This window comes from Malus domestica, chromosome 15, assembly GCF_042453785.1.
Source record: "Malus domestica chromosome 15, GDT2T_hap1".
Classification (NCBI taxonomy): domain Eukaryota; kingdom Viridiplantae; phylum Streptophyta; class Magnoliopsida; order Rosales; family Rosaceae; genus Malus; species Malus domestica.
This window is the reverse complement of record NC_091675.1, coordinates 55956646-56100824: the sequence shown is the minus strand read 5'-3', so window position 1 is coordinate 56100824 and position 144179 is coordinate 55956646. Positions and strand designations below refer to the sequence as shown.

Genomic DNA, 144179 nt, shown 5'->3' with positions numbered 1-144179 from the left:
GCATGACTCAAGTGCTCTCCTCGCTCATTCTCTAATTTTTCGGCTATGCTTTTGATCTCTAAGACTGATCGAGTAGTGGGTTGTATCATGGAAGTTTCATCACTCTGGTAGCTAGGGAAGTAATAATGATAAGGTAAAATAATAAAGAAAAGGGAATCTTATCTCCTTCAACGCTTTTCTGTATACTACGCATGGCTAGAGATATTGTACTTGGATTTCTGGAAAGATGTGCAGGGAGCACATGTTCCAGGATTATGGTCTTCACATTTGGACCGTGAATCTGCATATGAGAGAAGCGATGCTGGAGCTGTGGAGCTATTTGCTAAACCTTCTTCAATCTCAACATTCCAGACATTTCACAGCATGGTGAATTCCTTGGTGGTGATGCTCAAAACTCTCAATCTTCAGGAAGATCTCTCCACACTGAAAGCAAGCACAAATAGTAGACCTAGGAACTGGGCACCTGTTAGAGTCAACAATCATGTGGCATTTGTAACACCCAGAGAGCTTCCAGAATTGCATTCCTTTGGACGATGATGGCGTATGATAAGCAACAGAGGAACCATAACTGTTGGATCTAGCTGATCGAGTCGCAGGTTTCCCAGACCGCAACCCGATTTCCTGACCCAACGTGCTACTCTCGGGCGACGAGTTGTCAGCTCTGTGAACGACAACGACATCTCTGAAGCTGCACATGGAATTGTGGGACAACCCCAGCTTCGAGTAGCCTCCACTTTGGCCAGCTGCAGTTCCACTGACCATATTATTCTTAGATGGGTCGTGTACTCTCGACCCTTCTATTTGTTTACAGGTCAGGAGGTTCTTGATGTTACTTGGAGAAAGAGCCTCAGCCGGTGGGGAGTTCGGGCTTGGGCCAGAGGGAGCAGGTGGGGACGACGGAGACTCAGCAGATGGCGTAAAAGCTGGTGTGGAAGCTAGTGGGGAGGCACTTGGGGTTGGTGCTGTCACTGGTGATGGAGTTGGTGACACGATTGGTGTTTTGCTGGGTGATGGAACTGGTACAGCTGATGGCAGTGTACCGGTTGGTGGGGTGGCGGTTGGCGGTGAGGCTGTGGGTGCAGCTCCTAGGGCCTGGGCCATGCATGATATGGGCAAAGACTCAAAACCATCAAACTTGGAAACCTGCAAAACCCATCTTCATTTTTAGAGAAAGAGAGAGAGAGAGAGAGCTTGGTTGGCCAACAAGTGGCGCAGGCTGCCGTGAGCTTTCAACTTCGCACATATACATGCCCATCTTCCCTTCAATTTTGGGCTGAGGAGACCTAGAAGGACGCCGACACCTTTTCCAGTCGCATGGGACAACATGTGCAGCTGCACATGCTACGATTTGTTTGAAAAACTATCATGCACATGCCACGGTTTGCTTGGAAAACTGTACTGCACATGCTACGGGTTTTTTTTTTGTTTTGGTTCCTGGGCATGACTGACTGAGAGAGGAGAAAATAGAGATTTAGTTTCTTGGGTTTTGGTGATTTTGCAGATTCACGAAGGAGATGAAAAATTGAGAGAGAACCGACATAGCTTTTCGTGTTGATTCCCACAGACGGCTCCAAATGTTGATGCATAAAACCGGAGGTCTTGGAACAACGTAAGTCCGACCGTGAATCTGCAAGTAATGTAAATAACACAAGATGTATCGTGGTTCACCCCAAGGTTTGGGCTACGTCCACACTGATTATGTATTTATCTGAGGGAGAAAGAGCTCTGAAAGTGAGAGCTTTGAGAGAGGGTGAGGAGCCTTAAGAATTGGCCTCCTTAATTGTGAGGGTGATGGGTCCTTTTATAGAATAAGGACTTCTCACTTATTATATATTTGCCCCTTCCTTTATCACATAATTACATTTAAGTCCCCCCAGTATTTGTACGAGATCTAAATACGATGCCCTAAATATGGTATAAACATAGGTCATACATAAACCTAAAGGTAAAGACTACCATGTATTGTTTCAAGCTCAAAACTTAAAGCAATCGTTCAATCGTTCGTCTGAGATCAAGTCATTGCGACCCTTGGATCAACAACCTACGCATCTACATTAAATTTGAAGACAAAATCAGATGAAAATTATATACAGAGATTGTAACTCTACAATTAATCAATACAAATCTACTTTGTACACGTGTTCTCGTTTCATTCATTACAGAATTTTTGTGTTTACAGCTGCTGTGGATAATGGTGGAGGTGAGCCCATGTGCCGGCCAAGATAGGCACTCACATGCGCCCACGAGTAGGTCCACGCGCGAACCCACGCGCTGACTAGAATCTGGGATCATACCGGGTCGGGTCGGGTCGGATCTAGGTTCTGGGTTTGAGCTTGGTTGCATGGCCCAAGGTTTGGGCCGGGTAGTAGTTGGGTTCTAGATTTGGGTTTAAAGGTATAGGGTCGGGTTAACCCGGTTTCAGGCCGTGGATCAGCCGATTTCTGAGCAAAACTTTGAATGCTCATAACTTCCTCAATACTCAACCAAAACGAGTGATTCAAAAATGAAAATCATAGTTTTCAATAAGATGAAAAGAATGGTACCTTGAATGACTACTAACTCACAATGGTTTGGTCGAAAAATGGCCTGGAAGTCACTAGTTCTCCCCGAAAAATGGGGAAAGCTCACTCCGAGCTATTTTTGTGTTTAACAAGTGTGTACAACTTAAAACAAGCTTCGATCTAACCTTAAAACACATCCCAAGAGTTTCTAGGAGCTTACCTACGTCGGAAAAACCTCAAAAGTCGCCAAAGCTCATTTAGGAGATAATGAACTGTGACACTGTCACTGTGGAGTTCCACAGTGTGTGGCCTGGGGTTCTTGAAGCCTCTACGTCCAGTGGTAAGGTCAAATGAAGTTCTTATGGAAATCAGAAAGAGGAGAGGAAGATCACAGAGGAGAGGGCATGAGGGAGTTTTAAGAGAAATAGAGAAAGAAAGAAAGTGAAGGGGAGAGAGAGAAAGAGTTATAAAGAAAATATCCAAAATGAAGGGAGAATCTGGATTGGGTAGAAAGATAAGGGGACAAGAATCCCAAGTGGGTCCCCCTTGGTTTGCAATTTAAGAATGTATAAAACGAAACACAAATATCTGAAAACGTTCGATGGTTCGAACGTAGAATCTTCGTTATACATCCGATTTCGAATCCATTCGCGCCTACGTGTTTATGACGATGAGTACAATATGAATAAAATAATTAACTTAAGACTACGCATTTCGACTATACATTCAACGAAAGTCAACTCAGGGGTACAATGGTAATTTTATAAATCTGATAGTACCAAATATGATAAATCAAGGGCGGGGTTTCACAATATACCCCCTTAAAAGAATTGCATCCCCGAAATTTACAACCCCAAATAAACAAGTACAGATATTGACTCCTCATCAGTTCTTCCGTTTCCCACGTCACTTCCTCAACTACATGGTTTCTACACAACATTTTTACTAAAATGACTTTGTTCCTCAGAGTTTTATCCTGTCGGTCGATGGTCGCCATTGGTTCCTCAACATAACTCATGTCCTGACTCACTTCTAACGGTTTCGGCTGAATAACGTTAGAGGGATCCAGTACATACTTCTGAAGCATGGAAACATGAAATATGTCATGTACCTAATACAATTATGATGGTAGCTCCAATCTGTAAGCAACCACACCAATTCTCTCTATGATTCGGTAGGGACCAACATATTGAGGACTCAACTTCCCTCACTTACCAAAACTATCCACACCCTTCTAGGGTGACAACTTTAGAAAGACAAAGTCACCAATCTCATATTCACGATCCCTGTAATGTCGGTCAGCGATGCTCTTCTGTCGATCTTGTGCCGTCTTCAAATTCCTCTTTATTAATTGGATGTTGGTATTAGTGGTGTCGACAATTTCTGGCCCCACTGACTCCCGTTCATCGACCTCAGTCCAACACAACGGTGTCTGACACGCCTTCCCATACAGTGTCTCAAACGGTGACATACCGATACTGAAGTGGTAACTGTTGTTATAGGTAAACTCGATCAATGGCAAATAGCCATCCAACTACCCTTCCACTAGAGAACACACACCTTCAACATGTCCTCCAAAGTCTGAATCGTCCTCTTAAATTGACCATCAATCTGTGGGTGATAGGCAGTGCTGTATAACAACTGAGTATTCATGGCATCATGGAATGCTTTCCAAAATCTGGAGGTGAATTTTGGATATCTATCAGAAACAATGGTGACGGGTACACCATGAAGTTTAACAATATTATCAATGAACAACTGTGTTAACTTCTCCAATGTGTAAGTCTATCGAATTGGTAAGAAATTAGCAGTCTTAGTGAGTTGGTCCACAATCACCCATATGCCATCAAATCTTGATCGCGTGCTCGGCAAACCATACACAAAATCCATGGTGATATCCTCCCACTTTCGAGCTGGTATAGGGTGATGCGAAATATATAAGCACACAAATTAAATCCTCTTTTTATCAATTGTAGCGAAGTATGTAAGTAGGGATCGTTCTAGGCCGGGGATTATGAGGGATTACTAAAACACTTAAAACTGACTCAAAAACGTAAAACAAAGTTTAAAACACTAAACTAGACTCAAAGAATGCAAAACTAAACTAGAAAACACTGAAACAACTCAAAAGACTCAAATTTGCCTAAAAACACTCAAATCTGCCCAAAAACACAAACTGGGCAGATTTGAACTCTAACACTCTTTTGGATGAATTTTGGGTTTTCCTAGACTCAAAACACTTAAAAACACAATCTAAAACATATTCTAACTAGTTAAACACTCTAAAGTAAAGGGGGATTTGGTTTTGGACGAAAAGCAAATAAAATAAAACAAGAAAGACTTAAACAGATTATAGATGAAATTGGGTGAATTAGATGGATGATTGGCTAGCTAGGAGGTTCTTCTCCACACATGTCACACTTGCATACAAAACGATTTCCGATTGCTTTTCAATAAACCATGATTTCTCAGCGCCCCAGATTAACTGTGAATTGCACTAATTAACCCTCAGATTTTCCTAAAGTTATTGAATCGGATGATTGCATACGACAACCCAAAGTATTCCCCATAAGTTCCCCACATGAATTGCATAATAGAGATACAAGCAAAGATCATTAAGTTCTATAAAAATCATAAGCATTAACGAGACACTTGTTACTATGAATTGCATGAAACTTATGCCAAGAATTTACTTAATGCGATTGTGATTAGCAACCTTTACTACTCATGAATATAAGTTCATAACAATTAGGTGACTCCCTTATATCCTAGCATCAGATTTATGCATGAAAATTAAGCGTGCAATCTCAACCAACACACACAAATCAGTTTTAATTCATATAGATAAGAAAATTGAATTCACAACTTATGAAACGCAACTGAAAGTAATCAAATCATATAGCAAGCATAAACATGGTTTCGAATCCCCCCTAGCCAAGGGGGGGTTTAGTTCCTCATACGCACAAAGCAAAGATAAACAAATTTAGACATTGAAAACCAAAGAAAGAAAACATCTAGATGCTCCAACTTGGACAGCAAGCGCATCCACGATTTCCTCCTTCCTCCTTGCTGCGGCACAAGGCTTGGGGACAGGTTTTGGGAGTTATGTGTATGGAAGAATGGATGGGAGATGGTATGGTAGTATTTAGGATAGATGGGTGGTGCAGCAAGAGGTGAAAGCAATCAAGAATTATGGAGGGATGTGTATGGATGTATGCGGCAAAGAACAAGGGATGAATTTCTGGCGTGAATGACGTATATGGGAGGTGGTTGTTCGGCCAAGGCTGAAATATAGGTAAATATAAGCACATAAAACCCTAGGGAACTCAGGTTAGGACTTGGACTTAGCAGAAAATAAGGTATAAGAGGTGCGGCAGGTATGGAAAGGAAGGATAAGGCTTCTAGAATGCCTTGCAAGGTAAGAAAAAAGGGTTTCCTTGCTGAAATTGGTTTTCTTGTGTAACAAGGATAAAGAATGAAGGGATAGGGCTTCTAGAAACCCACAAACCCAAGGAGATGCACGGCAAGGATAGGGAAGTGTTCTAGAACCTTTCTTTGTGTCCAAAAATGCTTAGGAAACCATCAATGTTGCTGGAACTTAAGGCCATCTAGGTCTAGGAAAAGTCGACCCAAAATAGGAAACTTTAGGCTTAACTTTCCTACTTCAAGTAGGAAACCTTGTTGGAGTAGGAATCCTCATTCTTCTAGGAATCCATTTTTAATTAGGAATCCTTCTTCAATTAGGACTCCTTCGTTGATTAGGAATCCTTCTTCAATTAGGACTCCTCGCATCTTCAAATCTTCAATTTCGTCCATTCCTTTTGCTCCAAGCATGTGCCATTCATTCCAAGCTCAATTTTGCTCCAAAATGCTCCAAAATGCACTACTTTGCATATTTTGCTCTTAAAACCTGAAAACACAAGAAATTGACTTAAAAGACTAACTTAACTAAGAAAACACAACATAAATGCACAAGAACTAGCTAACTAAGGTGCATAAATATGCTTCTATCATAGGGAGATTCTGCATTAGCCCTTAAGGTCCCTGTTTATTTGTTTTCAGCTGCTGGCAAATTATACATCTCTTCACATACTCCATCACATCCCATTTCATCCCATACCAATAGTAGAACAAACAAATAGTGTGATACAATTTAGTACTCCTCGGATGCATGGCATACGCCGAAATGTGGGCTTCATCAAGAATTTCCTTTTCACCACTTCATGGTCTTTAGGCACAAACAACCTATATCCCATCATCAAGGCTCCATCTTTTTGAATCTTTAAATCTCGCCTCGAACCATTCTGCACCTGTTCCTTTAGGTTTGCATACTATTGATCGAGCTCCTAAGCTTCCCGAACCAGGTCCACTAACACAAGCCTAATTTGGAAGTGCGCCAACAATGCTTCTTGTGAATCTAGCGTCACTGCAACGCCGGTTTCTCGAAGAGAAAATAATAGCAGAACATAGATAGCTCAAATGGAGGTAAGTTGTTCATAGAATCTCAGTGCATCCGCTACGACATTTGCGTGACCAAGATGATACTCAATAGTGCAATTGTAGTCACTAATGAGTTCCATCCACCTTATTTGCCTCAAATTCTACTCATTCTGGGTAAAGACATACTTCAACCTCTTGTGATTTGTAAAGATGCGGCACTTCTCGCCGTATAAGTAATGTCATAAGATTTTTAGATTAAAAACTATTGCTCCGAGTTCCAGATCATGAGTGGGGTAGTTTCTCTCATGAGTTTTGAGTTGCCTGGAAACATAGGCAATGACTTTCCTATGCTGCATCAGAACACAACCCAAACTCGACAAGTATGCATCACTGTATATTTCAAACTCATCGCCCTTGTTTGGAAAAGCAAGGACGAGGTCATGAGTAAGACGTTGTTTGGGCTCCTGAAAACTCATTTCGCTATTGTCATCCTAGTTGAATTTGAGCCCATTTCTGGGTTAATTTAGTAAGAGGCAGGGCGATCACCGAGAAGTCTTGTAAAAAATATCGGTAATAGCCAGCCAGTCCTAGAAAACTCCTCACTTCAGTAACATTCTTCGACTGTTCCCACATAGACACTGCAAAAATCTTCTGAGGATCCACACAAATTCCCTCAGTGAAAATCACATGCCTGAGGAAACTGATATGGTCTAGCCAAAACTGACACTTATTAAACTTCACATATGGTTGATGCTTCCTCAACCTTTTCAACACCAACTTCAAATGTTTCCCATACTCAGCATTACTCTTAGAGTAGATCAATATGTCATCAATGAATACAATCACAAACCAATCAAGATACAGTCTGAAAACTCTATTCATGAGATCCATGAAAGCTGCAGGTGCATTCATTAACCCAAAAAGCATGACACATAATTTATATTGTCCATACCAAGTGCGAAAAGCAATCTTTGATACATCTTCGTCTTGGATCAGCAATTAATGATAACCCGAACGAAAGTCGATCTTTGATAACACCTGAGCACCCCTCAATTGATCAAACAAGTTATCAATATGAGGTAATGGATAATGGTTATTCACTGTCACCCGATTAAGTTGCATGTAGTCGATGCAAAGTCTCATCGATTCATCCTTCTTTCTCACAAATAATACAGAAGCGCCCCAAGAAGACATACTAGGCTTGATATAGCCTTTATCCATGAGCTCCTGAAGTTGAATCTTCAACTCCATTAACTCAGCTGGTGTCATTTGGTATAGTGCCAAGGAAATAGGGTTGGTACTTGGAAGTAAGTCAATGGTGAATTCGACTTCCCTCATAAATGGTAACCCCAGAAAATCCAATACATTGGTGAATTCATTCATTACTGGCACATCTCCAGCACACAGAGAAGGTTCACCCTATGTGACTACGTGAGCTAATAATCCCATCATTCTGTAGTAACTTCGTCGTCCAAATGGTGGAAATAATATTATTTTGAAGGATTTGTCGCTCACCCTGAAATATGATTGCTGGTCATCTAGGCCAATCAAATGTCACCAGTTTCTCTCTACATCCAACATAAGCATTGTGCTTAGATAGCTAATCCATTCCCATAATGATATTGATGAGGTAATTGTAAAGGAATCAAAATGGCCTCCAAAAGTTCCCCTTCAACTATAACGGGGCAATCCCTAAATTCCCATTATGCACAAAATAGATCTCCATGAGGCAATTGTATAAACATATCATACCCAAGTGATGTAGGTTGCGGGTTCACCACCCGCACAAATGAATGAATATGTAGCACCCGAATCAATCAGAACACTAGCCTAATGACCAAAAATAATTAACATACCCATAATAACTTTGGGATCTTACTCTGCCTCCCGCTGAGTCATGGCGTTGATACGTCTGTGGCCCTGTCATCCTGAACCACTGTTATGACCCCCACAAGTTTTCACCCCCTGGCTATTTCGGCTTGCTCAGTTCCCATGAGCACAACTGCCCAAAGCTGCTCCAAAATATTGCGGTTACCTCTAGCAGAAAACCGAATACTCGAGTTGTTACTCCCACTATAACTCTAAGTACTCAGATTATTACTCCCACTATAACTCAAACCAGAATTATAATCATCAGATGAACGCGTAATTGTGCAATTACAGGCAATGTGTCTAGTGCCGCCACACCTGAAACACCTGGCCAGATTAGTAATGTAATCACCCCGATGACACTTACCACAATGCGCATAAGCCGCGATTACTAGATTAAAATGGCTTAAAGACTACTTAGCCATCTCACTGCTCGAGCCCTAGCTGGAAGATCCTAAACCCTGACCGTGTCGTTTAAACGACTGAGTGTGCCTAGGGCCAAAGGTAGAAGAATAAGTAGAAGGCTTCCTCATACTCTAGGATCGAAATCCACGACCTCATTGATTCTAGTTTGGAGGCTGGTTCTAGTTTCGATGCTAGTCCTAGTTAAGTTTGTTCCATTACGACTGCTTGACCCTCAAAGCCATCTCTCTTTGTATGAGGCACAAGTATGTGGTACTAGAAGCTCACAGATGTCATCGTTCAGAGCAATATCTAATTGTACCATCATCTCCTTAGGGTTATCATAGACCACGATGTGGTGTCTCGCCAACTACCTAAATGTGTTATCAAACTCCGTGATAGTCAAGTTGCCCTGGCGAAAATTCAGGAATTCCTGTCTCTTCCTTAGCTAATACTCAGGGCTAAAAAAGTGCTTGCTAAAAAGTCTCCTGAACACAGACCAAGTCATCAAAGAGTTATATAGGCGAGAGTCTTTCACTGACCTCCACTAAAATCTTGAGTTACCCTGAAGGAAGTAACCAACGGTATTCACCCACTCAACCGTTGGGCATTTCATACCCTCCAAAGTGTCTTCCATCTACTTTAGCCAATCCTCAGCCTCCTCATAAGCTTCAACTACATTCAGCTCGGTAACACCATGACTCCGAGTAATCTCCATATAGCTACGACTCTGCCCTCTATTCTTAGGGAACGCATGTCACAGAGTGGAGGTCAACTGCTGAATCCCACCTATTAAACAAGAACGAGGTCGTCGAGATACATTCCCACTAGGAGGATCCATGATTCTGATAAAAGGTATAGAAGATTTAGAAAGATGAAAGATTGTTGCCACAAGAAAGCTTATGATTACCAAATGAAGAATCAAGTCCTAAGTATGCTCTGATACCAATCTGACCACATGTTGGCCGACACCCGAGGGTGATGCAAGCCATTTATGAATTCATATGCCGAGAATATGAGAAACATGCATATAAATTTTGCACGTGACTACGCAAAGTAATATTCAAATACAAACCTTACAAAATAATAGTGATAATGCATGACATGTTCAAAGCATACTACTAATTCATAATACAAACGGAAGGTATAATAGAAGGTGTTATTACAAGAGATGTCCAACACGGAGAGGAGGATACAAGTTTACTGATAAGGGAATACCTTGTAACTCAGATCGTATGCCTTATTCCAAGGTCCTGAAGGGGCACAAAACAAAGCATGAGTGGACCAAGTTGATACATAAGTAATACTAAAACAGTTATTCATCAACGTACTAACCCCCAAAGTTTATGAAAACTCAATAGCATAATAAGTAGTAGGTTTTCCGAAAACCCTAGCATGTCATAAAACTTCAAAAAACATATATCATATATAGTGTGCTTAGTAGTGGCATCAAAATCGCCCGAAGGCCTTCATTCACCCGTAGGCCCTGCATTACCCAATCAAAGCCATATATAAATCTTCATTCCCCCAAAGGCCTTCATTCACTCGTAGGCCCTACATCACTTGACTGAAGCCATATATAAATCTTCATTCGCCTGTAAGCCCCCACATCCCCCGACCGAAGCCATATATAGATCTTCACTCGCCCGTAGGCCCCTACATCATCCGACCGAAGCCATAAATAGATATCATTCTCCCGTAGGCCCCTACATTACTTGACCATAGCCATATATAGATATTATTCACCCGTAGGCACATAGTATGAATACCCATTGAATAATCACATAAAACATGAACATAATATTTCCAAAATATATGTATATATCTCAACGGAACTCAATAGCTCAAACATCATATCTTAAATCATATTCTTGAATATCTCAATAAATGTAAATCCAATTTTCTCATAAACATTTCATAAAACATACTCATAAAATCAAGCTTTCATGTATGCATTTCTAGTAATAAAATAATGCATTTTGGAAGGGGTCCACTCACATATACTTCGTCGTCGAAGAGCCGTGCAAACTAAGGAGGACGGAAACGCCACTAACAAACGCACCTAAGCACATAAAGGGACCAATTAGTAAACTCTACTGAAACGGTTAAAATGGATGTCACAAACGGATTCAAGATGTCAAAAAACCTAAGGAGGAACTTCGGGTACCCCCACACACCGTCGCACGCACTGCCACGGGGCGACAGCCCAGAAGGCCATATGCCACCGCACACACCATATGGGTTGCCGAAAAGTTAGCCGAAAAAGACACCTCAATGGCGGTGAAGCACAGTACCTTCAGTGGAAGCACGTGTGCTCCACGCTCCGGCCAAGACAAGCACTCACGTATGCCCACGCATTGATTGGAATTTAGGATTTGATCGGGTTAGGTCGGATCTGGGTTCTGGGTTTGGGCTTGGTTTTGGGTTGGGCTTGGTTGTATGGCCTAAAGTTGGGCTTCGTTGCATCGCCTAAGGTTTAGGCCAAGTAGTAGTTAGGTTATGGATCCTGGTTTAAGGTTATCGGGTCGGGTCAAACTGGTTTCAAGCTGTGGATTGGTCAGTTTGTAGGTAAAACTTCAAACGCTTATAACTTCCTCAACCAAAACGAGTGATTCAAAAATGAAAATCATAATTCTCAACAAGATGAAGAGAATGGTACTTGACGCGACGGCTAACTCACCGCGAATTAGTCAGAAAACAGCCTGGAAGTCACGGGTTCTCGCCAAAAACTGGGGAAAGCTCACTTTGAGCTATTTTTGCATTTAACGTGTGTACAACTTAAAACAAGGTTTGATCTAACCTCAAAACAAATCCCAAGGGTTTCTAGGAGCTTACCTATGTCGGAAAAACCTCAAAAGTCGGCGAAGCTCGTGTAGGAGATAATAAACAGTGACATTGTCATTGTAGAGTTCCACAGCGTGTGGCCTGGGGTTCTCGAAGCCTCTGCGTCTAGTGGTAAGGTCAAATGAAGTTGTTGTGGAAATCAGAGAGAGGAGAAGTAAATTACAGAAGAGATGGCACGGGGGAGTTTAAAGAGAAATAGAGAATGTGAGAGGAGGAGAGAGAGAGTTATAAAGAAAATATCCAAAAAGGAAGGGGGAATCCAGATTAGGTAAAACGATAAGGGACAAGAATCCCAAGTGGGTCCCCCTTGGTTCGTAATTTAAGAATGTATAAAACAAAACACAAATATCCGAAAACGTTCGACTATTCGAACGTAGAACCTTCATTATACATCCAATTTCGAATCCGTTAACGTCTACGCGTTCGTGATGATGAGTACAATACAAATAAATTAATTAACTTAAGACTACACATTTTGATAAGATGGTCAACGAAAGTCAACTCAAGGGTACAATGGTAATTTCATAGATCTGATAGTACCAAATACGATAAATCAAGGACGGGGTTTCATATCACCACGTCCCGGTGGTGAGGTTTGTTGATGTTGTTAGGGATCTCGGGAAGATAAGTGAGGGTTTGCAGAAAAGAGAGAGTTTGGGGATAATTAAAGGAAATGGGAGAGAAAGTGATGGGGGAGAAAGAGATAAGAAAATCTGAAAAGGGGGAAGATCCGGATAGGGACAGGGATAAGAGGACAATAATCCCCATGAGGGTCCCACGGTTCGCAATCTAAGAACACTAAAATGAAACACGAAATATCCAAAAACGTTCGATGTTTCGTAACGTAAAATCTTCGTTATAACTCCAAACTCGAATCTGTTCGCTCATACGTGTTCATGACGATAAGTACAATAAGAATAAACTAAGAAAAATTAGTAATACGTGTTTCGATGAGACGGTCAACAAAAGTCAACTCAAGGGTAATTTGGTAATTTAATAAGTTCGATAAGACAAAATATGATAAATTAAGGACGGGGTTTCACACTTGGTCCATGACTTTCTTGATTCATTGTTGGTTATGAACTCACGACCTGATTTTTGGCCAAATCGCTTCCTTGGCCAAAGTTATGTTCATATCGAGATTTTAGTCTCTAAAAGGGCCTTCAATTTCGCTTACTTGAAGCACTTGGGAAGCCGAAGCTCAAAGGTATATGTTGACAAGATGTAGCTATTGCAATTATATGGTGCTATAGATGGTTGGACAAGCGTGCCCTATTTTTTGATGTGGGGATGAGCCAATGGCCTTTTCCTTCTCGGCTTAGTTGTGTTATGTGTATGTTTATGCCACCTAGTAGTTTGTGTGGCCTCACTTTTTGGTAGTGATATTGTGTGTGCCTAGGTTTTGGATTTGCCATTGATGAGTTGATTTCATATTAGATATTTTACCATATTCTTAGTATGTTTGTGTAATTATTTTGGTAGAATTTTGATATTTTGCTTTATCTTTTCAATATAGGACATTCAACTTCCTCTAGAGAAAAACATCATCAAACGGATGAATTTTGGAATGATTCAAACTGGAGGACGTTCATGAGTTCCTTCTTTGTGACAAAATTTCGGCTTTTTCTACCAAATAGTTATTTTCTGGCGATAAAATAAAGAAGCAGTGCACAGTGTTGGAAAGTGACATTTTTGGGCTTTATTGCGATTTCTGTAGACCAAGATGACCCCTGATGGATTTGTGGCCCTCTACAGAAGTGTTCAGCATATTCCAAGCTTTAAATCCAACTATCTTGTATTGGTTTTGGAGTAGATATAGGTCAAAAACATAGATGTGCAGATTTTGGACGAATTTTACCAGTCAATTTAGGATTATATTTCCTAATTTATTTTAATTTATTTGGTTTCCTAGTCTTATTCTAAGACCTTTTACTAGGAGTATTTAATTATAGTAGTATAAATAAGCCTTTTGGCCAGCCCTAGTTTCTCTCTCTATGCGATATTTGAGATAGGAATTTGGCCAAAGCTTAGAGATATCCAGACTTTTACATTCAAGGTGTTTTTGATCTTTTTCTATTTTAATAAAATTTCATTTAATTATAATTATGAATATGCATAACTAATATCTTTTGCTAGGGTGAAGCCATGATCCTTAGCGTGAATATGTAGTCTTTATTCAATTACTTATGATATCATGCATGCATACTTTGAATTATTAATTACCTTAGCAAAAGAATGCATGCATGATATCATAAGCAATTGAATAAAGACTACATATCAATTGAAGTCCAAGAAAGTAGTTCACTTCTCCAACCAAGCTCAGTTCAAACTCATTATTCATTATATCAATGAACTACTTCACAAGAGAATCAGAGGTGGAGCCAACAACAATATCATCCACATACACTTAAGCAATCACAACATGAGACTTCACTTTCTTCACAAACAATGTCTTATCAACAGAGCCACGAGTATAACCATGAGTAAGAAGATGAGAAGACAACTTGTCATACCAAGCACGTGGAGCTTGCTTAAGACCATAAAGAGCATTCCTCAGTTTGTACACCTCATCTGGCTTGTGAGAATCCTCGAAGCCCTTTGGTTGTTCCATATAAACTTTTTCATTACAATATCCATGAAGGAATACAGTTTTGACATCCATTGGAAATAGTTTAAACTTAAAATGGCATGCAATAGCATAAAGAAGTCTGACAGATTCAATACGAGCAATAGAAGTGAAGGTTTCATCAAAGTCAACATCATCAAGTTGAGAGTATTATTGAGCAACAAGTCTGCCTTATATCTGATCACATTTCCTGACTCATCAAACTTGTTCTTGTAAATCCATTTTGTGCCCATAACATTAGTATTTGATAGACGATCAACAAGGGACCAGACTTCATTCCTTTCAAATTGATTCAGCTCTTCCTGCTTGGCCAAAATATATTCCTTATCAATTAAGGCATCTTTAACATTGTTGGGCTCAATTTGGGACACGTAGCATACATTGTCAACTTCATCAGCAGTTTGCCTTCGAGTTCTAACACATTTGTTAATAGGACCCATTATTTCATCATCTCGATAACTTTTGGCCCACTTTAGCTTGTCTTTGAACATGGGATGGGAATCTTGGTTAGCACTAGATTCACTCTCTGTGTCACTTTCTGACAACTCATCTAACTCAACAGAAGCATCACCTTTATCCTTCAACGGAGGAAAGAACAAATCAACATTTTCAACATCAGGAGCATGATGAACAATGGAGTCATCAACTTTGACATTTATGAATTCCATGATAGTATTTGTTCAAATATTGTAAACTCTATAGGCTCCACTTATGTTGGAGTACTCCAGAAAGATTCCTTCATCACTCTTTGTGTCAAACTTGTCTATGTGTTCCCAACTCTCAAAATGTAGCAAACACTACAAAAAACTCTAAAGTACATCATGTGGAGGAAAAAATAACCAAGAAAATTATGGAGGCGACAAGTGGACTTTTGAGTGAAAGGACAAAATTACCCACAAGACACATTGGGATTCCCACGCGCATACAACGGACAATGATAAATCAGTCAAGGAAGAGTCCAAGGTGATCAAAATGGTATTTATTCAAAACCCTCTCATCACTCCTCATCAAATCCTCACCCAAAAGGTAACTCCCAATTATTCTATTTAAATTGGCATTGATTACCAAGTTAATTGCAAGATATTATTTCACATAATATCTTGCAATTAATCTCATAAAACCACCATAAGTGGCCAGTCTCTATTCTCCAAATAGGGTTGGCCACACCCCTATATTCTTCACACCAAAATGCAAGCCATTCTCTAGCCACAAATTCCTAAACATATTCTTTTCAAATTCTAACTTTGGCATTGGAGATTTTTTGGCCAAAGCCCCCCCCCCCCCCATTCACTGTGGGTGCATGAGGCATTTGACCTTAATCTTAGGTGTTATTATTTTGCAGGTGCATTAGTCAAAGGAGAAAATGACGGAAATTTGCATCCACACTTCACATTGGCTTTTTACCTCTCCAGAGTTCATACGGAGTCATATCAGTTCCTGGCCTAAGAAACACTCAATTTAAGATGTAACATGCAGTGCTCATAGCTTCGACCCAAAAGTGCTTTGCTAGATTCTTGCTATTCAACGTCACCCTAGTCATCCCAATCAGAACATGATTTTTCTTTTCAACAACCCCATTTTATTAAGGAGTGATAGGAGCAGAAAGTTTGTGTTTGATGCCATTAATAGAAAAAAAATTCATCAAATTGAGCATTCTCAAATTCAGTACCATGAGTTATGATTCTGACAAGAGAATGACGACTGGACATAGATTTATTCATCATTACTTTATACACGGTGAAGAACTGTTAAAAATTATCTGATTTTTCCCTCAAGAAACATACTCAAGTATACCTAGAGAAGTCATCCAAGATTACAAGAATATACTTCTTCCCTCTAATGGAAAATGTTTGGATTAGGTCAACAAGGTCCATATGCACCAATTGTAAAGTCTTGGAAGTTGCAATATCATTCAACCTTTTGTGAGCCACTTTGGTCTGCTTTCCCAACTGACCAGATCCACAAACATAGGAATTAGACACTAAATGATGAGGTAAACCCCTAACAGCCTCACAATTAGACAACTTTTGAAGATCTTTGAAGTTAACATGACCAAGTCTTCTATACCACAACACATTATCATCATTAATTGCTTTGTTGCACTTTAAGGAATCACCAACCTTTGAAGCATAAAAAATGTAACAATTGTCACCAGACCTTGGAAGAACATAATATTCTTTCCATGTTCATACACGCCTTTCTTGGAGAAGCAAACTTCATCCGCCACTTCATCACATAATTGGCTAATGCTAATGAGACTTGACTTCAAACCTTCTACATAACTAACATTTTTAAGCTGAGGCAGATGATGAGTAAATATTTTACTATATATTTTACCCTATTCTTAGTTACAATTTATTGGTTTATTTTGGTGAATTTCGATACTTTATTATGGATTTGTAATATAGGACATTCGACTTCCTTTTGAGCATAAAGTAATCAAACAAACGAATTTTGTAGTAATTCCCATTTGAGGATGTTCGTGAGTCTTTCAAGATGATTGTGACAAAATTTCAAATTTTTTTACCAAAGCCATTTGACCGTGGTAATGAAATAAAGGCCCAGCGAGCAGCTTTCCCATATTGACATTTATGGTTGTTTTGGGTATTTTGGAGGTCAAGATGGCATATTTTAAGGAAGATTCATTTTGAGGATTTGTAGGGGACATCTCCAACTTTCAAAAGAGACCTTTCGGGACTAAATTGAATTTGATGACTAATTTTTTGAGAAGTCCGAATTTCAGTTTAAATAGGAAACATTTTATTTTCTGTTTTATTATTTTATTATGTTTCCTAGTTTTATTCTATGACTTTTTAAGGTTTTATTTTGTAGTAGTATAATAAAACTTTTTAGCCGTTAGGCTTAGAAGAGAAAAGAGGAGGAGAGGAGAACGCACACACACTTTAGAGAGTTTTCCAAGTTTATTTTCTAGGTGTTTTGTATCCTTGTTCTTAATAATATTTATTTTATGATTGTTCGTAGCTAGTTTCGTTTGCTAGGGCGAGACCACAAACCTTAGCAAGAATATGTAGTTTCTTTTCAATTTACTTATGATATTATGCATGGATGTTTTGAATTATTAATCACCGTTTTAAACTATCTAAGTGTCTTTGTGATTCGCAACCATTAGAATATTTAGAAAAGTAATTAAATGCAATTTTTGTCAGAAGGTTCCCTAAAATTGGCACTGGCTTCTTGTGGTTAATAATTGTAATTTCACTTAGGATGAACATCATGTCTTAAGGGTTGTATGGTTTTTCAAAAGGTTTTCATAAAATGTTTCATGTTCATATTTGATCCGAACGTCTGGACGGGTTGCATGTTAGATATACATTCTATGTTGGAGATTCCAAGTAGGATATATATTAGGAAAACCTAACCTTTGAAATATGCATGGGTAATTCATAAGTAATTGGAATAATTACGTCGAATTGTTAAGGTAAGGGCTAAACCCTTGTGTTTCTTTAAATTCATTTTTTTTTTAAATTGGTTTCTAGTTGATTTATTTAATTGTTTTATTTTAAAATTCGTTTTTATTATTTTAAATTCCAAAATCAACATTTTCCAAACTTTATTTTAAATAATTAATTAAGAGTTGATTTTAAATACAAATTATTCATTCAATCCCTGCAGAAAACAACCTTGCTTGAGCCGATTATACTACAATTACCTTGTTCTCTTACAAGTATTTTTAAGTGTTTTTATTCCTACTTTTGCAGGTGGTAAAAATCCTATCAGCAGACTAGGAATATTAACAACCCCCATGTGCAGTGATTTGGGACTTATCTCCATTACCAAAAACTACACCACCACCATTGAAAGGTGAAGCAGATAGAAAGGCATCCTTGTCCCCAGACATGTAATGAGAACACCCACTATCAAGATACCACACATTTGGTTTAGTGGTAGAGAGTGCATTGAGAACAACCAAACATCGATTGAAGAATTTCTGAGTCCATTTTGAACAAGGCTTCACACTTCCCAAACTAGATGACTGCACAAGTTGTGCGATTTCTGTTGACTTCATTGACCAGTCGGTCCATCTAATTCTTCAAAGTATCACCTTTGCCAGAGTAGAGTTTCTTGCACTTTGGTCGAATGTGGCCCAATTCACCACATGACGACATATGAGAATTGATAGGAGCATATTTATGCGACTTAGTTAGCTTTTTTTCATGCATTTATGTTGTCAATTCCTAGTTATTTTAGTATTTTAAGCTATTTTCGTGTGTTTGTAGGTCCAAAAGGCTAAAGTAGCAAGAAAGTGCATTTTGAAGCAGTTTTGGGCTTGGAATGGATAGCACATGCATGGAGCAAAGTGGTTGGACGAAATTAAAGATCTAAAGAAGCTAGGAATGTGCCATGGAGAGGAAAAAAATAAATAGAAGACCAAGGAAGACAAGGAAACCATCAAGAAAGAGGACAGACTAGTCAAACTTGCCTTATCTTGTCCTTACCTTTCCTAATCCTAAATTACCAAGGATTCAGTCACAAGAAGGGTTCCTAAATACTTTGGGACACTTAATTATATGTTTCTAGAAGACCTAATCCTACCCCAAGGTGGTGCTGTGCCTTTCCCCTTTCCTAAACCCTTTGTCGTATTCCCTTACTCATTCCTTGCATTTTTCCCTTCCTTCCTGCACAAGGGGAACCTTTTCCCTTTCTTTTTAGGTTCCTTTCCCTTGTCCCTTGCTTTGCCGCACCCTCTTACCCTTTTCCCTTTGGATTTTGGCTTTGACTTAGCCTTTTCCTAGTAGATTTAGAGTTAGAAATCCTAAAACAATAATAAAAACTTACTTAGCCTTTTTCCTTTATTTCTGTCGTACCTTAGCCTTTATTCCCTAGGGTTTTTACATACTCTACTATATATATAACTCCTTGCCGCACCTCTAAGGTATCCTGGACCATTCTACATATCCTACATCATTCACCACCATTCAGCACAACCAAAAACACATCCAAACACCCTTGTGCCGCAACAAAGAGAAGAAGGAGGACCCTTGGAGTGTTTTCTATTCAAGTTTGGATTGTTGGATCATTCTTAGGTGTAATCTATCTTTTAATTTCAATGTTTAAGTTTGTTTATCTTTGTTTTGTGAACATGAGGAGCTAAACCCTTTTTTGCTAGGGGCAATTTCGAAACCATGAACATATTTGCATTATGAATTGATTAATTCTAGTTGTGATTTCATAAAGTGTGAATGCAATTTGCTTAACTATTTTATTCAAAAACTTATTCTTGTATGTTGATCAAAGAGGCCTACTTAGTTTGCATGCTTGAATCTGATGCTAGAATATAAGGGAGTTTCACATAATCGTTACAAACTTATATTCACAAGTAGTGAAGGTTGCGGGTCACGATCGCGTTAAGTTAAATTCCTAACATGAGTATCATGATGTCATAGTTACGAATGTTTTGTCAGTGCTTATGATTTTGATAGAGCTTAATGATCTTTGATTGTATCTCTATTATGATGTGCATGTAGAGGACTATTGAAGAATGATTTGGGTTGATGATGCGTATCCCATCCAATTCAATGACTTAAGGAAAATCTAAGGGTTAATTAGTGATGGCACGGTTAATCTGGGGCATTGTCAATCATGGTTTATCGAAAAAGCAACTGGAAATTGATTTGTATGCAAGTGTGTCATGTGTGGAGAATGACCCTCTAGCTAGCCCATCATCCATTTAATTCACCAAATTCGTCTAACTTTGTTTAAGCCTTTAATTCACTTGTTTTCATTTTAATTTCGTCCAAAACCCAATCCCCTTTACTTTAGTGTGTCAAATTAGTTAGAATATGTCTTAGTTTGTGTTTTTAAGTGTTTTGAGTCAAGTTAAAATCAATTTTCGTCCAAAGTCATTCCTAGTGTCTAGTTTGAGTCTATTTAGTTGTTTTAAGCTGTTTTGAGTCTTTTAAGTTTGTTTCGAGTCATTAGAGTCTAGTTAAGTGTTTTTAAGTTTATTTTTGAGTTTTTGAGTCAGTTTAGAGTAGATTAGCAATCCCTCCTAATTCCCGGTTTAGAACGATCTCTACTTATCCATACTACAATTGTCAACAAGAAGGTTTAATTTGTATGTTAAGTTAATTTTCGCATCAAGAATAAATTTAGTCTTTGAACTTGAATTGACTTTAGATGCCACAAGAATAGATTCTTTCACAAACTTCGATTTTGTGGTTATTGAGCTTAAGCCACTTTCAACATATCCAAGACCACTTTTGTCACCATGTGGTTTCCCAACACTCAGCATCTTGTCCATTTTTTCAGCTCCAATGGTAAGACAAAATATTTGTCATTTGCCTCATTTAACTCAATTAGTTGCTCCAGTTAGTCTCATGATACATCACATTATTTGCCTTTAATTTGATTCATCAAGTTTTCTTAAGATACCATCAAGCTTTGAACTTGAGCTTCAAGAGCAGCAATAACATCATGTTTCTCATCTTTGTCATTGAAATTAGACTCCTTCTCATTTAGCTCATCGACATGCTCCTCAAGATAACCAATCTTTTCATCCAAACGAAGAGACTTGTTTTCCTTTTGCAACTCAGCAATCTTCTTAGTCAACTTTATCTTCTCCACTTTTGCAGTACAGGTTTCATCAAAGAGAGTATCATGCTTAATACATAATTCATCGTAAGTCATCTCCTCACTGTCATACAGTACAGTATCATCATCACTTGGAGACACTTCCTGCATTTAAGCAACAAAAGCAACATTATTTTCTTCATCATCTGATGACTTGTCAGACAAAACAGAATCTTCATCATCATTATCATTACAAGTAGCCATCATTGCTTTTTCATGCTTTTGTCCAAGGAATTTGGTGTTAGCACATTCAGCAGCATGGTGCCCACTTCCCCCACATGTAAAGCATGGGCCAGATACCTTTGACAAGCCCTTGTCTCCTTTGCTAGCGAACCCTATGTGCTTCACTCTAATAGATTATTTGTCCCGACTGTTTGATGACTCACCAAACCATCTAGAGTATTCCTTTGTTTTTAAGAATTCTTCTAAATTGTTTGACAAACAGGGCAAGATCATCTTTTGATGTCTGTCTACACACATCACCAACAACCTCACAGTTCTCAACACTTTGAAGAGCCACTTCTTTTCTCTTCTTGGAGTCACTTTCATCCATGTCAAGCTCCATCTCATAAACGATGAGTTTCCCAACCAATTTTCCTAGCTTGATCTCGTTTAGGTCCTGAAACTCTTGAATGGCAACCTTTTTTGCATGATCTCTTAGGCAAACATCTCAAAATCTTTTGAACAACGGTTGTTTCATCAATAGGCTTCCCTAACCCCAAGGTTTCATTTGTTAACATTTCAACTTTATCGTAAAAGATCGAGAAAAATCTCAGACTTGAGCATTCTCAAATCCATAGATTTTGAAAGGGTCATCTGGAGCTTTAGATCTCTCACTAGCTTGTCACCTTCATGAAGTATTCTGAGCTTGTAACGAACATAAACAAACTGATTAGATGAAATGGTAGAAACAATAGCATTTCTTGCTTTCCTATTTGCCATGGCAGAAGTAATTTCTCCTTTATTTCATTCACCTTTGTACTTAACCACAGATTCATCATTAACATTTCTTGATGGTGCCCTCCATTCCAGGGTAAGATCGTCAATTGCAACTAAGTCTTGAGCTTTTAAAAGGATTTGAAACTTTTCACTACATGCAACATAATTAGTTCCATCAAAGTATAGAGGAGAATTGCAAGAAACAAAAGCATGTTCACGATCCATGATGTGATTCCACCTAATATCAGTCTCCCAGATATCACTCTATGTATATTTAGAGCAATGCTCTGACAACAACTGAAATTGGTACTAGGCAGAATATCCTGTAATTTAAAATTCGATATGCTTGACTGACTAGTCAACGTAATGAGTCGACTAAGATCATATTTGTTAGTTTACCAAAACCAAACATAAACAATTATACCTGATTTACTAATGTAACCCTAGTTAACAAAGATTCTGTTCAGTGCACATTTAAACTTTGTAAAACTTAGTTGAAAAAACATATCTATTTGCTAACACTAGAGTCAATGAGTTACATGCAAATCAACAAGATATGTGAACAAGAATAACAATAATCAACAGAAAGAATTTTTGGCCAAAAAAACCCACATCTGAATTAAAAAACTGGAGACACACCATTAAGTCCAATCCACTAGTATAAACAAGGTTTATACACAGACCATATAAGCTTAATTTATAGATCCCTATCTACGGAGCACCTTTACCTTTGTGCAACCTTACCTTACACGAAATGAACTCCTTCGGTCTTCATGAAGTGGTAGCTCCTCCTGAGCTCTTCACTTTGTGGCACCGAGAGCCAACATAACCAATGCAGATGATATGACAATGATGGTTATGTGAAATCTGGATTCCATGACCAGTTAGTTTCTCCAGTCAAACATTTGAAGGAAGAAACTGATGAGAATCCTAAAAACATGACTATATAAGGATTTGAAACGTTATGCAAGACCATGAAAATAGTGCAAACTTACTTCCTAATGATTGGTGTTTAACGAATGAAGAAGATTTGGCAGTTAGGGTTTCATAAATAGAGAAAAGGCAAGCTTAAATCCATAAGAGGAATTTTATGCGAAAGTGCCTTAGCCAAGCTAGCTAAGTGTAGTCCGATCAGAAACACTCAAGTCTGACACATAGGTTCTGACAATAAGAGTCTAAAGATGTTTCCAACTCACATGCAAGCAACCAAGTCCCTAACGAACTTTCATTTAAGATTCACTAGGGATGGATGTGCAATTCAGACTGAGAATGAAGCCTCTTCTAAGTTACACATTCTCTATTAAAATTCTCTGTCCTAAAATGGGGCTAAGGTGAAAGAACAAACGGAATCAACAAACAAGACGACTCAAACACGTCAGATTGACATTAAAATCTGGTCATTCCAAGTATGATTCAACACTTTCTCATCCATAATCTAATTAATGCATTACTACAAGTGTAGGGTAAAAGGTTTCTTAGAGGTTTTAGACCCAGTGACGGAGTAAGGTGATACTCCAATTATCATAGTGAAAATCTTTATAAATACTAAGTTTGAGATGTGACTTTTTTCGAATCAACGATACTTATTGGGGGGGGCTTCAAGCTTTGTCGCAATCTACAGGCTTGCTCGTGTTTCAACTCAGTATTCTTTACTTTGAAGTTAGCTTACTTTGGAAAGATTGACGAATTAAACTGTACTCCGCGATTAAGAAGCAAATAAAAAAAAGTTCCAAGTATTGTACTCTAACATGCTTAATGACTTGAGTAAAATAAACTTAGTAAAATATTTCCTAAGGCATCTAAGTCCTTCCATAAATATATAAGAACATTTTGCCTCGCATCCAACTCTTCAGCTATGCATCAAGAACTCCGATCAAGGGTATACAATATGGTTCGAAACTCCAAAAGACTGAATCTTTGAAAGACAAACATGCAAAACTAGCCGGACTTGGTTAGCTCCGAATTGCGCAAGTCCTTCGAAGGCCATTTTGGAAAAGTTATCCTGAGATGATTTACATGTGGTTCGTTGGTAATTATCCATCTTTGAAGCGAAGCGCACTCTTAGAAGTATAGTTAGGGGCAAATATGGGACTATGATTTTCTGGGACCGTGATTTTCTGGGCCCAGGACACGAGGCAAGAAGAATTAGAATACTCATGGTTCATGAAGCACAGTTGGGCAAGCTAGGCTTAGGCCTATTTAAAAATTACTTGCCTCCCAAGTAAAGAAACCTTAATTCAAGTAAAATTAGGATATTTAGGGATTAGGCAACATAATCATGATCCTAAGAGGATTGGGTACCTTATCCTAGATTTCCTCCTAAATAGTCTCTCTATTTGATGAGGATTATTTTCCCTACAAAGACTCTCAAGATCTCTCTCTCTCTCAGACTTCTTTCTAAGTCTAATATTCTCTACAATACACATATGCCAAACAGAGGTCCCTACACTGCCGTCTACACATAGACACATCCATGGAGAACTCATCTCTTTAACTACCCACCATAGGCTATTCATCAAGGATGATTCACACCATTTTTATTAGAACAATACCCGTGGTTTGATTCTCCTTCCCAGATATATGTAGGCAGTCATATTCAGATTCAACCACACCCCAGAATCAATCCCATTCTCCTCTCATTAGAGATCATGGGCTTGTCCGACAAGATTTCGCCTCCGTCCACGGATGTTCATGAATTTAGTTCCAACATATATGATATCTTTACGACCCTTTTTTTTTAAAAAGAAAAAATCGATTAAAATAAATTTTCAAATTTTATAATTGGTGCATTAAGGGGATAAACACAATAAAATAATTTAAAAATTAATTGACAACACATTTTCTCATATGTCAAATTTGACAGCAAAAAATTCATATGTTAATCCACGGGTTGGCATATTGGTTGCAACTTCTTTCTACGTTCAAATTTGATTGCGCGCCATTCACTTAGGATTTGATATCTCCTTTGAAGATGGTCTTAAAACTTTTGATTAAAGTCGTATGACTTATTTCCACATTAGCATTTTATTATAAATAATAATTTAATTGAATGTTTAACTCCTTTATTTCAAATAACTAATTATTATCCTAATTAATTACCTTTTCAATACAACTAAATTCTTATATCTTTTGTTCATTTTTTTAATCAACCAAAAAACTTATAAACTAATAACTGGGAAAAATATATTTATATTGCGTATCCATATATAAGTGGGCACAATATTTCTCTATTCATGTTATGTACCTATGTTTATAAGTGGTTAAATATTTTATGTTTATATTATGTACCCATATTACTTAGCCATATGTTTTTTTTTCTGTCATAGAATGTATCCGTATGCCAGTAAATATTGTACCCACTTATAGACATAGGTACAAAACATGAATCCACGTGAGGTTTACTTATATGTTTTTTTTTTTTTTCTGTCATAGAATAAACCTCATAGATATCCATGTACGGTTTAATTCTTTGAAGATGTACCCATGTTACTTGGTACATTTTTTTTGTTTAGAGAATGTACCCATGTTTTTGGATTTGAAGAATACCAATGTTTCGTGGTACATTATTTTTTCGTTGATTTGATGAATGTATTCATAGTTTTTTTTTTTAACAAACAATATTATCTACAATAATGGGGTGAGGAGTGGGCTAAGCATCACAATATGCCAATATAATAATGTGATTCAAATTTACCTTTGGCAAAATCGAATCAAAGACCTTGCACTTACAAGTGAAGAAAAATATCACTAGACTATAGTTATATATATGTATACACTAATTTTACACGTACATACTTTTTTATGACAAACCATAATTTTGTATTGATTTTTAAATTTTCGACCGGCATTCTAGCCGATTGGTTAATTGCGCTAGCATTATTCCTCAAGGTTCTCGTTTTAAGGCTGATATTGATGATGGTGAAGATTAGGATGATGAGGATTTTTAAGAGTTTAATCTATCTGTAATATTTTCAATCTGAAATTATGAGTTTCTTTATTTCTAAATATAGGTAATTATAATTATAAAATTAAAAATTAAAAAGTATCATACATTAATCCTAATTTGCTGAGGTGAACATAAATCCAGACTTTGATCAAAAGATAAAAACCAATAAGGCTTCAATTAAAAAAACATTGAAAACTCGTATCCAAATATGCCTTTAATTAATTTTATAATATACTAGGATGTTTATTATTTTTAAAATACAAGTCCATGATTAATATAGAAATTGTAAATAAAATGTATTCAAAACTTAAAACAAAAAAACAAAAAAGTTTAGTAAATAACTGTACAAAATTATAATATTTCAATTATTTTATCAAAATAAGTTCAAATTGAAAATTAAGAACTTAAAAAATTTCAAAATTCAATATATACTAAAACCCAAAACAAAGTGTTTCACTATTCATAATCACAGTGTGCTTCCTATTTTGCCCCTGCCAAATTTGTGTTATTACTTCTCCTACCACTGTCTCAGAAAATATATATATATATATATATATATGTATATCTTTTTCTTTCCTCCTTCTCTCTTCCCTCTACCTGATCTTTGACTCACCTTCGAACAAAAAACCCAAAATTCACCATTTTCATATGTGTTCCAGTGGCGGCCAGCCTGCAACCACAACTATTCAACTCAGGACAATCCCAACAACAACATTCGAGCTTTGCATGCTCAAACCTACCCATCAATCGAAGAGTTCCATAAGCCCAGCTTGCGGTAGTTTTTTTCTAACGAAAATTAGAGTTTTTTTTTTGGGCCAATTTCAGGCCTTTCTGACCTTTTATGGGTCCGGCGAGGGTAATTACTGTACACCCTCAAATTAAATTAGCTTCTAATCAAAGTCTCTGTTTTCCAGCAAATACCCATTTTCGCAATTCTTTTCTTGATTTTTGCATACCTCTTTCTCAATTGAGTTTTTTTGTTTTGTGTTTTGATCATTTTTTTCGTCAATGTTGATTTTGAAATTCAGTTTGAAGTTCAATTTTTTATGGGGTAATGTTTACTATCCCATTTAATTTTATATTTTTTGGTGGATTTTTTATGACTAAATTTTTTATCTTTTCGTTTTGCAGTAGGCATTGAAGTTGGGTGGATGAAATCCCTTTTCCTCCTCAGATCAAAACACCAAGCCTCTATCTCTGCTAGGTCAAGGTAAAGCCATCATCTTTCACATGCTAATTAATTGCATATCTGGGGTTAATTAGCAATGTAAATTGAAAATTTATTTATGGGTAAATTGGGGTTATCACAGGAATTACCGACTTTTTCTTCAAATAGTTCACAACACATGGGGTTTACTTGGACCCTGAAATTGTGTCACATCTTCAAGAATGGAAGACCAAATAGGCAAATGAACTTGCAGAAGATGATGACTTCTTTGATGCTCTTATTTCTGGTAAAGTTTCTATCTTTATCTATCATATTTCATTTGGTTAATAGCCTAATACCAATTTGATAAACATGTGTCAGGCCAAATGGTCAAGGTATTAGTTCATTGATCAAATTATGCGTTGCATGTAGCCCCCTGTTGAGAAATTCATTAGGGTTGTGGTGATCAAGGAGATCAAAGGGTCATAATATGGAGTGCAGATTGAGAGTGCTGTGAAGGATATATTGGCAGCTGCTGACAAATATGAGGAAGAGGAGGAGGAGTCCTTGGAAAAAGTTGTTGAGTTCTTTCAATCAAAGTGCTTCAAGAAGGATTTCATCTATCACATTCCATTTTCCTGCCATTTTTGCCGCTGCCGAGGTAAAGAATCATCTTAATCAAAGGGTAGAAAGTAAAAAGTAACAATATTGTTGAACAACGTAAAGTCCACATAGAAAACTTGACAAAATAATGTATGATATATAAGTGTGCGATGGGTGGTTCCACTACTGAGACATTTTGTGATGAAATCTCACATGTGTTGTGCTAATAGGTTGTTAAACTTAACTGCACATTGAAAGAGATATTAGTGTTGATTAGTAATTAGTTGCTGACCTAACTCTGATATCTTTTACAAACATTGTTACTAGCTATTGTGTAATTTGTACGTAAACTTTTGTGTTTATTCAGATTGTGTTTACACATATGTTCAAAATCATTTACAACTCCATTTACACATATATGTACAACCATCATTAAAATTCTATATCATATGTATACTAATCAGCATTCCCAAGACCCATCAATAGGGAAAGCATTGGGGTCATATGTAGGGCAAATTGTGACAATTTTGAGCTTATACTTGGTCTTGGACAATTCAGAATTGTTTGTGTTTTGAAATTAAAACTTATAAGCAAAAGATTGTTATGTTGTCATTGTACATGGTTATTAATACCAAATGATATAACCAATCAACGTGGTTAGATTTTGTTTCGATTTTGATAATTACCCATATGAAATTTTGTTTTATTTAATTTAATCTGTAATTTTTGTAAAGTATGCAAACGAGTTCAAAGTCAAGAGGGGTAAGCATATATCAAGCTTATGTATCTCAATCTGATTGTTTGTAGATTTCATACGTTTTTTTAATAAGACTATCTATCAAATCTTTTGTATGTAATACACATCAAGTATTAACCTTTGTATGTAAATAGCATGTAATACATATCAAGTATTATCCTTTGTATGTAATACACATCAAGTATTAATCTTTGTATGTAAATAGCATGTAATACATATCAAGTATTATCTTTTGTATGTAATACACATCAAGTATGGTTTTTTATCCTGCGGCATCACCGAGGCATTCGTGACTAGTGCATTCTAATTTCTATCCAAGTTTTTTGAAGTTTTTGAATTCGAAAATTTTCTAGTTTAGATCACAAATTTTTCATGCCGAAATCGGAAATTTCAATCCAACTTGCATACTTAACTACAAAACTATTAGATATAACTCTGATGGTGATATGGAAGTGGTTAATTAAGACCATTTCTCTTCAACTCACTGCATCAAATGGTCAAACCTTCTCTCCTTGTAATTAGATGAATTTAGTTTAAAGACTAATGCTAGGTAGACAAATTTTTTTGACCAAATTTGCAAATCATATGATGTGTCACCGATAGAAAATAAGCGTGTTAATCAACACTTAAGTAATAATTCAATCATTAACAACCTTATCATATATTTTACAAATTTTAGTCTAAATAGTTGATCTTCCTAACATTTTTGAGTAAATCTTATGGTTTGTATTAATAAAAAGAAAAAGAAAAGGGGATTTGCATGAGTACCACATGAACTTACAAGTATGTAAGCCAATATCACCTGAATTTTCAATTTTTTGTTTTACCACTTAAATTCTTTTAATTGTTGAAATCTACCACCTATGTTACTTTTCATCAACTTTTCCGTTAAAACATGTCACACACCCCTCACGTGGAGGGATATTTTTGTCAACTCACTTCCTATGGCTCGCTAGAATCAACTTGTACAAAGACAAAATATATTATTTTTAGCAGCGTTAGAGTCAGGTCATGAAGAGAAAGGGAGAAGTTGATTTCGAATCTGATTTTGTCAAGGGTTGTTGAAGAATTGAAGTGAAAATTGATTGCTGGGATCCATATCTACATTAAGTGATAGAGATGGAGGATAGTGAGTTCAAATTTGCATAGAAATTTGTGCTTGTTTTTAACCTTTAAGAAATGACAAATATCATGCGTAGAAATTATGCAAAAATCTAGTCTTTCATTTACAATGAGTTTTAAAGATTTTTTTTGGTAGGTTAGCAAGTAGGTGTGTTGTTCATATTAATTTATTAAAATATTAATTTTTCAAATGCTTATGGAGAGACTTACCGAACTGGAACTGTACAAAACCCCAATTTTGGCGCCATATTGACTTAGGAAGTATTATTTTGGAGCCAATTGGATTATGGCCAACCCCATGAAGTTAATTGTTGAAAATATCCCTACATGTGACATGTTTTAACGGCAAAATGGATAGAAAGTTACATAAGTTATAAATTCCATTAATTAGGGCTAGTTTGGGGTTGTAGTAGGGGTGGGTTAAAAAAACTGAAGAAAAAAAAAACCAAACCAAAAAAGAAAAAATCGAACTGAACCCAACTTAATTGATCTGGTTTCGATTTTAGAGGTTTGGAAACCGAACCAAACCAAACTGAACCGAATCCTTTCACACTTAATTACACACGACATTATTTGAAATCCATAGAGTAGATAAAAAAAACACAGACACCTACATTTGTTTTTTTTTTTCCCTTTTTTTTTTATGAACCTTCGTTCATTTGTTTTTTTAGTCTGACTTAGTCATTGTTTTTGTTTTTTATGTGAAACTTCTGTTACAGGGACTTGTAGTTGGTAACTTCATTTGGAAAAAAAAAGCCATAAATGGTTTAAGACTTGTAGTTATAGTTGCAAGTCAGTTTATTGAGATGAATTATTAGATTATTAGTACACCAATGTAAGCCTCTTTTTTAAATATATGATATTGTATATGTACAATTATCTTCTCACTTTTTCAGTTTTCTTAATAACTAGAACCGAACTAAACATAACCAAACCGAATAAAACCGGAAGAAAATATTACCAAACTAAACCAAACCGAAATTTTGGTTTGGTTTCCGTTTTGGTAGAAAACCGAACCAAATGAAATCGAACTCACCCCTAGGTTGTAGTGCTTTAAAAAAACAACTTATTAAAGATCTAGAATATTAAATGTATTATTCACTTTGACAATTATTATATCACATTAAAATATCATATTCTTTTCAGTCATTTAACATATTCACAACAATTTTATATAAAAAAAAATTATCAAATACTTATACACTGTTTTTCTTGTTAAAAGCACTTTTACAAAAAAAAAAATTACCAAACACAACAACTTTATTTTACTACTGTTTATTCTTATAACACAACAGAAGCAATTTTTTAAATAGTACAATAATACCAAACTAGCTCTTAATATAAATAAAAAAAAGGCTTATTAGTCGAAATGCCCCCTGAAACTGCCATTGAGTCTCAATTTACTCCATGAAACCGGTTTTGTCTCACTTTGCCTCCTGAAACTGATATTTTCAACCTTTTGTCTCACTTTACCCACTTTTGTTAATGGATTGTTAAATTTAAGGGTATTTTGGACATTTCAGTTTTTATACATTTATTTACCTCTAACCACACACTAAACAAGTCTCAGTTTTATTTTTGACAATTCTAATTCAAACACATAAAATTTGGGCATTTTTAAAACAAATTATTCAATCAATAGAAAAATTCCAAGCAACAAAATCATTGTATCAACCAAAACTTACATTTGTTCATAGAGTCGTTTCACTTGCAAGACATCCATGTATTGGCTCAAAACTTTGCAATCGAAAAATATGGATAATTCTGAGAATATTTTATTCTTACCGAATAGGTCCAGAACCTTATTTAAATTATTTAAGTTCTTGTCATGTAATAAAAAAAATTGAATTTGGTCAAGTGAATAAATGGGTAGAACCCTACTACGGTTCCAATGATAGGGAAACAAAAAGGTAGTTCATCTTCCATTCCAAAAATTGTTAAAAAAAAAACAAAAATCATCTTTTTGACCTTGCTTTTCATTGGATCGTTATAAGGGGCTCGTAGCTTAGATTTGTGCCAAGGTTTAAGACAAAAGGGAAATAGGATCTTGATCTGAATGCCGTTTGTTAACCAGTTTTTTGGAAATTCCTTTTCTGATAATTGGACGCCGTTATAGGTACATTTAACATGCATTTCTCTATTCCAATCATTTACAACAAAATCATTATACCATTCAGCTATCATATCCAAAAGACTTCCCAAACCAAAAAAATATTGGGTTCTTTAGATATAGACCCTTGCAACTCTTATTCCCTAGATAAAAACCCACATAATTCTAAACATCCAAATAAAACCCAATTATAATGAACAAATAATTATTGCACATACTATTACCCCTAAAGTAGTACTATATACTTTTGACGTATGTGTGTCTATATATATATATATATATATATATATATATATATATATATAGTACTACTATAAGTTCAATATATATATAATTTACCAATATGTACTACTATACGTCTTACCTATATATGTAAATTTATGATTAGCAAATAATATATATTTTGTAGGTAAATTAATAATGAATCAAATAACTATCTTTTATTTTTGTCGGTAACTTATTGTTCATATATTATTACATATATTTGACACATTTTATTATTATAAGATATGTACAAATAATAGGTAAATTAACTTCGAATCAAATAACCTTGTTTTATTTTGTAAGTAAATTAATTTTGAATCAAATAGCATTCTTTTGTTATGTAGGTATTTTATTTTGTATGTATCAATATCATATATATATATATATTTGACACATTTTATTATGTAGGTAAATTATTTTGGTTGTATTTTGCATATATTAGGTTTGTTATTATGTTGGTAAATTATTTTTCATGTACTTTACATATCTTGGGTAAATGTTTTTTTTAAGCAATCTCACATTTTAAAATTTTAATAGTAGGTGCACTGTTTGAATCAAATGATTTTATTTTTTGTAGGTCAATTATTTTACATGAATTTTATATATATATATATATATGTATGTATATATGTGTATGTGAAATAATTTATCTACATTAATATGTAAAATATAATTTTATTGACTTAATTAAGCATGTATAATAACATATATTAGACATGTTTTATGTTATTATATATTAGGCAATGAATTTTTAACGTTAGTGATTTTTTTTTTTTTTTGTAAACTCATTAATTCTTCCTTACAATCAGCATGACATTAATTATATACATCAAACATCCAAACATGGTTTATCAATAAATTTAAAAAAAATTCAAATAGGGGTATTTTAGGCATTCAGAATTTTTAAATGTGTAAAGTCAAACATAATTAATGAATTTGTTGATGTGGAATCTAGTCAATGGGTTTTATTCAAGTAAAACACCTATGTCGGGTTTTATGTAGAGAAAATTAAGTTTTAAGGGCTAAAGTTATATTTTCAAAAAAATATTTAAAACAAATGTGCATAGTTTGAACAAGCTCATGCCTAGTGGAATCAATGCTTAACAATGTGAAATTTTTTGTTTCAAATTGTGCACATTTGTTGTAAATGATTTTTTTTTTTTTGTTTGAGAAGTATTTTGGATAGGATAGCTTAATGGTATAATGATTTTGTTGTAATGAATATTTTTCAATTGCAAAGTTTCGAGCCAATCATGGATGTCTTGCAAGTGAAATGACTCTATGAACAAATGTAACCCTTATTTTGATTGATACAATGATTTGTTGCTCGAAATTTTTCCATTTATTGAATAATTTATTTTTAAAAATGCCCAAAATTTATGCGTTTGGATTAGAGTTGTCAAAAATAAAATTCAGACTTGTTTAGTGTGTAGGCTAGAGTAAATAAATGTGTAAAACTGAAATGTCTAAAATACCCTTAAATTTAACATTCCATTAATAGAAGTGGGTAAAGTGAGACAAAAGAGTTGAAAATATCAGTTTCAGGAGGCAAAGTGAGACAAAACTAGTTTCAAGGAGTAAATTGAGACTCAATGGCAGTTTTAAGGGGCATTTCAACTAATCTCTACTAATTAATAAAGAGAGTTGCTAGACCCACCATGTTGTCTTATTTCCCCACCCACGTTATATTTACACCCATTATAAAAATGTTAAAAATTAAAATGTTATTTCCCCACCCACTATTATTCCTAAAATAACCCTTTATATATATATATATATATATATTTTTTTTTTTTTTCAACTCAGCTTTCTATGCTGCACTTTCACCGTTTCTCAAGTCACGTTGTTTTATTTTTCTAATTGATTCATGTTTTCGTTGTTTCATCGAATTGAGTTTAGTCAAGTTAATTACAACACCATGCTTCATGTTTCTAGTTCGATTGATCACGATACAATATCCATTATTGCCAAATTGTACGACAACGTAATACGAAATCGTAGATACAACACATTCAAATAGGAATCAATTTGATGAATGATTCAAGTTCGAGTTGCCGTGCTGTTGAATTGCCTGATCAGATGGACATAAAGGTTAATCAGAATTTTGACAACTCCTAACAAATTGCACACAAAAAATTATGCTTTCTCTAAATGATTTTGCTTTATCTGAATGAAAAGAGATGAGAATGATGAGAGATGGGAATGATGAGTTAGGGTTTAAGGAAGACAAATAGTCAAAGAGTTATCAAACCCAAACTTTTCTTTTTATTTTTTATAAAAAAAAAAGCAATAATGCAAAAGATGGTAACTAAGGTCCTTATTAGTCATTTTACAAATGGACAAATTTGTAATTAAAAAAGTCATTAAAAGGTGGATGGGAATATAAGACATTGGGGTGGGAATAACAGCTCTCTTAATAAAACACTCATTGTCAACTAAAACTCTATGAAATTACCAGTTTAACCATCTAATTAAAACAAAACATAAATAAGAAATATGAGGTAGAAATGTAATTTCATATAACCAAATTTTGCTATTTTTTTTCCAAGCCTCACTTACATGTAATTCTAACATATCTCTAATTAAAAAAAAAAAAAATTCCCACTCCCATATTCTTTATCCTCTCTTCCTCTCTCCTTCTATATCGAAAAGTTTTTTAGTTGAGCATCATAGCCATGTAATACTAACAGATTTTATTTAAAATTTCTCTTCATTCCTGTTTCTTTCTTATCAACTCTCCTGGACTTCTCTCTACAACTCTCTCGCCTAAAGCCTCTTCAACCGTCCACCTTTTCCTATATTCTCTATCATTTTCTTCCTCTCTTCTTCTATTTCAAAAAACAAAAATAAAAAATTTGGGTAAATTACATAATACCCCCTCAGGTTTAAGGTCTATTATTGTCACATCTCGGCCTGGGCCCTCACCATATCCCAAACTCGACTCCACCATAACATGATATTGTCCGCTTTGGGCCCCCACCACGCCCTCACGGTTTTGTTTCTGGGAACTCATATAAGAACTTCCCAGTGGGTCGCCCATCATGGGATTGATTTCGCTCGAACTCGCTTAACTTCGGAGTTCTGATGGAACCTGAAGCTATGAGCTCCCAAAAGGCCTTGTGCTCTGATACCAAACTGACACATCCCGACCCGGATTGTCCTCTAGGACTCCAAATCGAGTTGTGCTGGACGATACCTGGAAGGTGACGAAGCCATAAAGTGTGGTGATGTGGAATATGTGAATAAATTTATACCTAAAAATGCCTAAACACGAGAGTGCGCTGTGAGCGGGAATGAACCCATTTCACATGTAACGTCAGAGTATAAGTAAAGTACAGTAGAGTGGATTGAAAATCATACCGTCGAAGGTAATCTCCAATACCAAGACTTGCCACGAATCCTCATCGATACGAAAACTAAGCTACTAGAACTTTGAGGGATAAAAAAAAAACAAGAGTGAGTGGGCCTGAGTATAAAGCTTTAATAAAGACCTTCTAAACGATATAACCCCTCGCTCTACTTGTATAATTTCCAGGAAATCATACTACATATAAGTATGAAGTCAAATGTAAATCAACATTAAATCCAAAAATAATCCAAAATCACTACATATCGGCAACAACATAATAAAATCAGGTGCTCATCAATCTATGATAACCCACGAGTCGGAGTTGCCTAACGCAACCTATACGACTCATAAATCAATCTATGATAACACATGAGTCGGAGTTGCCTAATACAACCTGTACGACTCATGGGCAACCTGTATGACAGTGTTGGAGTTGCCCATTGCAACCTGTACGATAATATCAGAGTTACCTATCATTGCAACCTACACGACAGTGTCGGAGTTGCCTATTACAACCTATACGACAATGTCGAAGTTGCCTATTATTGCAACCTGTATGACAATGTTGGAGTTGTCTATTGAAACCTATACGACAATTTCAGAGTTGCATAAAACATAAATATAGTCATGTCATCAATCAATCATTTCAAATAACATCATAAACTCACTTGAACTTACCTGCGCGTCCCGCGTTCACCTTAGCATTTCAAAGCATTCACAACAATAATATGTAGGTAATATGCATATGGATATGCCATAATGCAATCTAAAATTCAACCATATCATAATATTTTAGATTATGATATGGCATAAAATGCATAATTCAATTTAAAAGCGCTTGTGGAATTATCAATTATATATATATATATATATATATATATACGATAAAAAGGAAAAGACCTACTCACCTGAGGTCTATGCTATGACTCCCTAGCATGAATATCGAGACATCACGAACGATCCTTACCTAGAACAATTATTTAGTCACGTCTTAGAACTCTTATCAATATAACACGTAACTTACATAAAACACATCCCAAGAACGTTCTAGAATGATTTGAGACCCATTGACCAAAAGTCAACCATTGGTCAAAGATCAACGGTAGGGTCCACAATCCTATGTAACTCAATCCGGAAGATCTGCACAATTTGGTATCTGAGTCAATCCCTGGCCAGATGTGTGCCGACGAGGACGTCGGGCCCCTAAGGGGGTGGATTGTTACATCCCACATCAACCAGGGGAGTGGATCCTCTAAGCCTTATATGTATATTCCTATCTCTACCTATCACGAGGCCTTTTGGGAGCTCATTGGCTTTAGGTTCCATCAGAACTCTGAAGTTAAGTGAGTTTCCACGAGAGCAATCCCATGATGGGTGACCCACTAGGAAGTTTTCGTGTGAGTTCCCAGAAACAAAATTGTGAGGGTGTGGTCGGGGCCCAAAGCGAACAATATCATGTTACGGTAGAGTCGAGCCTAAGATATGGTGGGGGACTGGACCAGGATGTGACAATTACAACCTCATACAACATCTTTAAAACATTTCACTTTCATACCACTTACTATTTTATTTCAATATAGTACCTCCGTTACATCTTTCATCCATTGATCCGTTAAGAGCTGATGTGGCTGCCACATTTGTGCCACATAGCTGCCAAATGTGTGCAACGTGGTAATTTTTTTTTAAATTAAAAAAAAACCAAAATCTTCTAAAAAAAATAAAAATAAAACACAGAAAACGAAAAACCCACCCTTCGTCCAGCTAAAGGCAATCGACATGGTTTTATACATCAAGAAAACCGCCTTCCCTTTCCGAATCAGGTCGGAAAAGCGCCTTCGTTCTGTCGTATCTGAAGTCCATGAGTTCGTGAAAGCCATTATTAGAGAGAAAAAGCGGGATCTGAGCAAGGCAAAGGCATTTGAATCTGTAGATCTGCTCCCCGGATTCTTGAGCTTTGGCCGCACCGATAAAAAAAACCACGAGTGGAGAACTAGAGCTTCAGGGAGCAGCGTTGTCTGAGTCGACATCGGGAGGAGGTTACAACGAGGTGAAGGAGAAGGTGCAACCCACGCAGTGCTGCTACAGGAGTATGAAGATGTCAAGCTAGGGAGCACGATTCTATGTGGTGATGTCAAGCCAGAGTAGAATTTTTGGAGGTTGAGGGATTGGTAGTCGAGAAGTTTATGGGCTTATGGGTAAGTGGTGATGAAGATTTGGAAGCCTCGGTCGAGAGGGAACCCGTCGACGACATCAGTTCGGACATTGTCGCCGACGGCTTCAGAGGCTTCGAGGAGGAGGAAATTGGTGTTTTAGGAGTTGAGGTGGGTGGCGGTGGTGAGTCCTCTACCTATGATAACAATAGGGGACTTGGGGTTTGGCAGGAATGGGGATTTTGGGGGGTTGATAGTTGTTTGGAGAAATGATTGGGGTTTGAAGGAAGAGATGGGTAAGGGTGGGGGTGGGATGTAGGGTTGCGAGGAAGGATTTATGGGTTTGGGTTTTTTTTTTTATTTTTTATTATTTATTATTTTTTTAAATTTTTAAATAGGGTTAATATTATAATATTTTTAATGTATAAAAAATTATTTTTTTGGCCACATGGTGCTACATCAGCACAAATGTGGCAGTCATGTCAGCTTTTAATGGATCAATGGATGAAAAATGTAACAGATGTATTATATTGAAATAAAATATTAGGTGAGGTATTAAAGTGAAATATTTTAACGATGTATGAGGTTGTAATAGATCTCAAACCTAAAGGATATTATGTAATTTACCCCAAAAAATTTCTCACACATTTTGTGTGTGCCCATATGCTAGTAAGCCATAAAAAAACAAGAATCGAAGTGATAAAAAATAAAAAATAAAAATTCAGGGGTAATATTCCACGTACCCTAAACGAAAAAGAAAAAACGAAAAAAATCCCGAATGAAAAATGAAAAAACGTTCACAAGCTGGTGTAATCAGCAAACGTACCCTTATTTTATCACTCTCTCACGCGGCCATATTGGCCCTCTTGAGCAATTCCACCCATGGAACCCTTCCCCCTGGCAATCCACTATTCAATCCACCCTATTAAACAGTAACTGCCTTAAATGAATAGTAACTACCATTAATGAACAGTAATTACCATTAATGAACAGTAATTACCATTTACATCTCGACCCTTGGAACCCTCCCCCTGTCAATAAGCAATTAAAATAATAATTTTTTTTGTTTGTTTAAATAATTAAAAACCCCCTCTCTCTCTCTCTCTCAAAAAAAAAAAAATAAAAAATTGCAAAGCCCTCGGGCCCCGTCGACTTCCCACCCTCACTCGGGCCCTTCCCCGCTGGAGCTGCTCCCACCGGCCCTCAGGCCCTTTCTCCTCCCCTGTCGCCCGAGCAACCAGCATCCGCTGGAGTTGCTCGCCCGAGACAGCCACCACAAGCCTTAAATCACTGCATCGGTAATTTGCTTTGTATTTTCACTTTTATTCCATTTTATTCGGATGTATATAATTTTTTGGTCAAAATTTTTATGATCTGATCCCTCAATCACCAGTGTTAGGGTTTTGGCAATCGAAATCAGAGGTACAATTTTAGGGCAGGGTGGGTGATGGATGATTATCAGGAGATGGAGAGGTTTGGGATGGAGGAGGATTACGAGGACGCCCAGTGGATCGGCGGCGAGTTCTATTACAGCAAGCGCAAGGACAAGCCCGTCCAAACCAAAGACGACGTCCTCTACGGCATATTTACTGCCGATTCCGATGACGACGATGACAACGGCGGCTCCAGAAAACGCAGGAAAGACCGAAGGGTCGACCTCACCAAGCCCGTCAGTTTTGTCTCCACAGGAATCGTCATGCCCAACCAGGAGGTCGACGACAATTCAAAGCAGCAAAACGATGATAAGCGGCCTGGCCTCGGCGCCACCAATGACCTTGGATTTGGTGCCGCTACGGGTTCCGGTTTAGGTTTTAAAAATCCGAATTCGGATTCTTTGGGTGGCGAGGAGGAGGAGGAGGAGGTGGAGGATGAGCAGAGTTTTTTGCCGACGGCTTTTGGGAAGAAGATAAAGGAGGGGGCGGAGAGGAGACACAAGGAGAGGGAAAAGATGAAATTGCTCAAGCTTACTAGTAGTCAGTCTCAGAGTAGAGGAGGTTCTGAAGAACGTCAATTTGCAGGACTAGGAGCAAAGGGCGCTGGGGATGGGGGTCTGGGGGCCTTCGAGAAACACACCAAGGGCATTGGAATGAAGATGCTTAAGAACATGGGCTACAAAGGAGGCGGACTTGGGAAGAACGAGCAAGGCATTCTCGCTCCTATTGAAGCCAAGCTGAGGCCAAAGAATATGGGCATGGGTTTCAATGATTACAAGGAGACGGAGGTCAAGCGGCCTAGCTTGCAAGAATTGGAAGCTGAAAAGCCGAGCAAGCCTTTGCCCGCTGCCACCTCCACCAAAAAGAAGCCTTCCTGGAAGAAGAACAAGACTAACAAGGACCATTATATCTCTGCCAAGGAGTTGTTAGCCCAGAAGCAGGAAGAAGGCACAGAGGTCCTTGTGCACAAGGTGGTTGATATGCGCGGACCTCAGGTTCGAGTCTTGACCAATCTGGAGAATTTGAATGCTGAAGAGAAAGCAAGGGAAGAGGATGTTCCCATGCCTGAGCTACAGCACAACGTCAGGTTGATTCTGGACTTAGCTGAGCTCGATATCCAGAAGATTGACAGGGACCTGAGGAATGAGCGGGACACGGCCATCAGCTTGAACCAGGAGAAAGAGAGGTTGGAGACGGAGGTGGCCAGGCAGAAGCAACACCTGGATAACTTGGAGGATATTAGGACCGTCATAGATCGACTGGGAGAAGAGAATAGCATGGGAACATTGACGCTGGACTCCCTGACAAAGGACTTTCGTGACCTGCAGAAGAGATACGCCGATGACTATAAGTTATGTAACTTGTCTTGCATTGCCTGCTCGTTCGCTCTGCCTCTGTTTATTAGGATGTTTCAAGGCTGGGATCCTCTTAGGAACCCCTCGCATGGGTTGGATGTAATATCTTCTTGGAAGGCTTTGCTTCATGGAGAGGGGGAGAGCGAGCAGTACCTGGATATTTGGCATAGCTCAATGTCCCCTTACACCAAATTGCTTTCCGAGGTGGTGGTACCCGCTGTGAGGATTGCTGGCGTCAATACATGGCAGCCCAAGGACCCTGAACCCATGCTTCGCTTTCTGGAGTCTTGGGAGAACTTGCTGCCTCCTTCTGTCCTTCATTCCATACTGGATATGGTAATCTTTCCTAAATTGAAGGACGCAGTTGACTTGTGGGAACCTCACCGGGACACTGTTCCCATCCATGTGTGGGTGCATCCGTGGCTACCACTCTTGGGACACAAGTTGGAAGACTTGTATCACACAATACGATTCAAGTTGAGTAATGTTCTGGGTGCTTGGCACCCAAGCGATGGATCTGCCTATACCATACTCTCACCGTGGAAGAAGGTGTTTGATGCCGCGAGTTGGGAACAGCTTATGTATAGATTTATAGTACCCAAGTTGCAGCTTGTCTTACAAGAATTCCAAGTGAACCCTGCAGATCAGACACTTGATCAATTTAATTGGGTGATGAGTTGGGCTTCTGCTATTCCAATTCATCTAATGGTAGATATGTTGGAGAAATTTTTCTTCACCAAGTGGCTACAGGTTTTGTATCACTGGTTATGTTCGAACCCGAACTTTGAAGAGGTTTTAAATTGGTATAAAGGTTGGAAGGAACTCATTCCTGAGGAGCTTCATGCAAATGAAAGTATCCGGTATCAGCTTAATTGTGGTCTTGACATGATGAATCGGGCTGTTGAGGGTATGGAGGTGGTCCAACCTGGTTTGAAGGAGAATATTAGCTACCTTAGGGTGCTTGAGCAAAGGCAATTTGAGGCACAGCAGAAAGCAGCAGCAGCAGCAGCAGCACATGCAAACTTGGGTGGCACTGCTCAAATGGATGGCATTGGTCACGAGATGAGTTTGAAAGATGTTATTGAAGCCCATGCGCAGCAAAATGGCCTGCTATTTAGGCCTAAGCCTGGGAGGATGCATAATGGTCACCAGATGTATGGCTTTGGTAATGTAAGCATAATAGTTGACTCCCTAAATCAAAAGGTATATGCCCAAATAGAGGAAACTTGGTCCCTTGTATCCCTTGAAAGGTTGCTGGACATGCACAATAATTTACTTACAAGGAGACGCTGAGTTTTAAAAAGGTCTTTGAAGAGTTGAAGGTGTGTGTGGTGACTCTGGACTGAGAATGGAGCTGATGCATTAGGTTGTAATGCAGCATGCCTAACTCTTGGATCGAGAACTCAAAAATTAACTTGTCATACTTTTTTCAGCTTGTCTTTGGAAGCCGGAATATCTGCTGTAAGGAATGGTATTTGCAAAATCTAACCTTTTCATTCATTATTTTAGTTTTGCAGTTGGATTCACTCCAGTTACTAGGTTGTATAAATACGTCTTGCTATTATAGTACCAACGATTTTGATTATTGCCCAGTTTTCATTGAAATGTCTGTTTTTGTGCTTATAATCCAAACTAACATGCATGCATGATTATGAATGTTTTGGGTGTGCTGTGGCCTCTCTACACACAGTTTATGATTTTCTTGGATGTCTTCATAATAGGAGAGCTTATGCAGTTTTTAAATGTAGCAAAAGGTTGAAAGTACGGTGCATAGATTCAGTAGTGATGGTTATACTATCTCATCACTAGGAATGACCAGGAGTGGAGTTTTGGCAGATACTATAGTCTTACTCAGACAAGTTAAATATGTTTTGTTTTTATGTCAAATTATGAAAAAAAAGAAACTTAAGTAAGATTAGGGCTGGAAAAAAATCCCAAAAATCCCAAACCAAACCAAAAAAATCCCGATCCCAAACCAAAAAAATCCCAAACCAAAATTCCCGAAATTTTCGGGACGTAATCCCAAACCAAACCGAAAGTTTCGGGATGGGATTCGGTATTGCATTTCATTTTTTCGGTATTCCCATACCGAACCGAAAATATATATATATATATATATATAATTTTTTAATTATAAGATAATTATTTCAACCGTTGATTGTTTTGGATTTAATCTATGTCGTTGATTAGTTTTTAGGTCAGATCACATTTCAGTTCCTCTTCATTCGATCCCTCAAGAATCCAATCCTACGACCAATCCTATTCCTACCAGGCCTATTATCCCTACAATCACCCCCAACAATCCGACCACCAACAACAATACCAACAATACTACAATCCCACCACCACCACCCAGGATTACGCCACCGCCCACCACCACCAATACCATCAAGAACCCATTTCGATTCATCCTCCCGGGGTCCCACTTCCGCCCCAACAGCCACAAACGGCGGATCCTGACCCGACCCATTTGCAGAATGCGTATTACCCACATGGGGTTGCGGAGGATCAGAAGCAGCAGGTGGATTCGAGCTCGGGCTATGGTGGGTTGAATCCAGCGGCCGTGGCAGCGCTTTCGCAGCCCTCGCAGCTTACTGGGAACATCGAGGCGGCCCAGCGGACTGCTCAACCCCCGGTAAGTGGTTGGTTTTCTTATTTCTGGTTTCAATTTAGCATTTTTTGTTATTAGGCACTGGGAATTCTTGTTCTTATAATAATGCGATGCCTTTTCTCTTTATCAGTCCAGTCTTATGAATTTGATGTGTATAATCTACTTGTAGTTCGGGGCATGTTTTCGCATTTAATTTGATTTGTATAGTGTGAACTTTGTTTTAAAACATGTTATATATTTTCTCGAATGTCTTCTTTCATTTGGTGAAATTCGGGTGGGGGTGAATTTATGGAACTTTTGGCTTTCGATATGAAGGTTATATCTTGACAAAATTCGTGCTATTTAGTTTTGACTGTAACTAGATAAGCAAAAGGAGTGGAACTTGAGTCGCAGAAACTGAAGGTCATGTCTTCTTGACAAAATTCGTGCTATTTAGTTTTGGCTTTCGATATGAAGGTCATGTCTTCTTATTTGATTGAATCAAGTTAAGCCCATATGGGGCTGTTACATTCAGTGGGCACGGCCCAATATTAGGTTTTTGTCCAATTGGACCAATATTAGCTTTTTTTGTCCAAAAGCCCAAAAGCCCAAAAGCCCAAAATTATTTCGGGATTCCCGATTTGTCCCGAAATCCCGAAATTATTTCGGGATTCCCGAAAATTGGGATTCCCGAAAATTTGGTTTGGGATCGGTATTGAAATTGGGATTCCCGAAAATTTTGGTATGGGAATCGGGACAAGAGTTTCGGTATGGGATCCCATACCGAACCACCCCTAAGTAAGATAAAGAGCGAAGTGAGTGAAGATTTGTGGGGTATAGTGGGATTTTCGGCGTCTTTAGTCATTCTGTGTCTCAATTTCTAAGCTTATGTTAGCTAATCAGTGTTCTAGTTTTCTGTTGATTCATTGTTACGTTGAGTAGTCTTTTTGTGGTGCTGCTCTTCTTCTGTTCGGTGTTGTGGTGTTGGTATTATCTTCTTGGATGGGTAGGGTTGTTTCTGTTCTTGTTGGATGGTGGACTTCTTGCTGACCGCTAGACATTGTTCTTTTTTCAATTTTCTCAATAAAGTTGTTTACAGTAAATTACAAAACAGTGAGTGAAGGTTTGTGGCAGAGAATTGTGGTTGATAGGAGTTCTGAGTCACTGTCTCAGGTCTGAAAGAAGGGTGGTTTGGGGATTGGAAACTTGGTAGAGAAACGAGGCGTTGGAAAATGGTTTTGCAGTTTCTGTGGAAACTGATTCTTATGACATGCTGTCGAGAAGCAAAAATAGATTACATGACAATGCGTGAGATGCTAAACTAGTGGCATGAAACACATTTCCAAATTGCTTGGCTCTCTTTCTTCAAGTGGTGGTTAATGGGGGAGTGTGGTTTTGGGAAGAGTGTTGGTCTGGTGATAGTGAAACACCTCTTCTCATTTCTGTTTCACTCCAACACAGATTGTCCATTCATCACAATGTTCCCATGCAAGAATGCTAGTCAGTTTTTTGCTTCCTTTAAGTTGAGATTTAGGCTTCTACAGAATTTTGAATGAGATAGGGGAGCTCACTTTTCTATCATCTTTATTGGGAAGTGTCACGATCGGATCGGATACGAGGAGATGAAGTTGGATTCATCCAGACTGTTATATTGTAGGTCTTATTTCAGAGAGTTATGTGATAATCCATCTCTTTCTTGCTAGGTGTAGGGGTGGGTTCAAAAAATGAAAACCGAAAAAAACCGAACCGAAACCGAAAAAACTGAACCGAACAAAAAAATCGAACCGAATTGAAAAAACCGAACTGAACCGAATTCTTTTGGTTCGCTTCGGTTTTAGTGATCTAGAAACCGAACCAAACCGAACCGAACCGAATTAATTAAATTAATTTTTTTATTTAATTATTTGTTTTGGGTATTATTTTCTAAACCCAATTTGTAAGTTAAAATGTGCTAAACCCAATGTGTTGCTAAACTTTAAGCTCAAAATATTAAAAAAAAGTCCTATAAAAACTCTAAACCCTAACCTATTATTTCTCCCCCCATATAAGGTTCCAGAACCAAACCTCATCCTGAAGTACCTACATCCATCTCCATAGCATTGTCTACTTCTGCTCCAGCTTTCTTTTCCAAATCTACTCTCATATAACATGTAACAGAATCCATAAACATTTATTTCAGGTAGATTACTTGGGTAATTTGTGATGGAAAAGAATCCAACACACACTAAATAAATCCACCAACGCATTACTTTTACTAATCAAGTTGTCAACATGCCGTTACAAGCAAACAACCTTGATCCTTGAACAACATCATACAATTAAACTTTTCTAAGTCATTTGTACGATTTTTGTGTTGTGAGGTTGTTAGTTTGGACTTTGAAAGACTTGATTGATGATTTTAGTTTAACTTTAAATGTTTATTTTCATTGTCTTTGATTCTAGTTAGAATGCTTATGTTATGATTGTATTGGATATGTTAAAATTTAATATTTAAATGTTTTTCATTTTTTGAAAAAATAAAAAACAAAAAACCGAAACCGAACCGGAAAAAACCGAACTGAAAAAAAACCGAACAAAAAAAAACCGAAAAAAAAATAAACCGAACCGAACTGAACCGAAATTTCAGTTTGGTTTCGGTTTTGGCAAAAAACCGAACCGATTTAAACCGAACACACCCCTAGCTAGGTGTATATTCTTGCTTGGATGAGTGCACTGCTCATGTACAACACGGAAAAGGTTTCGGACCTTTTCCTAGGAATCTGGGGATCTCGTAATCGTATCTGTTTATCATACATCATGTGGTCAGAAATCTTTTTAAATTTAAAATTTAAAATTAAATATATATAGTACTTAACGAAAATTGACCGCACGATGTACAATGAACGTTTACGATTACGGGTTCTCCCGGATCCCCAGGCGGATCCTTTTCCGTACAACACTTGCACTTGTAAAGATCTGATGTCTCTTTTCTAATGGTGTTGTATGTGCAAAGGAAAATTGAAAACGTAAAATCTTATGTGTTCCATTCACGCTTATAAATAGTTTTTTGGGAAATTGACATAAATGACCAATATTTTTAATTTTTGGACTAAAATAGGATTTTTGATATATGTACAGAATATGTGCACGATGTGCACAACAATATAACAGAAATATGATATATTTTTTTTAAAAATTAAAATGACCTAATTGCTCTCGTATATAAATGGGTTAATTCCTTCCAACAGTGGCGAGCACTCGGTGATCGGATTCTACTTTGCGAAAGAGCTTCTGGGTTCCGGCTATGATGTCACTTGTTGACAATTGGTGAAGAGAACTCAGACAAGATGAAGAAGCCCTTATTTACCAGATTCTTATTTAATAGCTCGGACAAGATGAATGGGTGGTTTGGGTGTGAGGTGCTTAAAAAAAAAGCATCCATGAAAAAAAGCTGTAAGGATTTTAGGTGTTTGGTAAACTGAAAAAAAGGGCTTATTTTGGAAGCTGTTGTGAGAATAAGCTGAAATCAAAGGAAAAAGATGAAGCTGTTATTTGCAGTTTTGGAAAACTGGTTTTTTTTTTCAAAGCACACGGAGCTACAGTGCTCCTTTAATGAAAAGACCCACTATCAGACTGTTTTTTTTTTTTTCCAAAAGCACTTTTACAAAAAAGTTTATCAAACACTCTACTGATTTATTTCACAACCGCTTATTCTCACAGCACAGCCGCTTATTCTCACAACAGTTTTTTTTCAAAGCATAACAATACCAGCCCGAAGAATCCCCCTATCTAATATAATAATGCTTCTAGTCCATGGTCTGCGTCATTCTCCCCATTTTCTTCGTCGATTTCGTCATTGATTCTGTCGGGTTTAGGCTCGTCGTCGATGATTTGGGAAAAGGGGTTTGGAATTACATGCCTTTGTCTACCACCCAAAAACCCTAAAAAATTCAATCAAAATTGCCTTAACCCTGGAAATTGGGTTTTGAGTTTCGGAGTACTGGTTTGGTACTGAGGTATTTTATAAAAAGTGGGTATTAAAAAAAACTGAGCTAAAAAAGATGCTTGGTAAACACTTAAAAACAGCTTATTTTCACAGTTTTTGGTGAAAAAAAGCTGAAAACGTGAAACAGCAAAAATGAGCTTATTCTCATAGCACAGCAGAAGTAGTTTTTTTTCAAAGCAAATCAATATCAAACCAGCCCTGAGTTAGATTTTGCTATGGGAGAGAGATTAGGGAAGATGGAGGGCGGCGGTTTGAGAAGCGAAGGAGAAAAGCCCAGTTTGGCCGTCGAACTCACTATACGTCCACGGTATGCATATGATATGCTCACAGATTTGAACTCAACCTAAACACCTAGAATTCACAACTCTCTTCGAAATAAAAAAAATTACGCAATGAGCTGTGAGTTTTTACAATTTATATGTGGGTATTTTTGTCATTTCGTTTTTGGCAATTTCTCTAGTTTTTTTTATTCTGTTTTCTTGCCTCTTCCTTCAAAATTGTGATACATCTCTTGTTCCTGGAGTTAATTTTGTTGATAAAAGTTTATACTCACTAGGGAAATACAATGTTAGCAAAGCCCCAATTAAAGAGAAGCATTGGTGAGTCTCATTTGTAGAATAAAAGCGCAGCTGACAAACTCCGTGAGTGGAAAGGGTTTGCTCTTTGAATCCCAAATTTATTTTACATTACAAACAAGGAATTCGGCGTTGCAGTGCTCTATCTTGGCTGTTGATGGCTAAGATGTTACTGGGTTTTGGATGAAGCTGAAGAAACAATTAGTGAATGGAAGACTTGATAAACATTCAGCGTACAGTGAGCTTTGTACTTTCTTCTTCTTTTAATTTTATAATACAACTTTTTTCTTTTTTTTTTGGACAACAGGTAAATTTTATTACCAACAAAAAGCAAGTACAAACAAAGGCCTAGATACAAGAGGAACACAAAAAGAAGGCCAACACAACACAAATGACCAGGCCCAAAGCCAGCTTTGGAGCCCAGCCCGCACACAAATAGAACATAGAAACACACAACGCCTTCTCCTGAGCCTACAACAGCCGCCATCAGGAAAGTAAACATCGATCACCACGATCCGACGCCCACCACCATTGCTAAAGGTCATACCTGCAAGAACCCCAAAATTAAAGAAGAAGAAGGCCTCCTCATCCTCGAGGGACCACCAAACCAACCATCTCCACAAAGCAAAGGAGGCCTGCCGGGAAGCAAGCAACATCGCCACCAAGGGCGAACACACCGGAAAAAACAAACTGAGGCCAGCAGAGGTAGTGGTGCGAACACCCGAGCCGAAGCTCTACACACCCTTCCATAGAATCGCGAAGTATCGCATTGAAAATATGTGGAAATCGATTGGAAATGAAGATGGTAAGAGAGATGATGGAGCCAATTGATGGAAAAGATGAAGGGAGATGGATGAAGGGGTATGGAAGGGGATGGATCAAGGGGGATAGAGCAAGTGGATGATCGGGGGTTGGAGTTCGAGAAGCTACGATCAAAAGCAAGGATAGAATTCAGATGAGGGAACTGATATTTGCAGGGATGGTGGAAAGTGTAGACAATAGGGATAGCAAAGAAAAAAGAAAAAGGAAGAAAAAGCATGGGACTACCATCGACTCTAGCCATAGCTAGGGTTGGCAATAACATTGGTTTAATCAAAAGACCACTCACACTTAGGTGAGAAAGGTTCTCACGGAAGGAGAAAAGGTCTCTCATAGAAGTAGAGAATACTTGCAAACAAAGATTCTACTTGTTAGATCCCACATCGCCTAGGGGAATGGATCCTCTATGCCTTATATGTATATTCCCATCTCTATCTAGCACGAGGCCTTTTGGAAACTCATTGGTTTACTAGATAGTTTTATAATACAACCTTTATGTAAACTTTTTTGAGCTTTTAGTAGCTGCATGTACTCTGCTGGCATATACCACGCCTCTATACTTGCTGCACACACCTCAGATCTTCCTAAAATTGTAAATATTCTTCATTGGCTTGCAGTTATTGGATGATAGTTAGAAAAGGATTTAGTTTCAGTGAATCTGATTATAAAAGAGTTCAACCAGTTTGAAAATAGTGATATATTATCCGGTACTGGCTCTAAGAACAAGGGATGAAAAGAACAACAATGAGGAATCATATGGTAATTTGTGTTTGTAGTGAAGATATGTTTTCTGTACGTATGTCATGTGATGTGATAGCAATGGTTCTCCTGATACATACATGCAAACACACTCACACACATACATTTGTAATTCTAGTTTATGCATTAACAATCTTTATTTTGTTTCTTTTTAATGGCTTATGTATATTGGTGTAGATTCAACAAGGTTTGCTACAAAATATTTTTAGTGAAAACATCAAAGTTGTACAGCGTTGAACAATTTTGGGTGTAACGGATTCTTATATTCTTTTTCTGTAACATGGATGTCATTAGATTACCTCTTTCTTTAATCTTGAAACATTTACAGAGGTGAAAGTGGTAGTAGGCTGGTGGTATTTGTTTCAATCCCCACACTAGGAAACTATCATTTATAACCTTAAGCTGCAATAGTTATGTTTGAGTGGATATTTAATGCTGGGCTTAGTGAGAGTGGAGGCCCAAGAACACAAAAAGCAAGGGGAGGATTGGGCTCGGACAAGTCAACAGCCCAGGAAGAATTAAAAAATCATTTTGGCAAGGAATAGGCAACAAACCTATGAGAGAAGTGATGGGCAACAGAGGGTAGCTCACCCCCAGCAAAAAAAAAACACTTTTCGAGGGCATAGATAGGTAAATAAGTGATGACTCACCATGCTTCGGAGGCCATCACTAAAAGGCAAGGCTTAGACAATCAGGCTAAAAAGTCTATAAAAGCAGCTAGGGATACCAGAGATAAGGACACTCAACAAATCAATCAAAAGACATCCCATTTTGCTCTCAGACAAGCAAGAAACCATAAAGCTTTAGTTTGTCCAGGCTTTATTCTCTTAGTCATAGATTCACCATAGAAAGCCATCTTTTGTCAAGATTTAGACGTTCTGCTCGTTTTCCCCAACGTTGTAGTATCGAATCCCTTTAGTAAAACTCGTTTTACCTTTCATTCTCCAAAGATTACAACCCTTGTAAACACAAAGAGAAGTGGTTACAAGAGGATGAACCTTGCCTGACAAGGTTATAATCTTGCACGAGTCTCTTTTGTTTGTACTTACGTAAAGTAGATCTGTTGTGTAATGCATCTTTCTTTGTGTTTTAAATCATTTTCAACTGCTTTTCGTTCAAAGTTTTATTTTGATGATTAATCGGGCTAAACTAATTAACCTTGCTTCTTTAATTTTAATTGTAATCAAAGAAATAGTTGGAATGGCCCTAAACTCCCTTTATCTGGACATATAATATTATGAATAAAAGTCCTTGTTTACAAGGCAAGAAAAAGAACGTTATACAGACTTAAACCATCCGTAACAATCCAGTAAGATCAAGAAGTCTAAATAACTTGTGGCGCAAGTAATCAGCCCAGTTAATAACAAAAAAGAACAATATGTTATACGAAGGTAACAGTGGCACACTTAGATCCACATTAGTTTTGATTGTGAGCCTCAAGACCTAATAAAGGCCCCACAAAGGCACCATTCAAACTAATAGCAAACTTATATTGCAGCATACTAAGTAGCAAAACCTTGCCCGAGAGGCAAGACCCCCGGGGAGTTGTGTGAGGGACAGATCTAGCCCGAATATAGTTTTGGCACGCCTGGTGGGACCTATTGCGATATTGTACGCCAAGACGAAGGACGGATCGAACGTTTAGGTGGAAGGTGGAATTTGGGCAACCTCTTTGTCCAACAGAAGCAAGGATGACAGATCACCCAGAGGACTTTCCTTTACTACACAGCCTTGTAATCCTAAAGAGCCTGACCTCTTATGAGAAGTTGGGTGGAAAGGTCACTAATGAAGACTTGCAAGCCACCATGGTACAAGTACTGAGGAGTATGAAGAAGATCTTTTTGGAGACCAGAATAAAGGTTAGCAGGCTATGTTCCTTAACAGGAACTCTACAAAGAAAGCTGGAGTTAGAGTACTCCACACTGAATGATGGTTACACTAGGGAAAGAATCATGGAGGCAAGCCCAGAAAAGGAACCAGTAGTTCCTTTGTTTCCCTTACTTGAGGAAAAGAAGAACAAAGGGAAAAGGAAAGAAGAGGCTAAAACCAGCCGACGAGAAGAAAAAGAGTTTCAAGAGATAGGCTTGCTCGATCCTCTACCACCACCACTACTAGATGTTAGAAGACAAGTCAAGCAAGAAGGGATAAAGATTGGTACGACCAACCCGATGGGAGAAACAAGCGAAAATGGCTCATCCACAGCTGGGGGCAAGCCTTTCCCTTATAGGCCATCACTATTAGCTAATAAGGGGGGATAAGAAGGTAGAGCCATACCTATAGAGGGAAGCTTTCTCAGGTATCGATCATAGTCCGAAGTGGGGAACTCCCTATCCCCCACACAATAATACGATTAGCCAACAACTCAAGAATTAATTGGCAGATTTGAGGATGATGGTAGTACACAATGCTTAGCTGTAGGCCTACCCGATGTTTAGGATAACATATCAGAAACCTTATCCTAAGCATATTGATGATCAGAATCTTTTTCCTCTCAATTTCAAGATGCCCGCGTTCCCAACTTTTAATGGGGAAAACTGTAATGTGTCTTCTAGAGATCACATCTTCAAGTTATCAAATCACTGTGTGGCGTTCGAGGACAACCCCAACTAAAAAATGAGATTGTTTGGAAAGTCACTGGTAGGCTTGGCTTCCCAATGGTACTCTCTGTTACCCCCCCCAAATTCTATTGCCAACTGAGAGCACATGGAGATGGCTTTTCATGAGCAATTTTATAAGGTGGAACCTAAAATGACCATTAATGATCTGGTGGAAGTAAAGTAATATGTACATAAGTCTACGGAGGATTTTATGATAGGTTCAGAAAGACCAGGATGAGATGCCAGTTCCCAATCAACCATGCTCAACTCATAGCCATTGCCCAGAAGGCCCTAAGACTACCCTTAAGGAATAAGTTCAATGATAATGAGCTTCAAGAGCTAGTGATTGCAGCCACTAAGTATGAGAAGTTGTTGGCTGAAGAACAACAAGTGAAACACTCATCTAAAGTGACCCATTTTTATAAAAGCAAAGCGCCAATACAAAAATGATAACAGCTTGGGAGAAGGGATAAAGTTATGTGCTGCAGAGATGACCACTTCTTTCAAACCTTTGATGATGAAGGGATTGGTTCAACCCATTAAAGACCAGAAAATCATGATAAACGATGGAGGCTTTGTACCTATGAAGCCTCCAAAATATCAGTCATATTCCTTTGACTTAACCAAGGTCACAGACATCTACGAGGAACTGGTGAGGGCTCGATTAATCTTGCCTAACAGCACCAAGAAGATGCCCAAACCTGAAAAACTTAGAGGGAATAAGTATTGCTCCACTATACCTTTAACCACTTAATTGCTAGTTGTGTGCAATTCAGAAATTAGATTCAAGACCTTATAGTTAAAGGGAAATTATTGCTGGAGAAACCCCAAACCAACATAGCGGTTGACACAGATCCATTCCCTTAAGCCCCAATCAACATGATAAACCTTAATTGGGTGGAGAAGGGGAAAAGAAAAGTTACCTTGGATGAAAGAGGATAAACAAGGCAAGCATGTAGGGTAACATAAGGTGTCAGGAGGTCACTCGATAAGCCCCAAAAAGCTATGGTCAAAAGAGTAGTTTTGTGTAGCAAATGTCAGTGTGAGCGTGAGCTTGAGGTACCAACATCAGGACCCATCATTGATCGAGAGTTGGTTAGAATGAGAGAGATAGAAGAACAAGATGCTTGTAGAAGTATTCTTCGGGCTGCTGAAGCAAACAAGGAGACTACTAAGAAGGTCTTCCAGAGGTTTGGAGAAGATTCAGAGCTTAAGGGTCTACCTGAAGTGTTTAGAAAATTTGAAGCTTTTAAAGAAGTAAAAGGTGAGGAGGCGAGGTTGCCACGTTGGGTGGATGTTAAGGTTCCCTAACTAACCAACTACAGTAGCATGAGACAAGGAAGGCTTGAAAGAACCATGAGCCCGATACCACCAGTTACAAAAATGAATCTAGCCTGACTGGGTCGAAAGTGGAACGTAGTGGGTAGAGACGGAAAGTCTGTTTAAGAAATGGGGGCATCCATGAAAAGAAGGGTTCAAAGGCAACACAAAACTCATATGAACTCACTGAAAATGCCTGTTGTTTCAGAAGCTTATGAAAATGTTAAGTTCAAGATGTTTACCTAAAAAGGAGAGAGACGACTCAGTTGGAGGAGCAAGAAAGAAGTACAGATGGCTAATAGCAAAGCTGAAGGCGTAGGGGATCATGTTCCTCAAAACCCTCATCCAAGGAAGTACAAAATATTAAGAAGAGCCCAAGAAAGCATGGTGATGGTGCCTACACCAGGTTGGAATCCAAGGCCCATGTGTTTTGGAACCATTTCCCCTGAAAGAGGAATTCCTCCACTACCACATGAGGATATTCCATTTAGAACTCCAAGGCAGCTGGATGATTTTAACACCATAAGAGATAAGGAAGTGCTCGAGTTAATGTTAACCAAAGATGCTCAAGCATGGATGAATCAGTTCCTATGCCAAATTGGGGAGAAAAAGGGAGGAACACCTAGACCTTGCAACTTTCACGCGAACATGACCTATGTACTATTAGCTATGTTTTATGCAGAACCATATCAACCAGTAGTAATGATGGATGATTATTTGGTACAAGAGTCAATGATAGCACTTGTAAACATTGAAGAAGTCAGTAAGGAGGAATCAAGCTTGGCAGACTTGCCCGATCCTATGCAAAAAGAACCTGAAAGGGTTTATTCTGACAAGATGATGTTCAAAAAGCCAAGTCTGGCCTTAGCAAACCATCTAAAGCCCATATATATGACAGCTAATCTAGAAGGAGTTTTTTTTTCAAAAGGGTGTTGATAGATGAAGGGCAGTTGTTAATGTGCTACCTCTTAAACAAATAAAGAAACTTTGTAGAGGTGAAGAAGACCTTATACCTACTGATCTCACAGTGTCTAGTTTTTTGGAGCCATCACCAAAACTCATAGGATATTGCCCTTAGAGGTAGACTTGGGATCTAAGAAGATTATGTTGGCATTCTTTGCAGTATATATCAGCTCTACCTATGGGGCATTACTGGGAAGAGATTGGATATGCTAGAGTCTATCTATACCATTTACCTTGCACCAACAAGTTGTTGTCTATTATGAACCCACCACTGCAAGACAAGAATTCTAGAAGATAGTGGAGGCTGAGTTAAGGTGATTTTCCCACAGCTAATGTTGTGAGGCTAATTTCTACAATCCCAATGTAGGGATCCTACAATGTCTAGGTGTTGATCTGAATGGCCACCCTACTAAGGTGACGGCCTAAAAGCTCTTAGAACAAGGACTTTCTCTCACCCAGAAGGAATGGGACATGCCTCGTATTGTCCTTGCCCGCCAACACCAATAATGACATACCAGAAGAGAAAAAACCAAGTGATAACAATCAGGTCTTTAATCAAGAGGTTGCTGGACTATGGGAAAGAACGAAGAGAGATCAGCCAAAGAAATGGCAGAGTGGGGAGAATGAACTTTAGGAACCAAAGATGACCAAATGAGGGAAATTTTGGAAGAAGAAGTGAAGGTAGCCATTCATATAGCAAAATGTATATGTGACTTGGATTGGCTAGAAGATGAGCCCGAGGCTCCAAAGTCAGTAGAGTTTTTGTTGTAAACTGAAATAGAAAGGAATGAAGTTATCAAAAAAATGTAGAACCCTTGAGTGGTGAATGATTATTGGGATGAGTCGCGAACTAAATCGCTCTCTTTAAGACATTTCGCGGCTCTGCCCAAAGTGTGCAAGCAGTTCACAAACACCATGTCGTCCCCAGGATAAAACAGCCCAGAACCTTCTTCTTCTGATAGGTTCTTCCTTGCACAATGAAAGAACCTTCGAACTCACACCTTTTCTATATGTTGCTTTCATAACTTAATTTAAAAAAATAATAAGATATTGTTTCTTTTTCTCCTCTCCTTTTTCTTCGAAACAGGGAACATATATATAAGCAAGACAAATAAATATTCGTTTCAAATTTTTGATATTCAAGGGCTTGAAAATCTTTAATAATAAAAATTGAAGAAACCAAAACTGTCAAATAAAAAAATTACATATTCAAAGGTAAAAAAACCGTACATATTCAAACCTAACAAAAGGAACGTACATGACCTAATCTTCTTCTTTATTTAGAGAAGGAATCCCACCATTTAACTTTCTTACATTTCAAAAGTAGTGGATGAGATTACTCCTCATCAAAAGGTAGGATTAAATACAATTTAGGTTATATATATATATTTAATGATTGTAATAAGTCCAAATATAAATACCATAACGGACAAAAACATAGCAATTAAAATATTTAAATAAAAACATATTTACTCCAACAATTTTTGTCTACAGAGCCTAATAAACTAGCACCAAAGTTCAAGACCCCTTAGAAACCATTAATTTGGGAACTAAGGAGCATCCAATGTCAATACAACTTAGTGGCTTATTGGAAGCTGGAGATTGGGCAAAGATAGTTGATCTTTTGCATGAATTCAAAGACTGTTTTGCATGGCATTACATAGAAATGCCTGGAGTAGACTCCAGTTTAGTAGAGCCCAGAATGCCTATTAAAGAAGGGTACAGACCTATAAAGCAAGAACCAAGAAGGATGTCAAAAAAGATAGAAGAAAAAGTCATAGAGGAAATTAAAAGGCTAGTAAAGGCAGGCTTTATTAGGCCCGCAAAATATGTAGAGTGGTTGGCCAACATTGTGTCGATTATAGAAATATTAACATGACACCTAAAGACAAATACCTTATGCCTATGGCTGACCTATCGATCGATGCAATTGCAAAACACAAAGTATTATCTTTCATAGATGGGAACGCTGGATATAATCAGATAAAAATGGCTAAAGAAGACATACATAAGACAACATTTAGATGCCCAAGACATATAAGAGCTTGTGAATACGTTGTCATGCCCTTCGGGTTGAAAATTGCTGGTGCTACTTACCAAAAGGCAATGAATGCCATTTTTCATGATTTGATTGGACATATCATGGAGGTATAAATTGATGCATCATGGTGAAGTCTAGATCTGAAGATCAGCACCTGGAAGACCTCAGACAAGCCTTGTTGAGAATGAGAACCCACAAGTTGAAGATGAATTCTAGAAAATGTGCCATTACGGTTAGATCGGGCAACTTTCTAGGGTTCCTGATCCATCAAAGAGTTGTGGAAATGGACAAGAACAAGGCTAGGGCTATAATGGAATCACCTCCCCTCACTAACAAAGTACAATTACAGAGGTTACTAGGGAAGATTAACTTTTTGGGGAGATTCATTGCCAATCTGGCGAGCAAGATCCAACCATTGACTCTTTTGTTAAGATTGAAGAGTCAAGACAATTTGCGTGAGGCCCTCAACACCAAAAAGCCTTTGATATAGTGAAGACTTGCCTAACCTCTCCTCCAGTGTTCATGCTTCCCCAGATGAGGGAGCCTTTAAAGCTTTGCATCTCAGCATCTGAGAAATCAATAAGGAGTTTATTGGCTCAGAATAATGAAGGGGGGAAAGAACATGCAATTTTCTACCTTAGTAGAATTCTCACTAAGGTAGAAACAAGATATATCCCTATTGAAAATATATGCTTGGCCTTGTACTTCACTGCCAGTAAATTAAGACATTATATGTTACCTTGCCATATCCATATAATTGTCAAAATTGATGTGATCAAGTACATGTTGTCCAAGCCAATGCTGACACGAAGAATTGGGAATGGATCTTAGCACTATTAGAGTTCAGTTTTCAATATGTGCCTCAAATGGCAGTAAAGGGACAAGCAATTGCAGACTTCCTAGTTGAGCACCAAGAAATCCAAGGAGGAACTTGTCAGCTTCCTTGGAACACTGGAGGTGGCTAGCCTCTGGATCCCACCTAGTAAAGCTCATTCGGGCAAGGAGGAATGGATTTGGCAAGAAGTAAAAAAAAAAAAAAAACTAGCCTATGGATCATTCCTTGGAGGTTATATTTCGATGGATCTTGCACACAACATGTTGCAGGAGCTGGAATTGTCATCATTGATCCAAAGGGGATTCAACATTGCTACTCATTCCTTTTGGATTACAAGGATACTACCCACAATACGGCATAATATGAGGTACTGATCATTGGCTTTGAGATTTTAATAGAGTTAGGGGCAACTGAAGTAGAAATATATTGTGACAACCCGTCCTTACTTTTACAATTTTATTAATTTTAAAAGAGTGATTGGACGAAAATGCCATTGAGGCGAGATTGTTGACCTTCGTTGACCAGCATGTAGTGAGACATACAAAATATATTTATGTAGTACTTGATGGTACGAACACATAGGCGAAAGCTAGTTGTGAATCGGGAATGTAACAGAAAAGTTACAGACATTTGGAATAATTTTATTACCTTTTAGATTAGAAATTAATAAACTCTCACCTTGTGGGAAAGAGGCCCGATTAGATTGTTGTTGAGTGACCAATAAAAAATTTAGGGGAAAAAGGATTGGAACAATCAGAAATGAAGGGGAAAAGAAAAAACCAATTAGGAGATGAGAGAGGGAAGGACCTCCCCAGCCTCCCCTTCGACCCGTACACCCAATCCGTTTGACTCGGTGTAATTCTGTCCAACATCCACCATTTTTTAGGCAAAATTTATCCATCCATCACTTGCAATCTCCTCCTCAACCTCCCCTTTACCATTTCATCCTAAAGATTGAAAAGTTTTTGGTTCAAACTTACGAAGAACAGTGCCGGAGAACCAGAGGGTGTTCGACTGCGATTCTACCATTCTGGCGAGTTGCACCACCCACCACCACCCTTAATCAACTCCCCTTAAGCCCAGGAGCAAATGCCAAACAACCTTGGAGGTGGCAGAGTACCGGAAAAGGCGAAACGAACACACCAATTTCTAGGGTTTCCAACGGGTGCGAGCCAATTTTGGGCTTTTCCCTACCAAATTGGACTTGGCCACATGTATAAAACTTGCTCTACTCATTGATATTTTCATTTTTGTAAAATTTGGAAATTTTTGGAATTGTTTGATTTTTCGGCGATTAGGGGCGGCTGACGGGCCAACGTTGCCTTGTTGAGTTAAATTTGATGTTTTGGTGTCAATTTGATAACCTTTTGCTATAGTTTGATAGTTTGAACCTAGTATGGAATATTACGTCATTTGACCATTTTTTGATTCGACGATCCAACCATTGGATCGGCACCAAACTTTAATACATTATAGTATGTAATATTTGAGGACATTAGGAACTTACGGATCGAGAATCAGAAATACAGATCTTCCTAAATTGGATTTGTAAGTTCGTAAAATAAAGCTTTGACCACCACTTGAATCGTGATTGGCGGAGATCCGACTGTCGGATTATGGTAAGATTTAAGTATATTGTTTTAGAAGCATAATGATGATCTTCAGAAGTTACAGATCTGAAATCTGAGGTGCTGATCTTCCAGATCGAGTTGCGTAGCGTTGTGGATCCTACTGTCGACCTTTGACCGACGATTGACTTTTGGTCAATGGGTTTCAAATCATTCTAGAACGTCCTTGGGGATGTGTTTTATGTAAGTTACATGTTCTATCAATAAGAATTTTGAGACATGATTTGATATTTGTTTTAGACGACGATCATTCGTGATGCCTCGATATTCGTGCTAAGGAGTTGCAGTGCGGACTTTAGGTGAATGTGTCTTTTATTTTATATAGTATATACATATTTGTTAGTTTCCATTTATACATTGAAAGAGAATTATTACATATGCCTAGCTTAGACTAATGCTTATAAGAATTACAAAGTGATCATAAATCCTACGGGATGCACAGGTATGCATATTTTTATTGATGCCATGATTATACCTACGGTTATGAATGATATTATGCTGATTAGAACTATCGAACCACTATGACATAACTATATTTATGTTTTATGGTCATCATTTGCTACACCAGTGTTAGTGCTCGCCCAGGGTCAGGGCTAGTCTTTCATGTGTATGTTCGCATCCGCACCGCACACTTATCTTGGATCCAAGTAGGTGCTAGTCTTGTCGTATAGGTTGCAATAGGCAACTCCGACTCGTATGTGACCGTGAATAGCCCCAGTCTTCGCGTGATTGTAGCATGATTCGATGAAAGTTAAGCACTCAAATTAAACCCTTTTGTTGTCAAATTGTAGTATAAATGCAAGTAGGGATCGTTCTAAACCGGGGATTAGAAGGGCTTGCTAAAATCTCTAAACTAACTCAAAGACATAAAAACAAATTAAAAACGTTTGAATACACTCAAAGGACTCAAAACAGATTCTAAAGACGCAAAACAACTTAAAAACCCTCAAAATTGCCTAAAAACACTTATTAGGCAGATTTGACTCTAACACAACTTTGGACGAAATTTGGGTTTTGACTTGAATCAAAACACTCAAAAACACTAACGAAATAGAAATTTAACACTTTGAAGCAACAAAGTAAAAGGGGGATTTTGGTTTTGACGAATTCGAAACAAACAAACAACTTATAAAATTAGACAGATTGTAAAGCGAGTTTAAGAAATGAGATGATGGATGGATTAGTTAGAGGTCCGTTCTTCGCACATGACACACTTGTACATGAATTGATTTCCAATTGCTTTTCAATAAACTATGATGCTTAACACCCCAGATTAACCGTGATGCACAAATTAACCCTCAGATTTTCCTTTACTCATTGAGTTGGATGAATGCATGCAACAACCCAAATCATTCTCTAAAAGTCCCCTATATGAATGCATAATAGAGACACAATCAGAGATCGTTACGTTCAATGAAAATCAGAAGTGTTGACGAGGCAATTATAACTATGAATGCATGATACAATTGCCAAGAATTCAATTAACGCGATTGTGATAAACAACCTTCACTACTCATAAATATAAACTTGTAACAATTAGGTGAAACTCATTTATATTCTAGCATCTAATTCATGCATGAAAACTAAGTATGCATCCTTAATAAACATGTAAGAATCAGTTATGAATAAAATAGATAATTGAATTGCAATCACAACTTATCAAATCCCAATTGGAAGAAATCAATTCAAATCTCAAGCATGTTCATGGCTTCAAACTTCCCCCTAACTAAATAGGGGTTTAGCCACTCATAATTGCAACAAAATTAGAAAATAACAAATTAGACATTGAAAGCAAGAACAAAGTACACCTAAAACGCTCCAACAATCCAACTTGAATGGCAAGCACGTCCGAGGGTCCTCTTTCTTCTCTTTGTTGCGGCACAAGGTGTGGTTTGATGGATGAATGGTAAATTATGGTGGTGGATGGATATATGTGAGTTATGGTGAAGGGTGGATGGGTGGATTGTGTTCTCGATGGTGTTTGGTAATGAGTGGATGTAATGGGTGTAGTGGATGGATGTTTGGTAATGAGTGGATATAATGGGTGTAGTGGATGGATGTTTGGAGTTGTAGGTCAACACACTTGCTGATTTCTAGCCTTCAAATCTTCAAAAACGTCCATCCTCATGTCTCCATGCTTGCACTATCCAATCTTGGCCAAAAAATGCTCCAAAATGCTCCAAAATGCTCCAAATAGCACTTTGTTGCTAACTTTGTTATTTGAACCTACAGACACACGAAAATAGCTTAAAGTACTAAAATAACTAGAATTAAACTAAGTAAATGCCAAGAAACAAGCTAACTAAGTTGCATAAATATGCTCCTATCAAATTCCCCCACACTTAGCTTTTACTAGTCATCGAGCAAAACAAAAGAAACAAAACGAAACAAAACAAACAAAACACAACCTAACCTTCCAACATTTGCCTTAGGGATTTCCAATGCACATGACATGTTAAAAATCATCATTCCCACAGATTTTGGTTATCTTCACACTTGAGCACAAACTTAATCACAGTCACTACTTACTAGTTCACAATTAACCAATTAAAACAATGTTTTGAATGTAGTAACATGTCTTAGAGAATTTGCTTAATTCCTTACAAGATACTTTCTATTTTCTCACACATTTTCTGACCACACACCCTATACTAGGTATATGTGAGAAGATTGACGTAAACATGGAAGACTAGGACTCACATATGTTATAACAAAGAAAACAATTTTCTGGAGTTATTAAGCATGTTTAGATATGATCTCATGAATGGAATGCTACTATTTAGATGCAAGAACTGGTGACACCATATGCTCATACCAATTTCGAACTCCATAAATTGAAACACACAACACTCAAGATTGAAGTCAAGGGTTGTAACAAGGCTTGGGGGTAATGGCTAATAAAGAAGGGATAGGAAGAACAAACATTCTTAAAGCGATAGCAAGCAAAGCAATGAAATAGACACTTGGAATTCACTTTAGAATGCAGAATTAACTTTTAAATACAAAGGAAAGATTCACGCAACACTTAGGGCCGAATTCAATGTTTTGGACCCTTTTTTAACAAACTTTTTTTCTTTTCACTCTTTTTTTTTCTTTTCTACCCGTGCCTTATTAAGGACTTTGGCACACACACACACACACACACAAGAATCACTTCCCCCACACTTGCCTTCTGCAATATATTGATAAAAAAAAGGAGTTCATTTTAAGTCATGTTTTACTATGCTTCAAGAACAAGGGTATGGATGGTCCTAAAACTAAGCTAGGTAAGGATAGTGTGGTTTAACAAAGAACATAGCCTTAACAAGGCTCAACGGGGTTAAACTTAAACACATAATGAAATAGGGGCACGACAATTTGGCTTTGGTGGTCACTACACAACTTCATCTTGAAAATGTGTTATGCAAATCAATAGCATGCTTTGAATGAAATAGGCATGAGTTCTAGCATTTGGAACTAAATGATGAAACGCTTCTAAGTAGCAACCAAGCAAAGAATAATGAGTTCCTTCTTTCAAGCATGTTACAAAACTGATTTTTCCTTCATGATTGCATGTGAATTCATAAATTATAACCACAACCAAACATACACCAAAGAGTAAATCAAATTTTCATCCATGTTTATAACTCTCTTTAACAGTCATGTAATTAAAAATCAAATCCTCATCATTGTGTTGGAAGGTACCCTAAGACACAAATAAACATACAAAAACAACTCTTTTTGGGTTTTTCAAAACAATTTTTCAAATTTTTATGAGATTTTCGGATTTTTATGTCAAAACACACTGAAACACTCCAAAACAGCTTAAAACACTTAAAACAGCAAGGAACAACACTAGAAGTAATGAGTGATAAACTCTTACGAATTTCATGCAAAACAATGGTTACCCCCCCCACACTCAAATCAAACATTGTCCTCAATGTTTCAAGTATAAACTCACACAAAAAACAAGCAAACAAACAAACAACGAATAAACATGACAAGTATGGCAAAGTAAAAACCAGACAGAGTAGAGTTTAAGAACGCAAATCTGGTTTTGGAGATAGATGATCTTGTTGTCTTTCCACATCTTGGATCTCGAACTGGTTTGGAATTCTAAGCAAGGACTCTGAGAGTTCCTTAGTTTCAAATCAGACTCCTTCTGCTAGGTTGATTTGATTGTGCAGTCTGCATTCTTTTCTGCTTGTTTCTTCTGCACGGCAGGCAGGCACGAGGTAGAGGTGTTGGTCTGTTTCTTTCTCTAATCTTTCCAAGTGCCCACCTCTTGCTTTCTTTCTCCTTGTCCCTAGCTGAGGATGAATTGGCAAATTGTCTCCACATGCTTCGAGGTATCATTTTCACTTCCCTTATCTATTCCCCAGGTAGATGTGGTAGACGAAGAGGAAGCATAAAATGATGAAGATGAGTACTCGATAGCAAGGCTAGGTAAGCAATCAGGAAGGGGTTCCAGGCAGTCGGTTTCAGATCAGAAGATTGATACCAAATGCTGGCTGATTGCTTTTTTTCCCCTTGTTCCAAAACAACGACAAGGAGAAGGACATGGGGAAAGCATGATATGAGATACTCTTGCTTTCAACCTTCATGATATGAAATACTTTTGCTTTGGATGAGTTGTTTGCAAAGGTACCCCAAGGAATAAGGAACACTGAGTGACTCGAGAGGGTTTGTTGGAAAGACATTCTTAGAGAAGAAGAAGGGTTATGTATGTCTGCCTTCCAATGGAGGGTGAAGGGTGACATTTATAGAAATTAATAACCAGTACTATTCTTTCACTCTTGTCAGCAACCGTTGGATGATTTAATAGTAAACTTCACGTGCTTTCTACTTCACAAGAGATTGTCGACAGATTGCCCATAATTTCCTTAAGACTGAGTCTACATGTGACAGGCACTGACACGTTTGAAAAAAACAAGTGCCTCTTCGATATCTGGAATTGGCGCTTCGACAAACTGTCTGTGATTTCTGCAAAGCTGACTCTGCATGTGACGGATGCTGACACGTCTGGAAAAGTGCTTCGACAAACTGCCCGTGATTTTCGCAAAGCTGACCCTACATGTGACAGATGCTAACACGTCTGGAAAAGCAGATGCTTCTCCGATATCTAAGCTTGCCTCTTTGATCTCTAAAATCCCGTCGAGTGCAGAGGTTGCATGTGACAAGTGCGGACAAATCTTGAAAAAAAGATTGGCCGTGGTTTCTGAGCAAGCCTAGCTTTTGAGAAAGCTAGCGCCTCTTTGATTTTTAAGTTGGCCTCTTCGATTTCTGAGCTCGCCTCTTTGATCTCTGAAATCCCATCGAGTGCTGATTTTTATAGAGGTACGCAGGACGTTCAAAGCACACTTGAATTTTTGCCTGTAGAAACTCCCTTCTTGCACTTCTACGATCTTGACTTGTCTGGCCTCTTCTTTCTTTAACACCTCTGAAAACGTCTGGCCCCTCCGACCGTCGTTTTGACTTGAACCTTGGTGAAGAGGCAGTCTCGCCTTTTCCAGACAACATATGGTGCTCATCCTTCATATCCCCTATTGGTCCCCTTACCGTTGGGGATTCGGTGATGAAGAATGATATGATAGCTGCGGTGGTAGCCAGGAACCTTGTCACTCCCAAAGATAACAGACTACTTGCCAAACGGTGTGATGAGTTGGCTGTTAAGGATTTTCTAGCTCTCAGTGTGCAGTGCACAGGTTCCGCGTCTAATATGGCCTAATGCCTATTTACCCGAACCCGTCAAGTTGAATCATTGGCGGCTGAAGTGATGAGTCTCAAGCAGGAGATTAAAAGGCTTAAGCATGAGAATAAACAGTTGCATAGGCTCGTACATAACTATGCTACAAACATGAAGAGGAAGATTGACCAGATGCAGGAATCTGATGGTCAAATTTTACTTGATCATCAGAGGTTTGTGGGTTTGTTCCAACAGCATTTGCCTTCGTCTTCTAGGGCTGTACCACGTAATGAAGCTCCAAATGGTCAACCTCTGATGCCTCTTTCTTCTGGGGCTCCGCCGACTGCTGAGACTTCTCCCAAGCAGCCTTTGTGAAGGCTCCCTCTTGTATTTATCTGCTTAATGTTCCTTTCTTTTTTTATGAATGTAAAAATACCTTGCATAACTGTCAGTGTTTCAAAAATAAACCCATACAAAAAACAATTAAACAAGCAACAAATAAAAATGACAATCATAGCAAAATAAAACTACAGAAAAGGGAAGTTTTTTAGAAACGCAAAACTGATTGTGGAGCAATTCAAAAATCTTCCTTATTTGAATACATGGGTTGCCTCCCAAGAAGCGCTTGCTTTAACATCTTCTAGCCGGACGAAACTTCCTTCTAAACTTGGATAGGGCCCATAGCATGGAATTGATCCTTGAATGGACGGTGATACTTGACGTGATCCGGCAATGGTTTAAATTCTAGTGTAGGTGCCTGAATCATCAAAATCATCGAAGTTGGAGAAGATGACTTACTTGCTTGCTCCAACACAAACTCAATTACGAACACCACATCTTTGAAGGTTGCAGAGATATGGGACTTGGCCAGATTTGGTGTTTTGAGAGTTATGACTTGTCCCGTGTCATAAAATGTATCTTCTTTGGGAATTTTCGTCTCAAATGTATCTTCTTTGATGAATTCTAGACATTCCCCATCCACTTTTTGCTATTGATTCTTTGGAAAGGTTTCGAAAATGTCTTTCTCACCCTCTTCTTCCTTGGATTGCATGATCCTGTAAGGAATAAGGACATTTGGTGAAACGGGGTCAGGACAAATTGAATTTAGGCTTACCTTGGTTGTAGTGGATGACATAGAAGGCATATGGGGTTGCGGCAAAGGTGGTTCTTCCTTTGCCGTGGCCTTGTTATTCTCCTCTTCTTCGAGCAGCAGCTGTTCATCCATGTTTTGGCTTGGTTTGGATGTCTTGGGTTCACCTCCAACCTCCATAGCACTTCCCAAAGTGATAGCATCATGGATTTCAAAATCTTCCTTCAAATTTTCAATAGTTGAGTTGGAGAGTTCACTTCGCTCTTGAATTTGTGCCATGAACTCCATAATCTGCCCAATTTGCTTTTCCAATTCACCCGTCTTCTTGGCTTGATTTTGCATCTCTTTGTTTCCATTTTCTACTTCCTGGTTCAAAGAGGTGAGTAACTTATTAAACATATCATTATCCAAAGACGTACCTGAATTGAATTGGGCAAATTGTTGTGGTGGCTGCATAGGTCTTAAATAGAATTCCTTTTCTTGCTGCCAATACCCATCTTGTTGGAATTGTTGAGGTTCTCCCTACATGTAATCTGAATAATCTCTCCAATCCGAATTGTAAGCGTTGTAAAACATGTTGTCCCCTGATTGGCTATGGCCTTGATAACCCCAAGCATCTTCATTCGCAGTGAATTGAAAACATTGATGAATTGGATATCTTTGCCCATAGGACACACCATCTGTAGGGACACTTTGCATTGTGGTCCTTTCAGTATATTGTGACAATTGAGATGTAAGTTTCGCCAATTGAGCTTGAATGGTAGTAAAATCCATGTCTTATTTCTCTAGTACTTGAAATCAAGGAAACAAAACTAAATCAAATATCATAAGTAAAAATAAAAGACATAAATAGAAACAAAGTCAGTAACTAAAACAAAAAACATGAAAAAGAAACAATGGGGGATTAGCAACTTTGCTAATCCCCGGCAACGGCACCAAAATTTGATGCGATGAAAGTTAAGCACTCAAATTAAACCCTCTTGTTGTCAAATTGTAGTATAAATGCAAGTAGGGATCGTTCTAAACCGGGGATTAGGAGGACTTGCTAAAACCTCTAAACTAACTCAAAGACATAAAAACAAAGTTCAAAACGTTTGAATAGACTCAAAGGACTCAAAACAGATTCTAAAGATGCAAAACAACTTAAAAACACTCAAAATTGCCTAAAAACACTTATTGGGCAGATTTGACTCTAACACAACTTTGGATGAAATTTGGGTTTTGACTTGAATCAAAACACTCAAAAACACTAACGAAATAGAAATTTAACACTTTGAAACAACAAAGTAAAAGAGGGATTTTGGTTTTGACGAATTTGAAACAAACAAACAACTTATAAAATTAGACAGATTGTAAAGCGAATTTAAGAAATGAGATGATGGATGGATTAGATAGAGGTCCGTTCTTCGCGCATGACACACTTGTACATGAATTGATTTCCAATTGCTTTTCAATAAACTATGATGCTTAACACCCCAGATTAACCGTGATGCACAAATTAACCCTCAGATTTTCCTTTACTCATTGAGTTGGATGAATGCATGCAACAACCCAAATCATTCTCTAAAAGTCTCCTATATGAATGCATAATAGAGACACAATCAAAGATCGTTACGTTCAATGAAAATCATAAGTGTTGACGAGGCAATTATAACTATGAATGCATGATACAATTGCCAAGAATTCAATTAACGCGATTGTGATAAACAACCTTCACTACTCATAAATATAAACTTGTAACGATTAGGTGAAACTCATTTATATTCTAGCATCTAATTCATGCATGAAAACTAAGTATGCATCCTTAATAAACATGCAAGAATCAGTTATGAATAAAATAGATAATTGAATTGCAATCACAACTTATCAAATCCCAATTGGAAGAAATCAATTCAAATCTCAAGCATGTTCATGGCTTCAAACTTCCCCCTAACTAAATAGGGGTTTAGCCACTCATAATTGCAACAAAATTAGAAAATAACAAAGTAGACATTGAAAGCAAGAACGAAGTACACCTAAAACGCTCCAACAATCCAACTTGAATGGCAAGCACGTCCGAGGGTCCTCCTTCTTCTCTTTGTTACGGCACAAGGTGTGGTTTGATGGATGAATGGTAAATTATGGTGGTGGATGGATATAGGTGAGTTATGGTGAAGGGTGGATAGGTGGATTGTGTTCTGGATGAGTGTTTGGTAATGAGTGGATGTAATGGGTGTAGTGGATGGATGTTTGGTAATGAGTGAATATAATGGGTGTAGTGGATGGATGTTTGGAGTTGTAGGTCAACACACTTGCTAATTTCTGGCCTTCAAATCTTCAAAAACGTCCATCCTCATGTCTCCATGCTTGCACTATCCAATCTTGGCCAAAAAATGCTCAAAATAGCACTTTGTTGCTAACTTTGTTATTTGACACGAAAATAGCTTAAAGTACTAAAATAACTAGAATTAAACTAAGTAAATGCCAAGAAACAAGCTAACTAAGTTGCATAAATATGCTCCTATCATAGCACTAGAATGTATATCATTATTACACCTAGTCATGTTCATGGCTGAATAACTCTGCATGAACTCGTGTGTCAGCGTGTGTCAATGAGCACTTTGTTTGATATGTTTGTTTGTGCGAAAGTATACGATTACTGACATCATGCACTTATATATGAACTATTGTGTCGTATTAATATCTTGATATTTTGCAGGTCACGGTGAGTATTTTCATACTATATGTAGTATGTATATCTTGGAAACTATACATGTTTTACGGTGAAGGGTTATAACATTTTCAAAGGTCTTTAAGTAACATCCTGGTGCTAAAGTGGTAGCACTTGACGGAAGTACATATAGGGACAATCACTTTTGGTCCCCGATAGTACTAATCTTTTCATATGTACTAGTGATCATCTTGGATCTTTAGGAGGAAGATCGACTTCCATTTAAGTTCGTTCTAAAGTAGATTAACAACAACTTCCTTTTCGGCTTTAGGACATTCCGACCAATACTAGTTTTCCGAATTTCTTTTGGTGATGTAGTCGTCATTTTGATGAGTATAGGTACAGGTGTACGAGTTGTTAGACTTATGGTTAGCAGAAATCCCGGAAGTGGTGAGTGTTTTCCCTAGAATTATGGAACTATCTCTTAGGATCAGTTCCTTACCAATCATTTGAAACCAACTAACTGAGCGGGCTCTAGCCTGTAATCAGCCTATGGTGGCATTATTAATTGACAATATTGTCTGATATCCAGGAACTGTTAACCAGTATTTGGGAGGTATGATTTCTGATACACGACACATGCTAGTATCTGGGAGTGACACCCTTATGCTAGAATGTCGGTTCACAGTTTCAGGGTAACGAACAATATCAAGTATATCAAAAGTATCGTATATGTGTTAATTAGCGGTACGACTGATAGATTGATTAACGGTGACTACTTGAGCCGAAGAAACTAAATCATGGAAACTTAGGAACAAGCTTTGTAATAGGATAGTGAGCTTATAGTTATTTTTACCTTACCACCTATCTAGGTAAACAAAACCTCTCAACTAGCCATCTTTTCGATCACTTCCACCTGTAGACAGTAGAATTGAAGTACTAGTTAATTTCTCACTGTTAGAGTGAATTGAGTATCGAGAAAGCTGTGAAGACTTATTAGCACGTGGTGTAGTGAAAGGAAGTAGTAGGGTACATTTTGAGGATGTAGATTTGGGTGTCATATTCTAAAATCTTACCTGGGATATCAACAAATGGTGAAGCGAAGTACACCATCAATCCACTTTCTCGTACTACATTAGTTTTCCTTGCGAGTTTTCGAACAAGTCCTACATTATCGAGAGAACATAGTCACTAAAGCTTATCTATTAGGAATTTACCCAACCAAACACCTTATCTAGGGAACCTCGACCTTATTTTGCGAAGGCGAAAGATCGAACTTTAGGTTCGTACCTAGATTTTAGCAACTTAACCAGGTGACGATTAAAACCGTTTAAACCCTACTTTGAGTTGATGGTCTAGCTAACCAACCTTTGGAACTCGAGTTTTCTCTTATAGTTTGTCAAATTCGTTGTAGTCTTACACATGACTTTCCCACTTACTTCAGCAACGAAATCAAATTTCCTAAACATCGACAGTCAGCTTTATACCAAATTCCTCAACTATTAACTTTGATTAAATTGGTATTTCTCTTAGGAGACGTGATCTTAGTAGACGGTATTCTTTTCTTTTTCCAAAAAGGTTGTAGTGGATGAAAGTTGGAATTCTCACAAAGTGTTGTGAAATTCGAGACATCTTTGGTCTTGTCGATTTTATCGATAATTTGTTAGCGATTGTTTGACTACAATGTTTTTCCTCACTTATAGATCGAGGAAAGTTACTTTAGTTGTGATGTTAACTATGAATAAAGTTTCTGACAACTGAACTGTTGTCTCATATCACCTTTGTTTTACACCTTTCAATGACATTGATCATTTTGAAAATCCATGATGACGTGTTCTTTGGATGTTCCGGCTGTGTAGAGGTAGCGTGATAGAGTGTGGCTTATATTTTCCATCTTGAACCATCATATATACAACCTAGAGTCAATAGTTATCATCTTCATTTGAAACTCAAATGGCACTTCTCGGTGGAGAAACATGTCTAGGACCTTTATTAATCTTAGACTTTTCAAATACAACCTCATTTGAAATAAGCTAAATTATTGACAAGGGCAGTGGAAGAACCAAATCAACATCTATGTTTGCACTATCGTGTATTATCCCAGTTGCGTAAATGTAATTACTGTTTACTACAACAAAAGCCATTTATCCTTGACCATTTCCAGCCTTCCTATCCTATTCCAGTTGGACTTCACAAGCATCGATATGACGTTAATTACAATCATCAAGAAACCATTCGAGTGTTATACTTACTTCTTGTATCCAATGGAGATAGGGAAACATCTCAATAAGCTCACTGTATGAGCTATCTTGTACATGTAGACATTATGATGATGTTTCAGTGATTATCGATCGATTTGACAAGTTAGCTTACTTTCCATTGGTCCAGAGGGACTACGTTTTAGGCCACTTAGTAAAATTTACTCATTTTTTAATTTATCGGATTTTTTGGCATTTTGATCATCTACTTTGACTGTGATTCCATATTCACCTCTTGGTGCTGGAAGCCATTCTAGTCAACCTTGAGTACATGTCTACACTACTAGACTTCGCATTAATTTGAAGCAGACAAACCGTTTAGGTGAATCGCTCGAATATTTAAATTTTAATTGTGGCCATTAATTCCTTAATCACCCAACAAATACTCTACTTAACGAATCATTATTGTTGGTGATTGAATAATTCAGAAACTACGGTTGTAGTGAGATGTTATGCATTCAATCCAGTTATCTTGTACTTTAGATTTGATAGAGTGTTTTGACCCTTAGATACTTGAGTGTTCTTTTAGGCTTCTTGACATAGTTTATCGCTAAATTCGAGAGGAATTCAATATAAAGCTGCTCGCTAAGACATTGTGAACTATATTGTTTGACTATTTAGGGTGCATGTCACTATTGTATATCCGTGTGACATGCATCCCATTTTCAAGTTTGGGGAAGCCTTTTTGAAGGTTATGAATACTAAGTTTTTGTCCAGTATCACATTTTCACCCTCAGACTAATGACCAGTCTGAACGAACTACCCAGACCTTAGACGTATTGCATTTTGTTAGTCTACAATTAGCATGTTTGTAACATATAGTTATCATTATTTTAGTTGCTTGTAACTAAGGTTACAATTTGGGTTTTAGTTATGACACCGATGAGACATAATGTGGAGATTTATGCATAATACATGATTGACAGAAGAGTATTGTGAACAAGTATTCGAATGATCGAGATTATGATATAAAAAATGTGATAATATTGACGATGTCGCTCGAGAGGGTAGTATGTGAGCACGGTCGAGGCACGAATCAGACGAATTATGCGTATTTCCCAAGGAGGGGCAATATGGTAATATTGCACCCTCAGGAATTTGTTGCTTTCTTTTCGAGACAACAATGAGCCGTCGGTATCGTGAGCTGCTGATCGTAATATTCACAACTTATTCATTGGATTCGTTAAGCAAGTAGATAGGAAGGTCTGTTCACGTTAGTATACTTAATTATTTATTATATATTTATTTATTTATGGTCCGTAGGTAGGTTGATCCAAAGATACTGTGCTGAAGGAGAAGGAAAGTATGAGTTTGGGGGCATAAAAGAGGAATCACTGCACTCCGATCGCAATGAAATGTCATTCTCTTTTATGCAACCGCTTTAACTTGACTTCTTCCTTATACACACACACACACACACACATATATATATATATATTTTTTTTCTTACTATCTTTTTGAGTATTTTATGTATAACAAATGATTTCAAATTTCAGGGATGAAATTGCCCTTGAGGCGAGATTGTTGACCTTCGTTGACCAGCGTGTTGTGAGACGTACAAAATATTCTTTTAGCATATTTGTGTAGTACTTGATGGTACGAACACATAGGTGAAAGCCGGTTGCGAATCGGGATTGTAACGGAAAAGTTACAGACATTTGGAATCATTTTATTACCTTTTAGACTAGAAATTAATAAACTCCCACCTTGTGGGAAAGAGGCCCTATTAGATTGTTGTTGAGTGACCAATCAGGGGAAAAATTATTGGACCAATAAAAAATAAGGGGGAACAGAAAGAATGAATCAGGAGATGAGAGAGGGAAGGACCTCCCCGGCCTCCTCTATGACCCGACCACCCAACCAGTTTGACCCTGTGTAATTCTGGCCAACTTTCACCATTTTTAGGCGAAATTCATCCATTCATCACCTGCAATCTCTTTTGACCTGTTTGACCTGTACACACACCCATTTCTGGGGTTTCCGATGGGTACGAGCCAATTTGGGGCCTTTGCCGGCCATATGTATAAAACTTGCTTTACTCGTTGAGATCTTCATTCTTGTAAAATTTGGGAATTTTTGGAATTGTTCGATTTTTCGACATGTCGGGGCGCCCGACCGGCACGTGCAGTGACGCTTGCGGCGGTGCATGGCCAGTGGGCTGACGCTGCCTTGTTGAGTTCAATTTGATGTTCTGATGTCAATTCGATAACCATTTGCTATAGTTCCATAGTTTGAACCTAGTATAGAATACTATTCACTTGACCATTTTATGATTCGACGATCCGACCATTGGATTGGCATCAAACTTTAATACGTGATAGTATGTAAGATTTGAGGACATTAGGAACTTATGGATCGGGAATCCGACTTATGGATATTCCTGAATTGGATTTGTAAGTTTGTAAAATAAAACGTTGACCATCACTTGAATTGTGATTGGCGGAGATCCGACCATTGGATCGTGGTATGATTCGCCTAAGGGCAGGGCCAGTTTTTCATGTGTATGTTCACATCCACACCGCACGCTCGTCTTGGATCCAAGTAGGTGCCAGTCCTGTCGTTCAGGTTGCAATAGGCAACTCTAACTCTTATGTGACCGCGAATAGCTCCAGTTTTCATGTGATTGTAGCACTAGAGTGTATATCATTATTACACCTAGTCCTGTTCATGTCAGAATAACTCTGCATGAACTCGTGTGTCAGCATATGTCGATAAGCATTTGGTTTAATATGTTTGTTTGTGCAAAAGTATACGATTACTGACGTTATACACTTATATATGAACTATTGTGCCTTATTGATATCTTGATATTTACAGACTACGATGAGTATTTTCATGCTATATGTAGTATGTATATCTTGGAAACTATACATGTTTTACGGCGAGGGGTTATAATGTTTGCAAAGGTTTTTATTAAAACTTTATTTTTAAGTCCACTCACTCTTGTTTTTCACCCCTCCAGGTTTTAGTGGTTGAGTTTTTCATATCGACGATGATTCGTGGCAAATCTTGGTATTGGAGATTACCTTCGATGGTATGATTCTCAATCCACTCTACTGTACTTTGCCTATGCTCTGACATCACGTGTGAAATGGGTTCATTCCCGGTCACAAATGTACTCTTATATTTAGGCACTTTTAGGTTCAAATTTATTGACATTTTCCACTACACTGCACTTTATGGCTTCGTCACCTTCCAGGTGTTGACTAGCACAGGTCGATTCAGAGTCCAAGTGGACATTATGGGTCAGGGTGTGTCATATATGGTGATTCTGAGTTGGTGATTAATCAATTAAATGGAGAGTACAAGTGCAGTCATATCACAATGGCGAATTATTACTTGGCAGCTACTCAATTATTAGATTATTGGGGTAATGAAATAACAATTAGCCATATTCCCAAAGAAGCAAATTTGAGTGCTAATGAATTGGCATTATGGGCTTCTAGAGCACAAGTTCAAGAGAGAGGGCCTGAAATGAAAGTAAAGATCTAAATGAGAAGTCTTCCTTCCATATTTAAAGGGGATTTAGCCTGGATGTAATGGCTAAAGAGCTTGAGATAGAGGATCGGAGAACATTTATCATCCAGTACTTGAAGGACCCTTCTTTTCTCACTAGTAAGAAGATCAGACAATAGGCGACTAAGTTTGTTAAGTGGGATAAAACTTTGCTGAGAAAGACTCCAGATGGGCTTTTGTTAAAATGCTTGGGTTTGGAAGAATCAATGAGGGTGATGGTTGAGGTGCATGAAGGCATTTATGGAGCACACCAAGCCAGGAAAAATATGAGATGGTTGATGAGAAGATATGGCTACTTTTGCCTCGACATGGAGAAAGATTGTAAAGCTTATGCTAGATGATGTGAAGAATGCCAAAGACATGGACCTTTCCAGCATACACCATCAGTGCCCTTGAACCCAATAGTCAAGCCATGGCCTTTCAAAGGGTGGGCCATGGACTTTATCGGGCAAATTTACCCAACTTCTAGCAAAGGGCACACCTTCATAATTTTGGCAATCAATTACTTTAGTAAATGGGTTGAGGCTTCAACTATAAGGACCATTAACTCATATACTGTCAAAAGATTCATTGAGACCAAAATCCTACACAGATATAGAGTGCCTGAAACGATTGTTATAAACTGAAAGACATCATTTATCTCAAAAGAAGTAGCAAAGTTTGCTAAGTTTAAGATAAAGATGATCCAGTCTAGCCCTTATTATCTTTAGTCTAATGGTTAAGTAGAAGCTAGCAACAAGATATTGGTGAACATCATTAAAAGGATAGTTGTAGAGAGTTCAAAAAGGTGGCATGAATAGTTAGGAGATACTCTTTGGGCTTATAGAACCTAAAAAAGAGCAGGAATTAGGACTACTCCTTATGCATTGACATTCAGGCAAGATGCAATGCTCCCTATGGAGATCAATGTGAGTTTTGTAAGGCTTCAGAACCAATTTGGCCTACATAGTAATGAGTTCATTCAGACTATGTGTCAAAGAATTAAGGATTTGGATGTTGCCCAAATTGAAGCTCTAAACAAGATCCAAGATGGGAAACAAGTTGTTGCATGAGCCTACAACAAGAGGGTAAGGCTAAAGACTTTTAGAGATGGAGAATTGGTATAGAAAACAGTTCTGCCCTTGGGAGCTCAAGTTAGAGGTTTTGGGAAGTAGAGTCCCACTTAGGAAGGCCCGTTTACAATTACCAAAGTATTAGACAAAGGATGGGTATTACTTGGCAGATTTAGATGGAGACTTCCAGAGACATTTAATCAATGCTAAATTTCTAAAGAAGTACCACCCAACTCTTTGGGAAGTTAAAGACTGTTATATTAATGATGTCTAATACTTAAAGAATAAGTGAGGGCCCTTGTTGTGTGTTTGAAGCAATTATTACTATTAGATAAGAGTAAATAAATAAGCAAATTAGTGAAGCAATGAAAGTTCATTTTATTCAATAAGTGGGAAAAGTACAAAGACCCTAGCCTAACAGGTTCATATGTTTAGCCAAGGAAGCTATCCTAGAATGATAAGTCTGCATAATGGTGAAAATGCGAGCAGGCTCTTCTAAGGCTATATTATTATTGGCTAACTGAGCTTCAAACTCCTCCACTTCATAGTTGACTCTCTTCACTTCCTTGATTTTCTTGTATAGCTTGCTTGAGAAGGTCATCTGCTCAGCCTTCAAAACAGAGAGTTGTTCTTCGAGCTTCTAAATCTCAACAGCTACCACCATTATTCGATCCTTCATGGCTAAGCCATCACCCACCAGTTGCTGCAGAATAATGAAGGTCCTAGTGTGCTTCATTTTGCAGCACCTCATTCTATTTGCTTGCCTCTCAGCCTTGAGATGTTGATCCCGCAAAAGCCTTCAGTTTTTCGAAGAAGGAGATAAAGGACTCATATTGCACCTTTGTCATCTATTGAGCTTGGTATAAGTCAGTGAGAGCTTTTTCAGCATCTTGAAGAGCGTTGAGGCTGAAAGAGGCAGAAAAGTCCCTCTGCATCCATTCTCTGAAGACCATGCGTTGATCTTGAAGGTGCTGAGGCTCAAAGGGTCGTTTTGGGGATTTCAGCTTTGTCCAAATTTGCTCGAACTCTCTGACTTGTTCAGGCAGAGAGGCTGTAGCAGGAAAAGAAACCAGAGGATGAAGCATCACGACGGCACCACCAAAGGCAGCAACAGCAGTGGCAGCATCGACAGATATAGAATGGGAGGACTTAGCAACATCACTCTTTCTAGGCTGAGGGATTGGGATCCTTGAGATTCCAGAAGTTCGCCAAGGTTGAGTAAGAACTACCCTACTCATAGAGGGTTGAGGAAACTTGCCCGAGCCCTTAGCAGATATTTGTTGAAACATAAAAAAGACAAGTTAATAGGACAGTTTGGACCAGAGTGAGGAAAATACAAGATTGCAAGTATGTTTGTACATTAGAGGAGCCTTGTGCTTTGGGAAGAGGATGTGTTGCTGCAGCTGCCTTAGAGAGAGTTGGTTGGTTTGTCTGAGTAGGGGCGGAAGCAGCCTTGGGACTTGTCACCTTTGAAACAACTGGTATATTAGGGACTGTAGGCTCATTAGTGGCTGATGTTGGTTAAGTGGTAGTCTCTAAGGGAGAAGACTAGTAAAGACAGAATACATAGCATAAATTCAAAGTGAAAAGACATGAGAAAAGCTTAAAAAATTGCTTAAGGAAAGAAGGCTTACAGAGGCATTGTCATCCTCTACGATTGTTGCATTAAATTGGGAGGTGGGAATCACTACTAGAGCTAAAGGAATAGAAGAAGAAGGAGTAGCTGGTTTTTGCCCGACTTGAGGTCCTGAGATGCCTCCCCTTGTCTGGAAAATAGTAAAAGTAAAGCCAACACCTAGGACTTAGAAATATAAGGTTGGCAAGTTTTAAGAAGAAGAATTTTACCTTTAAAAGCTTAGCCCGAGGAGAAGAAAGATGCGCAAGTCGGACTGGAGGTGAAAAAGGCTCGGTTTCTGAAGTTTCTTCTGATTTGGAAGCTTAGTTTGGAAAGTAATAAAACTAGTTAAGTACAAGAGGAGTGAACTTCAGAATTAATGAAATACTTAAAGTTTAAAGAGGTTACCTTCAACTCCTCCAAAATCTTGGCAAGGACTTCCTTGTCACTTTACTGCCCTTCCTCATCCACTTGCATCTCCTGAGGGGAAGGATCAAGCTTTTTGCTGATAACAGGTCCTAATCACAATAAAGAACAGGAATAGCTCGAAACTTAAGGAAATGAAACTAAATAAAGAAAAACTAAGTTTGAATCACTTACTGGCAGTCTTCTGCTTTTTCCTACCTATTTCAGATGGAAAGGCAGAAAAAGATTTGGAGGCTTGGGTGGTCCAATATCTGGTTCTCTTCTTGGTAGAAGTGGCTTTTGGAGTAGGAAGATTGAGTCTAGCCTGGGGCTTCCCTTCGGGCTTAGAGTTAGAAGACTCTACAACAGCAAATCTTGCTCGACGAGGAACCCTCATCTCTGCTTCAAGCCCAGCTTATGTCTCTGACTTGTTGAACATCGCAAAAATGTCCCCAGCATCCTCAAGAACATGGCTAGAGCCTGCTTTTTGCTTAGCTGCTTCTTGAAGAACCAATGCATCAACAACCTATTCTTCTGGCCCGACATCCACTTCATCAAGGTTGCCTTGGGCTGAAAAATCAAGAAAGGAGTTAGCAACGACAAACTATGAAAATATAAAGTGAAGTAAGAGGTAGCAATGCAGGTTACCTATTAGCAGAAGTTGGTTTTTCTGGTTGATAGCCTCTTTCCAGCTTTCAAATTCTTTTTTCTTGGGAAGAGACTTGAAGAAGACCTACCCGAATATCTTATCATGGGCTTCTCTAAGATCTTCATCATACTTCTTAGACCACTTGGCCTACCACAAAGTGGTGAACAAAGATGTACACGCAAAGTTGAGGGCTTTGGGCTTGTGAGCTATCTTGCTCATCACTTCTAAGCTATGCCTGCATGCCTGAAATGCAGCCTCAGAAGGAGAGGGAGGGCGATAGGAAGTTCCACACTAGACAAAGTCAAAGAAATGGACTGGAATTGCCTGCCTAAACCTCAGTTTCCTACCACAGAAATTGGGGTGGTAGACTTCCAGCCCGTGCTCGTAGCCCACTCGGTCACTTCGGACTCCTTAAGCCAAGTCCATGTGCAGGATGCAACTAATAAATTTCTCCTTAAAAAATCTACTGGCATCATCCCCAAATGAATCTTGAAAAAGGTTGTCCAAAAACCAAGGGTACCTCCTGAGCATAAAGGCACCCCATTCCAAATCAGCCCAAGTCCTACAGATTCTGAAAAAGTATAGATAGGCTAAGGTAGAATGATTAGAGGTGGGAGCCTCTTCCAGGATTCAGGCAAGAGCTACTCCCTTAAACCTCCAAGTTGGCTGCTCGAAACTCTGGGAAGTACATTGAAGCCAGAGCTGCACCATCCAAGTAGCTACATTGACATTAGTCACGAAAGGTTGGTCCTTTGACATTCAATGCCTTCACCAGAGGGATCCACTTCAGCTTCACACCTTCGATTTATTGAGGAACACATGCTTATTCAACCAGTAGAGGAGAAAGTACATGTGTTCCTGAGCTGGGTCAACAGTGGGAGAAGGCGGGCTGAACATCTTCTTGGTAAATGGAATGAAGCCCGCGAATGAGGTCTCATAGCTCTTGAAAGCAGTGGAGTTGTACTCCAAGCTAGTGATGGACTGAGAGGTCTCTGAGCCTTCAGCATCAGAATGAGAGGGGATTGACCAGTCATGTGTAATATTTACACACCTGCCCGATAGCTTTAAACCAAAAGCCTGAGCCATGTCTAGAATGGTAGGAGTCATAAGGCCCACTCTGAAGTCAAGGGCGTTAGTCCCTGTGTTCCAAAAGAGAAGAGTTATTCAGAGAAGCTAGACATCATAATGAGCTCATAGATGCTATTTGCCATCCATTTCTGCTTCCAGATGGGCTCCAATTCATCCACACACTTATACCATGTTTCATCCTTTAGTTTAGGGAAACCATTCTTGAAATTGGACCAATTTGAGGCAAAATTCCCGCCTCGATTGTTTAAGGATTGGGAGTGAACTAGTTGGCAGCGGGCATGTTGTTTTCCACTGCAACAGGAATTCGGCCAGTCCAGGCAAGTCCCAGGGAATGTACTTCTTCTTCCTCTAATAAAACAGATAGATTAAGGCCAGCCCAAGGGCAATGAAGGCCATTAAGCTGACGACGCTTGGTGATAATCCTTTCTTTAGACTCACATGCAGTGCGCGATTTGGGAGCCATTGTTGAACTTGGGAGAAAAGAAATCAAGAAAGGGCTGAAAATTCAAGAGATTGGGGAGCTTAGAGAGTCAAGTTTGCTGAATGATGTGGCCGAGAAAAATGAAATGGAAGTTAATTAATGGGCAGGTAGTTAACTTTGGAAATTGTGCGTTAGTGCAAAGGTTTGTTTAAAAAGGCTAATTAAGTGGCACTAATACCCAGTTTCGGCATGCAATTTATTTTAATCATTATCAATGTCTAGAGTAGCTTACTTGACAATGATTAAAGGCGACACTATTTGAGTGGATATTTAATGCGGGGCTTAGTGAAAGTGGAGGCCCAAGAACACAAAAAGCAAATGGAAGATTTGGCTCGGACAAGTCGACAACCCAGGAAGAATTAAAACATCATTTTGGCATGCAATAAGCAACAAGCCTATGAGAGAAGTGATGAGGAACAGAGGGCGGCTCACCCTCAGCAAAAAAAACACTTTTTGAGGGCATAGATAGGTAAATAAGTGGTGACTTACCATGCTCCGAAGGCCATCACTAAAAGGCAAAGCTTAGACAGTCGGGCTAAAAAGTCTATAAAAGCAACAAGGGACACCAAAAATAAGGACATTCAACAAATCAATCAAAAGACATCCCACTTTGCTCTCAGTTAAGCAAGAAACATAAAGCTTTAGTTTGTCCGGACTCTGTTCTCTTAGTCATAGATTCACCATAGAAAGCCATCTTATGTCAATATTTTCCCCAACGTTGTAGTATCGAATCCCTTTAGTAAAACGAGTTTTACATTTCATTCTCCAAAGATTACAACCTTTGTAAAACACAAAGAAAAGTAGTTGCAAGAAGATGAACCTTGCCCGACAAGGTTATAATATTGCCCGAGCCTCTTTTGTTTGTACTTACATAAAGTAGATCTGTTATTTAATGCATATTTCTTTATGTTTTAAATCATTTTCAATTGCTTTTGGTTCAAAGTTTTATTTTGATGATTAATCGGGCTAAACTAATTAATCCTGTTTCTTTAATTTTAATTGTAATCAAAGAAATAGTTGGAATGGCCCTGAACTCCCTTTATTTGGACATATAGTATTGTTTGTACCATACTTGACCAATCCCGAAACTACTGAGCACCGGTTAACGTTATACCATCAAGGACCCAGAAGAGTTTCCCTACAATCAGGAGGCCAATCGCAGCACGACACGTGTCGACATCAGAAGCCAATCATAGCGCGACATATGTCAACATCAGAAGCCAATCACAACACGACACATGTCAATGTCAGAATAAAATTAGAAACTCTCTTCTATAAATAAAGATCATTCTCTCACAATATTTCCTAATGTCATTTGTACTAAATCATTCATTAGTACTCACTAAAGGAGAGCTTGAACCTATGTACTTGTGTAAACCTTTCACAATTAATGAGAACTCCTCTACTCCGTGGACGTAGCCAATCTGGGTGAACCACGTACATCTAGCGAAGGTCACAAACTTAACACTTATGTTGTACCAAAATCCTCACTGATTTTGTGCATCAACATTTGGCGCCGTCTGTGGGAATGACACTTATTCCCACTCTCTTCAGCTTTGTCAAGCTGGTTTCCACCATTCGTACACTCTCTTTTGACTAGGCATCCCTCTTCAACATGGGGAGCGAAGGAAGCCACAACACACAAAATGACACCCCTCTTGCACCTAGTGCGAAGCAACGAAAGAATGAAGGAAAGAGAGTTGCCCTTCAAACTAAAGTCGATGAGTTAGAAGCTCAAAACAACAAGATAACAATGAAGAATGAGGTCCTCCAGGAGCAGTATGAGAAGCTCTTTAAGACGTTCCACGAAACTATGCGTACTCAAACATACAAGCTTGTTGCCTCTGTGGACATCAACCATCATCTGGTTGCCCCCTAACACGGAGGGTCACCTTCCTTCGATATGGGTATCCCTGATGAAGAGCGAGCTAATCATCAAAACATTGATCAACATGAGACTTCTCTCAACCCAGCTGCTTCGACCCGAAGAAGGAGAAGTGGAGGAAGACACTTCCTTTAAGAAGGGTTGGAAGGATCGAAAGCCGTTTATCGTGACTGCCGAGACTTCCTAAAGCAACGTCGAGAGAATCCCCTTCACAAATGCTCGAAGATCAATGACCCAAGGGTTTCTGAAAGACTCGGTCCCCTCCCACGACCCAGGCCAACTACCAATCTAGGGAAGGAACGACATGTCCTAGAGGAACATGAAGGTACAGAGGACTCTGAGGTATTCCGACAGACTCGCTCTAGAAGTCAGTACGGCGAGTTCAAGGAAAAATCACACGCCCTTGCTCAAACTTTCCTGCTTCCAAGAGGCGATGGAGACTTGCGAAAGAAAATCCCAGTGGCACATGACTCCACTCAAGACCTCGACCTTCCAAATGGAGAGGCACCGCCCTCCAAATCTCAAGAGCCAGACTCCTAACAGGATTACTTTCTTAAAAATCGAAGAGGCACCGCTCTTCGAATCTCAAGAGCCAGACTCCCAACATGATTGCTTTCTCAAAAATCGAAGAGGCACCGCTCTTCGAATCTCGAGAGCCAGATCCCCGACATGATTGCTTGTTCGAAAACCGAAGAGGCGTTGCTCTCTGAACTTTGAGAGCCAAATTTCCTCGGATAAAGCTTGTATGCAATCTTCACACGCAACATCAGCTTTCCAGATACCACATAACACTTTTTCAAAGTGCTCTAAAAAAGTTAAAACACATAAAGCTTGCAGCTCCCACTACATTGCTACGATCAAGAAGGGTAAAGGAATAGCATTACTACTTGTTGTTAGGGAGACTCCTATATATGTCGACCTCCATCCTCCACGGACAGGCAGACCTGCAAAAATGCTCAACCCTTCCTCATATCTGAAAGGGCACTCCCAACGAAGCCTCTCGAAATACTCAGTTTTCTCCCCCCCCAATAATACCTATGCAAACCAGCCACATCAGAGCAAGAGTATCTCATATCATCAGGGTCAAAAGCAAGAGTATCCCATATCATGCCTTTTCCCTGTCTTTTCCTTTGCCCTTGTTCTTACTTGCAAGACAAGGAAAAAGAGAGCAATCAGTCAGCACTTGGAATCAAGCTTCCAATCAGGAACTGACTGCCTGGAACCCCTTGCCTGATTACTTACCTGGCATTGCTCTCGAGTACTCATCTTCAACATCTTATGCTTACAGAAAAGATACATCTTCCTGAGGAACATATAGGGCAAGTGAGAAGGATACAAGGAAGCATGTGGAGACAAGCGCAACAGAACACATGCCGATTCATCTATTACTTCGTCAACAACAAAAGTATCCCATATCATCAAGGTCAAACGCACTATTGATTTGATGGACTTGTTTTGACACTCAAATTCTTGAGCCGGCCTTATACTCTGGAGGAAACCAGAAAACCTTCCAACCCAGTTCAAGAATAAGCCTGTGGAAAGTTACTTCTTCAAAAGCAAAAGTATCTCATATCATCTCTTCTCCATTTGCTTATCCTTATCCTTATTGCTGTTTACGACACAAAGAGAAGGAAAACAATCAACCGGAAGCCGAAGTCGAACCTCCGATCCAAGTTGTTTGCTTGGAAGTCTGATTGCTGACCTTGTCTGTTACCTCTTTCGGCAAATCTCCTAGCTCGGCGACTTGGGGGACTCCTATTATAGGGTTTTGTATCGCACTTGACCAAGCTCGAAACTACAAGTAAGCTTCAAGTGAAATTGATACATTACCTTGTGCATCTTCATCGGTTAAATATACCACCCCTGGATGGAGGAAAAGTACTTCCAGAAAAGATGCCACATCTACGTATGAGACAGATAAGGCAAGTGAAATTGATACCACACTTCAGTACTTAGAAGTTTCGTGATTCCTCAATGGCTTGGATCTTGTAAGTCCCCAACCGAGGAGCTTCTCTCACTCGAGAACTTAGGGGAGCACTGTTTGTACCATACTTGACCAATCTCGAAACTACTGAGCACCGGTCAACGTTATACCGTTAAGGACCCATAAGAGTTTCCCTACAACCAGGAGGCCAATCATAGCGCAACACGTGTCGACATCAGAAGCCAATCATAGCGCGACACGTGTCAACATCAGAAGCCAATCACAACACGACACGTGTCAATGTCAGAATGAAACTAGAAACTCTGTTCTATAAGTAGAGATCATTCTCTCACAATACTTCCTAATGTCATTTGTACTAAATCATTCACTAGTACTCACTAAAGGAGAGCTTGAACCTATGTACTTGTGTAAACCCTTCACAATTAATGAGAACTCCTCTACTCCGTGGACGTAGCCAATTTGGGTGAACCATGTACATCTTATGTTTGCTTCCCTATCTCTATCCATTTACATACTTATCCATACTAGTGACCGGAGCAATCTAGCGAATGTCACAAACTTAACACTTTCTGTTGTACCAAAGTCCTCACTGATTTTGTGCATCAACAAGTATTATGAATAAAAGTCCTTGTTTACAAGGCAAGAAAAAGAACCTTATACAGACTTAACCCATCTGTAACAATCCAGTAAGATCAAGAAGTCTAAATAACTTATGGCGCAAGTAATCAACCCAGTTAATAACCAAAAAGAACAATATGTTATACGAAGGTAATAGTGGCATGCTCAAATCCATATTAGTTTTGATTGTGAGTCTCAAGGTCTAATAAAGGCCCCACAAAGGCACTATTCAAACCAATAGCAAACTCACATTGCAGTACACGAAGCAGCAAAACCTTGCTTAACAGGCAAGATCCCGAGAAGCTATGCGAGAGACAGATCTAGCCCGAACAAGTTTTGTGTTGGGATTTGCACTAGCTTATGGAAATCTTAACATACATGTACTGCTCTTCAGCATGTTTATGTTTGTCGGTATAATTTATCTTGGTGATTGATTCCTACATCGCCTCTCTCTTTTTGACAGCAGTACGTTATGTGAAATGGCTTCGAATTGGGATGAAAACTTCTAAAGACTTGATCGCTCTGCCAAGACTGCCATTAAGTTTGATGTATATTTAAGGTAACGTTTTTCTCGAAACCACACAAATCCAGTGGCATTGGCCAAAACTTGAGAAAGGCTCACTTTCGCGGTAACTTGATTTTAGACATTTGGTAAATAATGCTATCAAGCGTTTTGACCTATGTTTGCTTTGTTGGATGACGAGGGATGTTTTGCTAAGTTATCTTAGAAAATAATGCTTGGGCATCGACTCAGCTAAGTTATCTTAGAAATTAATGCTTGGGCATCGACTCATTGAAAGGGAAAATCCTTTGCTAGTGTTGTGGTGGTCTCAGTTCAAAGCATTTGGCAGGAAAGCAACCATACATAGGATCTTCAAAATCTCCAGTCTGTCTAAAATACCGTCTCAAGCATTTGTTAGTGGTCATGCTCTCCGTACATTTTCGGAAAAAGAATGGATCCAACTTCCCCATTCTTTGTAGAAGTTGAAGATGGTTATTGATTAATACCGGGAGACATGAATGATTAAGTTTTTTTTTTTCTTTACAGTTTTGGGAATTAAGATATGACTGGTATACTTCCAACCACGAAACGTGATGAATAGCTCCCCTTTTCTATTAATTACAACCTGAAGTCTAGACCTGGCGTTCGTGTCGTGTTTTTTGTTTTTGTGTTATACCCGATATCTTAACGGGTCATATTGTGTTACACCCATTAAAATAAACGGGTAAAATAACCTGACCTAAAATTGATCTGATAATATTAACAGGTAATATGACTAGACCCGTTACATGTTAAGGAAAATATATTTTAAACCAATAAATAATCAAATGAAAAATATAATACTAAATAAATACTAGCATTTGCCTACACGCTTTGTGTGTATGAACACATTTTTTTAGATAATGAGAATGTGAGAGAGAGAGAGAGAGAGAGAGAGAGAGAGAGAGAGAGAGAAAGAACGTGGGGGGAGTAAAAGGTTTTTTTTTTTGTTTTTTTTTAATAAATATTGGAGGTATTTTAACATCATATGTATGTGAGACTTTGAAAAAAAACAGCAAAGTTTGGTTGTGTGAAATTACATTTCTGCCCAATATTTCTTATTCATGTTTTGTTTTAATTAAAGGGTTAAATTGGTAATTTTATAATGTTTTGGTTGACAATAAGTGTTTTATTAATTAGTAAAGATATACATACCATATTGTCAAATCCAAAACATAAAAAAACATTTTTCTTTTAAGTATATTTTCGCTTTCCTAAATTGATCAAATGGTAAAATTGGAAAATATTGGAATAGAGAAGGGGTTTTTTCGTCCAAAAAAGTTCTAATAATATAAGTGAAATAGAATCTAACAGTACAGATTTACTCTTATTTATCTTACAGCTGTTATTTAAGTAAAGTCTTTAATAGTTTTTTAATTAATGTAGAAGTGTAAAAAATATAGAAAAAAATATATAAACGCTCATAATGACAAGCTTTACAACTTTCATAAAAAACTTAACTTCGAAATTTGCCACTATAATCATATAAATCATAGATTAAATTTAACCGTTGATTGTTGTTTACATTTACGCTTCATTGTTCTCATCAAATTTTGTTTTTTTTTTTTCAGATTTTCTTTTTTGAAAACATGATCTATTAGAGGATACAGGAAGATGAACGGTTTGGATCGTTGATATTATATTCAGAGTTTTACGGTTAGTGAAAATATTGCTTGATGTTTATAAAGTTTCTACAAACTATATGACATTGACTCATATTTCAGTTAACTGTAAATATCAAAACGTGATATCAAAGATCTGAACTGTTCATCTTCTTACATCTGCCAGATGATCATGTTTTCAAAAAAGAAAATTAAAAAAATGAAATTAAGTAAGAAGAATAAAACGTAAATGACAATCGACAGTTAAATATAAATTTAAGGTTTATAGATTATAATGTTGGATTTCGAAGCTGACCCCTTTATAAAAGTTGTAAAGTTTGTCATTATGAGTGATTGTATATTTTTTTTACATTTTTATTATTAATTTTATTAATTTTCCCTCAAATAAAAAACATTATTCAAGAGGGTTTGGAGGTTAAAAATCTAAACTATAATGTAAGTGTAACCTGTAGAGCAAAAAATATTCACAAGGCGACACGTGAATTTTGGGAATAAGAAGACAAAAATACCCTTGAGGTATAACGAGGATCCTACGTGCGAGTAGCAAGCAATCATCCTCAACCAAGTCAAACAAAATTGTCCAAGATCAAGGAGTAAGAAATTTGCATCCACATAACCATTATCTACTCATGGAGGAATAATGATAAATCACGAGTGTTTATATATTCTTTCACATTTTTCATACTTGTATGTATGTCTTCTTAGTTCTTGCCTATACAAATATTATACTAGTTCATTTTAATTTTGGACAACAACATGTTAAGTAAAATTTATCCTAGTAAAGAATAATGACTAAAACTTTTTTTTTTTAACTTATATAGAATAATAATACAAAACTATATATTTAATATGAATATATTGTATATATTAATATGGCTATTGTATTAGGAATTGTTATTGGCACTCCAAAAATTTCATTCTACACTCCAAACTTTCTATATTTAGAAAGAAAAATACACTTGTGAGGAGTGTAAAATGAGATTTTTGGAATGCCAATAACACTTCCCGTTGTAGGGAAATTTTATAATAGATCTTTTAGTAATTAAACTTTAAAATTATCAAAATAATTTTTTTCTTAACGGGTTGAAACGGGTTACCACGTGTTAGCAACGAGTATACCCATTAAGAACCCATTATTAACAGGTTCTTAATGGGTCACCTGATAATGACTCGATTAGTTATCGTGTTGACCCAAAATTTGTTATTTTCGTATCGTTTTCGTGTCGTGTTAGAAACTGTCGGGTTTACTGAAGTCCTTGATTCTATTAATTACACCGTAAAGTCCTTAATGACCATTATTTGAACGTTCATAAACAATTTATCGCTCAAATTTCAAATTAGGGACTGGAAGATAAACAAAAAAGTTTGGAGTTGAATAAAGAAAAAATGTTCATATACGGGATTTATAACACTTTCCAATTTTTTTTATACAACAACATATTTGTTTATAATAATTTCTATTCTATTACTCACAATTCATAGGACTCAAACTTAAGACATTTTCAGTTTAAAAAAACCTAAAACCTTTCATTTACAAATGAAAATGAATACCACTTGAACATAACATAAAATGGCAGGTTTCTCGTGGAGTTTAAATGGAAGTATGATGGGACAACACATGCATGTCATGTGCATGTCACTTAGTACTACGGTCTAGTGATATTCCTCTTCACTTGTAAGTGAGAGGTCTGAGGTTCGATTATTGCGAAAGGTAAATTTGAACCACATTATTGCTAGCTCATTGTGAGGCTTAGCCCACCCCCTTCCCTTAGTGTAGATAATATCATATGTTCAAAAAAAAAAAAAAAAAAAAAACTCTATTGGCAATGGCCTTTCTAAATCATGGAAGAAAATTGGGGATTATTTTTTGCAAAGATTGAGATTGTTGGGTTCTTTTGGGGCATGTTTTAAATTTTCTAGAAATATTTACTGATTTGCCTCTTGAATTGTGAAGCACAGCTAATTCCCATCTGAATTTTATTTAACCTAATTATCAAGTAAACTTTTATAATTAATCAAATTCGTTCCTATTGCTATATTTCTGAATTTTTCATCCAAATATTTCATCCATCTTAGAAATTTATAAGGGTATAAACGTCTATGTATTCTTCTTTCTCTCCCGCTGGTTGGGTCTGTATCCAAACTTTTATTCTTAGTTTGCCAAAAGCTTCGAACTTTCTATCTAAACATGCAAAAGACTTCAAACTTTCCATCTAGACATGCAAAAAGCTTCAATCTTTCGATCTTTAAATCCAAAAATCTTCAAATTTTCAATCTTAATATGTTAGTTAAGAAAGTATTGGCAACATTTAGCTGAAAATGGATATTTGACAAATTGGTACTCTAATTCAAATGGGTGTGAGAGAGTTTCAAGCTTTAACATTACAAACCCAACAAGCGGAAGAGAGTTTGAAAGAGTTTGAAACTCTTCCACTTGTTAGGTTATGTTAAAAAGGGTTTCAAGCTTTAGCATTAATTCAACGAGGTTGTATTCGTTGATTTCTTCTCTCTCACACCGATCAGCTAGGTACTTAACTTCAGAGAAGCAATCAACGACTGGAACCTCGTTGATCTCGGCTTCCTCGGCCCTCCCCACACTTGGATAAACATTTGCAATGGCGGTATCAAGGAACGTTTGGATAGAGTTTTGGCTATGAGGACTTGGATGGATTCCTTCAATAACGCCTCTGTTCTGCACCTCGACCCAAGTGCAACGGACCACATCCCCATTATCCTCTCGACTGACGGTACGTCTCATCTCTGCTGCCATCTTCGACAAAGTTTTGGTTTTGAGGAATTTTGGGCGAGTCACGAAGATTGTGAGAGTGTAATTCGAGATGTTTGGAAGTTTCCTGTTATTGGGGTGCTAATATACCAGGTTGTACAAAAAAATCAAGGCTATAAGGGTAACTCTTCTCAAGTGGCAGCAGACGGTGTTTAGGGGCAGAAAAGAGGAAATTGCGGCCATCAATGCGAAGCTCGGTTTTATCCTTGCCCACCCCCTTTTCGATTCCGCTTATGTTGAAAACTTGAAAGGTCTGACCTTCTATGCATATTAAACAACCTCCTTAGTCAAGAAGAATCATACTGGCGTCAGTACTCATATGGCTTCGCAATGGAGATTGTAATACCCGTTTCTTCCACCAATGGGCCAACACTCGCAAGGCTAAGAATCGAATTAGGGGCCTCACCAACTCGGATAGTGATTGGATTGAAAATGATCAGGGCATTGAAGCCACTATCCTCCATTATTTTTAAATCAATTCTTTCTTCCTCAAATCCATCCAGGGATGAAGTGGTGTTACAAGCTATCAACCATAGGGCAGTAAGAAATGAACCACTTCCTAGAAAGAATTTATTCCGTTGAGGATAAGGAAGCAATGTTCCAAATGCAGCCTTCCACTGCCCCAAGCCCCGACAGGATGCCTCCATTTTTCTTTCAACGACTCTAGAATATAGTGGGACCGGACATCATTACGCCACCCAATCCTTCCTATCTTCTGGCAGAATTATGAAACAGATAAACTTCATTTATGTCTCCCTCATATAAGATAAAATTCCCAAGGAGGCATTCGATTTAAGGCTCATCAGCCTTTGCAATGTGTTTTTCAAGATTGCCTCGAAGGTCATGGCCAACAGGTTAAAAAATAAAAGAATGCTTTGAATGATATGATTATTCTTTTCAAGAAGAGGTATAATATACAATCCTAAGCCTAATCAAATAGGGAAGAATAATTACAGGAGATTTCCTAGATTACATGGGATCCATCCTAAACTAAGAAATCCTAAATTATAGGAAACTATACAAGTCAACACTCCCCCTCAAGCTAGTGCATATATGTTTGTTTGAACCCAAATTTACATCATCTGCCTGTGAAATCAAGACCGTTGAGTGAGCATAGGTCCCGACTGTCGAATCAAGAAATAAAGGTCATTTTGTTATTATTAAAAGATAATGGTTTTTAAAGTTATGATTTTTATCATAATTATCTTTTAATAATGATTTATTATAAAAGATGAGATATATATATCTGGAAACATGACGGCACAACTGGCGTGTGAATGTGTGGATGGGATCGGATTCAAGTGACAGCCATCAGGATGCATGCATGGATAAGTTTAAATGTGGCAGGGGATAATGATTACTTTTTGGCTAGGCTATGATGGTGAGGAAAGAAGCCTAGGTAGGCTAGGCTATGATGAGATAAGAAGGCTTCTGATGGGATAAAGATAAGTCAAAGTTGAAATAAAATAGGGTTAGCATGCACAGTCCCTATTTGTCGTTCAGATTTGCATGTGGTCATCAGAATATTCCGTTATGAAGTCTTTGGGTGCGATTTGGAATGCTTTACTTATCGTCGAGGTCGCACCAAGCGAGTACATGGTCCTTATAAATATAGATGCAATGGCAACATAAAAAGCTCTCTCCAATACAACACACAAACTATCCTGCGCAAACCCTCGCTCTACGCAAAACCTCTCAAACATCTTGAGATTTTTATTTTATTTTTCACTAACACATCTTCAGTTTGGAAAAACAGCACTGTGAAGGCAACCGGCGAGCATCTTCAGTTTGGATAAACAACACTGTTGCCGTAGAATCAGCCGACCACGGAGCACCTTCAGTTTCGATAAATAGCACTGTGTCGAGGCCAACTGGTTATCTATCCAAGTCTCAGTCGAGAAAGATTTTCGAATCCTTATTGGCAGAGGTTATCTCATTAGCCTTCTTGGCGAAGTGAGGTGTTACAAGTTACTACATTCGGCATATTGAAAGCCGAATTTGATATTGAACTTCGCAGAACTAGCAGCCTTGTCTTCAGGCTCTAGAACCCCAAGGCCGAGAAGTGTTCCTTCCTCGGCCGCAGTAGCAAGATCAAGAAGTCAGTAGCGCACCCAACGCAACATCAACATATTTTCCTCCTCGGCCGACGAGTTGGCACACCCGCATACAATTGAATGACGTAGTTAGTTCATTAGTTACTCAGCCTGCGTGCCACGTAGGCTTGGTAGTTTTTAGGGTCAACATGTTGGCATGCCTAGTGGGACACAATGCTAAAATTACGAAGTTCATATGATACATCAAGATCTTAGTGAGGGTGATATTTGGCGTCTATTAAAAGAAAATGTCGAGGAGCAAACAAAACTCTTTGAGGAGTACTGTAGAGTTCTTAAAAAAGGGCTAGAGGCCAGGGGGCAATTTTTCACTTCGGCCACAATCAAAATTCGACCTCAGAACATTGTCGAGACAGCCGAAGAAAAACCTAGGCCACATGTTGTCTCGGTCGAGACTGAAAGTGTGGTAGGCCTAGAAGAAAGAGTTCAAGTTTATGAGCCAAAAGTCGATTTAGAAAATGATTCGTCAGGAGTGCTCTAATGACAAACAAGGTCAAGACATGAGCCTAGCTGAAAAAACCACGCCAATCGATATGATTATTGGCAATAAAGCCGATATAGAGATATACCTTTCGGCTAAATTATTATGCCTGGGGGGCATCATAATGGTTCAACACATTTGGCGGCCAATGATAAAAAATATTTCTTCAAGTCAGAAACATTTGGAAAAAATTCTTTATTCGGCCCAGTGCAGAATCAAATTGAAAATTTTGATATAAAAAGATCTCGGCTGGGAATAAAACATCATTGGCCTCCTCCTTATTATTGTTTAGCCATTCTTCTTTTCTTTTGCTAAAATAAAAAATGAATGAATAAATTATTTTCTTAATCATTTGGCCGTGTAGGCCGAGACTTAAGAAAATAAGGGGGGCAACGAGTGGTACGAACGGTTAAGCATATATGCAGCATATATCGAAAATCGAGAATTGATAGTAGACCGAGCTTCCTTTTTCTCGGTCCCGTTTTCTTTAGCCGATTCGACCAAATGAATGGGAAGTCTAAAGGTGCTACAACCAGTTTTTGTCTCGGCCGATGACCTTTTTTTCATCAGCAAGTGGTAGTTACTCTGGGCATTTGTCAGGAGAAGAATTTGGCCACTACATCAGGCTACTTATACACACACACACACACACACACACACAACATCCTTTTCATCTCAGTAGTGGCAACCTAAAACAATATATATATATGCCAACTGCATGTATAATAGCATCACATCAGTCAGGCTACCTATTTGGTCATGATTGCTAACAATGGGTTTATATATATATATATATATATATATATATATATATATGTATGTATGTATGTATGTATATGCATGGCTGAGAAACGAGTTGCCAAGGAAGATTTTTCCCTCGACCCTTTACCTCCAACTTTTCTCTACCTATATCATACATGCTGAGCTCGGCTAACAATGGGTTTATTAAAGTGGCTGAGCCTTGTATAGAATTGTGGCAGCTGAGGAAGACCACAGCGTTGGCAATACAGAGATGTTGTTGTCAAGTAAAAAGTTTCATTATCGAAGATACCAGAGTTCTTTGATTGCGCTAATTTCCTTAACCATTCAGCTTACGAGCTGAAGTTCAAGGAAATTGGGGGGGGCAATGTTTGGACCCAAATTTACATCATCGGCCTGTGAAATCAAGACCGTTGAGTGAGCATAGCTCTCGACTGTCGGATTAAGAAATAAAAGTCATTTTGTTATTATTAAAAGATAATAGTGTTTAAAGTTATGATTTTTATCATAATTATCTTTTAATAATGATTTATTATGAAAGATGAGATATATATCTGGAAGCATGACGGCACAACTAGTGTGTGAATATGTGGATGAGATCGGATTCAAGTGACAACTATCAGGATGCATGCATGGATGAGTTTAAATGTGGCAGGGGATAATGATTACTTTTTGGCTAGACTATGATGGTGAGGAAAGAAGCCTAGGTAGGCTAGGCTAGGCTATGATGAGATAAGAAGGCTTCTGATGGGATAAAGATAAGTCAAAGTTGAAATAAAATAGGGTTAGCATGCAGAGTCCCTATTTGTCGTTCAGATTTGCATGTGGTCATCAGAATATTCCATTATGAAGTCTTTGGGTGCGATTTGGATTGCTTTGCTTATCGTCCAGGCTGCACCAAGCAAGTACATGGTCCCTATAAATACAGATGCAATGGCAACAGAAAAAGCTCTCTCCAATACAACACACAAACTGCCTTTCACAAACCCTCGCTCTACGCGAAACCTCTTAAACATCTTGAGATTTTTATTTTATTTTTTTGCCAACACATCTTCAATTTGGATAAACAGCATTGTGAAGGTAACCGGTAAACATCTTTAGTTTAGATAAACAACACTGTTGCCGTAGAATCAGCCGACCACGGAGCACCTTCAGTTTGGATAAACAGCACTGCGTCGAGGCCGACTGGTTATCTATCCAAGTCTTGGTCGATAAGGATTTTCGAATCCTTATTGGCAGAGGTCATCTCATTAGCCTTCTCGACGAAGTGAGGTGTTACAAGTTACTACATTCGGTACATTGAAAGTCGAATTTGATATTGAACTTCGTAGAACTAGCAGCCTTGTCTTCAGGCTTTAGAACCCGAAGGTCGAGATGTGTTCCTTCCTCAGCTGTAATCATAAGATCAAAAAGTCAACATTGCACCCAACGCAACATCAACATATTTTACTTCTCGGCTGAGCTCTTCCGATGAGTTGGCACACCCTCATACAACCGAAGGACGTAGTTAGCTCATTAGTTACTTGGCATGCGCGCCACGTAGGCTTGATAGTTTTTAGGGTCAACGATGTTACACATGCCCAACTTGTCTAGAAACTTAGAAAACGTTTCTCTAGAAACTTCTTTGGTGAGAATGTCAGCTATTTGATCTTCCGTTCTGATTGGAGGCAGTTCAATTATTTTACCTTCTAGCTTTTCTTTAATAAAGAACCTGTCAACCTCCACATGTTTAGTTCTATCATGTTGCACCGGATTATGAGCAATATTGCGAGCAGCCTTATTATCACAAAACAACTTCATCAGTTGACTATGTTTAAACCTAAATCTTGTAGTAATAGTTTAAGCCATAAAATCTCACAAATACCAAAGGCCATACTTTTGTATTCTGCTTCTGCACTCGACCTTGCTACTACTCCCTGCTTCTTACTTCTCCAAGTAACTAGATTTCGACCAACAAAGGTGAAGTAACCTGATGTTGAGCGCCTATCATCATTCGAATCGGCCCAATCAGCATCTGTATAACCTTTAATACTAAAATGACCATTCTTCTTAAACAAAATCCTTTTCCCCAGACTTCCTTTCAAATAACTCAATATCCTCATAATTGAATCCATCTGTTGTTCTCTTGGATCACGCATGTATTGACTAATAACACTCAAGGCATGAGCAAGGTTTGATCTAGTATGTGCTAAATGCATTAATCTTCCCACTAACCATTGATACCTCTTTTTATCTACCGGTACTTGGTTTAAATTAGTGCTCAACTTATTCCTTCTGCCAAAGGAGTAGTCACAGGTTTGCACGCTGACATGCCAGTTTCTTTTAACATGTCAAGAATATACTTTCTCTGTGACAAGAAAATTCCTGACTTGCTCCTTGATACCTCAATCCCGAGAAAATATTTCAGAGACCCAAGATCCTTCATCTTGAATTCTGTAGTTAAATATTTCTACAAAACTGCACGCTCATCCAAATAATTATTGGTAACTACCACGTCATCCACATGTACAATGAATGTTGTAAGCTTTCCATACTGACGTTTCAAGAATAGCACGTGATCGCATTTTCTTTGCTTATATCCAAATGCCCTCATAGATTTGGTAAATCTACCAAACCACGCTCTTGAGACTACTTCAACCCATACAATGATTTTTGAAGCTTGCACACCATTTGTCTATGCATATCTAGAACGTTACTCCCATGTGGGAGTTCCATGTAAATCTCTTCTGTCAAATACCCATGCAAGAAGGCATTCTTCACATCAAACTATTGTAATGGCCAATTAAGATTTGCAACCAAGGACAACAAAACACGGACTGTGTTGATATTGGCAACAAGGGCAAATGTATCTGTATAGTCAATTTCATATTTTTGAGCGTATCCTTTTGCTACTAGTCTTTCCTTGAAGTGATCCATCGTCTTATTAGCTTTGTACTTTACCGTATAAGCCCATTTGCATCCCACAGGTTTCTTGCTAGCTGGCAAGTATGTGGTCGCTCAGGTAGCATTCTTCTTCAAAGACTTTAACTTCTCATTCATTGCTGCTTTCCAACGTGGATCTGCTAAAGCCTCATGCACATTATTAGGAATAGATACAGTAGATAATTGATGTACAAATGGCTTATTTGATTCTGACAGGTGATTGGTAAACACATAATTACTTAACGGGTATAACACATTAGACTCAGGGTTAGGCTTACTCATCAGATACCTAGTTTTGCATTTAAGGCCAACTTCATAAGTAAGTTTAGGAATACCTCGATTGATGCAATCAGGGAGACTACGTGGTGGTGGTGCATCTGGGATCAAAGACGATTGATTATGGTTATTGGGACTTAAGATCGGCTGTGAGATAGCTGGCGACATAGGATTGTCCTGTGGTGAGGAAACTAGCAGTGAGCTATCAAGCAATGAGTTATTTGGCGATGTCGAGTCGGCCTTTTCAAAGTTTTCAACATTGTTTCCATGTGAATGATCACCACTTGTCTCCAAGACATTACCACTTAGTTCTAATTCATTCACATCATTGTTTTCGTGTGAATGATCACCACTTAAATCCAAATCATGCACACTATCTATATCTAGAATAGTATAATCAAGAGTTTGAACTTCTGTCTAATTCTCACCCTAAAATGAAGACTCTAGATTGGCAAAGTACATATCATTCTCATGAAACACAACATCCACAGTGACAAACAATTTTTTCGTCGGAGGGTGATAACAACGATACCTTTTTTTATTTGAGGCATACCCCACAAACACACTAAAAGGCCCAAGGTTCAAGCTTACTTTTCTGCTGTTTATGAAGATGAACGAAGGCCACACAGCCAAATACGTGAGCTGGAAGTTTAGGAACTGTAGAAGCATTAACATATGAAGAAAGAGTCTGGAGTGGTGTTTGAAAGTTGACTGATCGAGATGGCACACGATTCATGAGATACGTAGATGAGGTGAGAGTTTCTCCCCAAAAGGATAATGGGAGACGTGCCTCGAGTAAAGAAGCACGAATAACCTTTAAAAGCTGACGATTTTTGCGTTCTGCTACACCATTTTGTTGTGGAGTATATAGACATGTAGTCTAATGAACAATACCATGATGATCAAGAAAGGCACGAAGTCCAGCGTTTACATATTCGTTGCCATTGTCACTCTTGAGAACCTGTATTTTTGACTTATATAGCACTTGTACCATTTTGTAAAATCGCTGAAACAAAGAAGTAACTTCACTTTTGGACTTCATCAAACAAACCCAAGTCATACGTGTGCAGTCATCAATAAAAGTAACAAACCAATGAGCATCATCAAGTGTAGCAGTTTTAGATGGTCCCTAAACATCAGAATGAATGATCATAAATGGGATTGAACTTTTATTCAAACTAGGCGAAAACGAAGTATGATGACTTTTAGCCATCTCACAAACATCACATTTAAAGTTAGAAACATCATGCTTAACAAACAAGCTAGGAAATAACCTCTGCAGATAGCCGAACGAAACATGTCCAAGTCAACAATGCCACAACCAAATCTCTGAAGCTTTATTCCTATCCCCCTGATTTCCTTCCACTGCAAGAACGTGAGTCAACATTCGGGAACTGTTCGATGTCAGCTCCAAGTAGTAGAGCTTCCCCTTCCTAATACCATAACCAATCGTCTTGAGAGTCTGAATGTCCTTAAAAACACAAAAAAAGGCCAAAAAATCACAAGGCAATGCAGGGCAACAATTATTTGAGCAACAAATAATAAATTATAGTCAATAGAAGGAACAATAAGCACAATATCAAGACTAAGGGTATTTGAAAGGGAGACGGTGTCTTCCCCAATAATGGGAACAACATCACCCTTGGCAACACTCATAATGGTTTTGGTTGATGGTTTTAGGATTTGTACCTGTTTAAATTCACAAGTCATATGTTCAATAGCACCGGAATCAATTATCCATGTATTATTCGTAACAGATGTAGAAACTTTTAAAGCCTTACCATCATTGTCTGTATGTTCAGAAGCTACCTTAGCTTTGGCAATCAGTGCACGAGTCTGGGCCGCCATTGTTCTGGATGAGTTTGCTGCAATGTGTACGGGTGATTGGTAACGTCTAAACTTCCAACCAAAGGTCTTGTAAAACAATGACCAAAAAACAAACAAATTTCTTTTTTTTCTTTTTTTTTTCCTTCTTTCTTATCCCTTTTTCTATTTTTTATTTTATATTTATGTCCTTTTCCTCTTTCTTTACTTCTTCACCCATCATTCCTACTTTTTTCAAACAAGAACCCTTTTTCTCTTTCTTCTTTCTACAATAGCACACAACCCTTTTTCCTTATTCTTTTTGCAACAGCACACCTTTTTCTACTATTCTTCAAGATAGTAGTGGGTCACGGAGTCTAGGCACAGAAAATAGATTCGTGGTCGAAATCTTTTGGTCCAGATGAAACCGACAGTTGAAAGTCATGGTTCAAGGCGATGGCAATTTGGGTCTGCCCGGAATCTAGGACAAACTTTAGGCAGCGGGTTAAATCTTGGTTCGTGGTGGTGGATACAGGGAGCAGCTCGGTGAACTCAGATCAGCAATGACGGGGTCGCTCATTGGTCGGATGGTGCGCTGTACAACTGGATGTGCGGCTGGTAGTTTTGGGTTCTTGGGTTAGCAACGACGGCATTGCTCATTGGTTAGATGGCGCAACACAACTGGCTGCGCGGCTGGTGATTTTGTTTTTGCACATTGCTTTTTTTTTTTCTTACCTAGCTCTGGTGCCAAGAAGAGAATGCTTTGAATGATTTGATTATTCTTTTCAGGAAGAGGTATAATATACAATCCTAAGCTTAATCAAATAGGGAAGAATAATTACAGGAGATTACAAAAAGATTTCTCCCATATTACACGAGATCCATCCTAAACTTGGAAATCCTAAATTGTAGGAAACTGTACAAGTCAACAAAAAACACTGCTGCCACATATCATTTCGCCATCCCAAGGTGTCTTCGTACCAGGATGACTTATTTCAGACAACATCATCTTGGCATCGGAAATATCTAATTATATGTCTGTTGGGCCAACACTGACACTGAGAGACAAAAGCTAGGGGAGTAAATGGGATTAGATACCCCAGTAGTCCAAAATTAGTCCAATAATAGTACTTACATTTATTCATATTTAAGGCTATGCCATCCTCTAAGGTGCTGCTAAATAGAAGGATCTTATCAACATCTAGGAATGATAAATTAAAGCAAGCATCCCCTTTACTAGCAAGGGGCTAGCGCGCAACGGCTGAAAAGCCAACAACTTGTTAATAAAAAAAATGAATATATAAGATACATACACTAAAAGATAAGAAAAAATTCGACCGCCCTTACATATTTGATACCCTATCCTACGAAAAAAACTCGCAATAAAGGTTGTAACATCTTCATGTCTTTGGAGTTAGATAGTCATAAGGCTTACGACCGAATTGAATGGAGCTATCTATGTGGAGTTCTAACTAAAATGGGATTCTCTATGAAATGGATCGAACTGATTATGGTATGTGTATCGTCGGTTTCCTACTTTTACATCATCAACAGTTGCCCATGTGGCTATTTACACCCTTATCCTGGCCTCTACTAGGGGGACCCCATTTCCCCTATTTGTTTCTCCTTTGTACCGAGGGCCTCTCGACCTTGGTCATTACGAAGGAACACAACGAGCTTCTTTGAGGTATCTATGTCTGTTCGGGTGCTCCGTCAATCAACCATTTTGTTTCAGCCGGAATATCAACGGCCTTTCCACTCCAACTTGGCTTCATTGCTAGGGGTGCAGTGCGTGGAGTGCCATGAGAAATATCTTGGCATGCCATAAGGGTAGGAACTGGAGCATGTGATTTGTCGATATTAAGGATCATTTTGGGAAAAGGTTGCAATCTTAGAAAGGAAAACTATTGAGCGCTGCTGAAAAGGATTTACTTGTAAAAACAGTGGCTCAGGCAATTCCAAACTACACTATGAGCTACTTCCTTCTTTCGAAGCATTTCTCTGATGCCTTAAACATAATGATCGCTTCATTTTGGTGGAGTGGTAATGAAGGGGAAAGAAAGTTTTTTGATGTTCTTGGAAAAAGCTTTATCTAGCTAAGTTGGAGAGCAATCTTGGGTTTCAAAATTTCCATGCTTTCAATCTTAGTATGCTTGCCAAAATGGGCTAAAGACTGTTGACTGATCCCTCATTTCTGGTTGCTACCATCCTCAAAGCAAAGTATGTCCCCAATCCACACTTCCTTGAGGCCTTTATCAAACCAAGTGCATCCTACTGCTAGAAGAGTAATATTTACATTGCCCTGGAAGGTTATTATGATGAGCTATCCTTGGATCCCTACACCCTTATCAATTCGCCTTTTCTCCCCTAAACCACTTGGTTGAAATATTAGTAGTCTTCGACCTCATTGACCCATTCAACAAATCTTGGAGGCATGACATCATTCAGACTTTATTCACTGGTAGCGAGGCGGAATCCATTCGCTCAATCCCATTGAGCATTCACTCATCTTAGGACTCACTTTGTTAGCACTATGAGAAGAAGGGAACCTTTTCGATACGAATTGCCTATCACTTGGCTAGCTCATCGGTCATAAGGTCCAACAATGATGCTTCTTCCTCATCCCATTCCACTAATGTTTTTTGGGACAAAGTCTAGAAAGCCAAGGTTCCCCCTAAAGTCAAAACCTGCTTCTGGAAAATTTGCAACAACTTCATCCCTTCCAGATACAATCTCACTAAAAGGCGCATCACCTTTGATTGGGAACGTGTGACATGCCACCAAGTGAATGAAACTGTTATCCATTTGTTGATGAGTTACCTTTACTCGAAATGTGCATGGCTTGCCTCCCCGCTAGGTATCCCTTTAAGGGGTTTCATCACCTCCTCCCTAGCAACCTGGGCCAATGAAAGTGTAGACATCAAAATTTCGGTGAAATAAATGTTCACCAATGCATTAAAGTTTTGACAGATCAGGGCATACTTGGCATACGCCATGTGTCTCACAAAATAATACCCATGGATATGACTCATCAAAATCGAACAAGTAATCAAGAATGATCTGGTGGAAATGAATTATTTGATTTTAATTTAATTAAATCAAATGTTAATTGATGGAGTCAAATCACGAATCGGCCCACAAATAGAGTCTTGGTTCTTTTTGTCTATTAATCAAGCCCACAATCAAGGCCAAATTCATCCTTAGTCAAGGCTTGGAGAGTCTATAAATACGAGGCTCCAAGACAAAGAAAGGGGGCCATAGATCATTTGACACCTAGACACTGAAGCTTTGAAATTCTGAAGCTCTCAAGCACTCAAACACTCAAACAATCAAGAAGACTCGAAAAATCCTTCGGGTTCTTCATCAAATTCTATGAAAAACCACCAAGCACCCCTACACATGTCGGTTTCTCCATTGCCAAGAGCCAAAATCTTGCGGCATTTGTTCATCCAAGATCAAGTCATCGTGACCCTTGGATCAACAACACTACACATCTACACATTTTGGAGATCGAATAAGGGGATCAAGTTGTAAAGAGATTGTAACCCTACAAATTCATTAATACAAACATTTACTTTGTACACGTGTTCTTGTCTCATTTGTCGTAGGAAATTCGTGTTTGTAGAAAGTGGCAGAGAAACATCCCCCGTCTAGCTTCAACATCTTCCTAATGATCGTATGGACAATTTAAAGGGCTCGAAACACTAAACTCTGGATTGGAACTTGCGGTTTGCTAGACATCTTAGTGGCCAAGAGCCTCCACTAGTGGCAGGACTTTGTCTACCCCTATGTGTCTCTTGCGTTAACCACAATGCAGCACCCTCCCTCGCCTAGATGGCTATGCCCTCCGGCAAGAAAACTGAAGATGAACATTGATGGCACTTGCAATTCGATCATGAACCTGGGTGGTGATCAGTTGATTTTATACTATATATTACTACCTATTCTTGGTATATTTTGGTTATTATTTTGGTGAGATTTTGATGTTTCGCTATGTGTTTTTAATGAACGACATTCAAACTTGTTTTTAGCATAAAGTAATCAAATGGTGGAATTTTTGAGTGATTCCAATTGGAACGGATTTATGAGTCTATCAAGTAGGCTGTATCAAAATGTCATAATTTTATCCCGAAGCATCTGATCGTGGTGAATTAATTTATGCCCAGAGCACAGTGCTGGCAGATTGGGCTGCAGAACTTATTTGCGATTTTTGGGCTGGAAGATGCTGGATTTTAGACTTGGGTTCTTCTTGGAACTTGAAGAGGATGTCCTAATCTTTAATTTGAGTCATTTTAGGCCTGTTTTGGAGCCCTAAAGGTCCAGAAACATGGCTTTTTCTGTGCTGGGTAGATTTCCTAGTCAAAATAGGAATGTAATTCCTAGTTATCTTATTAGCCATTAGGGTTTTGGGGGGGGGGGGGAGGAGAACACACGCACTGCTTTAGAGAGTTTTGGAAGTTCATTTTCAAGGTGTTTTCTTTCCATGTTCTTAATAATAATTTTTATTATGATTGTTCATAACTAGTTCTTTTGCTAGGGTGAAGCCATGAACCTTAGCATGAATATGTGATTTTATTAATTTGCTTATGAATGGATGCATGTTTGCTTTGAATTATTAATCACCACGATTAAACTATCTAATTGTCATAGTGATTTGCAACTATTATGGGTTTTTAGACAAGTAATTTGATGCAATTTCTGTTAGAACATCACCCTGAAATTGAAGAGGGCTTCTTGTGAATAGTAATTGTAAGTTCACTTAAGGCGAACATCATGCTCTTAATGGTTGCATAGTTTTTCAAAGGGTTTTCACAAAGCTTAATGAGTTGTGCATGTTTACATTTGATCTGAACATCACAGACGGGTTGTATGTTAGATATATGTTTTCGCTTGAACATCACGAGGAAAATATGTATTAGGAAAGCCTAGCCTTCACAGCTTGTATGTAGAAATTCATAAGTAATTAGTAAAATTGCGTAGGATTGTTAATGCTGATGGCAGAACCCTAGTGTTTAAATTGTTTTCCAAAACCTTTGTCATTTGCTTTCTTTACTTTGTCAATTATTTAATTATTTTTATTTAAATTCGTTTTTATTATCTTAAATTTCAAAATCAACCTTTTCGAAACTTTGTTCTAAGTAATTAGCTAAGGATTACTATAAATACAAATTATTCATTCAATCCCTGTGGAAAATGACCTTACTTGAGTTGCTATACTACGACAACCTTGTTCTCTCACAAGTATTTTTAAGTGTTTTTATCTCTACTTTTGTAGGTAGTAAAAATCCCTATCAAGTGGCTATGTAACTGTGATTAGAGACGACAAGAGCTCATTCGTGGCTACAAAATGTGGTCATTTTGTCGACGTGTTCTCCCCTTCGAAGTGGAAGCTGTGGTTGTTCTTGAAAGGTTGGTTTGGGCGCATGCCAGGGGTTATCACAATATTGTATTCGAATCTGACTCATTTCAGGTTATTGAGGACACCAAGGCTCTTCTTCTATCAATCATTGAAGCTTCATTTGCCTACACTCCCCAACTAACTAACAGAGCTACTCATTGGCTTGCTCGCATTGGTATTACATCCTATCAAGCAAAAGGTTATCTCCCCCCTCCCCCCAAAAAGTGTAATCATAGATGTACTTGTTGAAGATGTTCTTTCGCCTTAACTAGCAGCATGTAATGCTCTTTTGAAATTTCAATCTACTACCATTTCCTATAAAAAAAAAAGGGACAAAATTTATCCAGAGAAAATCCTACAGGCTTGGACTTTTTGAACGCGATGGAAACATCATAATTATATTAATTTTGAAGGCGATGGCTTTCATTAAGTATGGATTGCAAAGATCAACTTTCTGAAACCTTCATCATTGAGATGTGTGTTCAAGGCATGCACTGGGGGTTGCATTACATCATCCAAGGCATAAAACTGAGAACATTTGAGGAGCTGGCAACTTGGTCCCACGATATGGAGTTGAGTATCGCCAATCATGGGAAGAAGGAACCGATCACTGACTTAAGAAAGGATAAGGTGTTTGCTTGAAAGGTACACATGACTGGAAAAAAGCCTGTCAAGGAAGCTTTTGCCATCTATATTACCCCAATCAAGACCTTATTCTCGCCCGTCAAGATCTCCTCTAAAAATAAAACAAATGAGATGAAGAGAGGTAAGCCTTCTCGCACCCAAGATAGGTACAAAAACACCTTGAGGGAACTAAAGCATAAGACATACTCTATTCCTGACTCTAACGTGGCTGTAATGCTAAACAACTTATTGGAAAAAAAGGTGATTGAGTTACCTGAATGCAAGAGTCCCGAAGAGATGAATCACGTTAACGATCCTAGGTATTGCAAATACCGTCGTATCGTCCTGTTGGCAAGTGCTTCATCCTTAAGAAGCTTATCATGAAGTTGGCACAACAAGGGTAAATTGAACTTGACCTTGAAGAGACGGCCACAACACACACTACTATGATCATGTTTGGATCCTTCGATCCCGTGCCTCTCTAAATGACATAGGCCCATTCCCGTCTATACTCAAGCTACACATCACCTTTTGCATAACCATCGTTGGGGGTAAGCAACCAAGATGCACCTACTAACGATGAAAAAGGATGAACCATGGTAACCTACAAAAAGACAAGGAAGCCAAGACCATAAGCCAAAGGTGGAACAAGGGAGAAAGCACCATTGCCACAACAATAGGAAGCCCAAAATGAGCATAAGAGCTACTAAGCCAAAGTACGTAAGGGAACCTATGCAGCAAGAGATGTGTATTCTCGTCTCCTTGCAAGAGTACTTCCTAAATGCCTTTTTTCAACAGTGCATTACCGCTGCCTGTCACATCATTGAAGTGGAGATAGAAGATCCTTTAAAAGGAAAAGTTATCGCCATCAAGAAAGAGAAGACCCACACACCCAAAGAAAGCCTGCCAGCACACTTTAGCATCGAGGAAGCACTACGATTGCTTAAGGAGATGTGAAAAACACTAGTAGCTATCTTGGTGACTCTCAACTACCACGAGGTGCAAGAAAGCAAGGACAAAGGCTTAAAGCTTCGGCCACATGATGTGCTGTCCATGATGCAATCAACTTCACTGATGAAGACTTGCTACTAAGATCAAAGCCTCACAACCATCATTTCTTCGTCTCTAGGTACGTAAGGGAGCACAAAGTCAACCGTATGCTTATGGATGGTGGATCGGCCATAAACATCATGCCAAAGTCAACAATGACCATAATCGGCATCAAGGTGGATGAACTATCTCGAAGCCCCCTCCTAATCCAAGGAGGACAAAGAGTGGTGGGCATGATCTGGGTGAAGATGACCATCTCAAATCAAAGATGCTATTCCATGTGATTGATGCAAGAACTTCCTACATCTTGCTCTTAAGAAGGCCTTGGATCCACGAGAATGGAGTGGTGCCATCCACCCTTCATCAATGCTTGAGGTTCTACCGAAAAGAAGTAAAGGTGATACAAGGAGACACCAAGCCATTAACTGAAGCGAATTCACACTTCGCAGATGCCAAGTTCTACATAGATGAAGACATGGTGTTCAAAGCTCTTCCAAAAGAAATCAAATCTACAGGCAAAGCCACACCTAAGAAACAAGAGTGGAAAGCTGTGCCCAAGAAACAGGAAAGGGAAGTCCTGCCATCTTCAAGCAAAAACTATGATGAGCCTACTAAGCCCACAACAATCAAAGAGAGTGTGATGCCCTTAAAAGGACCAAACACACTCGTCTTTTGATACATCCCAATGTTGAGAAGAAAGAATGGGCAAACCCTATTCGAAACTGGAACAAGCAAAGCTGACACACAGCTGCACAAGGACAATGTAAAGCTTCTCAAGACTAATGCAGTTTTATCTTTGACACAGCTAGGCAACGCTAAAGTTTCAAAACCACCACAAGGTTTCATAAAACCTCTACCAAAGGGGGTAGAACCAAGCTTTCTTCCAACCAAGATGACTGAAGAAGGTTTTGACCTAAACTCCTACAAACTCATGTCAAAGACTAGGTACGATTTCGCCTCTTCTTCAAATCTTGGAAAGAAGAATGCAAACACTGTCAACAACAAAGAACGTGACCTCACTGAGACTCAAAAGAAGCTGAAGGAGCATGGTTACGGAGTTAACAACAATAAAGCTGGACTTGGCTTCACACCAAATACACCCTTGAAGATTTCAAGCAAAGCGAAAAAAGTTAACGCTCAACACATCAGCGTGAGAGTTAAACAAAATCAAGAGGAGCCTAAACTCGCTCCTCTAACGTCAAAGAGATCTTTATAAGCTGAATCGTTCAAAACCCAAAATTTTGGCACTTGATCGCATTGGTAGTCAAGACTGAACCTCTGTCTTTAAAAGGCTTAACACGCCAACACCATAAAGCTCTATTTTTGAAAGGTTGTTAAAACCTAAGAAACAAAGCAACACGGCTAGCTCTCCCCCGTGATGGTCGGCCTTGGAAAAACCTGAAGAAACCAAGAAGCCATTTAGGAAGAAGAAGACAATGCCAAATGAAGAAAAGCTTGACAGTCTAGCAGAAAAATATGACGTTCAAAGCTCAATTCCTTTAAGGATGAAGCACCAAGCAACCTTGGAAGTTGACACAAGAAGACAATTAAAGGTAAAGAGGCACACCATTATCCACATTTGCCAAGACGTCTTCCACATCACAATCCAAGAAGACAATGAAGATGAAATCCTTGAGGAAGACGTCATTGCTATTCCACCACAGCTCGATGAAATGATGCTTAAAGCTCAACAACACTTGGAATGCTACCAAGCACGGCTATCCAAGGCATTCAACAAAAAGGTCCGCCCAAGGTCTTTCCAAACTGGAGATCTTGTCATGGCATTACGAAGGCCCATCATCACAACTCACAAGACAAAAAGCAAGTTCACGTTAAAGTAGGATGGCTTTACGTAATACAAGAAGTTTACACCAATGACGCCTACTTAATCATGGCGGAAGACAGCTTGAAGATAGGCCCCATCAACGACATATTCTTGAAGTGCTACTACCCCTAAAATAAACAAAGCCCTGCATGAGCCTAAACTGCACACGGCACAACGCTCCTTGTTCGCACAAGCTTAAAAGGCGATACTAATAGGAGCATATTTATGCGACTTTGTTACCTTACTTCTTTGCATTTAGTGAGTTAGTTTCTATTTATTATAGTGATTTAAGCTATTTTCGTGTGTTTGTAGGTCCAATTGGCAAAGATGACAATAAATGGCCAAATGGAGCAATTTGGAGCAGTTTTGGACTTGGATTGGATAGCATGCGTGGCGAGCACTTTGGATGGACCTTTTTGGTGTTTAAATAATGCTAGAAATGTGCTACAATCTGGCAGAATTAAGAGTGAGGCTTGGGAGACAAGGAATAAAAAATTAAAGGAAAACCTTATCCTTAACAAACATTATCTAATCCTATCCTATCCTTATCCAAACTTACATTATCTTATCCATTCCTGTTTTATCTCAACCTGATCTTATCTTATCATATCTTAATCCTACCTTACCTTATCTCCAGCTACAAGGGGGATTCCTTACCACATTCAACCACTTCTAATCTGATTTAAGGAGTCCTAAAACACTGCAAACAACTCAATCCTTTTCCACCACAAAGTAAGTCGTGCCCTAGCCGTATAAATTCAAGTTATTGCCGTAGCTTTCAGAGGAGTTTTTAGAGAGAAAATTGGGGAGAGTGGCGCATGTTTCTGAAGGAGAGAAGGAAATTTTGAGCTGATTCTGCCATCTAGAGGGGGAGCCGAATTTGCCATTGCTGGAGTGTCTCAAAGTTCTTTCTATCCTTATTTGATTTCAATGTTTAATTTAGATTTTTTTTATTTAGTTATGACGAACATGCGTAACTAAATTTCTTTTTAGTTAGAGGTAAATTCGAAGCTATGATCATATGTTTTATATAAATTGATTACATCCAGTTATTGTTTCATAAATCATGAATGCAATTTACTTATCTGTTTTATTAAGAACTTGTTTTTGTGTGTTGATTAAGGGTGCACACTTAGTTTGCATGCAGGGATTTGATGCTAGAATATAAAAGAATTTCACCTAATCGTTATGAACTTATATTTACAAGTAGTAAAAGTCACTAGTCATGATGGTGTTAAGTAAATTCCTGGCAGGAGTATCATGCAGTTCATAGTTATGAATGCCTTGTCAATGCTTATGATTTTCACATAACTTAATGATCTTTGATATGTATCTCTATCATGCTGTTCATATAGGGAACTTGATAAGAATAATTTGATTGTGTCGCTGAGTCCAATTCAATGAAATTAGGAAAATCTGAGAGTTAATTAGTGTAGTTCACAATTAATTTGGGGCATTGTCGTTCATGGTTTATAGAAATAATAACTAGAAATCAATTGGTATGTTAATAGGGTTTAATTAGTGTGTTATTTTTTACCACACCAAATTTTGGCCCTGTTGCCGGGGAGTAATAAAATTGTTAATCCCTCTGTTTTTTTGTTATTTTTCTTTTGATATTTGATTTAGTTTTATTTATTTGATTTCAGATACTATAGAAGCAAGACATGGCAATTGCTAATCTTCAAGCTCAAATGGCGAATCTTACTTCTCTTTTGTCGCAGTATATCAAAAGGACTGCAATGCAAAGTGTGGCTACATTTAGTGTGTCCTCTAGGCAAGGATATCAAACTAATCAACATCCTCAATTAATTGAGAATGGAAGTTGGGATAGTGTCAATGCTTAGCGTTATCAAGGCCACAATCAATCAAGGAACGACTTGTTTTCCAACACTTACAACCCTGGTGGGAGAGATCATTCAAATTTTATGTGGAGGGAACCTCAACAAGTTCAACAAGAAAGATATTGGTAGCAACCTGAGGAGTTCTATTCAAGACCTATGCAGCCACCACAATCTTCCCCACAAAAATCCTAACCAAATTTAGGTTCGTCAATCGATAATGAAAAAATTCTTCAAACACTAACTTTTTTGACTCAGGGTTTGGAAAATCAAGCCAAAGAGATGGGTGAAATGAAGAATCAAATGGGGCAGATGGCAGAATTCATGGGACAATTTAGTGAACAAGGCAAACTGCCTGGTTCAACCATTGTCAATCCAAAGGGAGGTTTTGAAACTGCTAAGGCTATTACCTTAAGAAGTGGTAAAGAGATTGGAACTAATCCAAAAACGTCCAAACATAGCCAAAAAGAGGACGAACAACTGCTGCCTGAAGAAGAAGAGGTGGACAAGGCCACGACAAGGGAAGAACAATCCTTACCGCAGCCTCCTAAGACTTCTACGCCACCCAATTTGGGTAAGGTTGGTTTGAATTCAATTCTTTCTAACCCTATTCCACCAAATGTGCCTTTCCCTCACAGGTTTATGCAGTCTAAGAAAGAAGAGAACAAAAAAGACATCTTAAAAACCTTTAGGAAGGTGCAAGTTAATATCCCACTTCTTGATGCAATAAAGCAAGTTCTAAAGTACGCTAAGTTTTTTAAGAAGCTTTGTACAACAAAGAAGCGGATTCCGGAAATAGGTGGTACATGTAAGTGAAAATTGTTGGAAATATGTCCTGAAAGTCAATCTTTGGAAGAAACTTTTCAGGACAATGAATATGTGTATCGATGATGACTCTTATACATCAAAAGGCAAAAATACTAATTAGGACTATCTCAATAAATGATATATGTCCTAAATAGTGAATTCATGGACAATGGATCGATGTAAGAAGTAATCTAATGATGTTAGACTACAGAGACCTTCTTCACATAACCATCATGTCCAAAAAGGTTCCTGGTCATATGATTGTCAGAGGGATACTGACAATGCAAAGACCAGTACATACTATGTCCCCTTCAATTGGAAGGATGGAAAGTCTCATCTCATTCATGTAGTGACACTAAGACAGGTATGTAGGTGCTCATTAAGGGAATGAGTTCACTGAACACAATCGAACGAGAGTACTTGCATGGAGGTCTACTCACATGTCAAGCAAGTAACTCTAATGGTTGGAATAATGTAAGTAGTCCTTTGATCTGAGGCATCATAGTTGTCTTGTGGTTAGGTGCTTCATCTTTGATTATGTCAAAGTCACTCCATCTGCCGGGTGTCCACGGCATAGTTGCGGTTAAGCCACTTAACCATGGAGGCAAGTGAATGCGCAACAAGGGATCTCTAATCCTCGTTATGAAAGGATGAATACTCTAAGATATGATTCGGGAATCTTCAGCCGAAGTATCGAGTGTAATAAAGGAAAGCGTTCCTATACAACTCAATTGAATCATATAACATGGAATAATCATATTAGGGGTTTGACATAATATATCCATACCCTAATAGTGTGATTAAGAGTATTGTTTTAGAGAAGGATCAAATTACATTGTAATTCCAACTGAATAGGTTCTCCGAACAAATTCTACATTAGCTTGGGTAGCCATGATATATGGTTAGATGTCACTCATGGCTTGTGAGTTCTTCTAGATGATTAAATAAGTAGTCGTCAAAGAAGAAGGAGAATTAAAAGTAAGTTTTAATTCACTAAGTGATTGGATTAAATATAATCAATTGGATTGGTGTCAATCACCTCACTGCCTTGCTAATTAGAACCTAAAATGATTGTACACCGATACACTCTTGTAGTGAGACAACTAATGGATGAAGGAAATAATGAATTGGATTAATTAAGTGTTGTGATTAATTAGAAAGTCTAAAGAAATCATAAAAGCGATAAAAGATCGTTTTGGGCTTAAAGATAAGTTCGGGTTAATATGGGCCCATTAAGCCCAAACCCATTGGGCTTTTATTTAAGCATAGGATGACTTGAAATTATAAAAGCCCAAACAACACTAAAGGGGGCCGGCCAAAGGAGAGAGAGAGTGAGTCAAGTTATTGACTTGTTTCTTTGTGTTATAAAAGAAACTTTATAGCAAAAGTTTCATTAGGGTTTTTGTGTGTTCTTTCAACAAAAGAAGAAAATATCTTTCTCTCTAAAATTGACACACAAGGCCAGCCACCAAAGAGGTAGAGTAGCTAATCATCTTCTCTCCCTTTGGTTATTCCTCCATCCATCTCACTACACTAGTGGGTGTGGATCTTTAGAGGTCTTCAACCTTGGAGACTAAAGGAGAACCAAGGAGCACTCATTCTAGCAAGGTGGAGGAGCAAGGAGGGAGGCTAGGCTCAAGGAGTTCCAACAACAAAGGGCTTGGAGGTGGTCTATCCTTGGTCTCAAGTCTAGATCAAGAGATATAAATCTACTCCTACACTTTGTTCTTCAATAAAATGTTTAGATGCATCAAATATAGACCTATGCTTCTTGAAGGGGATTTGCATGACTATAGCTTTGATATTATGTGATAACATGCTTCCGTTGCATATGTATATGAATTTTTAAATTGTATATGCATGCTAGTCACTAGAAATCCCACATAAATCTCATTATTTCCCTTCAAGTGGTATCAAGAGCCAAAGGTTTATATTTGATGTGTCCTTTTGGATTTTATGCATATGGGTTTTTTTTTTTAATTTTATGTTTCATATATTATTTCTTCATTCAAAGTATGTTTATCTTTTGTTTTTCAAATGTTGAAAAATGTGAATCAAGAGTTGAAAAAGATATGCATGCAAAAAGTGTTTTGGATGCATGAATGAAGATTGAGTTTTGAACAAAATTTGGGGTTTTGTTCCATAGGGTAGGCACGGTTTTGGGGGAGGTTTTGGCTTGTGTTTGTGTTTTATTGTAAGACACTCACACATCCTTTTAAAGCTAGAAAAGCTAGATCTTGTCACTTTTGTTTTTGGGTTTGAAAAATCACCAAGAAAGTACAAATCTTGAAATTGTTTTCATGGTTTTGTTCTTGGTGTTCATGGTTTTGTTTTTGGTGAAAATGGTTTTGTTTTGTGTTCATAAATTGTTTTATGGTTTTGGATGATAAACTTACCATCCATAGCTTTCCCAAAAATTTATTAAATCCTAGACTTGACTAGGTGAATTTTCATCACCTTTACACCTAAGTCCTTAAAGCTTATCAAGTGGCAAGAAATATCTAGGGTTATATCTACTTTCATTTGATTTAATGCAAGATATTTTAAACCTCCCATCCCCCTTAATGTGGCCGGCCACCCTAGTGGATAATCCATTTGTGGGGCTATTTTGTAATTTTTGAAAAATTGATAATTACTTTCAAGTATTTACGGTTTGACCCTTAACTTTTCATATTTGCATATTAGGCCCCATCTAACTAACAAGTTAAAAAAATTTATTTTAATTTTTTTAGTTGTTTAAACTCATAATACTATTATACCCATATGCACTAAATCTAATTGTTAATGTTGCATTCCTATTAATTATTTAATGTGATTAAGTAGTTAGAAAATAGTTGACTATGGGCTTATGCCTTAAACGATAATTGAGCTATGAGAAAGGGCGCTAAACTCAAATTGTTTGAACCTTGGGAATGTGTTTTAATTACTATTTCAATTGGACCTTGTCATGATAGACATTAATCTTTCTCTCCCTCTTAGTATATGTAATTTGTAGGAATTTGTACAAATCGGTTTGTAATTCTTATTGCTTCTTAATCTTTTTCAATTAGTTGATTCCCTCTAGTACTAGACTAGAGTTTCTTTAACTATTGGTAAGGAGAAATAATTAAAAGAGGGTTTTGACATGAGATTAAAGATTAATTGGGTCCAACGCCCTAATTAGCAATGAATGATTGTCTTTCATTTCTAATGGCTCAATGAAAAATGTTTTAATTGGATTGAAAGCACATAATTAAAACGACACAACCTTCCCTAGATATTATTCAACAATGTTGGCTCGTTGTTGAATTAACCCAATAAATCCATGGTCATCCAAAGAGCCTAAGATAACTATAAAGTCCAATTTCAAAGGAATGCAAAAACCATAGTAGTAGTAGTAGTTACTTCCAATATTTGAAAAATTCGTTTTTGATATTGATTTGTTTTTCTCAAAACAAATAGTGGGAGTATCATACGCTACTAAACGATAATGAATACAATTAGTAGTTATATATATCTCCAATATTTTGAAAAATGTTTTGATATTGATTTGTTTTATGAAAACGAATAGTGGGGATATCATATGCTACTAATTTCATTAACTTTGGACTAGTAGTTATAATAGGACACAATTATTTTAATGTGATTAAATAAAAAAAATGATGAGACCTTAAAATCCCTCAACCAACTTCCAATATTAAGTTGAAAGCGGAGAGGTGTTTTGAACACTTCTTCGTGGCCTTCCACCATGGTAGGCTCCAAACGTTTATGACTCGTACACCGCCTTCACCCTATCATGGGGAAGTGCAAAGTGTGTGCTTATACTCAGGAGGAGTTTATTTCAACATTTGATGTGGTTAAGGTAGGCAACAAGTGTGGCTAACATCGTATCATCGTGAGGTCATACTTGGACCCCTATCTAAACCGGCATGGTGGGACAAAACTTAACTAAGAGAAATGGTGCCAACATCATATCATTGTGAGGCATTGTTCTCTAGAGGCCAAATAGATGGGTAATCACAAGAGGTTGTTGTGAATGGGTAGTCATACCCTCTCATTATTATTTTTGCTAGCCAATATCGTATCATCGTGAGGTGGGCTTGGTAATAGTGAGCCTCCCATAACCCACTAGGAGCTTTCTTTGAAATCTCCCGGATTCCATCTTAAGGGATATGGAATTTGTCAAAAATGGTGGGTGGTGTCATTCGGTTTAAAGACCTGAATCGTTTGACTTAATCAACAATCAAACTAATTATTTTATTGTTTATGTATTTAGATATGGTTGGAAGCACACTTGCGAAAATACTCGACAAACATTTCCTACAGGGGCATAATTTCCCATCGTGGTATCGTAATGTCAAGATTCTCCTAACCTTGGAGAAGATTGTTTACATACTAGACAAGGCTCTACCTCACATACCTCTTGGGCCTGACGCCACTGAGGATGAACGTGCTAAGTATGACAAGCACGTTGAGGATGATACACAAGCCAAGTGCTATCTGTTAGCTTCCATGAATGAGGAGCTACAGAGACATCACGAGGGCATGGACAATGCATCTTCCATAATACTCCATCTTACGGAGTTATATGGTGAAGGGATGCGTAACCGTCGTTTTAGCACTGTCAGTGAACTTGTGAAGACCAAGATGGTTAAGGGAGCTCCAGTGCATCAACATGTACCAAAGATGATTGGACTCATTGAACAATTGGAGAACCTAGGTACTTCACTTGACGGGGAATTGGCCCAGATCTTGGCTTCTCTTTCTGATTCGTTCTCGCAGTTCGTTATGAACTACAATATGAACAAAATGGATAGCACTCTCTCTGAGTTACTAAACATGTTAGTAACCGCTGAGAAGACTATGAAGAAAGAGAACGTTGTGGGGACTGCTGCAGTAGCCTACAACAAGCCGTCCACTTCCAAAGCTAAACTGAAAGGCAAAGGCAAAGGAAAGGAGAAGAAGTCACCCACTCCTAAGCCGCAAGGAGGAGTGAAGAAAAAGAAGGCAAATGAGCCCAAGGGGACTTGCCACCATTGTGGAAAGGAGGGGCATTGGAAGAGGAATTGCAGGTTATACCTTGCAACTCTTAAGGACAAGACACAAGGTATGGTTTATGTTCTTATCTTCAATTCTAATTGTTAGATCTTCTAATCTTTATATTTGATATAAAATGCTAATCACTTATGCAATTGTATGTAGGTGGTGGAGCCAAGTAGAAGATGAACAAGCAAGGAAAAGGTTGGAGAAGGGTTCGGCCACCGCATTTTTGCTAACTACTTAGGAAGTTTGTTAGGCACTTAAAGATAGTCTTTAAACTTTCTTATTTTGTTAAGAACTTATTATGTGGCTTCATATGATGGAAGACCACTATTGGTGCCTATATGAAGGTATATAATTAGTCTCTAAATGTATAGAGCTAAATCGTTTTGTATTAAACATTATGAATGTTTGAATTATCATATCAATGTAATATGATGAATGCCTTCTACTATATTATTTCCTCAAAGTAGTGTTATGAATTGAATATTGTCTTGTTGTATCCTAGTTGAGATACAAGATTTATATCACTTGTGTATTGCGATATCCAAAATTTGGACTTATCAATTATGGATAGATCTCACATGTTGGCCATAGATGGATACAATGAATCTTTAGATTTGGTTCCAATTGCCTATATATGAGTTCTATATGAATTGAAAAGAGTCTAGAGATTCCTGTCTTGGAGAAAAGGGAAGATCACATTATAATGATATAAAGTAATAAGAAAAACGTTTCTTATATGGTTATCACTTACTCAACCACAATAACCAAGATCACTCTTGATTCAATTAGTAGTTTTGAACAACTAATTGGGCATTCTTAAAATTGTTTTAAAATGTCAAGTATGTTAGTGATTAAACCAAGAACAAAGTGTCTCAATCTCCATTATGTTAGTCACTTAATAACAAGACGTCAACTTAGTGGAGATTGAAACAAATAAGCTTGAAAGGTTTTAAAAATACTCCACAATGTCCTCTACCCGTATACTCCACGTTTATACATTTTGAATGTATGAAGTGATTTCTCATTAAAGTCATGAGAAATAGTGGGAGGTGAGAAAAAGGATATAAACTTGAATATGATTGGTTTATAGTTGTCTAAAGAATGATAGTACTTCACTATTATTATTAAGAGTTTGTAATTTTAATTGTTAAAAGACTCAAGCTCTTCAAAACGTTAAAATTCTATGTTGTGTAACATTCTAAAGAATAGTCTATGAATGTTGGTTTCATCAACCTAGCATAAAATGGTTATATGTTGGGAATTGTCCATCATTCTCTTTTATGAGAACAAGCTAATAACAAAGCATATGGACAAATTGATGAAACAAAAGGGAATAGTTTCAAAATGAGTCATAACATACGATTTAACAAACAAGACAATCCAAATTCGGCACCTCTTGTAACTATAACGCTCTATGTAGTTTTGATAAAGAATTATATCAACCACTTAGACGGAATGGTTGAGTTTATGTATCCTTAGTAGGAGCCATGCTTCCACTAAAGACTTGGATAATTCTTATATGACTACATTAAAGGTCTTAGTATGACTAAAACTTGAAGTATGGTGTATGACACCATATAATTTAAATGAATAGACTTGATAAAACAAGTCACACATTTCAAATGGAATTACTTGAAAAGGAATTCTTTTGTGTATGTTCGTTTAAATAACTTGTGTTAGCTAGAGTTGTTGATAGTCCCAGAATTGTTGAGACATCATCAAATAAGCTAATGGGTCTAAATGATTGTCAATAGATCCAAAACAAGTTAGTGGGAGTAATATGCATTCAAATCAAGAAAATGTAAGTGTTAAATTTTGAATGAATGCTAAGTTACAACAAGGCCAGTTGGAGTGATGTCATATTTTTTAGCAACAAGATATGAATGAAGTCTATTTGATAGACTTGATAAAACATAGATGTTACTAAAAATGACAAGACGTGACACGGTCAATTTTGAAGTATAGACTTGAAATTGGACTTAATGATATAGCAAGGTGTTGGAAATGTGCCCTAAAACCAATCATATGATGATACTTTACGGACATTTCACATGTTAAACTAATCTAGTTTAACTATAAAGGGCATAGATTATTGTTTGAGCCGTCTCATATAAATGTTATATGCTTAAACGATAAAGTCCAAGGAATATGTGATTGGGAGAATACGATCTAAAGAAGTTAGATTCATGAGACTATTCTTTCGTAGACACATCCTAAATGTTCCTGATCATAGGATTGCCAATTGGGCATTGACAGTCCGTTAAGATCAGTACGTACTGTGTCTTCTCTCAGGGAGAGTGACTAGTCTCGAGCCATTGGTGTGTGTGACATCAAGACAAGTACGTAGGTGCTCAATAGAGAATGAGTTCACTGAACACGATCAACGAAGAGTTCTCATATTCATGTCACATGAGAACTCATGGTTGGGATAATGCAAAGTAGTCCTTTGACCTGAGGCATCACAGTTGTCTTGTGGTTAAGTCCTTGATCTTTGATTATGTCAAAGTCACCCCATCGGGGTGTCCACGGCATCGTTGGGGTTAAGCCACTTAGCCATGAAGGCAAGTGAATGCGCAACAAGGGATCTCTAACCTTCAAACTGTTTGAGGGAGAATACTCTATGATATGATTTAGAATCTCTGGCCAGAGTATGAATGAGATTTAGGAAGTCGTTCCAAATCACATTCAAGGTAATCATATAAGCACACGAATCACATTGGATAGTAGACATGAATAAACTAAACTATCAAACCAAACAATGTGGTCAAGAGTATTGTATTAGAGAAAGACCGTATTGCATTTGTAATCCTAAACTGAATAGGTTCTCTTTCTCTTCTGATTAGCTTGGGTAACCATGATATGCTGCTAGGTGTCACTCATGGTTTGTGGAAGCCCTAAACGTGTGTAATCACTAAAGGGAGAATTGAAAGTAAGTTTCAATTCACAATCGATGTAAAATGGTTTTAATCACCCACTGCCTCGCTAAAAGGAACCTAATGGATCGTACACCGTGTAAGGTGGAGACTGAAGAAACAATGGAGATGAGTAAGAATAATTAAATGGTTTAATTAGTTATGGCAAGGATTAATTAATATGTTAATTAATCAAACGAATAAGTTCGTTAAAGACCACGGGTTAGTTTTGGGCCTCAAGGCCCAATGGGCTCGAACGTCAAGCCCATTGACTTAAGTTGTATGACAATTTAATTCACAAAGGCCCAAAAGCCCAATAAAACCTTTATGGCCGGCCATGTTAGAGAGAATGGCCTTTTGGTTCTTTAGGTCACTTATTTGAAGTGACTATATAAAGAACTTTATAGCCAAAATTAATTAATGGGTTCTTTTGGAGAAAATTGGAGAGAACATGTCTCTCCTTTTCTCTCTAGGAGGCCGGCCCCTTGGAGGGTGTATCTAGCCATACAACTACTCCAAGGTCACTCATTTTCTTCTCCAATCTCTCCTTGGTGTGGAGACTTAGAGGTTCTCAATTTTGGGAACTTGGAGAAACCTATTCTTCCATCCAAATCCATAGATTTTAGATGCAAGGAATGAAGGCCCTCTCTTTGGGTGATTAGCCTTTGCTTATGCAAAGAGGAATCTACAAAGGTATATATTTCTCAACTCACTTTGATTTGAGTTGAATCTTGGTTCACCAATCTACTAGGCTTTGAATTTCATGGGTAATGTTTTGTTTTTGAGTGCATGCAAGCATGATTCCACCTTTAATTGTTAATTGCATGCTATAGATGTTATTCAAATGAACATGTTTTCACAAAATAATCCTTCACAAGGCTATCTCAAGAATGTTTAATGGGGAAATTAAATCTCAAATGTTGAAGATTTGAGAAGGTGTTTTCTTATATGATAGAAAAACACTTTCATAACCCTTATAATGAATGTGTCATAAAATCACAAAAAGGACACATGTATGGACTTGTGAGATGATATCCAAAGGTGAAAAACCACAGGGGTTGTCACTTTAAGATATTACTATAGCCCAGGATCAGAACCATAGCAACTGATAGAGTATTATTGCCTTTAAGAAAGGAACATCATAGTAGAACTCTGGAAGCGTGCATTCACTTAGGTTATTACTAATCATATGAATGTATTGTTAGTATTGTACTACAATGATCTCAAGGTTGGAGCAAAGTATGTATAAAGTATACAAACGAAATATATGGCGATATATTGTTTTAGAAACTACTTCAAAAGGTGTTTTGAATAGAAGGGGTTCTTATAGAACCAATGATTGAATCCAAACCATAAGGTCGTTAGTTGGACACTACGACGTAATGGGGTGATAGCTCAAGCCATGGAATCAAGGTCTCATCAAAGTATTTGAACACAAGAAAGAGACATCATCAAATGTTTTAGAAACATTTGATAAGTAAATCCTTTTTAAATAAAAAGGATTAATACATAACCAAGTTAACCTACGACCATAAGTTCACTCAACTAGCACCTATGAGATACACTAGTGATTGACTTTAGTGCAAGTCGGAGATTGTTGGAAATGTGCCCTCAAAGTTAAACTTTGGAATAAACCTTTCAGGATAATGAATATGTGTATAGATGACTCTTATACATCAAAAGGCAAAGATACTAATTAGGATTATCTCAATAAACGATATATGTCCTAAATAGTGAATCCATGGACAATGGATCGATGTAAGAAGTAATCTAATGATGTTAGACTACAGAGACCTTCTTCACATAACCATCATGTCCAAAAAGGTTCCTGGTCATATGATTGTCAGAAGGATACTGACAATGCAAAGACCAGTACATACTATGTCCCCTTCAATTGGAAGGATGGAAAGTCTCATCCTATTCGTGTAGTGACACTAAGATAGGTATGTAGGTGCTCATTAAGGGAATGAGTTCACTGAACAAAATCGAACGAGAGTACTTGCATAGAGGTCTACTCACATGTCAAGCAAGTAACTCTAATGGTTGGAATAATGTAAGTAGTCCTTTGACCTGAGGCATCATAGTTGTCTTGTGGTTAGGTGCTTGATCTTTGATTATGTCAAAGTCACTTAATCCGCGGGTGTCCACGGCATAATTGGGGTTAAGCCACTTAACCATGGAGGCAAGTGAATGCGCAACAAGGGATCTCTAATCCTCATTATGAGAGGATGAATACTTTAAGATATGATTCGGGAATCTTCGGCCGAAGTATCGAGTGTAATAAAGGAAAGTGTTCCTATACAACTCAATTGAATCATATAACATGGAATAATCACATTAGAGGTTTGACATAATATATCCATACCCTAATAGTGTGATTGAGAGTATTGTTTTAGAGAAGGATCGAATTACATTGTAATTCCAATTGAATAGGTTCTCCAAACAAATTCTACATTAGCTTGGGTAGCCATGATATATGGTTAGATGTCACTCATGGCTTGTGAGTTCTTCTAGATGATTAAATAAGTAGTCGTCAAAGAAGAAGGAGAATTAAAAGTAAGTTTTAATTCACTAAGTGATTGGATTAAATATAATCAATTGGATTGGTGTCAATCACCTCACTGCCTTGCTAATTAGAACCTAAAATGATTATACACCGATACACTCTTGTAGTGAGACAACTAATGGATGAAGGAAATAATGAATTGGATTAATTAAGTGTTGTGATTAATTAGAAAGTCTAAAGAAATCATAAAAGCGATAAAAGATCGTTTTGGGCTTAAAGAAAAGTTCGGGTTAATATGGGCCCATTAAGCCCAAACCCATTGGGCTTTTATTTAAGCCTAGGATGACTTGAAATTATAAAAGCCCAAAGCTCAAACAACACTAAAGGGGGCCGGCCAAAGGAGAGAGATAGTGAGTCAAGTTGTTGACTTGTTTCTTTGTGTTATAAAAGGAACTTTATAGCAAAAGTTTCATTAGGGTTTTTGTGTGTTCTTTCAACAAAAGAAGAAAATATCTTTCTCTCTAAAATTGACACACAAGGCCAGCCACCAAAGGGGTAGAGTAGCTAATCATCTTCTCTCCCTTTGGTTATTCCTCCATCCATCTCACTACACTAGTGTGTGTGGATCTTTAGAGGTCTTCAACCTTGGAGACTAAAGGAGAACCAAGGAGCACTCATTCTAGCAAGGTGGAGGAAGCAAGGAGGGAGGCTAGGCTCAAGGAGTTCCAACAACAAAGGGCTTTGAGGTGGTCTATCCTTGGTCTCAAGTCTAGATCAAGAGGTATAAATCTACTCCTACACTTTGTTCTTCAATAAAATGTTTAGATGCATCAAATATAGACCTATGCTTCTTGAAGGGGATTTGCATGACTATAGCTTTGATATTATGTGATAACATGCTTCCGTTGCGTATGTATATGAATTTTTGAATTGTATATGCATGCTAGTCACTAGAAATCCCACATAAATCTCATTATTTCCCTTAAAAAATGTCTCTGCAGTTTTGCAACGAAAGCTGCCACCTAAATGCAAAGTTCCAGGTAGATTCACTCCCTTGTGTTATTGGTAATCCAAGGTTTGAATATGCTATGCTAGATTTAGATGCTTCCATTAATGTCATGTCATATTCTGTTTATACATCTATGAATCTAGGAGAGCTTAAAAATGATGGTGTCATTATTCAATTGGCTGATCGATCTAGTGCATATTCGAAAGGAGTTTTGGAAGATGTTTTGGTACAGGTAGACCATTTGATTTTTCTAGCAGATTTTTATGTGCTTGAGATGGAAGATTCAGCCCACTCTCCACCATTGCCAATCTTACTTGGATGACCGTTCATGAAAGCAGCCCAAATTAAGATTGATGTGGCCAAGGGAGCGTTAACTATGGAGTTTGATAGCGATGTGATTAAATTTAATGTTTCTGAATCTGTTAAGAATTCTAATGATGTTCGTTCTTGTTGTGCCATTGATGTGAATAAAAATATAGGGCATGAACGTTCAGTACCTATCAAGAATGATGTATTTCAAACCACCATCGAAGAGGGAATTGAAGTGGATCACAAAGGACACGCCACTGCCCTCAAAATACCCAATCAGGCCGAGAGAACCACCTTTGAAATTGTTGACAATGCTGCTACTTTTGAGTCTTCATCGCAGTACATTGATGAGCCACCTATTCCAATTCCAATACCCATTTCAACTAATAGGTTGTTACCTTTTTTGGTTCAAGTGCCCAATCGAATCCAAGCTAGTGGGAGAGTTTACATTGACTTTAGGAAGCTCAACGCCGCAATCAGGAAAGATCACTATCCCCTTCCGTTTATAAATCCAATGCATGGAAGTTTTAAGGAGCATGTCAGGGAGGACGTACCCCTCCATGTCGTGGACCCTAGTGAGACTTAAATGGAGGTATCGTCCGGCTAGAAGACGTTAAAGCAAGCGCTTCTTGGGAGGCAACCCATGTGTTCGAATAAAGAGACAGTGAAATTTCCGGCTCTTACAACCAGATTTGCTCTCTTTTACCCTTCTCTTTCTTATTTTTACTTTGCCATGATTGTCTCGTTTACTAGTTGTATTTTATTGCTTTCTTGTTTGGTTTTATTTTTGAAACATTGAGGACAATGTTTGGTTTAAGTGTGGGGGGGGTAAACATAATGCTTTTCATGATTTCTCTGCGAATTTCACCACCTATCACCACTAATGTTGTTATTCACTGTTTTAAAATGTTTTATTGTGTGTCATAAAAACAAAATTTAAAAAAAAATCAAAATTTTTTGAGAAAATGCCAAAAAAGTCATTTCTGTTGCTTGTTTGTGTCTTAGGGTACCTTCCAACACAATGATGAGGATCTGGTGTTTAATTGCATGGATGTTAAAGAAAGTTACAAACATGGGTGGAAGTTTGATATGCTCTTTGGTTAATACTTAGCTGTAGTTGTCATTTACAAATTCACATGTAATCACAAAGAGAAAAAAAATCAGTTTTTGTCACATGCTTCAAGGAAGAAACTCAAATTAACGCTACAACCCTGTGAGACTTGTGTCTATTCTTTGTTTGGAGAGTTATTAATCTGTGATATTCTTGCTTTCTAAAGTCGTTGCATGATCTCATTATTTCTTTGCTTGGTTGCTACTTGGAATGCTTTTTCATCATTTTAGTTCGAAATACTAGAACTCATGCCCGTTTCATTCAAAGCTTAAAATTAATTGCATGACAAATAACAAGATGAAGTTGTTTAGTTACCACTAGAGCCAAAAAGCCTTATCCCTTGCATATGTATTGTAGGTTTAACCCCTTTGAGCCTTATTTAACCTATTTTCTTTGTTAGCCTGCATTATCCCTACCTAGCCTAGTATAGGAATATTCATACCCTTATTCTTAAAGAATAGTGAAGCATGACTTGTTGGGAATTCCTTTTGATCTAAGATCTACAGAGAAATAAGTGTGGGGAAAGGATTTGTTCTTTTGAATCTGGTGAAGTGTAGTGTTTATGTTTTATGTTTTGAAAAAAAAAAAAAAGAGAAAAACATAGAAGAAGAAAAAAGAGGTTCAAAATAAGTGAGAAAGAGCTCACAAGTATTGGTTGTTGAAGAAAGGGTCCAAAAGTGTGAATCTGACCCTAAAGTTGTATGAATCTCCCTTTTGTGTTTAAAGTTGGGTACTACAATCAAAAGTTGAATTCTAAGTGTTGATTTCATTATTTTGCTTACTATCACTCTAAGAACCTTTGTTTATCCTTAACCATTCTTTGTTAACCAATACCTTAACCCCATTACAACCCTTAGACTTTTATCTTGATTGTTATGTGTTTCAATATGTGGAGTTTGAAATTGGTACGAGCATATGGAATCCCTGGTTCTTGCTTCTAAGTAGTGGCATTCCATTCATGAGATCATATACATGTTTGTATTCCAGAAATTGTCTTCTTTGTTATAACATATATGAGTGCTAGTCTACATGTTTACAATAATCTTCTCACTACATTAATCTTCTCACATATACTTAGTATAGGGAGTGTAGTCAGAAAATCTGTGTGAAAATAAAGAGTATATCTTGTGAGGAATTGAGGGAATTCTCTAAGGCATGTTACTACTATCAAATGTTGTTTTAATTGATTAAATGTGAGCTAGTGAGTGGTTACTGCGGTTAAGTATAAGCTCAAGGGTAGGGATTGATAGGATTAAATGCACCCCACAAAGTAGCACACAAATGTCCTATTGATTTTCCTTATTAACACTAAGATTTGTCAATTGTAGCATATGAAAATAAGGGTCTTTCACGCAGAAGATTGTTTTATCTAACTACTTAAAACGTCACAAAAACGGGGCCGCTCTCCATACTGACCAGCCACCGAAAAATAATTATTAGACTAACTTACGCTTATCTAAAGTCTACGAAATTTTATATGACAACACTAGACACACAGAGATACACTCACACAAATTTTTGGGATTTTGGGAGTTGATTTTCTATTTAAATTAAATTGAACAAAAACAGGACAGAAACAAATTTTAAATAGTTCATAAATTAAGAAAAACGAGTTAGGGGAATTGCTGTCCACCACCAAATAATCATGCAAACATGTTATGTTTCATTCAAATTCCTTTTATTTCAGGATGAAGATGCTCAAGTTGGCTCAATGTTAGAACTCAATCTATTACTCTTTCTTATGTAGTATGTTAAGAGAATAGCGTTTTCAACTTAACTTAGTCCCTAGCATGCAATCTAGAATGGCGTGTTCATAGATTTAACAAGTAGAAATCATTAAGAACAAAAAGAGTTTGAGTCATCACAAGGCATCGTAAGTACTGGCGTTGTCTTACTTATCCTAGAAATTGGTTCACATGTTAATCGCAATTAACAAGTACTACTCTAGAACATATATAGGTCCTCATTCGACAAGGGCAGACACACACATATTCATAGTGTTAGAATCCTAGATATGCTTACTACGTATGCATCCATAGAAAACAAATAAAGAATTCATCAATGAGACAAGTAGTGAACCAATTTTCATCCATTTATAAAAGTAATTCAAACGAAATGTCATAACAAACTTGCAATCATATTCGGGCCTTCAAAACAGCCCCTAACTACTAAAAATTAATTACACATAATCCTTAAATAAAAACAAAAGATAGACATGAGTTTGAGAAGATAGAACCAAAAGAAATCGACAGAGGCATCCTCTTCCTTTCCTTCCTTTCCCAACGCTGCTTTTAAACCAATTCTTGCTACATCATTTTCGTCTCCTTAACTCATCCATTATTAGCCATTTAGTGATGACAATAAGTGAGAGGAAATTGTAAAACAATTGTAACTCTTTAGGTAGCCTTTATGTCAATTACTCCCTCTTAATCCTCATCTTCAATTTCATTCCCTTTTATATTTGAATAAGTGTCAGCTGACTTGTTCTTGGCTGCATCAGTTTTGGCTGCTAGATTTATTGGGTTTATTGCTTTCATTGCAGTTACAAACTGTTCAGCCTCTTGGTAACCTTTCAGTGTTAAAACTGCCATAACTTCTTCTAGAAAAATGATATTAACAATCCGCGAAATGCTCCAAAAAATAGATATCCATAGCTTTCCAAGGATATAAGGCTCATTCTCTAATTCATTCTGAACTATTCGCAACCTGCTTCCAAAAGCAGCTGATCTGCACAGGCATTTTTTACGAATTTGTTACTTAAAATCCCACTTGTGCTATTTTTCTTTTATTTGCTTGACAAATCCCACAAAACACAAAAACAAAGTAAATAGCTCAAAAATAGAAGGAACTAACTAAAAAAAGACAAGTGAATTTGATGTAAAATATATATAAACATGAGCTTATCAGGGATAGCAAAAATCTATATGAGTATTGATTTTTAACATGTCATGTTTCATTGGAAATCCTTGAGGCAATTGTTGGAAGGTTTAGGTTGTGTTTTGTTTGTTTTGTTTTGCTCAAGGACTAGCAAAAGCTAAGTGTGGGAGAATTTGATAGGAGCATATTTATGCGACTTTGTTAGTTTACTTCTTTACATTTAGTGAGTTAATTTCTATTTATTATAATGATTTAAGCTATTTTCATGTGTTTGTAGGTCCAATTGGCAAAGATGACAATAAATGGCTAAATGAAGCAATTTGGAGCAGTTTTGGACTTGGATTGGATAGCATGCGTGGGGAGCATTTTGTATGGACGTTTTTTGTGTTTAAATAATGCTAGAAATGTGCTACAATCTGGAGGAATTAAGAGTAAGGCTAGGGAGACAAGGAATCAGAAATTAAAGGGAAACTTTATCCTTAACAAACCTTATATAATCCTATCCTATCCTTATCCAAACTTACCTTATCTTATCTAGTCCTATTTTATCTCAACCTTATCTTATCTTATCTAATCATATCCTAATCCTACCTTATCTTATCTCCAGCTGCAAGGGGGATTCATTATCACATTCAACCACTTCTAATCTGATTTAAGGAGTCCTAAAATACTGCAAACAACTCAATCCTTTTCCACTACAAAGTAGGTCGTGCCCTACCCCTATATATTCAAGTTATTGCCCCAGCTTTCAGAGGAGTTTTTAGAGAGAAAATTGGTGAGAGTGGCATAGGTTTCTGGAGGAGAGAAGGAGATTTTGAGCCGATTCTGCCATCTAGTGGAGGAGCCGAATTTGCCATTGTTGGAGTGTCTCAGAGTTCTTTCTATCCATTTTTTATTTCAATGTTTAATTTAGATTGTTTTTATTTAGTTATGACGAACATGCGTAACTAAATTTCTTTTTAGCTAGAGGTGAATTCGAAGCCATGATTATATGTTTTATATAAATTGATTACATCCAGTTATTGTTTCATAAATCGTGAATGCAATTTACTTATCTGTTTTATTAAGAACCTGTTCTTGTGTGTTGATTAAGGATGCACACTTAGTTTGTATGCAGGGATTTGATGCTAGAATATAAGGGAATTTCACCTAATCGTTATGAACATATATTTACAAGTAGTAAAAGTCACTAGTCATGATTGTGTTAAGTAAATTCCTGGCAAGAGTATCATGCAGTTCATAGTTATGAATGCCTTGTCAATGCTTATGATTTTCATATAACTTAATGATCTTTGATATGTATCTCTAACATGCTGTTCATATAGGGAACTTGATATGAATAATTTGATTGCGTTGCTGAGTCCAATTCAATGAAATTAGGAAAATCTGAGAGTTAATTAGTGTAGTTCACAATTAATTTGGAGCATTGTCGTTCATGGTTTATAGAAATAATAACTGAAAATCGATTTGTATGCATATGTTTCATGTGTGGAGAAGAATCCTTTAGCTAGCCTTTCACCCAATTTTCGTACCAAATTTAATTTGTTTCTTCAATTTACTTGTTTTAAGTTAGAATTCATCCAAAAACCTACCCCCTTATGTTTAGTGTCAATTTTGCTTAGTTTTCCGTTTTTAAGTTTAATTTGTGTTGATTAGCATCCCTCCTAATCTCTGACCTAGAACGATCCCTACTTGCTCATACTACAACTGTCTTAATAGGGTTTAATTTGTGTGTTTGTTTTTACCACATCAGATACTCAATGCTCATCCTCGCCTGCATAAGCCTAAACTGCATACGGCACAATGTTCCTTGTTCGCACGAGCTTAAAAGGCAAAACTTAACGCTCCTGGCCCGCAAGAACATAAACTATGTACGAAAAAACAAAACAAAAAATCAAAATCATCATCAAAATCACCACCAAAACCGTTAAAAACAATCCATCATTCCTTTGAACTATGTCATCACTTGATCCCTCCTCAACCGAGGGTACGTAAGCAACTTGAAACTTCAAAACTTCAAGTACAGTCACATCATCAACAAAAACACAAACACTTTAAAGAACAAAGAGCAAATTCAAAATGCGAATACTTTATTTCTTTAAAGTAAGAATTTGGCTACAAAGCCTTATTACAAAAAGGGCAAAAACAAAGAAGGCTTAAAGTACAAAAATGGAAGACACTACTTGAAAGCTATGTCCCTAAAACTACGGCGACGATCTTCAAGCAAGCCTTCCAAAGTCTTCAAAGTCTCTACAATGGTAGGAGACAAGGTGGGCACTTCCATGGCCGCACGTTTCTCCTACTTTAGGCGTAAAATCTCCTCTTGATGCTGAGAAAGTGTAGCTTCCTGCTCCGAGAGAACACTTAAAGTCATGATGCTTCGATTTCCAATTGATCTCACTCTCGCGCCATCGCTTCTAGACACACTTGAATGGAAGCTAAAAAAGTCCCTGTGACTTGATAACCTTCCGAAGCAACTTGCTGGGAAGACCAAGCTTAGGCAATTGACAAGTCTATTGCCGCAAGTTGTTGAGCTCTATACTCTGGACTTAACTTCTTCAAGGAAATAGCATACAAGGAAGAATACTCAGTTGAGGCAGCCATAAGTTCGGCAATCTTGACTCTCAAGAGCGAGGAATCAACGTTAAGGTTGTCAATCGTAGAAACAAGCTTCGACAAGTCATCCTTGAGCAACACAAGGTCCTCCAATAAGCACTTTGAAATCCTCTTCTCAATGTGGCTCTTGATATCCATGGCCGCGTGAAGGTTGATGTGATGGATAAGCTGCTTAGTGCCACTAAGGTTCAGCCTTTAAGAGAGATCTCGGAGCTAACTGTCAAAGGTGTTGAATGCATGACGAGCTATGCATACCTTCACCTACACATGGAAAACTTGGGCAACTTGACGGATTTGAAAATCTCCTCGTCTGTAGGTAGATTGCCTCCAAATAACATTTCCGTAAACAAATGAATGTCCGCGTTCGTCAAATCAAAAGAACAAGAAGGCCCAGCCTAGAGAAGACTAAGAAAGATGTTAGAAACAAGAACTACGCCAATAAAACTAGAAGAAATCATAAGAAAGAAGGAAATGCATACATCTTTCTTAAGTGACACACGACAGTCAAACTAAGGAGGTCTAAACACTTTCTTGTTCTTATGACAAAAATTGACGTCACTGTCATCCTGAGTACCTTCAAGCGCCCACTTGTTCAAAACTTGTTGACATCGCCACAAAACATGTTCATCTTCGTACGAATCAACTTCATCACCCGCCTCTTTAGAAGCATCCGAATGTTGAGAAGACAAACACAGGCCTTGAGGAGCTAAAACCATAGGTCCATCTTGCAAAGGAGTTGCACTCGCATAATCAAAAGGTTCCAGCTGCATAGAAACCATAGATCAACCCTCTCTCGGCACATCGTTGCTTGAACGAGAAAAATTGGTGCCACTTTCCATCCCCAAGTCTTCATGGTGTACCTTTGACCACTAATCTACGTAGGCACAAGTCACTGGATTACTCTTGAACTGGTCATTCATCGACAGGGTGATAAAAGCATTTGTGCATGCACGGGTACACGACTCTCAATACATATACACGGCTTGTAAGGATTCCAACTGTGCATTTTCCTTCAGCTTGCCTGGCACATGTTGGACAAAACCAAACTACCTGCTGAAATGGTAAGGACTATATGTCTAAACAATACATCGATCTCATTGCCGTAAAGAAACATACCCCAAACGAAGACTTGTAAGATAAGATAAGTATGAGAAACGAAACTGTAAATCATCTATGAGGCCTCGCCGTGCTAAGCCAACCCTTACTAGATGGTATATTCTCAAACCTTCACAGCTTCGAAACAACGCTTGCGCTTACAAATCATCAAGGCTCTTTGCAGAAAGCACGACAGAGTACTTTGTCATCATAGGCCCCAACTTGACTGAAGTTGGTGAAGAAGGCCCTGACTTGTCTAAAGTCGACGAAGAAAAATGAGTTCCAAAGTACTCACCCAACCAACCGTACACATAGTGGTAGGGCAGTACTGTAGCATAACCTTCGGTGCTCGCCGAGTTTGAAACATTGATCAAGCCGTCATAAATATTAGCTAGGACCGAAATAACAAGGCTGAAAGATTCACCTACAGCCATCTTGCTAGCCACTTTGAAAACTCCAGGATGGATAAAGTTGATGTCATCTTTGAGAAAAACAAACTCACAAAGCCAACAAACTAAGAAAGCAGCTAGATAAGATTCTTCTACTTGCTCTGACGCTACGCCAAGTTCGTCAAACGCTTTCAACTCAGCAGGGGCACAACGCCTAGCTGAACCAATGGCACTTGATGGGTCTAAGTCTCCTTTTGACTTAGTGTTCTTGTTGCGGCCATTTTTCTTCGAAGGCATTTTGTACTTCATGGCATCCCAATACCAAAAATCGGATCCATGAAGTTATCTTCATGCCTGACTCACCCTGAGCCTCCTGGGAAAGCTTGTGATACGCCCAAAATAAATAGCGGCAACTCACTGGCAATCCTCAACTATTGTGATGAGAAAATTCATCCAAGCTAGGAACAACCTCGTCGTAAAACTTACCCTAGCTCGACAAGCCTTCTATCTTGTGGAGATCCCAAAGTGAAATTGACATCTCCCCTTGAGCCGTGTGAAGTGTATTGGTCGCTGCACACCAATGCTCAAAGAACGCACGAAGGATGGAAGGATGGCGATCATAACTAAACAAAGATGCGTACACAGCGTGATAAAGGCCCACATTAGTAAGCATATCTTTGGATCGGCTTAAGACGTCTTCAAGCCACTCCTAATAAATCTCAACAAAGACAGCTTCTCCAGTAGTCAACAAGATGCCATTCCAAGTCATAGCTCTATTACGGATACGATCACCAAGAAGCTAAACAAAGCCGGTGAATTGTCACGAACATGGTGTGAAGGATTCAAGATAAGAATTCTCAACATACACTCTTTCTTCTTTGTATTCGGTTGACCAAAATCTATCACCTCCCAAGACACTTCAGAAGACCATAACTTGATATGCATCAAGTTGTCTTTTGTAGGAAGAACAATCGCCTTATGGCCAGTCAACGGCGCTCAAAGTTTCAATGCCGTTCCCCTATCTTACAAATCACCTTCCTTTGCAAGAATAGTGTTGGTATTGCTTTTAAAGCACTTGAAAAATACCATGGTTGCAACAAAAAAAAAAAAGAAAAAGGCAACATAAGCATAGAGTGGGGCGGCAAGAAGGGAAAAAAAATTGCTTCGCTAAAGCAAAAGACATGCGAGACAAACCTTGTAAGCGTTGAAGAATGACGATGACAAAGTCACAATAACGAGAAGAAATCAGCCACAAAAGATTGAGCAATACCGCAAAGAGGGCAGCTACAAGGTCCTTCAAAGAACGCAACAATAGCAAAGAAAACCAAAGTGCTACACAATCGCACTACGCAACCCTACAACAATTACGCAAACAATTTCTTGCACTGCATGACAACTTCACCACCGAGGGAAAACTGCAACCAAAAGGCACTACACAGCGTAACCCCGCTGTAGTCTTTTGCAAAAAACCATGTGGTAAAAGGTGACGCACTACAACAAACTTCAAGCAGCTATAACACATGACAGCAAGCAAAGTCAATGTGCACGGCAAGGATTGTGTGACAAAAAACACACACCTCATTGCCCTATAAATAAGGGTCAATTTCTTCCTAATGCTATAGGGAAAATACATACCAAATAGCAAAAGGAAAATCAAAACAAGGAAGCACATTCCAGTTGGAACAAGGAAGCAAATTCCAAGCAAATAAATGGTAAGGTGATACACGACAATAGGGAAAAAATGTTGTTTTTTTGCAACAAAAATCAGCAAAGAAAAGAAAAGGAAACAAAAAAATAAAAAAATAAAAAATAAGGAAAGGGCTTAAAAATTTTCAAAACAACAAAGGAAAGTACCTCTCCTTGCCAAAATACAAAAGGAAATCCCTCCAAGGCAAGGACAAGTCTTTAAGTTTCCCAAAACAAGGAGAAAAATACCCTCATTGCCGTGAAAAAGAGAAAGGGGAAGAAAAGAAAAAATGTAAATCCTACTTACCCAAGGACAAGCATTAAATCTTTCTAAAACCTTGAAGGAAATCACCAAAGATTTCCCCACACTTTGAAGGAAGTCACCCTCATTACCAAAATTGAAGGAGATTCCTACCTAAGGAAGGAAAAGCATTTTTTTTCCCACAACCACAAGGAAAAATCCAAGTCTCAAAATACACCAAATGTATTTTGTCAAAAAATTATGGAAAATCAATGCGCACAATAAGTATGTGCTGATTTATCCATTTTCAAAATTTTCATTCAAGATCAAGCCTCTGCGGCCCTTAAAGAAAATTTTCATTTCATTCAAGATTAAGCCTTTACGGCCTTTGAAGAAAACTTTCATTTCATTCAAGACCAAGCCTCAACAGCCCTTGAAGAAATGTTTCATTCAAGAAATACGCCTTTACAGCCCTTGAAAAAGCAAACAAATTCAAGATCGACGACCCTTGAGTTAGAGAACATTCACATTGCAGGACTTCAAAACACGTTTCCTACATATGACAAGCACATGCCTACAACATGACTGAAGTGGGGGCATTCGTAGACATGTAAATTTCGTTGCATACAAATGATACATCACAAAGCTCCACGTGGCATATGACTCATCACAAATGAACAAGTCATCAATGACATGTGGCACAAATCAAGCAAAGGAAGTACAAAATCTTCCCAAAACTCGACAAAGGGGAGGAAATCTCCTTCAAAATCGCCAAGGGGCCCAAATTGTTCCCAAAACCGGAAAGAAAGTTAAAGCATCTTCATAAAACAAGCAAGAATTAAAGATTGCTCACAAAATAGGCATTAAAGCCCTATAATTCGGCCAAGCAAGGGAAAGTGGTTGAATCAAGACACAAATCAAAGCAAAATCTATCCAAAGGCATGGCTTTGGAAGTCTATAAATACAAGGTTCTCAAACAAACATAAGGGTCGACAATTCTACATTGAAGGGTCGAAATTCTCACAAAAGGAGAACCTCTACCATATCTTTGAAGACTAATACGCTGCTAGAGCTCTCTTCGAAGAATGTACAACCAAAGTCAAAGCGTTCCCTTGAAGAATCAACAAACACTTGTGCCGATTCCTTGAAGACTTTGTTGTAAGCTTAAAACTTGTAACGATGTTCAATTCAAGATCAAGTTGTCAAGACCCTTGAATCAATGAAATCCTACATCAACACAACCTTTGCCGTAACTTTGAGGTGAAGACCATCCAAGCGTTGTTTCAAGTTCAAAACTTGAAGCAATCGTTCAATCGTTCATCCAAGATCAAGTCATCACGACCCTTGGATCAATAACATACGCATCTACATCAAATTTGAAGACTGAATCAGAGGAAAATTGTAAACAGAGATTGTAACCCTACAAATTCATCAATACAAATTTACTTTGTACACATGTTCTCATTTCATTCGTTACAGAATTTTTATGTTTACAAGAGTACATAGATATATGTATTATAATATGGAAGAGGATCCCATCCAGATCCACTTTATCCCCACATCTTAGCCATTCATCATGTATCATGCAGTCATAAATCATTTGATTTTTTTTTAAATTCAATGCAAATAGTATCTGACGAAAACTGGCCGCATGATGTACGATAAACGGTTAGGAATCCTTACAAAATGGATCTGGAGAGGATCCTCTTCCTTATAATATATGTGGATTCGTACCGCCATGTAATATTGTGATAGTCACACTAAACAATCTATTAACTAGAAGAAGCAAAACTACAATCTGACCAATTTTAATTTTTGGTTGATCGGGATGTATACTTCTAGTGTATAAGTAACTATGTCATTAATACTAGGCTGATATTCATCTTTCTTGGTAAATAAGAGGTCTTGTGTTCGACTCTTACATTTTTTTTATTGATTGGGACATATACTCCCAGTGTTTAAGTAACTATACCATTAGTACTAGGCTGATATTCATCTTCCTTCATAAATGAGAAGTTGTGAAGACTAACAACAGCCAAATTGTTGTTTGGAATATGCTAGAAAACTCTAGCAAAGTGCAGCAACAAAGGTAATCTTGTCTTGGCCAAGACAAGTGATCCAACCCAAAGCCAATGCATGCAAATGCTAGAAAAATCTAGCAATCTCTGTTAGCAATAGTAGCTGGAAAATTCCAGCAATGTAAATTGGTTATCCTCCTAAAATATCTAAGTTAAAGAATATACTAAAAGCTAGCTAATATGCTATGGTGGAGTGCTTGAAAAATGCACTAGAAAGTTCTAGCATGCTTAAAGTCGGCAAACATTGCCTATAAATATAGGGGTGATGTTGTAAGCGTGTAATCAAGAAGGAGGAAGTAATCAAACAAGTAGCCAAGAAGAGAGAGCTAAGTATTGAAACCGGTTTGTATGGATGGGTTGTATGTATGAGTTGTCATCCTCACTTTAGCTAAGTCATAGACTAAAGTCACTTTCCAAAGCTTGTCATTCACCTTACATCAACCTTTTCATAGCTTGTCATTCACCTTACATCAACCTCACTTTCCATAGCTTGTCATTCACCTTACATCAACCTTTCCATAGCTTGTCATTCACATTACATCAACCTTTTCATAGCTTGTCATTCACCTTACATCAACCTTTCTTAGTTGCTTGTAAAAACTTCTTTACTTGTAATTTGGTTTTCTTTTTTCCACTTGTTAGGGCAGATTTTAAGGATTGTGTTTGTGTAGTTATCCTACAATCTATTGTAGCTTTCTTTTGGCTCTCTATAAAAGTTGCCTTCACTCTCTTGTAACATTCATAATGAAATATACAACAAATATTGAAACCAAAACTCAACACTAAGTGCGAGCGTGAGAAGCCTTGTAAGTGAATAGTCTTGTGAAGAGTGTGAGTGGTCTAGAGTGTGTCTCTAGAAAGAGTGAGTGTCCTTGAGAGTTTATGTTGTAATATTTTGTGAGTGTAATACAATGAATTTGTTTACTTGTTTTGTCTCTTCAACACTTATGTTAGAGTTATGTATTCTAATTTTTCCTCAACAGAAATCTTATGTTCGACTCTCGCGTTTAACTTTGGTATAAATCTCCAATATCTTATACATATTATTATATAAGAATTTGGTTTTACCTTTTAAATGGTTGTCAAGTATTATGGTCTAGGTCACCAATAACTAATGACCTTTATATGGAAAAGTAAAAACGTACTGCTAGTCCCTCACATCACATGTTAGGCCCATTAATTTAAGAGATGAAACTACCACCACCACTGCAAGGAGAAAAAATCAATGCTCCTGCTGTTTGGTTATCAAACCAGGCATGCTTTGTATTCAATTTGCAACAGTGAAGCATTTCTATTCGGCTGATGATGATTCAATCATTTATGAATCATCAGCATCATCATGATCGATGCTTGCCAGCAATATCAAAGGATAGAAAAGCATTAATGCATTAATCATCGCCATCTTTTTACTCTACTCACTGCATGCAAATTAAGCTGCGACTAAGAGACTACATACATATACGTTCATTTGAAAACGATCACAAGTTACATAAACTTGTAAGGGCTCTAAACTAATTAGTTGAAAGATTTATGATAGCAGTATATTTATGCGACTTAGTTAGCTTGTTTTCTTGCATTTTCATAGCTAGTTTCTACTCATTATAGTGTTTTAAGCTATTTTCGTGTGTTTGTAAGTCCAAATGACAAAGTTGGCAAGAAAGTGCATTTTGGAGCATTTTAGAGCAATTTTGGGTTGTAATGGATAACTTACATTTGGAGCACAAGGAATGGACGAATTTGAAATTCAAGAGAGGCTAGGAATGTGCTAAAGAGTTGAAGAAATTAATTCAAGACATTGAACATAAGAAATCAGCTCAAAAGAAGGAGATATTATCCAAACTACCTTACCTTATCCAAAACCTTATCCAACCTTATCTCATCCAAACTAACATTATCTTATCTTATTCTATCCTAATCCTATCCTACCTCAATTCTAGTTGCAAGGGGGACTCCTTATCACATTAGAATACCTAATATCTGATTCTAGAAGCCCTGAAACAATGCAAATAACCTGATCCTTTTTTCCCTTAGAAATCTAACGAATTTAATCCCTTTTTAGAAGCTTTGCGCTGAATTTCCTAGTCCTATTCCTCTAGGATTGTGTAATCCTTCTCCTCCACTACTTTGCACAAAACCCTAGCCTATAAATACATATTTTCTGCCACAATTCAAACCACCACCCTCTACCATATTTTCCTACACCACACACCCATATATTTAGATACAATTGAGAGAATTCTTGGAGCCCTTTGCTGTGCCTTGCCATTCAACATTGGATTGCTGGAGAGTTCTTAGGTGTTTTCTATCTTTTATTTTCAATGTCTAATTAAGTTATCTTTGTTTAATTGCGAACATGAGGAACTAATTTCTTTATAGTTGGAGGTGAATTCAAAGCCATGATTATATGTTTTATATGAATTAATTCATCCAATTATTGTTTCTTGAGTCTTGAATGTGATTTGCTTATCTGAGTTATTAAAACTTGTTTATGTATGTTGATTGAGGATGCATACTTAGTTTGCCTGCATAAACTTGATGCTAGAGTATAAGGGAGTTTCACCTAATCGTTACAAACTTATATTCACAAGTAGTGGAAGTCACTAGTCATGATTGTGTTAAGTAAATCCTTGGCAAGAGTATCATGCTTTTCATAGTTACGAATGCCTCGTCAATTCTTATGGTTTTCAAAGAACTTAATGACCTTTGATATGTCTTTCTATCATGCTTTTCATAGTTAGGGAACTTGATAAGGATAATTTGGTTGTGATGCGTATCCATGATTTAAGGAAAATCTGATGGTGAATTTGTGTTGTCACGGTTAACTTGGGGTGTTGTCATTCATAGTCTAAGGGAACAATACTAGAAATTGGTTTATATGCATATGTCATGTGTCAAGAAGGATCCTCTGGCTAAGTTTTCACCATTCAAATCACCTAATTTACTTTGTTTTGCAATCTGTTTAATTTAGTTAATTTTCGTCCAAATCAATCCCCCTTTTAATTTAGTGTCTTAGATTAGTTAGAAAAGTGTTTAAATATGTCCAATTTAGTGTTTTGACTCTTACTAGTCTTAAATTCGTCCAAATAACTCCCTAGAGTCTGTTTTGAGTCTTTTTAACTTAGTTATGTTGTTTTGAGTAGTTTGAGTCAGTAATTGAAACAATCGGGGCAAATGTGGTATAACCGTCTGAATGAATATTTGACAAGTCAAGGTTATGTGAACAATGAACTATGCCCATGCGTGGTTATTAAGAAGTCACATTCTGGATTTATGATCATTGCAGTTTATGTCGATGACATGAACCTTATTGGAACCCCCGCGGAGCTTGAGGAAATTGTCGCGCACTTGAAATCAGAATTTGAGATGAAATATCTATGGAAAACTTGATATTGTCTCGGCCTGGAGATCGAGCATTGTTCAGATCAGCATGCTTTCTTCATTGAAGTTGTTCCTCATCGTCTCTTTCATAACATATCAAAAATTCAGAATGAACTAATGGTTAAATATTTCCAGATCTTCGAAACATCACAGCAGCTTCGAAATCTGCAAGAATCCGACTGTCATGCTTGGAGCTTCAACACTTTAATTTCCGTGGCTCAAACAGAAATGGTTCCTTCTTGAAAGTTGTTCATCTGCTCAAGAACTAGAGGGTGTCCAAAATTCAGCTCCATTGGAGAGAAGCAGCAGCTGCAAAAATTTGATAGAGAAAAGGAGGCGAAGCTTTGTTGGATTTCTAGGCTGGGGAAGATTCCAGTTTTTGTAGCAACTTCAGTACTGGTGAATTGCTTGTATTTTTGTCCATAACTAAATTTTGGACTTTGAATTATTATTTGATCTATCATAATATGTTTGGGAACATATATAAGTGAATAAATAAGAAGGAAGATTTTGGGCCCTTGTGGGTGTAAAACAAAAAATGTTTAGGTTGTGTGAACAAAATTTGTTTATTTGGAGCAAGGTTTTGTGTTGAAGCTTTGTAGGTGAAGCTTTGGTGTTGAAGCTTTCTAGGTGAAGCTTTGATGGTGAAGCTTTGTAGATGAAGCTTTGTAGATGAAGCTTTCTAGGTGAAGCTTTGATGGTGAAGCTTTGATGGTGAAAGTATGTAGATGAAGCTTTCTAGGTGAAGCTTTTTTAGGTGAAGCTTTGTAGGTGAAGCTTTTTTAAGTGAAGCTTTGGGCCCTTGTGAAGCTTTGGAGGTGAAGCTTTTCGGGTGAAGCTTTTTTGGGTGAAGCTTTGTGGGTGAAGCTTTTGAGGTGAAGCTTTGTGGGTGAAGCTTTGGAGGTGAAGCTTTTCGGGTGAAGCTTTTTTGGGTGAAGCTTTGTGGGTGAAGCTTTTTAGGTGAAGCTTTGTGGGTGAAGCTTTGGAGGTGAAGCTTTTTTAAGTGAAGCTTTGGGGGTGAAGCTTTTCGGGTGAAGCTTTTTTTGGGTGAAGCTTTGTGGGTGAAGCTTTTTTGGGTGAAGCTTTGTGGGTGAAGCTTTTGAGGTGAAGCTTTGTGGGTGAAGCTTTGGAGGTGAAGCTTTTCAGTTGAAGCTTTTTTGGATGAAGCTGTTTTTTTTTTTTTTTTTTTTTTTTTTTTTTTTTTGGCGCTTGACACGGTCTTCATTTGCTTGTTTTGTAGTGACTGTGGAAGACGGATTGCTTTCTGATTGAGAAGGGTTCCGGCATCGCTTTGCACCATCTTCATGTGGGTAATATAGGAACTTCCTTATGTTTTGATCATGCATGTAGTGATAGAATTTGTTTCTTCTTATTGTAGATGTCAGAGCCTGGAAGTTCTAGTGATGAGGGCTCTTCTAGCTTTAGCTCTAAGTCTGAGTCTGCAATGTCGGAGTCTTCAGGGTCTTTGTTAGAGTCCGGTACTAGAGAAACATTGGATGATCTTCCCAACCGTCAAACTTTAGCTATTGCTAGTTCTTCCTCCATGGCGTTGGGTGAGGGGGTTGTTTTTGATGCCATACCCATAGTTCGCTCTGAGTTCACAGCAGACCATCTAAAGAATAACTTGTTAGATAATGAGAAGCAGGTTGAGGCGCTAAGGCAGTCATGTAATATCCCTCGTAGTGTAGGGATACGTTTGGTACATGATGAAGAATGGCCTTCTGAGCCTCCCCAGGGTCATGTTATGTTCTACACCCAGATATTACTGACTTTAGGGGTGAGACTACCTTTACATCCGTGGTTGCAAAAGATGTTATCTTTGATCGGATATGCACCTGGGCAACTCAATCCTGGTTTCTGGGATACTTTGATTGGATTTTATATCATTTGGATGGAGTGTGGGTTGTGTGAGCCTTCCTTCCATCAGTGGCGTTACTGTTACAAGATGCGCCCAGCAAAATCATGCACTGGTTATGCCGAGTGTGCATGTCGGAGTGAGAGAGAGCGTATTGTGTATGGTAAGAAAAAGGCATACTACACATGGAAAAACCGTTGGTGCTTTCTGTATAATGATTGGGAGTATGATAAGGGTGTCACGCCTGAGCGACGTGTGCTTACTCACTTCCAGACTGTAGGTTGTAACGTATCAACCGTTCGTACTATTTGCTATTTGTTGTGGTCTTTTCTTGCTTCTAACACTTTGCTTCATGTAGTGACGCGGGGCACCATCCAACTGTTTGGGCAGGAGCTATCTGACATAGAGAAGGTGTTGAGGGTGCCCAAAGAGGATAGACACTTAAGCAAGCTACGACCCTTATTTCGTCGGTACGGTTTCCAACCCTTAGTTTCCGAGAGCCAGGGACGATCGAGTAAGTTGTATCCTTCATGTAAACTTAGCTCAATTCCTTACTTTATTTGGAAAGTTGTATTTCTTATTTTGATTTTCCTTATGCAGTGGAGAAGGTAAGCAAGAAAACAGGGACTAGCACCCATAAAAGGAAAGCACCAGTGTTAGTTCCTTCGGAAGACATCCTACCGCATAAGAAAATTCATAAGTTCCGAGGGGAACCATCCGTTAGACCTAAGTCCCAAGATGGGGTCCTTAAGGGGCCTGCCTTTAGGAAGACTGGAGTCGAGACCGTTGATAATGCTACTGCCGTAGTTGCAGGAGAAGGGAGCCGACTGTTGCCTCATCCTCTTACTATGGAGCACGCTGTCCAGGAAAGTGATCCTGGTTCCCGCCATGAGGGGAAAGGCAAGGAAAGAGCTGGCAGTGTCCCGTGGAAGGACTTGAGGGTTGCCACGCGGCCAAAGGATTTTGGGGATATCAACAATTGCTTGGCAGGGCGTCGATTCGCCTTCGATGAGCTCGGAGAGCCCTTAGCTAAGGATGAATCGGATTGCGACCGGATGTTGAAGCTGTCTTCATATGTGAGTGTTACTTTGTCATTTCCTTACTTTTTCCTCTTTATTATCATTATTTAGGTAGTGATGATCGTCTTGCCATGCAGGTCATGGCCGAGTATCACGACAGACTGCAAGAGGTTGAGCGGTACAAGGCAAAACTGAAGGAGAATAAGCAGCTTGTGGACGAGGCCCGAAGGAATAAGGGACTTTTGACTCAGGCTCTCCAACTGAAGGATGAAACCATGGAGAGCTTGAAAAGGCGAAATGGTGAGAACCTAAGGCTTAAGAAATTGTTTGAGGCAACTAAAAAACAGTTTGAGGTGGCTACCTTGGAAGTATCCAAGGTTAGGGGAGAATTGGATGGTGCCTTAGTTGAGATTTCTGAACTGGAGAAGAGCATTCCAACTGAAAGGGAGGCTGCTGTGCAAGAATACTTAAGTTCTTCGACCTTTCATCTTGCTATTAAACCCTACTGTGCTCAAGAAGCTCGCTTTGAAAAAAGGAAATGGATGGCCGTCCTTGATCGTTATGATGATGGGAGCATTATTCGAAAATACCACGAAGATATAGATGAGCATCATCGAAAGGGCGAGACATTTGTCCTTGCTGTTGATCCTAGCAGCGAAGATGAGTCTGATAATGAAGGTAGTGCTGATGCACAGACTCAGCATGGTGAAGAGGATCTTGGGGATGCAGAGGATGATGGTAGGACGCGGAATGATACTGCCAGGGGTTCGGCTTCAGATGAGAATGAATAGCAGTGTCTTTACTATCTGCATGTATTCTGGATGTAGTAGTCTGATGTGTGTATAACATGTGCCCATGTTATAAGCTTGAGAGTTTTGGATTTTAGGTGTTTATGAGTGTTTGCACTATTATTAATGCATGTTTGGCTATGTATGAATAGATCTATTGTTTGGATATAAGCCATTGTTTGGTTGTTCCTTTCTTTGTATAGTCTTGTCGACACATACTTAGATTTTGTTTCGTGTTGGATATATCTGCTTTGAGGTTTCAACACTTGAGTGTTCCCTTGCTAGGAATGTAAAAGAGTGAGGGCTGAGTTGGCTAAATTACCTCTTTATTGAATTCATTGCCAAATGGCCTTCATTACATAGGATGCCGAACGGCTATAGCTCAACACTTGTACATCGTGAGTCTATTTGTAGTAGTACTTCAAGTGATCAGCGTTCCATGGATGGCCAAGGGTCTTGCCATCGGAGCTTCTAAGTGTGTAAGAGCCAGGGCGACTGATGCCAATGACTTCATACGGTCCATCCCAGTTTGGACTAAGTGTGCCTTCACTCGGGACTCTGTCGCAGAGTAATCTTTTCTTTAAGACCCAGTCTCCTATTTTGAAAGAACGAAGCTTGACCCTAGAGTCATAATAGTTGGAGATGCGCTGCTTGTAGGCGACATTCCTCAAGTGAGCTTGGTTTCTGTGTTCCTCGACTAAATCCAAGTTGAGGGTGAGTTGTTTGTCATTTTCACTTTGAATGTAGTTCTGGACTCGGAATGTTGCTTGCTCGAGCTCAACAGGGACAACCGCCTCTGTGCCAAAGGCAAGTGAGAATGGAGTTTCTCCTGTTGAAGTCCGATATGAAGTGCGATATGACCAAAGAACTTGGGGTACAAATTCTGGCCAACAGCCTTTAGCTTTGTCCAAGCTGGTTTTCAAAGTGCGCTTGATTATTTTGTTGATGGCTTCAACTTGTCCATTAGACTGGGGATGAGCTGGAGAGGCAAAGCATAAGTTGATGTTGAACTTAGAGCAGAACAACCTGAACTTCTTGTTGTCAAACTGTCGCCCATTGTCAGTGACTATCGCATTGGGAATGCCGAATCTACAAAGGATGTTCTTCCACACAAAGTCTTCTATCTTTGCCTCAGTAATGGTTGCCAAGGGTTCTACTTCGGCCCACTTTGTGAAGTAGTCCACTGCAACGACTGCGTAACAGACTTTGCCCTTCCCTGCCGGCATTGGGCCGATCAAATCAAGTCCCCACTGGGCGAAGGGCCAAGGGCTGATCATAGGAGTAAGAGGCTCTGGAGGGGAATGAGGAATAGTTGCATATCGTTGACATTTGTCACATGAGCGGGATACTTTGATGGCATCCTGGTGGAGTGTTGGCCAGTAATATCCTTGGCGAAAAGTCTTGTGTGCTAGGGACCGAGATCCAGCATGATCTCCACAGACTCCCTCATGTATTTCCCGAAGGACGATTTCCGCCTCGGCAGGCGTAAGACACCTTAAGTATGGCAGGCTAAAACCTCGCTTATAGAGTTGATCATTGATGATCAGGTAGCGGGTAGACTTGTATCGAATTTGCTTAGCCTGGACTTTATCATTTGGGAGGGTGCCATGAGCAAGGAAATTATAGATCGGGGTGATCCAACTATCCCCCTGTTGTAAGTTGCATACTTCTGCGGCCATGGTGCTTGGTGTTGCCAACAGTTCGACATGAATTTTTCTTCCAATCTTGTCTTCCACAGCTGAGGCGAGGCGAGCCAGGGCGTCTGCATGACTGTTTGCCGCTCGAGGAACTTGGGTGATCTGGTAGTGGAAGTGTTTGAGCAAAAGTTGTGTTTGCGCAAGATATGCTGCCATGGAGCTGTCCTTAGCATCAAAGTTGTTGGTAACCTGGTTGACCACTAATTGGGAGTCACTGAAAATATCAATTTGTTTAACCCCGAGGTGTTTGGCCAAACGTAATCCTGCCAGAAGGGCTTCATACTCGGCCTCATTGTTTGATGCCTTGAATTTGAAACGAAGAGCATACTCCATTGCTACTTTGTCGGGCGTAGTCAAGACTAGTCCCGCTCCACAGCCCTGTTGGTTGGATGAGCCATCAACATACAGACTCCAAGCTGAGGTCGTTGATTCTACCTTCTGAGCTTCCGGGGGTAATGAAGCCACTGCTTCAGGTGTAGAAGCAATGTTAACCGGATATGTGAAGTCGGCAATGAAATCTGCTACTGCTTGACCTTTTTCGGCTGGTTTTGGTTGGTAGGAGATGTCAAACTCACCCAATGCTATCGCCCATTTGATCATTCGCCCAGACGTGTCAGGACTCTGGAGTATCTGTCGAAGAGGGTGATTGGTAAGCACGATGATGGCGTGTGCTTGGAAATAAGGGCGAAGTTTCCGAGCAGACATGACCAATGCTAGAGCTAATTTCTCAATGTTGGAGTATCGTGTCTCCGCATCTTGTAGGGCTTTGCTAGCGTAGTAGACAGGTCGCTCAATATTCCCATCCTTTCGAATGAGAACGGAACTTACGGCTGAAGCTGATACCGATAGGTAGATAATGAGAATGTCTCCTACCTCGGGCTTGGAGAGTAGAGGGGCTTTACTCATGTACTCCTTGAGGTTTTTGAATGTCTCGGCACATTCATCAGTCCATGTAATGTACTTCCTACTTCCCTTAAGTGCTTTAAAAAAGGGAGCACATTTGTCTGTGGCCTTAGAAATGAACCTGGTTAAGGCTGCCACCTTGCCAGTAAGGCTCTGGATGTCCTTTGCAGTTACCGGTTCCTTCATGTCGAGGATTGCTTTGATCTTCTCGGGATTAGCTTCAATGCCTCGTTGGCTAATCATGAAACCTAAGAATTTGCCAGAGCCTACGCCGAAGGCACATTTGTTGGGGTTTAACCTCATTCGATACCTCTTCAAAATAGTGAAAGTTTCAGATAGGTTGGTGATGTGTTGGTCAGCATGTTTGCTCTTGACTAACATATCATCAACGTAAACTTCCATGCTCTTCCCAATCTGCTCGGCGAACATTGAGTTGACTAGTCTCTGATAAGTCGCTCCTGCATTCTTTAGGCCGAAAGGCATGACTTTATAGCAGTATAGTCCTCTGTCGGTAGTGAAGGCTGTGTGTTCTTGATCCGAAGGGTTCATGAGGATTTGGTTGTATCCTGAGTAAGCATCCATGAAGCTCAGGAGTTCACACCCGGCCGTAGAGTCTATAAGTCTGTCAATAAGAGGAAGAGGGAAGCTATCTTTCGGACACCCTTTGTTTAGGTCGGTGTAGTCAACACACATTCTCCACAAGACCTTTTGAAGCAAAAGACTTTCTTTGGTCGGATTTTTCTTAACAAGGACCACATTTGCTACCCATGTCGGGTAATTGACTTCGCGGACAAAGCCTATGCCTTTGAGTTTTTCAACTTCTGCTTTCATTGCCTCGTATCGTTCAGCGTCATAAGATCTTCGCTTCTGTCTCACCGGCTTGATCTTGGGGTCAATACTCAAACGATGACAGATGACATCGGGAGAGATGCCTGGCATGTCCTCGTATGACCAGGCGAAGACTTCAGTGTTCTCTTTCAAAAAAGATATCAATGCTAACCGAAGGGGTGGTGACAATGTGGTGCCAATCTTCACCATGCGATCTGGATAATCTCTTGAGATAGGTACCTTATCCAACTCTTCAGCAGGTTGGGCTTGCTGGGTGAAAGAGTCATCTCGAGGATCATCGGGTTGATTGTTGCTATCAGGAAGATCCAAGTTCGCTTCATCTAGGCTGGTCTTTGTGACTTGGTCATGTACAGACAGGGTTTCCTTGGGTCCGGGCAAGTGTTCTTGCTTAACTGAAGTGTTGTAACATGATCGTGCACTAAGCTGATCTCCTCTGATGTAGCCGTTGCCATGGGGGGTTGGAAATTTCATCAACAGCATATGCGTGGATACCATAGCCTTGAGATCATTGATGCCTGTGCGCCCAAAGATGACATTGTATGCCGTTGGGCAGTCAACCACTAGGAAGTTAGTGGTAATGGTAGCCGTGTAAGGGCCTGTACCAATAGTAAAGGGTAAATGTATGCTCCCTAAGGGTTGCACGATATCACCGGAGAAGCTTATCAGAGGAGAAATCGAGCGATCGAGCAAGTGTTCAGCTACACTGAGCGCCCTGAAAGCTTCGGCAAACATGATATTGACCGAAGCCCCTGTGTCTACGAGGATTCGTCGAACATCAAAGTTGGCTATGTGAGCCTCCACGATCAATGGGTCGTTATGAGGGTAGATGATGCCTCTTTCTTCCTCAGGGTAGAAACATATCGGATCCCAGTTAGGTTTTTGATACTTCCCTCCCCTGATGTCTTCCACGTGAAACACTTGGTGACCAGGCCTCAGACTTCGTTCACTGTTTTTCATGGCCCTATTGGAAGATTCAGATATGGGTGTGCCGCCGCTTATGGAATATATGACATTCACCTGGCGTTGGTTACGGTTATCCCTTTGAGGGTGAAGAAGGAATTGATCAATTTTTCCTTCTCGTGCCAAAGCTTCAATACGATCACGGAGGATGATACATTTCTCGCTATCATGGCCGTTATGCTCATGGTAGCAACAAAACGTGCCCGCGTTATTCGGGGGCGTGTAATCTGGGTGCCTCGGCTTTGGTTTTGGTATCAGGTGAGCTATGCTGGGGTAAATGGCCGCGCATGTGGCATTCAAGGGCGTGTATGTCTCATACCTTGGGGTAGGGGGTATCTTGACGCGGGTTTGACCCACTGCATTGACTGCCTGGGGGCGAGCGTTATTGTGGCGATACCCTTGGTTATCGGGATAGTGTCCCTTACTCTTTTTACTGAAAGGAGAGTGGTGAGGATGGAAATCCTTCCTCTTGCCTTGAAATTGATATGTCTGTTGATTCGGTGAAGCATTATGCAAGGCATGGGGAGGTGCCACTGCTGTTTGGGAAGTCGAGGTC

General features: G+C 38.2%; 3 protein-coding genes and 2 long non-coding RNA genes across 7 annotated transcripts; 4 read left to right on the top strand and 1 right to left on the bottom strand.

The window, feature by feature from the left end:
• Window positions 1-339: 339 nt before the first annotated feature.
• On the bottom strand, window positions 340-1101 carry LOC139192018 (anther-specific proline-rich protein APG-like). The gene has a single exon (XM_070813073.1). The coding sequence runs from the start codon at window positions 1099-1101 to the stop codon at window positions 340-342; it is 762 nt and encodes a 253-aa protein (XP_070669174.1).
• A 25649-nt stretch (window positions 1102-26750) lies between these two features.
• On the top strand, window positions 26751-28291 carry LOC103400871 (uncharacterized). Of its 2 annotated transcripts, none has more exons than XR_001785855.3 (4): window positions 26751-26933; window positions 27290-27368; window positions 27469-27612; window positions 27738-28291. It is a non-coding gene; the product is annotated as an uncharacterized lncRNA (long non-coding RNA). The 2 variants fall into 2 exon arrangements; XR_011576680.1 differs by having other exon boundaries at window positions 26751-27014.
• Window positions 28292-38814: 10523 nt separating this feature from the next.
• Window positions 38815-42033, top strand: LOC139192261 (septin and tuftelin-interacting protein 1 homolog 1-like). Its single transcript, XM_070814068.1, has 2 exons — window positions 38815-38958; window positions 39054-42033. The coding sequence occupies exon 2, from the start codon at window positions 39108-39110 to the stop codon at window positions 41739-41741; it is 2634 nt and encodes an 877-aa protein (XP_070670169.1). The 5' UTR covers window positions 38815-38958; window positions 39054-39107; the 3' UTR covers window positions 41742-42033.
• Window positions 42034-42621: 588 nt separating this feature from the next.
• LOC139192537 (uncharacterized) lies at window positions 42622-84621 on the top strand. Of its 2 annotated transcripts, XR_011576742.1 has the most exons (3): window positions 42644-43083; window positions 73186-73257; window positions 83945-84621. It is a non-coding gene; the product is annotated as an uncharacterized lncRNA (long non-coding RNA). The 2 variants fall into 2 exon arrangements; XR_011576743.1 differs by lacking the exons at window positions 73186-73257; window positions 83945-84621 and adding an exon at window positions 47906-49417 and having other exon boundaries at window positions 42622-43083.
• A 52120-nt stretch (window positions 84622-136741) lies between these two features.
• Window positions 136742-139412, top strand: LOC139187721 (uncharacterized). The gene is made up of 3 exons (XM_070813072.1): window positions 136742-137921; window positions 138008-138483; window positions 138564-139412. Exons 1-3 carry the CDS (start codon window positions 136931-136933, stop codon window positions 139215-139217), a joined length of 2121 nt encoding a protein of 706 aa, XP_070669173.1. The 5' UTR covers window positions 136742-136930; the 3' UTR covers window positions 139218-139412.
• Window positions 139413-144179: the final 4767 nt, after the last annotated feature.

Coding starts and splice junctions, on each gene's coding strand:
- LOC139192018 (XM_070813073.1), bottom strand. CDS start 1,101: ATGGCCCAGGCCCTAGGAGCTGCACCCACAGCCTCACCGCCAACCGCC.
- LOC139192261 (XM_070814068.1), top strand. CDS start 39,108: ATGGATGATTATCAGGAGATGGAGAGGTTTGGGATGGAGGAGGATTAC.
- LOC139187721 (XM_070813072.1), top strand. CDS start 136,931: ATGTCAGAGCCTGGAAGTTCTAGTGATGAGGGCTCTTCTAGCTTTAGC. Junction 137,922..138,007: donor CGAGAGCCAGGGACGATCGA/GTAAGTTGTATC, acceptor TTCCTTATGCAG/TGGAGAAGGTAAGCAAGAAA. Junction 138,484..138,563: donor TGTTGAAGCTGTCTTCATAT/GTGAGTGTTACT, acceptor CTTGCCATGCAG/GTCATGGCCGAGTATCACGA.